At 44.2% G+C, this 144,179-nt stretch overlaps 1 protein-coding gene across 1 annotated transcript; it reads left to right on the top strand.

Annotated features, from left to right (window-relative positions):
• The first annotated feature begins 24,964 nt into the window (after positions 1 to 24,964).
• Arhgap35 (Rho GTPase activating protein 35) lies at positions 24,965 to 136,747 on the top strand. Its single transcript, XM_076927356.1, has 7 exons — positions 24,965 to 25,172; positions 74,377 to 78,245; positions 90,432 to 90,576; positions 122,317 to 122,394; positions 123,533 to 123,664; positions 133,103 to 133,208; positions 133,784 to 136,747. The coding sequence occupies exons 2-7, from the start codon at positions 74,565 to 74,567 to the stop codon at positions 134,139 to 134,141; spliced, it is 4,500 nt and encodes a 1,499-aa protein (XP_076783471.1). The 5' UTR covers positions 24,965 to 25,172; positions 74,377 to 74,564; the 3' UTR covers positions 134,142 to 136,747.
• The last annotated feature ends 7,432 nt before the right edge of the window (positions 136,748 to 144,179 follow it).

Below are 144,179 nucleotides of genomic sequence, written 5' to 3'. Positions count from 1 at the left end.
AGTCAGAATGTGTGTATGGGCTCAAGCGTCGTTCCTTTGAACAAATGTCTGAATGATTCCAAAGTGTAGCCATATTTTGTTTTCCATTAGATTTCTTTGGGTTCTGGATATTTCTTCAGTGCTGGAAATTAAATATGGGAGCTTGCCTGAGGTGATGATACACCCACTTAATGCCAGCACTCAACACCAGCAGGCACATTTTTGTAAGCTCAAGGTAGGACTGGTCTCCATAGCAAGTTCAAGGCCAGCCAGGGCCACATAGTGAGGCGCTGTCAGCAAAAGAAAAAGAACGGTACCCCATAGATGACTCAGTAGTTACAAGTACTGTTTGTTCTTCCAGAGGACCCAGGGCTGATTCCCAGTACCACACAGCAGCTGACAACTAAGTCATAAGTCTAGCTCCTTTGTCTGTCATATCCTTCCTTGGCCTACATGTGCACCAGGCTTGTGAGTTGTGCACAGACCTCCATGCAGGTAAAACACCCAAACACACAGAATAAAAAATCTAAACATATGTTGAAAAACATAGAAAATAAAACAGAATATGTCATTCAAGATGGAAATCTTGGCCACTGCCTGGAAAGGGAGCTGGAGAGGAGGAAGGGAGGAGTCAAGTGTATGAATCAGCGAAGGTCAGCACAGGTCAGCACCACAGGGCGGACAGCAGCCCCACTGGGGAGGGAGCAAGAGCTTCCGAGAAGAGCCAAGAAGCTCAGAGTGTCGTTCTGAGGGCCTGGAAGAAAGAAAAGTAGTTAAAAGTAAGCAAGAAAAAAAAAAAAAAAAAAAAAAAAAAAAAAAAAAAAAAAAAAAAAAAAAAAAAAAAAAAGCTATGCATCTCAGGATGCAGGAAACCAGATGGTTGTTAGCCCCTCCTCATGTTGGTGGATCTGCACGCGGCTATGAGGGAGCACACTATGCCAGAAACAAGTGAACAAGTTTATGTCCTTCAACCTTATCAGAACCAACTGAATAACGATCCACAAAATGTCAGGGTTTCAGTGACAGCAAGTTGTCATCTACTCCTCCTACCTCGGTAGCTTCCTGAGAGAACGAGAGTTCGCTTATTCTCGCCTTAATTGTTAACAGGAGCTCTCACATCAGAAGGCTCATGGTAAGTGCATCTATGTGTCTGTGTGCATATAGACAGGTGACAAGATGATACAGGCTAAAGAGGCTACAGAAGTGGGCTAGACAGTTGGCATTGATGAGGAAGCTGCTCAATCTGCAGATCAAAACTATTTAGAGCCCTGCGGTGGTGGCGAATGCCTTTAATTCCGGCACAGAGCAGGTGCATCTCTGTGAGTTTGAGATCAGCCTGGTCTGCAGACTTCCAGGATAGTCAGGGCAACACAGCGAAGCCCTGTCTCAAGAACAAAACAACAAAATTAAACTATTGAGAAATGGATTACAGCCACGGAGACACACAGACAATGTGACCTCCTGCCATTATTTCTCACTGCATGTGCATTAGTATTACTGAGTTTCCACAGCCTTGGGGGTATGCAGAGCTCCTGAATTCAGTTCTCCATAAATACTGAGGGTTGTCTATGTATTTGATTCAGATCCTAGTCTCTTCTTGGATTTCCATAAAGTGGGAATTTCTGGTTTTGTAGGAGACTCAGTTGTGTCATGTGATATATATCTGGAAACAGTTTTATGAGGGGCTGTTTTGCTGAGAATAGACATATGGTGTTTTTCTGAAAGCTCCTGGTGAAATGGCATGTGGTATTTTGCTGGAGTGGACACTTGGTGTTTGGGAAGAACACCAAGTGAAAGATGCTGTGTGGTATTGGTTTGCCTTGCAACTCTTTGCTGGTCTTCATTGGGCTTCGCTGACACTGGTCTTTACTGATTCTTGCATTGGTATGCTTTGCTTTCTTCACTGATCTTCACTTGTCCTGACTTTATACAGAAATGCATCAGAAAACTTCTGGTGATATTCTGGCTGCTTCTTGCCACTTCTGTGGACAAGTGCAGATCAGTGGAGCCTCAAGGTTTATTTTGGATTGAGCTGCTGCTGCTGACGCATGTTTGGTGTTTTGCTAGTGGACTGGACTGCTGACAATGAAGATTGGAATCATCCCAAAGAACTATTTCTAAACAGGTCTACAACTCCTGTTTCCTATCAATCTTTCTTTTGGCATACCTCTTTTGGGTGGTGGGCTAGAAGAGTAAAAAAAAAAAAAATAATTAAAGTATGTTTTGAAAAATCTAAACCTACATTTCTGTTTTATGCTAGTTTATTATAAAAAAATTATTATGGCTAAATAATTTTCTCCCAAGAATGTTTCTTCATTTTTCATGCCATTGACAAAGAGTCTCTCTCACAGTGGTGTAGAAAGGGACAAGAGGTCACTCCGATCATAGACATGTAAACTTGGTTAGTCCCTGTGATGGTTTGTATATGCTTGGCCCAGGGAGTGGTACTATTAAGAGGTGTGTCCTTGTTGGAGTGGGAGTGTCACTGTGGGCGTGGGATTTAAGACCCTCGTCCTAGCTGCTTGGAAGTGAGTCTTCTCCTAGCAGCCTTCAGATGGAGATGTAGAACTGTAGAGAGCTCTTGGTGTTGCCTTCAGATGCAGGAATTTGACTTTGGGCTAAGAAAAGAAAGTAGGCTCAAGATGAATACAGCTAAGGACTGTGTTCTTTGTAATTTGATGGGTCTTGTTAAGACCCTGAATATAGTAATCATGGGACCTTTGTTTATACTTTGTTCGTTCCTTGACTACTTTGTTTATGCCTTAGAACTGACCATATTCTTTGTATATACACAGAATGATATAAAAGCAAACTGGAAAAGAACAAATGGGCTTCAGCCTCAGCACTGGCTGGAGTCAAACTATAGTGTTGTCTAATTGTCTTTTTCTTTTCAATCCTCGCTCCCTCCCTGGAGACCCTATTGACTGGCTGAGCTGGCTTGGTCATAGAACTCTCAGCTCCTCCCACACCATGCCTGCCTGGCTGATGCCTTGTTCCTGCCTTGATGTTAATGAACTGAACCTCTGAACCTGTAAGTCAGTCCCAATTAAATGTTGTCCTTATAAGAGTAGCCTTGGTTGTGGTGTCTGTTCACAGCAGTAAATCCCTGACTAAGACTCCCCTTAGATATGAAATACTTGAAGACTTCTCACTGATATCCTCAGCATCTACCCTCAGATGGAGCTACCCTTAGCCCAGGGTTTTTCATGGAACAGAGTCGTCCACTTAATTCAAGACTCTAGTTTTTGAAGCTCTGAAGGCTGTGGACTCCAGTGTCAGATGACAGGCAGGTGAGGGAATGAATCCAAACCCTGCTCTCAGACTATGGCTTTTGTGACTTGGAGGGGGGCTTTGCCACAGGCTTTGTGAAGGAACAGAGGAAGGGAGTGAACGGGAGAAGTTCATGTTCGAAGATATTGGCCATCCCCTCTGTGGTCAACAGACGTCTACTAAGGCCTTTGTGGTGGAGGAGTGGCTGCTGAGGCTATAGAGGGCATCTTGTGCTTCATTAGATCTGCTGCCTATGACTGATTCAGTTACTGTGTTTTCTGTTTCTCAATTCCCCTATGATAGGTCACAAGGCAAATGATCATTGCCAACTATATAAGGTAGGGGTTCTCAACCTGTGGATTGCGACCCCTTTTGGGGTTGAATGACCTTTTCACAGGGGTCACCTAATACCATCTGTATATTAGATATTTACATTACACTTCATTACAGTAGCAAAATTACAGCTATGAAGTCACAATGAAAACAATTTTGTGGTTGGGGGCGTCACCACATCATGAGGAACTCTATTAAGGGGTTGCAGCATTAGGAAGGTAACTTTAAGTATGAATAATGACCTGGCGATCATTATTAGGAAGTGATTATTATTTAGGAAGCATCCCAAATCACCAGTCTGTTACCATTTGCCTAGCTGTGAGATTTCACTGAACTGGACCCATGAGGACAAGCACTTGACAAAGACATGTGCCTTAGCCATCTATCAGAGCAGTTGGCTGATGGCCTGGGTGCCTGTCCAGCTCCATCCACTATGCTGTGTCTCAGCAGAAGGAGATGGCCAGGAGACCCAGCTGCGTCTGTTGTGACCAATAAATCACGTTCCCTGTAATCTCTAACAAGAAGTCAAATTCAAATAAATAAATAAAACACAAGGGCTAGAGAGATGGCTCAGTGGTTAAGAGAACTGACCTCTCTTCTAGAGGTCCTGAGTTCAATTCCCAGCAACCACACGGTGGCTCACAACCAGCTGTAATGGGATCTGATGTTCTTTTCTGGAATGCAGGTGTACATGCAGACAGAGCTCTCATACAATAAATAAATAAGTATATAAATAAATAAATTAAATAAATAAACATTTTTTTCTTTTCCCTACCCACCCGACTTTAAGTTCTTTCTCTCTTAACACAGCAACAACAGCATCGTGGGGCCGCGGTGGATGTGCTTTCAATCCCAGCACACTTTGGAGGCAGAGGCACACAGATTTTGAGGCCAGCCTGGTCTAGAGAGAAACCTGATCTGGAAAAGTACTGGAAAAAAGAAAGAAGGAGAGAAAGAGAGAAAGAGAGAGAAAGAGAAAGAGAGAGAGAGAGAGAGAGAGAGAGAGAGAGAGAGAGAGAGAGAGAAAGCAATTTAAAAAACCTAAAGGCAGGCTGGAGAGATGGCTCAGTGGTTAAGAGCATTGACTGCTCTTCCAAAGGTCATGAGTTCAATTCCCAGTAACCACATGGTGACTCACAACCATCTGCAATGGGATCTGGTGTGTCTGAAGATAGCTACAGTGGATTCATATACATAAAATAAATAAATCAATACACACACACACACACACGGATAATAAATCAAAACACACACACACACACACACACACACACACGGATAACTATTCCTGGGCATAGAACCTGCCCCAGAGTGTGGTAGATTTACACAGTGACTTCTATTGGAGAGAACTGGTTTTCCTTTTTCCATAAGGTATCAATTGCCCATAGCTTCTTAGTTAGGGGTGGGGCTTGGTGTCCACTTCCCCTTCTCTATGCTGAGATTTTGTCTGGTTTGACCCTGTGCAGGTCTTGTAAATGCTCTCAGTCTCTGTGAGCTCATGCATGATTAAGTCCAGTCATGTCCGGATGCCATCATGTCTGGATGCCTGGTTTTTTGCAGTCATACACCACCTCTGCCTCTTAAAATCTTTTGCCTCCTCTTTGAATAAATCCCAGAGCCTTGAGGGGATCCAAGTGTCCAGAACCCTCCTTTTCCTTTTCACTTTCTTTTTATAAAAAATGATTCACTGTCAGGCAATGGAGGCTCATGCTTTTGATCCCAGCACTTGGGAGGTAGCCCTGGCTGCCATGGAACTTGCTTTCTAGACGATGCTGTTCGTGAACTCAGAGATTTACCTACCTCTGTCTGGTGGTGTTAGGGTATCTCTGGGATGAACTAGAAACCTAAGGTAATGTTAAGTCCCAGGAATCTATGAGGGTGATTCTAGCTGAGACTCCTAGCAACGGGGGATATGGATTGAACTGGTCATCTCCTGTAACCATGCAAGACTTCCAATGGAGGAAGTGGGACACCAACCCAGCCACAAAACCTTAGACACATAATTTGTCCTGCCTATAGGATGTTCATGGTTAAAGATAGAGCAGAAATTGAGGGACCGGCCAACCAATGACTGGTCCAGCCTGAAAATCAATCAATCAATCAATCAATCAATCAATCAATCAGTTACATTATATGTGTTTATATGTTTATGTATCTCTTGTTTAAGGGTTAAGTAGCTGAGGGGGAGATCCCTTTATTGGTGAAAATGATTTTCTCAATGTTCCTTTTAAGACTCTGTTGGCTACATATAAAGCAAGAGTACACAAGGTTTAAATCTATATTCACCATGTAAGTTCCAGAACTCTCTCTTCCTGAGGCCATCATAGGGGAAGAAGTCGGCAGAGGTGTTCCACTCCTCTGCCCCCTACACTCATCCTGGAACTGCTAATTTTACACACATTGTCAGAGATGGTAGATAATCAAAGACACAGCAAAGATCTGAGACTCCAGGTCTGGAGGAAGGCTGCACGCACGCACAGAAGGTACACGCACAGAAGGATGGACGCAGCTATTCAGAATAGGCCCCTCAGGGAAGCCGTTCCCTTTGAGTTCTATGCTGCTCTCTGGAGGCAAGAGACTGGCCTCAGGTGTGTGGTATTAGGTCTTGAGATGACGTCCCCCAAAGCCATGTACTGTTATTGTAATCCAGGAACAGACTACAGCTAAGTCTAGGCAGCCGTTCTCAGCCCCCAAACAGCATCGGAAACCACAGTTGTTTACATTACACTTCATAACCGTAGCAAAATTAGACGTATAAGGTAGCAACCACAATAATTCCATGGTTGGGGGTCAGCACGCCATGAGGAACTGTATTAAAGGCTCGCAGCATTAGGAAGGTCGAGAACCGCTGGTAGCGGATTTCGAGTGCCGGTACTATATTGGCAATCGACAAGCATTAAGTGACGGGGCAAACAGAAGCAAAATAACACAAGGTAACTTGCAGGAGAGATCAGCAGGGACAGGCAGGAAAAAATCATCAAATAGGGATCTCAGTAAGAGCACTCTGGAATGATGGCCCTGAGGGGACAGAGGCACCATTCTCCCTCCACACTTTCAGCAGCCAGAGGAGTTTCCCAAAGCTCAGGACAAACTGGGATTCAAGATTTCAATACCGGAAAGAATCTTAGGACTGGCTCATAGAATAAAGGCAGTTGCACATAGGTTTAAGTGTGAAAGTGGTAAAAAGAAAGACAACCATGGTCCTGGTAAGTATGGCTTCCTGTGGGAAGCCTTTAAAAATGAGAAAAAAAAATATATTTTTTTTTTGAGACAGGGTCTTTCTCTCTCTATGTATCTCAGTCTGTCCTAGATTTTGCTATGTAGACGAGGCCAGTCTTGAACTCACAGAGATCCACCTACCTCTTCTGGGACTAAAGGTGTACACCACCATGCCTGGCTATAAACAGGAATTTACTTTTTTTTAGAATTATTTATTTATTTTATCTATAGGAGTACACTGTAGCTGTCTCCAGACAACACCCATTACAGATGGTTGTGAGCTACCATGTGGTTGCTGGGAATTGAACTCAGGAGCTCTGGAAGAGCAGTCAGTGTTCTTAACCACGGAGCTATCTCTACAGCCCTGGGAGATTTTAATGTAGCCCAGAACATCTTTCTCCCTCTGCCTTTACCTTAAAACAGGACATGCTATTTCACCTTGACATAGAATTTAGTAGAAAGTTATTCCTAGAGTTATCTTGGCTTTTGTTATAGCCTCTAAAGGGTTTCAAAATAGATTTCTTATTGAACTCATGTGTAGTTTTTTAGACCTCTTATTAATGATTGTGAATTACCAATTTAGATTTTTAAAAAAAGATTTATTTATTTATTTCATGTATGTGAGTACACTGTCACTGTCTTCAGACACACCAGAAGAGGGCATCAGATCCCTGTTACAGATGGTTGTGAGCCACCATGTGGTTGCTGGGAATTGAACTCAGGACCTTTGGAAGAGCAGTCAGTGCTCTTAACCGCTGAGCCATCTCTCCAGCCCCCCCCCCCTTTTTTTTCCAATTTAGAATTTTATTTGTGGATGTCTTTATTTTTATTTTCTGTGAGTACTTTGCCAGTGTGTGTGTGTGCTTGGTGCCTACAGAGACCAGAAGAGGGCGCCAAAGCCCCAATATCTGGAGTTGGAGATTAGTGTGAGCTACTAGGTGAGTGCTGGGAACCGAACCCTAGTCTTCATCAATAATAAAAGCGTTCTTAACCACAGAACCAGCTCTCTCTAACCCTTATAATGCCTTTTGTGAATCTTTTAAAATTCTAACTAAACAGGCTGGCCATTTGTCACTTTTACGTGTGTGTGTGTGTGTGTGTGTGTGTGTGTATGTGTGTGTGTGTGTGTGTGTGTGTGTACTTTATGTCAAGTACTCAAAACAAACCAATTTAGAGATAGAAAATGGAGTCTTACAGGTATTTAGGTTTTCCTATTTTTGTTTATACCTCCAGTCTCCCACCCCAGTGCAGCCTTTCCTCTGAATACCCTTTCTACACATCCACTCCTCCTCAGCTTCCCTCCAGCCCCATTTTCATAGAACTTAAGTGCACACACATGTTTTAAAGACTTGCAAGTATCTGATTCGCTTGTGTACATGTCTCCTGGGCCACACAGCGATTAGTGACGTCTAACAAGGTAGGAGGGGTGATCTACATGTAACTAAAGTCGAACTTCCTCCAACTTAGCATATTTTTCTGAGAAAAAAATGACCTGTACCACTGTGTTCAAACGTGAGGAGGAGGATGGAGTGGAGCACTACTCCTTTAATCCCAGCACGAGGGAGACAGAGACAAAAGGATCTCTGTGAGTTCAAGGCCAGCCTGGTGTTTATAGCAAGTTCTAGTTCAGCCAGGGTGACATGAGGAAACCCTGTCTCAACAACAAAAAAATTGAGGAGGATTGAACCGGTAGGCACTTGGACCCCTGATGCCTGTGCCTCATCTGAAGCTTATTATCTCTCCCATCATGCTTTGCTTCAGAGAAATCAAGTAAAATTTCCCTTGGATCTGTGGAAGTAGAATTTAGAATGGCTTGGGGCTTTTTGTCTTGACTTTTGTTGCTATTTTGCGTTCCTAGACCATCTTATCCTGTACCCCAGGCTCTCCTTAAATTTGCTACACAGCCCAGGCTGGCCTTGATTCTCCCACTGCTGCTTCCTCCTCTTCCTCCTCTTCCTCCTTCTCCTCTTCCTTCTCCTCCTTCTCCTCTTCCTTCTCCTCCTCCCCCTCCTCCTCCTCTTCCTCTTCCTCCTCTTCTTCCTCCTCGCCTTCTTCTTCCTCCTCCTCTCCCTCCTCCTCTTCCTCTCCCTCCTCCTCTTCCTCCTCCTCTTCCTCTCCTCCTCCTCTTCCTCCTCCTCTTCCTCTCCTCCTCCTCTTCCTCCTCCTCCTCCTCCTCCTCCTCTTCTTTCCCCTCTTCCTCCTCCTCCTCTTCCTCTTCTTCCCCCCTCCTCCTCTTCCTTTTCTTCCCCCTCTTCCTCTTCTTCCTCCTCTTCCTCCTCTTCTTCTTCCTCCTCCACCTCAAAAGTGCTGGGAACACAGGTTTGTGTTATCCTGCCCCACTCAATGCATTGTTTTGTTTTGCTTGAGATAGGGTCTCATTAGGCAGCTCAAACTGGCTTGGAATTTGTGAGCTCAGGCTCCCAAGTGCCAGGATGCAGCTTCTACTGCCATACCTACATGACATTAACATTTAAAAAAGAATATTAGTCAGCTTTTTGTTTTGCTTTGCATTAAATAATCTTCAATGTGGGCTCACCTAATACTTCTGCATGACCACCCTCATAGTTTGTACATTAGCCAGATAGCACAGGCCTAGTGCTACCCCTTTTCAGTCTAGCACGTTAGGAGCCTCTCGCTTCTGCTCAGGGGAACTTGTAGAGAAGGATGGAGGAGAGAAGGAGGGGAGGCTTTCAGGCTCCACCAGAAGAATTAGAATCTATATTTAAACAAGAACCTTTGGGGGCCAAGATATGGCTCATTGGTTAGAAGCCTGAACCGCTCCTGCAGAGGATCTACGTATGATTCTCAGGACCCACTTCCTTACAGAGACAGAGTGTACTCCATCTCTGCTGAGACCTAACACCTCTGGCTTCTGCAAACACCTGGACTCATATACATACACACCCACCCACCTGTACCCATCTGAAGGCACACACACACACACACACACACACACACAAAACAAATAAAAGACTCTTAAACTAAAACCAATAACCTTGAGTGGTCTGTAACCACATTGAAGTTTCACAGGCTCTCCTCTAAAGTGCCTTCCAGCTCTAAATGCAAATGTTTCACATTCAAGGCTGTCATTTTACAGGGAGCCAGATGGAATTTACTAACCTGTGAAGTCCAGGTATGTCTTGGGAAACACTGGTGGGGGCTGAGCTGCCACCTACTGTCCATGTTTGGTAACTACACTTAACCATAATCAGGGGAGCTGGGGCCTCTGGATTATGAATTACAGTTCTGCACGTCAACTTCAAGGGACTGTCAGAGCAACCCAACCCACAGCACTAAGCAACTTGACATCTAAAAGTGAAGTTCATTGAGCTCAGCGGTAAAGGCAACCCCCCCAACCCCACTCCAATCCTGAGAACATAATTGGAGGTGCAGAACCCACACAGTGAAAGGAGAGAACTCTCAAAAGCTGTCTCCTGACTTTCACTCACACGCAATGGTATGTGGGCACTCCACCCCCACAATAGATAATAAATGTCACACAAAAGTCAAGTTTAAATATGTATTATATTTTAATTTGTTTCGTTTGTGTGCATGTGGGTATTTCAGTGTGGTAAGAATGGAGATCATGAGACAACCTGGAAACATTTCTCAGATGTCTTTTTTTGTGAGACCGTCTCGCATTGGCTCAGAACCTCACCGAGTAAGTTAGGGTAGTTGGCCAGCAAGCTCCAGGGGTCCCGTGTTTCACCTCCCACCTCACCATCGGATTACAGGGACACACCACCAAGCCCACAGAAGAAAGAAATTACAGGAAAGGGAGGCAGAGGAAGAGACCTAAGACAGCGGGCGTGGACTCAGGCTAACTTCACTTTTAAACAAGATTTTTTTTTCAGCGCGCGCGCGCGCGTGTGTGTGTGTGTGTGTGTGTGTTAGTACCAGTGTCTCTGGAGGCCTGAGGCTTTGATCGGCTTTGAGGCTTTGATCTGAATTCAGGTGGTTGTAAGCCACACCCACGTGAGGCTCACAAACATCCCTAACTCCAGTTTCAGGATATCTGGCGCCCTCTTCTGGCCCCAAGGACATCAGGGACAACCACATTCACTACACATAAAATAAAATAATCTAAAAATAAAAAAAAAATACAAGGTTTCCAGAAAGTTGCCCATTCTCCTACTTAAGATTCTGCAATGGTATATTAAATAGTTCAATTTTTTTCTCACATTTCTTATTTTCATCACCACCAATCCATAGCATAATTTCTTCATAGAGCTGTATCTCCAGACTCTCTGTCCTCTATCTCACAGTGTATTTAAAAACCTTCCCTCAAAACCAATACCAGAGTGAGATCTTGTCGTTCTCTGCAGTGCAGAATCATCCACACCTTCACCGCAGGCGACCTGCGACTTCCTGCAGAGCAAAGAGTACAATCGGGAATTGAAGGGGGTAAGCTAGGTAGCCTGAGCATCTTCTGCTGGTTTTATATCCTCGTAGAAAAGACACAGAAATGAAGAAATTAGGATCCCTATTTCAGGGGAAATAAACAAAATCAGAGAATAAGATGTGGAAATAATCATGCAAATAAAAACAGGTCTAGGAATGGAGGTCGGTGGTAAAGCCTTCATTCCCCAGCACAGATGAGGTCCTAGGTTTGCCGCATTACAAAGAAAACAGAGAAACAGCGCCACCTATGGGAGAATGTGGCTACTCACAGGCTAATGATCAAGCCGGGCTGGTAATTCCCAGCGTCACTGGTCTGGAGTGGGTCTAGGCATCAGATATTTTGGATCCTTACCACAGGCTGCTGCTGATCCTGATGTAGATTCTGTGGTGATGAGGAAGGGTGAGGCTTCAGCCAATAGCTCTGAGCTAGGGCTATACATCTGAGTTAGCTATTATGTTCATTGGGCATGAGCCTGTGCTCTCTCTCTGGGGAAAGCAGAGGCACCTACAATGAACTCAGGCTGGTGGAATTTTCAAAACTCCCATGTGAAGCACAAATTGAAAAGATATAGTATGTCTATTCCGTGAAATGTTATATGGCAATAGAAAGAAACGGAGGCCCCTTTCCTTCTTATTCATAGGCCAGCCCAGCCCATCTGTGACCTCCCTCCCTCTGCCACCAGACAGGCAGCAATCTGCCCCACCCCACAACATTCACCCTGCTGTCAATGTTGTTGTTTTGGCTTTAGTTTGTATTGGTTTTGTTTTCAGACAGGTTCCCAAGCACCTCAGACAGGCCTAGAACTAGGTTTATCATGGAGGATGCCCTTGGAGTTCTGATGCTCTTGCTTCAACCTCCCCCATGTGCTGTGATTACAGGGGTGGACCACCAAAACAAACTAAAGTGACCAAATGTTCAATAGGAGGCAAGAGGATTTCCAGGTTCAGTTCAAAGCCAGACAGACCTATAGATGGAAACTCCATGTCGAAAATAATAGGAATAGTCAAGGGAGGTGGCAGAAGACGTTAATTCCTTTAAGTCCCTGGACTTTAGCACTCCAGAAGCAAAGATGGGCATCCTCTGAGCTTATAGCCTGGTATACATAGCAAGTTTCAGACTAGCCAGGGCTGTGTAGAGAGACCAGGTCTCAAAACTAAATAATGACAAAATATGTTAATGATAAATTATGTGCTTGAAACGGAACACAGCCATGTACACCTGTAATTCCAGCGCTGATTACACAGAGGCAAAAGTGTTAGAAGTCGTCAAGGCCAGCCTTCAGAGTTGGAAATACTGTCTAACCAAAAATTATAAAAATGTAAAAAAAAAAAAAAAAGTAAATTGCATGCTGCTAATATGACTCTTTGGGTATGTTGGTCAGGCTGGCCTGATATTCAGTCAGTGGACCAGACTAGCCTCTATAATTTGTAATGATCTTCCTGCCTCTGCCTCCTGAATGCTGGGGAAACAGTCCTATACTACAGACATAGACTAGTATAACCAGGTTAATATAAGTTAAGAGCTAGTTGGGGAGCAAGCCTAAGTTAAGGCTTTTTATTTTAACCAATCAGAAGGTGCCTTAGATAGGCAAAGAAGGACAAAGACATATCTTCACGCAGTGCACAAAAATATCATTCCAACACTTAACTGATGAGCCATCTCTCCAGCCTCTGTTTGATTTCTTGAAACAAAGTATCATGCATCCAAGACTGGCCTCACACTCACTGTGTAACCAAGGGAGACCAGGAGCTCTTTAGATGTGGATATGTATATGTGTGTAACTCCTGTCCAGGAGATCTATTGCCTTCTTCTGACCTTCATGGGCACCAAGCATGCATGAGGTGTGCATGCATATTGTGCAGGCAAAACACTCATATACACAATATTTATATATGTATGTGTGTGTGTCTGTCTGTTTGTGTCTGTGTGTCCAAATTTATTATTATTATTTTACCAAAAAGGCAGCTGGTAGAAGGAACCCCTACCTAGTATTCATGAAACCCCAGATTCAATAGCCAACACCGCAGAAACAGAAACACAACACCAAAGACAGGGATCTGATGGTACAGTGCTTGGCTAACATGCATGAAGCCCTGGGTTCCATGCTCAGCACCAAAAGTGGTATGGGGGGGGGGGGGGAGTGCAGCTTCGTAATCTCAGCAGTTGAGAGGAGAAGGCAAGAGGATCAGAAGTCCAGGGCCATCCTCAGTGTGGTGGGTTGAATGAGAATGGTCCCCACAGGCTCAGAAGTTTGAATGCTTAGTCCCCAGTAGGAAGAGGTGTGTCACTGGGGGGTGGGCTTTGAGGTTTCAAAATCCCTTGCTGGTTCCAACTCTCTCTCTCTCTCTCTCTCTCTCTCTCTCTCTCTCTCTCTCTCTCTCTCTCTCTCTCTCTCTTGTTGCCCCAGCGTGTAAGCTCTCAGCTACTGCTCTCCAGCACCACACCTACATGCCTCCTGTCATGCTCTCCACCATGACGATGGTGGATTCATCCTTTGTAACTGTAAGCAAGCCTCAAGTTAAATGCTTTCTTTTCTAAGCTGCCTTGGTCATGGTGTCTCTTCACAGCAATAGAAAAGTAACTAGGGCACTGGTCAATATATGGAGTTAGAGAAAAGCTTGTGAGTCAAAAAGCAAACATGAAAAAAAAATGTATCAGGACTGGAGAGATGGCTCAGAGATTAAGATCACTGGCTGGTCTTCCAGAGGTCCTGAGTTCAATTCCCAGCAACCACATGGTGCCTCACAACCATCTGAAAAGTGATCAGATGCCCTCTTCTGGTGTGTCTAAAGACAGCTACAATGTACTTATATACATAAAATAAATAAATAAATAACCGAGGGCGTGGGGGGGGGGGAGGTATTGAGATCTGGTGCCCTCTTCTGGAAGTTGGACATATGAAACTGAGGAGAGGTAACCAGCCATGTGGTAGACATAGAATAGTATAAACAGTTTAATGTAAGTTACAAGCTGCTTGGGAAACAAGCCAAAGCTTATGGCCTAGGCATTTATTCATAAAACACAAGCCTCGAAGTCATTACTCAGGAGCTATGGTGCAGGTGGAAAAACCCAAGGTTACAAGTAGGAGACAAAAGATTCAGATGAGCACATCAGAGATGATGCTTTTCAAATGGCACATAAGGAAACGGGGTGGGGACAGGGCAGGGAAGGGAGAGACCATTCAACATAACTTGTGTATGAAAATGCTATCCTGAGTCCCATGAACAAAGGTGTCATGGCCTGCAGTCCTGTAAGTCTGAGGAGTCCTGTGAGTTCAAGGACATTGTGGGCTACAGAGTCCCTGTCTCAAAGAAAGAAAGAAAGAAAGAAAGGAAGAAAGGAGAGAGAGAGAGAGAGAGAGAGAGAGAGAGAGAGAGAGAGAGAGAGAGAAAGAGAGAAAGATGATAGGGTGTATAGTGGTGGTGGTGGTCGGTGAGCTCAGTGGTTAAGAATGCTTATTGCACCAGGCAGTGGTGGCGCATGCCTTTAATCCCAGCACTTGGGAGGCAGAGGCATGCGGATTTCTGAGTTCGAGGCCAGCCTGGTCTACAGAGTGAGTTCCAGGACAGCCAAGGCTATACAGAGAAATCCTGTCTCAAAAAACAACAACAACAACAACAACAACAATAACAATAACAACAACAACAAAATGCTTGTTGCTGTTCCAGGGGCCTAGAGTTTGGTTCGTGGAAAGCAGGTTGAGTGGCTCACAACTGCCTGTAGCTGTAGGTTCAAGGGCTCTCATAGCCTCCTCTGGCCTCTGTAGGTACCTGGACTCATGTGTACACACACAAATACATTTTTTAAATTTATTTTTATTTACTATGTGCATTGGTATTTTGTCTGTGTGAGGGTGTTGGGTCCTCTGGAATCGGAGTTACAGACAGGTGTGAGCTGTCATATGGGTGCTGGGAATTGAACTCAGGACCTCTGAAAGAGCAACCAGTGCTCTTAACCTCTGAGCCATCTCTCCAGTCCCACAAATAAAATTTTATTATTATTATTATTATTTTTTAGAAAGAAAGCTGTTCTTGAAAATTCCACCATTCTGGGACATCTATCTATCTATCTATCTATCTATCTATCTATCTATTCTTTTGAGACAGGGTTTCTCGGTGTAGCCCTGGCCGTCCTGGAACTCACTCTGTAGACCAGGCTGGATCTCATAGATGTGCCTGCCTCTGACTCATTATTGCTGGAATTAAAGACCTGTGCCACCACCTCCCAGTCCCAATGATATAGATTCCTAATTCAAATACATTACACCCAAATGGTCATGCCAGAGACTTTGTTTGATCCCTACTCCCTGCCTGCCCAGCCCCAACCCAGCACTTTACAAGTCAGGCCTCCTTAAGAACTGCTCTCAGCATTCTCTTCCAAGTCCCCACAACAGCTCACTGAGCTCTGAGCATTCAGTGGCTTTTCCAGTCCCGAGCTTGAGAATCCTCCCTCTTCCTCCGGAAAAAAACATTCTAAGGCATAAACACCACATGGTCAGGTCTGCCTACAGCAATGCCTATCCTCTGATACCAATTTCTATCCTAATTGGCTTCTGTTGCTGTGAAAAACAATAAGAAAATCACTGGCTAAAAGCAAGTGGGGAGGAAAGGCTTAATTCAGCTTACAGGTCCACTGTTAAAAGGTCAAGGAGGGCCTCAAGGATAGAACCTGGACAGAGGGACTAAAAAAGAGACTTTTGAAGAATGCAGCCTACTGGCTTGCTTCCAGACTCCCAGCAGGTTAGGTTCCTTATATAGCTTAGTCTCCGCCCTCATGCCCAGCCCCATCGGGAGTGACACCGCCCACACTGGCCGGGCCCTCCCACATCAGTTAGCAATCAAGATAATGCCCTGCAGACATGGCCACAGGTCAATCTGATAAAGTCGATTGCTCAATTGAGGTTTACAACCAAGATTAGCCATTGTAGGCCTGCCGGTCTAGTCTGCTGTCTGTCTACTTGGTGGGAGTTCCAGACCAGCAAGAGACCTTGTCCAACAAAGTAACAGAGCTGTTCAGCTTGACTTTTGGGACTGGAGAGATGGCTCAGTGGTTGAGAACACTGACTGCCCCTCCAGAGAACCCAGGGTTCAATTCCCAGTACCCCGGTGATGGCTCCAGTTCCAGAGGATCCAACACACTCTTCTAGCCCCTCTGGACAGCAGGCATATACATGGCACACAGACGTACATTCAGGCAAACCAGCCAAACACATAAAATAAAAATAAAGGGAGAAAACAGCCAATACCAAATGTTTGAGAAGTACTGGAGCAAGTGAAACTTCCCTTTCCCGATCCCTCACTTGTTTCCCCTCCCCTACCCCCTTTTTTTCTTGACAGGGTCTCATGTATCCCAGGCTGACTGGAACTCAGTATGTAGTGAAGCATGACTTTGAACTTTGGACCTTCCTGCCTGTACTTCCTAAGTGTCAAGATGAGGTGTGCTCCACCAGGACTTCAAGCATGATAGGCAATCATTCTGCCAAGTTAGGTCCCCAGCCCTTAAAGTCTTCAGTGACTTTGTAACAGTGCACTAGTTAAAGCTGAGCATGGTGGTACATGCCTGTAATCCCAGCACAAGCGAGATGGAGCTGAGAGAATCAAAGCACAATGTCACCCTCCACTCCATAATAACTTCAAGCCCTTCCATTTTGGGCATCCTTCCTTATACTCTTCTCAAGACCCTAAAACAAAACAATGAATGGGGCAGGTAAGAGAGCTCATCTAGAAAACATGCTAGCCACACAAGTCCCGGGACCCGAGTTCAATCCCTGGAACCCCCTCAATAAGGAAACAATTGACTTTCAAGTTGTCCTCTGGCATCCACGGGCATGCTATAGCACCCGCCTACACAGACACTTACTTTGAAAGAAGTCAGTTGGAACACCCACGTAGTAAAACTTCCTTGGGAAGATATATCAAACTCATCCTTTGAACAGCAATTTTATTCATTTACTTATTCAATGATGATTCGTTGTTTTTTGTAATAGCATCTTATTGTATAGAAGGAGCTAACATGGAACTCTCTTCTGTCAAAAGGATTTAAGTGCATGAGTATTTTGCTTGCATGTATGTATATGCACCACGTACATGTTGGTCAGAAGAGGGTATTGAATTCCTTGGAATTGGAGTTGTGGATGGTTGTAAGCCACCGTGTGAGTGCTGGGGTGTGGGGCAAGTGGTCTGTGCCACCTGAGAGATCTGTTAAGGTTGGCACAGTAAATCTCATAATTGACAACAGCATGTGTTGGAACCAGCTACTGGCCAGGTGCTACTGTAGTGCTAGGGTATAAGTGCCCCTCCTCCACAAAAAACCGGATAGGAACCACTCCAATGCAATCACAGTAGAGCCTTTTTATTTTATTTGAGCTAGCTTGGGTCCCTCAGTGCACTGCCATCATGGAGGACATTTTTGGTGATGAGAAGCCCCAAATATCTATTGGGGCAAGGCTTTATAGTAAGCAGCAAGCACAGGGTGGGGGAGGGCAGGGAGGTAAGTGTGTTGGGAAGTTACTATGGCCTTTAATATAATTGGAGGGTGCTAGTAATAGCATAAACTTAATTTCTGCTTCTCTCTGCATTGGTGGTCATTAGGCAGGAGGCAGGCTTGTAACCTGGGGGTACAGGTTTGTTGAGGAAATAACACGGAGACGCTGGTCTTGGGCGGGGGGGGGGGGAAACTTGGAAACTAATGCTAGGTACTGGCCTGTAAGTTTGCCTATGTTTAAACTTAGGTCAGATTCTCTAAAATGTAGTCTAAACTTAAAAGATTTGGCATCTCACTACCTGTCCTAGAACATGTAACCCCATTAAGAGGGCCATGACAATCAGTCACTTAGGGACAACACCTGAAGAAGTCCTTCCCCATGCAAATAAAGCATCAGAACACCTCAGACTGAGCCAAGGGATTTACCCCTGGATCCCACCCAATCCTCAAATGCTTATAAAGTCCCTATCAGCATGGAATAAAGTGCATGAGTTATTTCACTACAAATAGCCTGAGGGTGGCTGTTTTATTGAGCTGTAACTCTCTAGGTAAGAGTTTTCTCTCCCAAAGCACTCATTGTTGGACCTCAGCTCCACCCAGCAGGCCAGGCTTGCTCCACCGGCTGCTGTTTGCTGTCTTAGTGGCTCTGGCTCTGGCTCTGGCTCTGGCTTCTGGCTGTCCACAGCAGCTCATTGCTACGGCTGCCACTAGCATGGAGGCTGCAACAGTAGAGGTAGCGATCTGGCTGCCTGTCCTGCCTAGGTTTCCCCTCGGAGAGCTGTACTTCTTTGGCCATTCAGGTCAGTCCTGAGTCCCTCAGAACTCATTCTGCCCAGTCTAGAGATCCTCGGATTTTGTGCATTCTGTTTCCCCTAAGTGCCACTGGCATCCCAGCAGCAAGGCAGACATGCAGCCCGACACTGGGGGTTGAACTCAGGTCCTCTGCCAAAAGCAACAAATGCTCAGAGAACAAGGAGGCGTATCTCTAACCCCTGGCCTGAATCTCTTGATCCTGCCTCTGCCTCCTGCCTGCTGGAATTCTAGGCTTTTACTTTCATATCTGGCAAAGTTGAGCTGTTACACTCTTAAGAAGAATCTGGCAGCATGACTATGAGAACCAGTTCACAGGGTTCTACCCTGACACACAGTGTCAGGGCTGGATCTCATAAACACTAAGACTCAGAAAGCTGAACTTGTATGACAAAACGTTTCCTGGGGAGAGGCAACACACTCATCTGTCCACCCCAGAGAGCGATCCATTACAGACCAAAGTACAGATACTACCAAAGTCCAACTTGGTGACCCATGAATGTTATTGGAATTACTTACAGGGCCATAGGTGAGAGGTTACTTACAGGAGTAGAGTTACTCAAAGACAGCTATATCACCAAAGCCCACCCCAGCATGAATGACAGGTCACAAAAGCTGGGACCCTAGAGCACACTGCACAACCTGCAGGCAGCTCAATACATTGGTCTAAACCTCTTCCAGGGACCTCTGATTGTTTCTGCCTGTTCCAAACAGTTGGTCTCTCTGAATATTCTTTTAGTACTCTGGGAGAGAGGGGCCTAGTGAATCTGGTCAGCTTCAGGGACTTCCTGAAGCTATTTTAAGTTGTTTCCATTCCGGATGAAATGTTTCAACTTCTGAGGAAACTGTTATACAACAGAGTTATGTGTGAAGAGTATTTACAGGCAGATTGCATTTATATTCAGTACTTGTGGTGGTTTGAATGAAAATGCCCCTCCCCCCAAACCCAAATGGAGTAGCACTACTAGGTGTGGCCTTGCTGGAGTTGGTGTGTCACTGGGGCTGGGCTTTGAGATCCCTAAAATCCCAAGCTAGACCCAGTGTTTCTTTCTGCCGCCTGCTGATCCATATGTAGAACTCTGCAGCATCATGTCCCCATGTTTCCCACCATGGTAACAATGGACTAAACTACTGATCTGTAAGCCAGCCCCCAATTAAATGTTTTTTCTTTATGTTGAATGATGGCGGCGCACACCTTTAATCCCAACAGGCAAAGGCTGGAGGATTTCTGAACTCAAGGCCAGCCTGGTTTATGGAATGATTTCTAGGATAGCCAGAGGTACACAACGAAACCCTGTCTTAAAAACAAACAAACAAAGTTTTCCTTTGTGAGAGTTGCCATGACTATGGTGTCCCTTCACAGCAATAAAACCCTAGCACAGTACTAAAACAGGCAAAATGAATCCACGGTAATGGACGTTGTGACTAGCATAAGAGTTCTCACTGACTGTGGAGAGAAAGGAGAGGAAGAAGACAGTCTTAAGAGGCGTCTGAGAGATGGCCTAACACTGTTCCTTTTATTTACATGCTAGGACGGTTGGACATGCACACCCGTAATCCCACTACTTGAGAGGTTAAGGCAGGAGGATCAGGAGTTGAAGGCCAGTGCTGGCTACACAGTGACTCTGAGGTAGCCTTTGCTACAAAATACTCCATCTCAAACAAAATTAAGCTGGGTGGCAAAAGCCTGTTAACTCGAACGTCTGCAGGGGCTGAGGCAGGAAGACTGAAAATTCAAGCCTGAAAGAATTACATAGACCTGAGCAGCCTGAACAACTTGGTGAAATTCTGCCTCGGAAAACAAGAAGTCCTCTCACTGGTAGAGAGCTTGCCTCTTACCACTCCTGCACCAAAAAGCAAATACGAAAACAAGCAAACTGTGCTTTACTCAAATTTGCATCGTTTAAATTTATCTCATCTCCCTTCCTTCTTTCTTTTGCTTTCTGAGGCAGGATTTCACTGTATTTCCTGTGCTGTCTTCGAGTAACCCAGGCTACCTCACTTCACAGATCAATCTGGCCACAAACTCTCCCAATCCTCCAGCCTCTCCCTCTTAAGTGCTAGGATTATGCCACGCCCAGCTAATTTTACAAATTTATAGAAATAGCTTCGTCGTGAATCCTTCCAACAAAATTTGGCGTACTGTACGCTAGATGTCTTGAGTCCTTCCTGGGGGGTATGGTTCTGTTGTGATTGTGAGCACCCCTGGCTTCTTGTTCCTTCCTCGTCGTTGGCTGCCTTTCTTGCCAGTGGTTGAAGATTCCATCGTTTTCAGAATTCTCCCGCAGCTTCAGCGAGAAGCGGCTTTCTAGGCTCGGCTGGTAGACGGCGCTGTAGGATCATCGACCCACAGGGCTCACGTTCAGCCCTGGTCCCGACCCTCTCGTTAATTCTCCGGAATAGAGACTATGTCCCAGCATCGCCAATTTTTTCTGCAAAACTTTTGTGGTCCGTCCCCCAACGCCCCTCCACCACCCACCCTCGCCTGCCACCATCCATTTCTGCAATTCGTGTCCAGACCTGAAGCTGCGTTCGGTTCCTAGCATCCTGGTGGAAGTGACCTCCAGCTATTAGGGCCTCCAAGGCCATGCTTGGGAAATCTTGATAGAGATCCAACCCGGCAGCCCGCTCTCGTCTCTGTCAGCTAATTGTTTAGTCGGATGTTTGTTTATCCTGGAGTGGAGGGGGGCTGGGTGCGCGGGGGTGGCTGCCCCCAGGGAAGCCTGCTTCCTGTGGTTGGCTTACTCAGCTACCATTAGCCTGCTTAAGCCCTGGAAAGAATTGCAGAGCTGGGAAGGCCCTGCCCGATGGTGCCTTCACCCAACAACAACAACAAAACACTTCCCGAGCCCTCTCCCTTGTGGTTAGACCTGCTGGTGACATCTATGGTGATTGTGGGAGTGCTAGACTTACGCTCTTAAGCGATAGGAAAGAATTAAGAGAAGGGAATAGACAGGCTATGGTGGCACAGGTCTTTTATTCTAGCACTCTGGAGGCAGAGTCAGTCGAATTTCTCCCTCTCCCTCTTTGTGTGTGTGTGTGACCCAGGAGCTTTGGAATACTAGAGGTCGGTCCCCCAGAGACATCTGAAACCATAAGAGTGAGCAGACAAGGACTTTTGCCTTTTTGACTACCGTTAAATTGAATGCCAGTTATCCTTTTTGTTTCCGTATTCAATTAATTACTCATTAACATCTATTTGTATTTGGCTTATTATTATTATTGGTTAAACCAGAGTTCATGAAGCCTGTGCTGGCCCGGAACTCACAATGTAGCCAAGGTTAATCTTAAACTTCTGATCCTCCTGCCTCTACTTCCAAAGGGCTGTGATTTCAAGATTACAAGTGTGTGCCATCACAGCCGGTTTATGTGGTGCGGTGACTGAACCCAGCACAGGCTAGATAGGCACTCTAGTAGCTGTACAACCCTTGCCCAGTGTTCTCAGTTATTAAAGCTCCAGGATCAGGCTATTCTGAGGGAGTGACTTCAGCCTGAGGCATGAAGAAGAAAAGGCGACAGACTTCAAAAAGGAAAAACCTGAGTTCAGAGTGAGATACTGTCTGTACACATATTTCCTAAGAGTGGGTTTGGTAGGGTTTTGTTTTTATTTTATGTGAACGAGGGGTTTGCTTGCATGTTTATCTGTGTACCAACCAATTCGTGCTTGGTACCAGTGAAGGCTAGAAGAGGGCATCAGAGTCTCTGGAACTGTAGTTACAGATGGTTGTGAGCCACCATGTGGGGGCTAGATACCGAACTCATGTCCTTTGGAAGAGCATCCGGTGCTCTTAAGCACCACGCCATTTCTCTGCCTTGCAAGGATGTTATAGTTTTGGACTCTGTTGTGATAATGTAAGAAATAGGATTCATTTTCTATCCAAAGTAGTTAGTCCAGCAAAGGTCCATTTTTCCTGAACCTTCCTCTTTGCCTTTACCTAGGTAATTCACCAGCCAATCATGTCAAATTGAGAATCTGAGTTCTTATCAATGGGCTAAGACAAAGCCACCACCTCCATCAAGAATAAAAGACAAAAGCCATCTCAGCCATGTATGTTCAATAGTTGAATTTGGATTTTGGTGCACTCACGCGCACACACGAGTGCGCGAACCCCCCGCACCCCCCCCACACACACACACAAACTTTTACAGAAATTTATTTTTACAGGCATGGGTGTTTTTGCGTGCCTATGCAGTTTCTGGGGAGACCAGGAGAGGGCATCAGTTTCCCTGGAACTGGAATTTCAGGGAGTTGTGAGACCTCTGACCCATGTTTACACCTCTCCGAAAAGCACTGCGTTTGCAAAACAATAATAATAGTAATAATAATAAATTGTCTTGCTGAGTTAGTTTTGCTTTGTTCTTGTGTTCTTTTGTGCAACTCCAACATCAGTCTTTTCCAACACTCGAGAAGCAGAGGCACAGGTCTGTCAAACATTCAATTCCACTCTGAGCCACATAGTAAATTCCAGGGCAGCCAGGGATAGCTAGTGGGAAAAATGTCAATGGAAATTATCTTTAGCTAGGCATGGTGGCACATGCTTTTAATCCCAGCACTCAGGAGGCAGAGGCAGAGGTGGATCTCAAGTTCAAGGAAGTCAGTTCAAGGCCAGCCTGGTCTAGAAAGCAAGTCCCAGGACAGCCAGGGCTACACAGAGAAACCCTGTCTCAAAAAACAAAAAAGAAAGTTAACTTTCATTTACTCCAGACACTTTGCTTAGGATGAAACCCAGTGCCTTGTGTATGTATGCGAGCATTCTAGAAATGACTTCTGTCCTCAGGCCCAAGTAATGATCTTTAGACCAGACTGTCGAAGAACCCACTTTTAATTGTCGATCTGTTCAGGCCACACCACCAGAACCTGCCCTCCTAACAAACTTTACTGAGAGGCTTTGTTTGTTGGGGTGTTTTAAAATTCGAGCACATGTAATTTTATTTAGAATACGTGGAAGTCATTCCCTTACACCCCATCCTCATTCAGAGACACAGCAATCCTCCTTTCTTAATTTCCTTTTGGTTTCTGATGTTTCAGTTACTGGTGGCCAGGAGGTAGATATAAATAAGAGATCACATCCATATTTCTCTCATTACAGCGTAACATATTTGTAGTTTTCCTATTATTAATCCTTTGCTAAAAGTAATTCATCAGCTAGTGTAGAGAATAACATATAGAGGAAATCGCCCACAAGGAGGATCCCACTGTGAATCGTGGCCATAGGGACCATTATACCTCATTTGATTCTCCAAGCGCCCCCTTTGAGTTCAGTATTGTTATCCCACTTTACAGATGAAAAGTCTGGAAAGAAGTGCAATGTTGAATCGAAAACACGTGCTTCCTTCATGCATCCCACACACTGTCTTTCACAATCCATTCTTCTGGAGGGCTCCCAGAGGAATACAGGGTTAGAGGGGAGCCCTCGCACATCACCATTTCCCCTGCAAGGGCCCAAAGGGACATGTGGTTTGCTGTCATTTGCCCGATGCTGACCTGGGTTGCAATACAGGGCCTATCCTCCCTGTGCCCGGGACCAAGCACTGCGTGAAATCACCAGTAACTTGTAGCAACCCGCCTATCTCACAGGTTTTTCTTCAGCGCCCGGGAAAGAGCACGTGCCCCCTATCCCCGCCCACTCTTCCGGGCTGGCCAACGGCGAGCTTGGATTGGGCTGCGGAGGACCACGCCCCCTTCCCGTGTCCAATCGGCTCCCTCGCTGGGTACGCTCCCTCCTTCACAGCCCCGCCTCGCCACCCCACGTTACGTCTGTCCCTCTCTCCCCCACCCTCCGTTATCCCGAGGCTGGAGCTCGACTAGGCGAATCCACATCCCTCTGCCTCCCATTGGCTACCGAGGTCCCGCGCGAGCGGGATGGAGCCCGAAGTCTCCGCCCTCATGAGCCGGGCCATGCCTCTCAGAGCTGGCTTTCTGCAGGAGCCGGCGCGGTGTGGGGAGGGGCGGCGGGGATCTGCTGCCTGGAGCGCGCAACGCCGTGCGCGTCCCTTGCGGGCCCCTCCCTCCCTTCGGAGGCTTCGCAGGCTGCAGCCGTCTCTGCGCACGCGTACTAAGCCCACCCCGCGCCCTCCAGTGCCAGTTCGCGGGTGTCCTCGCGCTGTGTGAATCTGGCGCCGCAGCCGCTGGGGTAGCGGCGTTTTCCTCAGGCGCGCACGCGCACTCGCGCCCTCAGTGTCCGCGCGTGCCTGTCCTCCCGGGCTACCGTCCCCGCGGTGCGCTTGGCCCTGTGGGCCGTTATCCACCTTCCAATCCCCGCCCCAGCGCCTCTCGCCCCTCAGAAACGCGCGCGCACTTGCGAGAGGGTCTCCAGCACGCGCACGGCCGCGGCGGCCGCAGGAAGGAGGCGACAACGCCGCCGCCGCCGCCGCCGCCGCCATTGCGCGGGAGGGAGGGAGCGAGCGAGGCTGGTCCGCCCTCCCCCAGGTTCCCGCCCCTCCCCCCTTCCCCTCCCCGCCCCCCGCCCCGAGGGAGAGCCGCGGCGCGGCGGGAGGAGGAGGTGGAGGAGGCGGAGGAGGGAGCCCGCGAGGGAGGGTCCGCCCGGCTCCCCGCCGCCGGAGCCGCCACCGCCGCCTCAGGAACGAGTCGCTAGGGGAACATGGCGCCGGGCCCGCCGTCGCTGCGGTCGGGATCGCGGAGGCCGGGGCCGCGCTGAGGGCGCCCCCAAGGCTGGTAAGTGTCTCGTAGCTGGCGGAGGGGAATGTGGGGACGGGCGAGGCGCCGGGCGCCGCCCCGCTGCGGGATCCAAGGGTGGGGGGAAAGGCGGGGACCGCGGGCCCCGGAGCCCGCGAACAATGGAGGAGCCGAAGGGGGAGGGGAGGGAGCGCCCCCCCCAGCGCCCCGCGGTCCCCGCGTCCCGGCCGCTGCATGCCCGGGCCCGGCCCGTGCGGCCCGCCTTACCCTTCCTATTCGCCACTGTCCCCGCAGCCCTGCAATCCCGGCGTCTGCCTCCACACACGCCCCACCACGACCCGATGGGGGATCTCGGTGTCTCTCTCAGCTTGCACTCCCAATTCTGAGTCGTCGCCTCTTTTCCCACTTCCTCCCCCCCACCCACCCCCCCAGTCATACTGTTCGCCACCTTCTGGAGTTGGCTGTACTCCTGGGACAACCTACCTTCTCATTGACCCCTCCATATCCCTTCTGGCGCTCACTTCGGACATCCATGGCCCTTCTACCTCACCTGTTTTCTGCTAGCATCACTTTTGGGGGAAAGTCCCCATCCTCCTTCTTTGGCCTACCTGCTGTTATTATCCCCGCCTTAGAACATCTTGCATCCCCAGGAGCTGTCCCTTTAGGACCTGCGGTTGCACCTCCGTGGAGATCCATACTAGACGTCTGTTGATGTAGGCACTGCTCTGCTGTCCTCCCGGCCTTTGCTTTGGACATAATTCCTCCTCCCATTTGGGCCCAACTGCCCCACATTTTTGCCCTAGCCGCGACACTGAACCTTCTGCACCTCCTTGGGATGCCCCAGGCTGCTTCTCCTATCGTTCGCCTCAGATTTAGATGCTCCTTGCTCACTTCCTTCCCTTCTCAGTGTTTGCTCCGGTTTTGCCATTCAGATCCTGTCCTCTTTTACAGACCCTTCTGCCTGCCAACTCTGCCCCTGTGCAGGCGCTCTGATCTTGCATGCACTCCCCTGTGGTGTCTGGCCTTTTGCCTCTTCTTTTACCCCCTTTTCTGTCTCTTAGGGTGTCTCATTTTTGCCATTCCCTTTAGCAGACCTCTGCCCTAACCTTGACGCCACTCAGTTGTACTCTTTCTGCTCCTCTATTCTCGTTGAGTTTCTTCTCTTTCCCACCTTTATTTCAATGCTCCTGTGCTTTGCTTCATTCATCTGCTCCCTCTCCCCCCAAGCCCATCTCCAGTAAATCCATCTACACCTAGGACTTGTTGCCTATGTTTTCCTTGCTCTTGGTGTGCCTCTGCACTTTAGATGACTCTGACCCTGACCCTTCACACTCTGCCCATCCTGCCCTTTTTTTCTACAGGCTTTCCCCTTCATTCTCTTTATTTGGTGTCCTTTGCTTGTAGCTCCCTTCTGGAGCTGTCCATTTGTCTGCATATTTTTGATCCGTTTTAAACTTTACTGTTGCTGTCTCTGTCAAAGTGATCATCTTCCACACTGATCTCCTTGTGTCCTACCTTTGGTCTCTCTTAATTCTAAGCCCTCCGTCCCCCATTCAGCCTTTCACTGGACTTTTTTGTCTTCGTTTGATTATCCTGTCTTGCTCTGCTTCTCATCTCCTTTCAAGTCTCCTTAGTTCTGACCTGAAGGTATCATTCCTTTCTTATTATTTCTGTCTCCCCTTTCTTGGAGTCTACAAATTCTTGTATAGATTCTCATTTTCTTTTGATACCTGTATCTCAGTTCCTTTCCCCTTTTGCTTCTTGTCTTTCTCCCTCGTGGCTTTCTGCCTTTTTCCTCATACCCTGTCAGGCTCCCTTTCTAATACTTAACTCATATCACACTCTCTTCTCAGGGTTCCCCATCCCCAACAAGTTCTCCACTGAGGACATCCCTCTGTCTTAGGTCTGTCTTTTACCTGTTATGCATCTCACTGTTTGCCAGAGTAGGTTGAGCCAAGGGACTCTAGGCACTGATCCAGGCTGCAGATTCTCTGTGGAGTTCTGAGTGTTTTGAATTTTATCCTCAAAAATCCTCCTGAAGTCTGTTACAGAGGTAAGGATTAATTGGTTGCAGCTCTCTACAGTCTGGGAGTGTCTCCCCATTTCTCTGATTCGTATCCAGGTTAGTGATGGAAGGTAGGATTCATCTATTGCCCCATTCTTTTTCCCTTTGCTTCCTCTCTGGGCCTCACAGCTTTGTGCCCTTGGGAAAGGGGACTGCAGCTGCTCCTGCCTCTTCTTACTCCCCTCCTTGCCTCTGAGCAGTTGTAGACAGTTGTACTCGCTACACTCTTCTATCTCCACCCCACCCCCAGAAGCATTCCGGAGTATGTTTTTGTCTTTTTTTTTTTTTTTTTTTTTTTTTTTCCCAATCAACAGAAAAGTCATATTCTTGTTTTACCCAGGCTAGGGAATGCCAGTTCTCAAATTTTGCAGGTCCCAGGGGGTGCTGTGGCCACACTTGATGTTTATGAGCTCTAGCCTTCAGGAGCAGTAGACTTGCCTTCTCTCCTGGCCTTTGGTTAATGCTATGACCTTGGGGGGTCGGGCGGCTAGACCCAATAGGTTTCTCCCTTCTTCACTTATGCCCCTGGAAGGCTCCAGCTTCCTGGTCTTCAAAATGGTGAGAGCTGGGGTTTGGAAAGCATTTTGTGGTGGTTGTTGAAAGGAAGAATGCCAAGTGTCACTCAGATTTCTGCCCTCTGATAGAGCCTGCACTTCCAGCCACACGAGCCCAGTGCCTCTGGGTAGATCCATGCTGCCTATGCAGGGAACCAGTGGTGAGTTCTGACATTTCCCAGTCTTTATGAGGGACCTAGTTGGGTAGAGTTAGAGAGGGCTGCCAAGAACTGACTGATAGAAGTGAAGTCCATTTGGGATTGTTGTTGGTGAACTGTGCCTTTTCTACTTTTTCTAACCCTGTGTTCCTCAAGTTCCTCAATGATTTTTTGTTGGAGGTTCAGGAAATTAATTCAGAAGTAGAGGTAGCTTTTTACAAAAGAGCTATCTGACCATATTCTTTAACTTGGGGGGAGGATCTTTGCTGTGTTGGAGGTTTATTTATTTATTTGAGTAAATCTAAATCAAAAGCCTGTTGTTGTTGTTGTTGTGTCATTGTTGTTTTCTTCCCTGTGGCCCAGGGCAATTGCACATTAAGACAGCTATTCAGCTGTGAAGGTACGGTTACTGGAAGGACTTTCTTTCTTAACTGAGCTATGATCAGACTGTTTATTTCAGCACCTGCTTAGAAATAGTTCTGTGTGAACACATTCGAAATAAAAAATCTTCACTGTCATCTACAGAATTAGATCATTGACTCATCCAATGTTAGGGTATTTGTATACAAGAACATGGGGGAGGGTGCATAACAGATTTGTGTGCCTCTCCTAGCTTTATAGGACTGTAGGTTTTCTGGGTTTGGGTCTTTTTTTTTTTTTTTCCCTTGTCAGTTTTGTATTGTGTGGTTGGAAGTTGATGTCTTGAACGTTGTTGCTAGGCTTGTTCTGCCACTGAACTATAGGACTTTAATCTCTGAGAAGAACAGTGGGGATTTTGATGCTTGTGTGGCACTTTGGTTTGTTTCTAATGGTGTTTCTTTGGCCTCATGTCACAATCTCCTGTATTTGTTTTAGAGTTTGTGTTCTTTGAGTCAGTACAAACAGCTGTCTTATTTTTTATTCTTAATGTGGAGGTGACACCTATTTAAGAATAGGAACAACTGTGTGCAATACCACTACAACATGTATTTCCAGAGTTTTCCTATTCCTAACACTGGCAGCCTAAAAAGTTCTGCATGCTCAAAGTTGAGTTCACATAATAGGAAGAGGAGCGACAGAAAGAACAAAGAGCTGTTTTTCCTTCTAAGCTGGGAACTAATGTTTCAGGACTGTCAGATTTCTCTGATGGTAGTGGAGGCTCCAATCCCAGAATTGACATTTGCTTTTGTGATGAAATTGGGTGCTACAGAAATGTGAGGTGGTAGCCTTGGCCTTATGGAACAGTTCCTTTGCCAGTTGAGGCGGAGTTTGAAGCAAGAGACGGCAGCAGACAACTCTTTTCAATGCACTAGCATGCCTTCAAGGGCTCTTAGCCTGTCTAGATTTTTAGAGCTAGCCCAATGAGAGTCCTTTCTTAGCCCCTCCCCCTCTTTAAAACTAACCTTTCTTTGTGCTCATGTCTCCTTTTCCTTGCCCATCACCTTCTTTTTTTAATTGGCTTGATGATGCCTTAGGACAAGTAACAAGTCAGAAACTCTCATTCTTCATACCAGACAGATTGGTGCAGGTGTCTGGCCTGAATAGTGAGAGACTTTTGGAAAAGGACAGTTGGAAAGGGTGCAGATTGCATATAGTGGACAGTTGTAGCCTCATGGCTATGTATGTGGTCAGTCTTCCAGAGGCAGTACAGCAGATTAGATCATTATAGCTAGAGGTGGGCAAGGTATGTAGGGACTCTACTGCAGCCTAAGCTAGATTGCTTTGCCAACCTTGGTCTGATGTGTTCTCTTGAAAGGTGGTCTCTTGCAGGCCTTTCTTGTGATTCCATAGGACTGTTGTCATTTGCCACCTGGCAATCTAAACAGTGTCATTTGTTCATTTACTTTTATTTTTTTCGAGATAGGATCTCACATAGCCCAGGCAGGCCTTTATCTGGATATATACCTGAGGTAGCTTTTGAGTCATCTCTCTGCTTCTGTCTCCAACATTCTGGGATTGTAGATATGCACTACCACATCTGGTGTTCTGGTGTAATTTACCCAATCCGTGTGACTTTTTTTTTTTTTTTTTTTTTAAAGATTTATTTTATGTGTGTGACTATACCGTCACTGTCTTCAGACACACCAGAAGAAGGCATCGGATCCCATTACAGATGGTTGTGAGCCACCATGTGGTTGCTGGGAATTGAACTCAAAACCTCTGGAAGAGCAGCCAGTGCTCTTAACCACTGAACCATCTCTCCAGCCCCTCCATGTGACTTTTGATCAATCATTTATTTCACTTACTTAAATTTTCTACCTTTCACAAACCCTAAAGATGATTTGCTTGTAGATGGAAAGTGACTAGCAGAAATATCACCTAGGGCCCTAGAGTTTTATGGAGTCTAGTCTAGAAAATCAGTGCGGCCATTGAAGGTGGGAAAGTGAGAGGCTTGCCTCCGGTCATGAGGTAGGCCTTCTGTCAAGGCCATATCCTAATTAATTAGGATTGGGGACAGCTTGCTTCTCACTGGGCTGGATATTCCTGTCTGAAGTCTGAAGTCCAGCCCTGATAGTAGACTCCATTCAATAGAACAAACTGTTGGCAGAGCTGGGGTTAGTACTCAGTACCTTGGGCTGTGCTAGGTTCTCCCTCTTGTCCTTGTCAAGAGGTAGGGCTTTTCCTGGGCTTCCTTGGATACTTTTTTTCAATGGAAAATAAATACTGCCACTTTTTAAGCCTTTCATATGGAAATTAGTTTATAACATGGGTGGGGGGCTGGGGGTGGGGATGCTCTCCAGATTGTATTAGCTACATAACTCAGCTTACACCTCTTTTATAAAATGGTAGGGAATTTTTCAAGCTGAGTCATTGTTGACCTAGGCTCTCAAATAGCAATGGTCTGAATAGTAACTTGAATTGATGGTATTAAGAAGTGCAAACAAATCATTTGTGTTCATCTTCCCAAAAGTTTATTTCTATTTAACTTTTAATACACTACTTTATCATACTATAAAGAATTCTTGAAAATAAATGGGCCCCTGTCAATGTGACTTTCATTTATATACATGTCTGATATTGAACACTACTGAATTTAGAGGAGAACTGGGTCCGTTCAGCCATGAAGCATCATTAGAGAATATAATATTTGTTTTTGCTGGAAATAGCCAACTTGCCTAACTCCTTCACCACCACCACCACCACCACCACCACCCCCATGAATGGAGTGCTGTTGTGTTATAGACTCTGCAGCAGTTGTGACTTGTGCGTGTTCTCCTCGGGCCCTCTTCCTGGGCACTGTAGTGAAGTTGAGCCATTGACAGAAAGCTTCCCATGCTGTAAAGAAATATTGACAAAGCCGAGCATAGTGGTACACACCAGTCATCTTGGTGCCTGAGAGGTGGAGGGAGGAGGAAATGATGTTCAGGGAAATCCTCAATTACTTATTGAGTTCAAGGCCAACCTGGGCTACAAGAGATCCTGTTTAAACCCCGCCATTCCCCCCCCCCCCCCCCCCAATCAAACCAACTAGAAAAAGCTCCTGACCCTTTGACTTATCAGCTATGTGATTTGGGAAAGTTGTGTTTCCTTCTTGCAGAATGAAGGGATTGTATCAGATGGCTCCTACTCTGTATGTAGCCAACATATTGAGAAATTTGGGCATTTCTGCTCCAGATTCAAATCCAGATGTCACAAAATTAGGTAAAATTAAGTTTGCCTAACAGAAAGAAGGTACAGATATTTGACCAAGTATTGAGTGCTTAACTCCACTGTTTTTTTAGGAGACAAAAAGATAAAGTACCTCTTGAGTGAGTCTCTTAGGTGCTGAGGAGGAACCTAGGAACAAATGCTATTGGGCATGTGCTCCATCGATACTTACAGCCTCAGCCAAAGTTTTCTCTTGAGAATATTTTTAGGGAACTGGAAATGTATAGAGAGACTACTGCCATAATTTGTTGCCTTACAACTAAAAAATAAAAATTATGAAGTGGTTGTTCAGGCTAGGTTGTTAGTGGTAGTCTTTGTCTAGCATGCATCTGGTCCTGGGTTCCATTTCTAGCATAGCAGTCAGCAAATGTAAAACATTAAAAAGTACATAGAAATTCAAGTGTTTGGGTTGAAAACACTGTTCCTTAGATTTGTATAATTGCTGACTATAATTACTACATCTGTTCATTTTTTTTATGGTGTGTGTACACATGTGTATGCACACATGTACATACTGCGCCTGTTCATGCCATGGCACATATATGGAAGTCAGGGGACAACTTATGAGAGTCATTTCTCTTCTTCTGCCATGTGTGACTTGGGGATTGAACTTAGTCAAACTCAGGTTGTCAGATTTGGCAGCAAGTTCCATCATCCACTGGGCCATCTTGCTAGCTCAGGTCACTATAATTATTTAGTAACTCTGAGTTGCAATTGGAAAACAGAGTTGGGGTTAGAGTATGTTAGCCAGCTGTAGCTAATGAATAGCCTTCCCACATACAGAAGATTGATTTAAGAATATATTCTTGTAGAGGACCCCAGTTCTATTACCAGCATCCACATGATAGCACACAACCATGTTTAACTCAGTTCCAGGGATCCAATGCCCTCTTCTGGCTTCAGTGGGCACCAGACACACATAGTGTACAAACATACAGCAGGCAAACTCCCATACACAGAAGATGAAAATTAAGGAAAAAATACATGTGCAATTGCATTGAATATTTTCCTATCTGCATTTAAATGAAATGCCAAAATCATGGATTTATCTCTTGGAGCCTGTGTTAGGTATGAGACAAAAGAAAATGATCACTATTAATTGCCATAGGTAATTAAAGAGGACTCTTTGTTCAGTAACAAATTGATTGTATACAAATGAAAGTTAGTGCTGCATTAACACAAGATTATTGGAGTCTGTCTTCAGCAGAATGGCTCAGAGCAAGAGGACCACCTGGGGTAGGGGTGGGACAGGGTCCTGATACTGGAGAGTGACACCACTTTATACTAAGGTAGCAGAGGAAGCTATGGACTCTGGTCTTGGTGATCACTTTCTCCACGGCTTGAGATCCTTGTGTGTCTTTAATGTTGGTGGCTCTAAGAAATGTCTCCCTCTGATTGGTCAACTGAATGCAGATAAAAACCTTTCTGAAAAATGAAAAAGGGAGGAATGTTTCTGATTGCTACAGGAGTGAGCCCCAGCTGTTGGCATGTGCCCAGTATTAAGCTACTAAGACTGGGAAATGGATGTAGTAGCTTTTGGGCTTGTATGTGTTGATAAGAAATCCCCCCTGTACACAGATCTTTGTAAGTTGTTATTATTACTTTTTTGGATGGTGGGTTTGAGAGTACTTACATATATGTGCTCCACAGCCTGATGACTGTGGGGCACAGTCGTATTTGGTTTGTTCTCCAGAACTAGAGGTATAAGATGATATAAGCCCCTTATATGGGTACTGGGAACTGAACCCAGAGCCTCTTCAAGAGTAGCAAGTGTTCTTAACTGCTAGCCCCATCAAATGGTATATAAATTGATATGTATATATAATATATACACACACACAGATTTTTTTTTTTTTTTAAGTTAAGGTCTCACTGTAGTCCTGGCTAACCTGAAACATATTTTGGTAGAATCTGGTAGCTTTGAACACACAGCGACCTTTTTGTCTTGGCCTTCTGGATGCTGGAATTTAAAGGTGTGTGTCACTATGCCAGCCACTCAAGCACAATTTTAAGAATTATGAGTTATGCAGTTATGGATGTATATATAGTTACCTGTTTAATTAATTAACTAAGTAATTATGGTTTTTTGAGTCAGATTCTCTGTGTAGTCTTGGCTGTCCTAGAACTCACTCTATAGACTAGACTGGCCTTCAATGCAGAGATCCACCTGCCTCTGCCTCGCCAGTGCTGGGATTAAAGGTGTGACAACTAATGCTTAATAATTAATTAATTTTGAGGCAAGGATCTCAGTATGTAGCTTGGCTAGCCTCCCAGTCCAGAAGCCTCTCACCTCAGCCCCCTGAATTTTGGGATTACTAGCGTGCACCACCACACTGGGTTATTTGCACTATCAGTATAGGCTAAGAAGCATCGATAAAAACCATGATCCTATATGAACACGTTGAGTATTATGATATTTATAAACTTAAAGATGAAAATCTAAATGTTTTTTTATTTGGGGGTGTTTTTTGGTTTTTTTCGAGACAGGGTTTCTCTGTGTAGCCCTGGCTGTCCTGGAACTCACTCTGTAGACCAGGCTGGCCTCAAACTCAGAAATCTACCTGCCTCTGCCTCCCAAGTGCTGGGATTAAAGGCGTGTACCACCACCTCCCAGCCCTAAATGTTTTAACCTTAAGGGAATTATTACTTATGAAAAAGTATGAGGTCATTTTAAAAGTATGTTTTTTCAAGAATACTTGACATGGGAAAGTGCACATAAAATTAAGTGTGTGTGTGTGTGTGTGGGGGGGGGAAGCAGGATATAGAACTATATCCAGGGTGAATCTAGTTAAAACATGTATGGGAAAGAGTAGAAGGGAGAACACGCTGAAGTGCTGTTTGAGCTATCTTTGTTGTAGAATTTGGGGTAAGGACCACTGTTTTTCCTGAGTTGTAAATTTTGTGTGTGTGTGTTTTAATGATTTATGTGTATGAATGTTTTACCTTCATATATATCTGTATATCACATGCATGCCCAATGCCCAAGGAAGTCAGGAGAGGGAATTAGATCTGAAACTAGAGTTACAGATGGTTGTGAGCCAATATGTGGGTGCAGGAAACTGAACCAGGGTCATGAGCAAGGTCAGCAAATTCCCTTAATAAAGGCAGAGTTTCACATGACCTTGTCTATCTTGGAACTTGATGTGTCCATAGGCTGGGCTCAGACTCACAGAGATCTGCCTGTCTGCCTCTGCATTAGTTCTGCTGGGATTATAGCCCAACTGATATGTCTGTGTAGCCCTTGCCTGCCTAGTCTAAAGATGGTTATAAGCTGCTATGTGGGTGCTGGGAACTGGTACCTTCTAGAAGAGCTGTCAGCGCTCTTAGCTACTAAATCATCTCTCCAGCCCCCTTTACTATATATATATATTGTTAGAAATATTATTTTAACAATGACCGATTTGGGGGGAGGGTGTGTTGTGCATTCATGCCACTATGAATGTATGGTGATTGATGTACAGCATTTTGGAGTGCACTTCCCCCCCCCCCCCAGAGAGTGGGAGTTGAGATGGGTTTCTCTGAGTAGTTCCAGTTGTTCTTGAACTCAGAAATCTACTTGCTTTTCTCTGCCTCCCATTTTTAGGTTTAAAGTCATTTGCCACCAAATCCAGCTATGTTTTTTTTTTATTCCTGATTTTAGAAAAAAAAGTTAACCAAGTAAGTGCACCATATGTTTTTCTGTATAAAATCAAAAGGAAAATTATGCTGAAAAACAAATTAAGGAGATCTTTTGGACTCTAGTCCCTCCAGGGCAGACACTGTTTCTCATAGAGTAATTGAATTAATTATTAACAACAGCCACTGCTTACTTCGTACCAGTGTCTGCCAAGTAAGTCCTCCTCTTTTTCCTCATAGTCTCCCTCCCAAGTGGGGATTATTTCTAGTTTCTAGTGGGGAACTGAGGCATATGGGTGAGGGACTGGCCTAAGGCTACCTGGCCAACCATCCTGAATGGAAAGCTAAGCTGCTCTGGTCTGCCTTTCCCTTTCCAGAATATTCCACACAAAGTGATCTCTCCCAGAGATGAAGAGAGTCACTTTGGTGATTGGCAGTTGGAGCATAGTTCTGCCCAGTAAATCCCCTGTGTGTTCTTGGTTCAAGGAGAAAAAGTCAGGTCAGAGTCAGGAATAGCCATGAGGTTAATTATGTCTTTTTCATATTTTGGGGTGCTTTAGTGGTGGTTGGTACAGTGAAGAGACAAGGGTCCCACTACATGCTCCAGGCTTACTTTGAACTGGAGATCCTCCTGCATCAGCCTCTGAAGTGTTGAGATTACAGGAATGTGTCACCATACGTAACCTGTGTCTTCTCTTTTTTATGGGCCAAAAATGTGTTTAAAAAGTTAAGTAGTTTAAATAAATGACACAGAAATCTCTAGGGAGGTGAAAATGGATGGCTCTTGAGTTCAGATTCCTTCTCAGCAAGCTTGGGAGTTCAGGCCTGCCTGAGCTGTAGATCCTGTTTCAAAAAAAAAAAAATTACATAGTTTTACTTAATATCTAATCTCTTTAATTCCATCTATTCAAATAATTTACACGGTTAGGAGCTGCTAGGCAGGAAAAGAGAGCAGGCTGGTTCTTTGTAGCTCATGGGTAGGAGAACAGAAGTTTTATTTATTCTTTTACCTCCTCATTCAGCCACTATTTGGGTGATGAGAAGTTAAGGGTGCCTGTTACACAAATTGAGTGTCCTTCTTGCCGAGTATGTGGGCCACTGAGGAACAAAGGCCCCTCTTCCCTTACAGGTAACACAAGGAGCACACTGTTTCTGTACCAGAAAGTACAGATTTGAGAGGCCAGTGGCCTGATTCTTTCTTCCTGATCTTATCTTAAAGAATTAAGTGTGACTAAACATTTCAATGCAAGAATGCATTGACTAGGGCTAAGATTGATTTCATCTGAGGAAAAAAATTTTTTAGGAAGCTGGTTGGGTTTATGTTTCTCTTGAGTAAGGAATAATTTGGGCCAGTGTGTAGCTGAGTGGTAGAGGACTTGTCTATGCATAGGTCTGATTTCCATTCCCAGCACCACAGGGAAGAAAGAATAATTTGGAAATTATATTGACCACATTGGCTTTTATTGTAGCTATTTAACAGAATACCCATATGTACAGCAATGCATTTTTATTGGCGACTAGTTTTTGCTCATGAGGGCTAGTTCCAGAAGACCTGATTGATGAGCAGTGTTGAGAGAGTGTGTGACCAGGAAATTGCAAAGTTTGGGGCTGGGAGTGGAAGCATACCTTTAATCTCTGCACTCCAGAGGCTGAGGGTCTTGAGTTGAGGTTAGCCTGGACTATATAGTTTCTACTTTAAATTAAAAAGAAAAATAAAGGCTGGGTGTAAAATTGTATACCTTTACTTCAGTACTGGCAGAGGCAGGCAGACCACTAGGAAATGAGACCCAATTTCAAAAAAATAAAGTAAATAAGAAAAAACAAATAAGAAAAAGACTTTGGGCAGCCCTGCCAGTTTGTTTTAGTCCCAAGACAAGAAGAACCCAGGGCCTCAAGGTTCATACCCGCAGCTCGTTGCATTATTTTTATTTCTAGAGAGGGCCTGACAAATAATCTTGAGCTTAGTGTTTGTTTACTAAAAACGATGAGTGTTGGGCATGATGATATCCACTTCTAATCTCAACACATGGCAGGTGGAGGTAGAAGAATTAGAATTTAAGACCAGCTTTGTTTGCATGAGATCCTGACTCAAAAAAAAAAAAAAAAAAAAAAAAAAAAAGGTGTGGGAAGCAGTCTGGAGAATTAACTCACCTAATAGAGTATTCACCTAAGACACACAAAACCCTAGGTTCTAATGAATAAAAGTGTCAGGCATTTGAGTTTGAGGCCAGCCTCGGCTACAAGAGACCCTGTATCATTGTTGTTGTGCCAGCCCCTTTTCCTTTTAAGGTCTTCAGGAAAAACCTGGAGAGGATGCAGTCTTGATCACTTTGATCCATATTGGGATTCCTCAAACTGTTCAGAGGGAGGAACATTTTCTTTGCTGTTTTCAACCAACTTTATGTTATGGGGCTGGCTATTTTTATCGTGAGTTGTATATAAAATGGGCTCAATACTGATTCTGCCTACTTAATCTTCTATCATCATGGAGTAAATGTAGAGTGATGAGAACTCTGTAAAGTTGAGAGACCCTGGAGCTTGTGGAGAGGAGAGACTGTAGGAATGTCCAGATAAGCATTAGGTTGCCCCAGGCTGGATTTGCTGCTGTAAGTGGAGCAGACTTCCTCTGAGCTTGTTAACTCTTAGTCTTTGCAACATCTATCTGCCCCCAGGTCACAGCGACTTTTGGGGTCTTATCAGCAAGTATCTTATATGGAGATGTTAACTCCAGGTCACAGGCCAAGTATCAGTTGTTACTATTTGTTAGCCCTAGGCTAGGCCTCAGTCACTTTCTCTTTCTGAAGGCTGTAGCCAGTCCTTTCCCTCCCACCTAAGACTGAATCCCCTTAGGCAAGACAAACACCTGGCTTCTCAGCTACTACCTAGGAAGAGCAGAGCAGAGCAGACTGCCCAAGTAACTACTCATAGGGTCTCAGTGCAAATTCAAGCTCTTATGGTGGGTTTGGGAAGCCTGGAAGAGTGAATGCCTGCCTGGGTCATGATCTGTGCTCACCAAATGCCTTTGTTAGTGGTGTGATGCCTGGAGTTGCCTCTTACGGACCAGCTGAGAGGATGGTGGTGGGAACGTTTACCAAACACAAGTCCCTGTATTTTGTTCAGGAAGGGGCTGGGGGAGAAAGTAGGCTCAAGGGTCAGACTAGAAGTAGTATTTTCCAAGAAAGTTGATGGACTTGCATGTACATATGCAAGTGTGTGTTTTTAAGTCTTGCTTTATATGACAGCAGCAAGAATATGCAGTCAGGTACTTAGGAGACTTAGATTCTTGACAGTGTCCCATGTCACCTTAAACAAAACAACTTATTACTGTCAGTAACTAACAGGGTGTTATGAGGAGTGTAGGCAGTAGATGAAAGCAAATGCATATAGAAGCATTCGCTTAATAGGGATTACTGTTTCCAAAGAAAGTATTGGTTGGATGTCATGTGTGAAGTGTACTATGCTTGCTTGCTTGCAGAAGCCCGAGGAATCCTGTATCCTATGTCTTTTCCACTTTTAGTCTCACTGTAAGCCATTGGGGTCACAGGGAAACACTTTGATAGTTGTTTTCCCATGGTTTGAATCTCTTAGGGCTTGAGGCTGGAGAGATGGTTCAGTGGTAAAGAGCACTTGATATTTTTGTAGGGGCCCCAAACGATCTTGAAAGTTCCAGAGGTTTTGTTGCCCTCTTATGGCATCCATAGGCACTGCATGCACTTGGTGTATATACAGTAAAAATAAGTCTTAAAACACCAGAACCCTCAGGGCTTCTATGTGATCTGCAGAACCCTTAGCAGTTTGCCCTGCCTTGCTCTTCCTAACTTAGACTTTCCCAGCTAGATGCCTGTCCTTTTCCAAGGGGAGTCACTAGGGCTCAAGAGCAGTGTTCTTTCTCTGCTACTGTCTGGTGAGCTGGTACTTCTTTCTAAAGTGCCCCTCTTAGTCCTTCTGCTTGGTGAGTTCCCTAATCATCCTTTAGCATCTCAGAGGTCCATGTTTGAGATCTCCAGGGTTTGGACTTCCTCAGCCCTGTTCACGAATTCTAATAGTGGTTCAGCACATGTTACTTGTTTCAGTACAGTGACATGTTTATGGGGTTCCATGTCAGTAGTCATAGAGCACCCTGTGCTGTTTCCTTGCCCCTGTTCCCAGCTGCTCTGTTACTCTGCTTGGATGCATCCATGTTTTACCAGAGGCTTAGATATGTTGCCCTCTCCTTTGCCATGCTGTGGTTTGTGTCTGTATCTTTTTAACTGTCTTTGGAGATCATTTCATATAAACCCAAAGGGGTGGTTTTTTGTTTTTTTTTTTTTTTTTTTTTTTTTTTTTTTTTTTTTTTGGTTTGGTTTGTTTTTTTACAGCTTCCTGCTATTCCATTAGACAAGTACATTACTTAGTGTGCTCCCAGTTAGTGCTTGGGAGAAAACTTGAATGTGTCATTTGCCATCCAGTAGAACTCTGAGGAGTGGAATGTTTGTTTGTTTACTTGCTTGCTTTGAGACAGCTTCTCACATGGTCTAGAATGGTATTGAACTGACTGTATAGCAGAGGATGATCTTGAACCTCTGATACTCCTTTCTCTATCTTGAGTAGGAGAGTATAGGTGTGTATCATACTAAAATCTTCACTGCTGGAAATGAGATGCAGGGCTTCCTGCCTTCGAGGCAGAAGCAGACACCGCATCACCTGAGTTCCTTTTATATTCTATGGACAGTCTTACCCCTACCGTGTGGGTTTGCTTGAAGCCCAGAGTAATCCCTGTCTGTTCTCCTGAGTGCTCAAATTACAGTTGTAAACCACTATGCCTGGCTCTCCTTCCTTTGTTTGTTTTCTTCTTTCCGCCTTTTCTTTTTTTTAATTTCCCTTTTTATTTAAGTGCAGGGTCTCTATGTAGTCTTGGCTGTCCTGAAACTCACTATTTAGATCAGGTAGCCCTCAAAGATCTATCTGCCTCTGCTTCTGCCTCCCAAGAGCTTGGACTAAAGGCATGTATACTGTGCCTGGTCTGGCTTTCCCTTCTGAAGGTAGGTTTGTTTGTTCCTGTTGTTAGTGTTATTTAGTAAAGTACCTGGCATATATATGAGTGCTTAATTGGGACTGGTTTCTGTTGTTGTTTCCTTATCAGTATTGGAATTGAACCCAGCATATCATGTGTGCTAGGGTGTCTCCTGAGGCCTGAATGAAGGGTGAAGTATTATGGCTGGGGAAACTGGCACTAGCAACTACCTGGGTGCCTGAGGCCTGCAGTGAACCTCTAGCTTGCAACACTTCCGCAAGTGCCCTCTCGGCTGCTGGCTTAGAGCCCACATGGTTGGAAGGTGTCTGTTAAGATGAAGGAGACTTTACAAAATCCCCTCCTAATACAGCAGTCTGCATAACATCCCTCTCCCCTGGGAGCTTACCTAGGGAAAGAACCCCTTTGAGGTTTCATCCAGAGAAACTAGATCTTCCAAGTTGTATATAGATGACTATAATAATAACAGCCAGCATTATGCCCTCCCTGTCTGCCAGGCACCATGCACACAACACATAGCTTTGTGAACTTGATACTGTGTTTGCTCCCATTTCTTAGATGAGGAAGCTGAGGCAGTGTGAATAAGTGGCATAGCTGAAGGGTTCGGGGGCAGGTAAGGACTTGTTTTATTGTTATAGGTTGACAATTTGACCTGCACTGAAGGTGCTGGGGTGGCAAGAGTATGCCTTTTTGGTGTTTCTTGATCTGTAGCAGAGCTACTTGTAAAGATTTCCAGAATAGTCATTAGCTAATTTCAGTTCTGTCTTCCCTCCTATTTTGTTGTGGGGGCCTAATTGGACTTTTTAATATAGTTTCATTTGTGTGTGGGTGTGTATGTGTATTTAACCAGCAGTTTAGCCCAGGCTGGCCTCAAACTCACTCTGTAGCTGAGGCTACACTTGAATTCTTGATCTTTTGCCTTTGCCTATCCAGTGTTGCACTAACAGACATAGATAACTATGTCTGGCTATTAGGCTTTGGTTTTGGTTTGTTTTTCACATTTAAATCTCAGCATACCTTAGCAAAGTTAGAGTCTGTTGCTTATTCATTTCTCTGATACCTCCTTGAAATGTTTGTTTCTTGGGTTTGGGGAAAAGCTGTGGTATTTGTGATGTTGCTAAAATGCCAGTGGCTTGTGTTATCACCATACTCTGGAATGTATACTCTTAAGCCTGTTCCCTTATCCCTCTCACCTCTGCTTGCATTTTTAAGTTTGAATTAGCACCTGGACTTGTTTTATGTGCCAAGGGATTGATCCCAAGACCTTACATAAGCTAGGCAATTGCTGTGCCATTAGACTATATAGACTCATCTCATTGATTTGTTTGATGGATTTTTGTTTTGAAATAGGGTCTCTATGAGTTGTCCGGTATGGCCTTGAATTCTGTAGCTTAAGCAGGCCTTCAGCTTCTAATCCTCCTGCCTCAGCATTCTAAGTAGTTGGTATCACAGGCCTGTGCTTGACAGCTTGGGCTTTTTGTAACATAAGCCATGTAGTCCTGAACTCTGACTGTACCTGTCAGTTTTTGCAATATAGCAAGTAGGATAAAGAAGCCAAGATTTAAATTTTATTTAATTTTGACTAACTTGACTATCAAAATGACCAAAGAACTAGCAAATGTGGTATAGTCTGGAAGATATATGCACAAAAGACATCCCTCACTTTTTTTTTTTTTTTTTTTATTCTTCCTACCTCTCTTCTTTCCCTTCCCCTCTTCCCCATTCCAGCTCTGAGAAGTGCTGCTTTCTTATACCTTTGATTTTGAGAATAAATCTCTTTGGATAGCTCATATTGGTCTTGAACTCTGAATCATTCTGCCTCAGTTTCTGAGTGCTGGTAACCACAGGTGTGTGCTTCTATGCCCTGCCTTAACAGCTCTTTTAAAAAACTGGACCGCTGGGCAGTGTGGCGCATACCTTTAATCCCAGCACTTGGGAGGCAGAGGCAGGCGGATTTCTGAGTTCAAGGCCAGCCTGGTCTACAGAGTGAGTTCCAGGGCAGCCAGGGCTACACAGAAAAACCCTGTCTTGAAAAAAAAAAACCAAAACAAACAAAAAACTCGTGGACCTATTTGATCATTTACACCAGCAATTACAATGATTTCTGCACAGTGGGGTTTTTATTTATTTATTTTTTTATAGTGATGGGTATGGAACCCAGGGACTTCCACATGTTGTTAGGCACTTTATCTGAGCCATTCCACAGAGTTTATCTTTGGTCCTAGGAAGTGGACATTGCTTAAGGTTTGGGAGTCTGTACAGTCAAGGTATGACTAATGCTGGTAAAGTAGAGATGATTATTACCATGCAGTAGACTGCTGCCTTAACAGTAAGAGGCCTGAAAACCCGGGAATGAGGTGTGTCATCCTTCCTGGCCTCCCAGCATCTCAGGTGGATTGGTAGCATTTTGTTCTGAGGGGTAGTTGAAGGGTTCCCTCAGACTTGTGTTGGAGCCTTTAAGAAGGATGAAAAAGGACTTAGCACCAGATCTGAAGAGGCAAAAACGAGTCTTTTTGTTCTATAGGAGAAGCGTTAGGTCAAGTTTGTTTTGTAGGAGACACACACACACACACAGAGAGAGAGAGAGAGAGAGAGAGAGAGAGAGAGAGAGAGAGAGAGAGAGAGAGAGAGAGAGAATGAGAATGTGTATGTGTGTGTGTCCTCTTTGTAAAGATGAATTCTTGTTCTGTTACATTTCCAGGAATCCCTAGTTTTTACTTCAGGTCTGTTTTTGTCATGTGTATTCTGTAGTGTATTTACCTTTCCTGTAGCCTATGGGGAGTTGAGGAAGTCTAGGTAGTGAGAGTGAAGATCAAACAGCAGTGTTCAGAAGTAAAGGGGAACATTTTAGGGAGTCTTCGAATGAAGTGGAATGGGGTGTAGGGTCTTGTTGAATCCTGGAAAAGAAAATGGCATTAATGGATAATTGGTGAAATAGGAGAGAAGTCTTTCCTTTTTGTGGTGCTGAGGATACAGCCCAGGGCCTTGACCAACAGTGGCAAGTTCTCTGCCACTAAGCCCCACCTCTATAGCCTGTAGTTTAACTTCTGCCCTAAAGTTAATTTTTTACTTTTTTGAGAGGTCTCATTCTGTAGCCCAGGTTGGCCTGGAACATAAGGCATCCTGCCTCTGTCCTGTCTTCCAAGTACTTGGATTACAAATGTGTGTCACTGTGGCTGGGTTAATTTTTCTTATGATCATAATACTATGTATCAATTGAGTCCTGTGTGTACACATGTGTGTACTTGTGACAAAGTGCCCATGTGTGGGATCAGAGGACAGTTTTCAGGAGCCACTTTTCTTTCTTCACCATGAGGATCCTGGTGATTGAACTAAAATAATAGGTTTTGCAGGGATAACTTTACCACCTGAGCCATCTTATTGGCCATAAACAGGGAAAGTTGGACAAGGACCATAGTGGAGGTCAGAGAACAGCTTGTAGAAATTGATTCTCTCCTTCTACTATGTTTGTCCCAGGGATTGAACTCAGGTTATCAGGCACAGCAGCAAGTGCTTTTTACTCACAATGCAATCTTCCCAGCTCATCCCACCCCACCCTCTTTTTTTCCTTTCTTTCTTTTTTTCTTTTCGATGAAACAGGGTTTCTGTTATGTAGTTCTGGCTGTCTTGCAACTTGCTATATAGACCAGGGTGGCCTCAAACTCAGAGAGATCTGCCTATCTCTGCTAGGATTAAAGGTGTGTGGAACCACACCTCCCCCCCACCCCCCTTTTTTTTTTCTTGAGATAGGGTCTCACTATGTAGGCTAGGTTATCTTCAGACTCGAAGAGACATGCCTGCTTCTGCCTTTCCAGTGTTGGTATTAAAGGTGTAACCCTTCAACTCCAGCTGCTCCTGATCATGTTGACTATCTCCTGGGTGCTAGGGTTACAGGCATAGCCCACCATGTCCAGCGTTTAGGGTTCTGAGAATTGGTCTCAGGTCCTTATTCGTGCTAGACACTCTCCCAGCTGAGCTATATCACCAACTTTTCATATGCCTTGTATCTGAGATAGTCTTCTATAAACTGCTTCTCCAGTCAAACTGAATAAAACCTAACAAAAACAACCTAAAAACATAGCTTGACTAAGTCTGTTTACTTCTTGAAACATAGCTTAGAGATTTCTTTTTTCCAACAAGCCTTCCCTCACATGCAGAAAGAAGTGCCTTCTCTCATGTGCTGAGTGCCCTTCAGTGTTTATACTTACTCTTCTGTCTTCCAGTGGCTTGTCTCTTCCATGACAGAATCTTTGGTCAGGGCTTTCTGTCATTGTTTCTCTAGGCACATAACCCAGGAGTCCAGGCATCATCAGTGATCAGGAAATGCTGGTAGAAGAAATACCTTCTACAACAGAAGCAAGATTCCTGCCCACACCTTAGGCTCTGCTCACAGTTTTCTTCATATTCTGGATATGGATGGCTGTGGTCTCTGCATCTATCTGTGCTGAAGAGAGCCACAGCTCTGCCAGAGAAGGAAGTGTGGCTCTGTAGAGAGGAGAAATAGTTTTTGTGTAGGCTTCCTTGTATTTCAAGCTCCCTGGGGTCCCATTTGAAGAAATGTTTTGTTTTTAAAACCCTGCTTAGTTATGCAGCATGATCTTTTCTTGTACTATTTAAATCTACAGTTCACTTTACCATAAAAGATAATGCATGTGTTATTCTAAGCCTGTTACTTAGTAAACTAGTCAATAATAGCTAAATAAAATGTAGTCAAGTGTGGTGGCACATGCCTTTAAATCTGGCACTGAAGAGGTTGAGGGAGGAAGATGACTGACTGAATTTGAGGCTAGTCTGAGCTACACAGTAAGTGCCAGGCCACCTAGGCTGGCTACATGGTAAGACCCTGACTCCTCCTATCCAGCTGTCAAGTTTCAGTCTTTGTGGCCTCTAGTTAGACATGACAAAAATAACAACCACCCCCCCCCAAAAAAAAAAAACAAAAAAACCCAAAAAACCAAAACCAAAACACACATTCAGAGCAAAGGTGATAAAGAGAGGAATTCTGTGATGCTCTTGGGCTGTATCTCTGATGCATGGGTCTCTATGATGCTCTCATGCTGTGCCCTGAGTTTGGTTTTGTTTATTTTCTACAGAGTGGATCTGTAGCTTTCATCAAATTCTCAAAGGAATTCATGACCCAAAAAGCTTACAGCCATTGGTTTAAAGTAATGCTGAGCCTCATGGCCTCGTTTTGTCTCTTACTGTACAGTTGAGATAGAGTGCTGTGTTTTTCTGATACTAATTTGGAGAGGTCCTTGGTGCAAAAGAACTCTCCTGTTGAGATTGTAAGAGAAGAAATGTGTAAGTTGTTCTTTTTGAAAGTTTGTTAATTTGGTTCTGAAACCTTTGTCTCTTCTTTGATTGTTTACTAAATATGTCTTTATACTTGAAACAATCTTGCTTTTCAAGCCCAGGTACTCATTGATTCATCTTCTGTTTTATCTTTCCTAGTAAAATCAATATGTGTCAGGTTGTGTTTGGGCTTTAGGATCTAAATACCAGAACTACAAAAACTCAGCTCTTGAGCCTTGGCCAAACCTCTTTCACTTGTGTGAAATAATAATATAGCTAGTACCCTACAGGGCTTTGGCAGGATATCGGATCCTGTGCGTCATGTGTTTTGTTGCTGAGGCTCAGTCAATAGAGTGCTTGCTCTGTTTGAACTCTTTAGTTCAATCCCTAGTGCTTACTTAAACCAGCAGGACTGTTGTTCCAGTGCTGGGGCAGCAGAGACTACAGGATCCCAGGTGCTCACTAGCTGCCTAGTCTAGGTAAATTGGTGAGCTTCAGCTTCAGTGAGAAACCCTGTCTCAAAATATAAGGTGAAAATCAGTTGAGATAGACTTTTGTTATTGTCCTTTGGCCTACACACATGCACCAGCGTGTGCATGCTTAACCACATGCACTCAGGAAAAAAAAATTACTGAGCCACTCGGAAGAAAGAATAGTGTACTTAAAGGGAATGGGAAAGTCGATATAGTTAGGAACAGTGGCTTAAGTATTTAAAACTGTGGTCTTTTTTACTTTTTTTTTTTTTTTTTTTTTAATTTGGATCTTTTTTCTTACATAATGTGGCTAGGATGAAGATTCCTGATTCAGGGTTCCTGAAATTTTTTGTTTAAGTGCAAATTTGGATCAGGTTGTCTAAACTGGTATCAGGTTGTCTAAACTGGTATTAGGTTGTCTAAACTGGTATCAGGTTGTCTAAGGGAACTTTGACTACTGTAAGATTAAGAATTGGTTAAGAGCCAGGTGGTGATGGCGCAGGCCTTTAATCCCAGCACTCAGGAAGCGGATCTGTGCGTTCAAGGCCAACCTGGTCTACAGAGTGAGTTCTAAAACAGCGAGGGCTACACAGAGAAACCCTGTCTTGAAAAATCAAAACACAAAACCAACCAACCAAACAACAAATGGGTCTGGAGAGATGGCTTGGCAGTAAAAGACACCTGTTCTTTCAGAGGGCCTGGATTTGATTCCTAGCAGCCACATGGCAGCTCACAGTTATCCATCCATAACTCTTTAGGAATTAGCTCATTTGGTTTGTTGGATAGAGTGGAGCTATAATGTACCTTTCACCCTGAAATTGTGTATTTTAATACAGTGTTATATAGAGAACTTTTCCAAATTAAAAAGAACATATTGAAGGCATAGAAACTTTGACAAGTTTCTTATGCTCTTTTCTTGTTTGGTCTGTGGAAGGTGTCAGTGAGAGAAATGGGAAGGAGAGGCTGTCAGGAGGAAGTGAGGAATTTTCTGGAAGATTTCCCTTGCCAGCTCCTCCAGATGGGAATTCCCTCTGAACTTTCCAGCTACACTGGACCACTTGCTTTCAACTCACTGTGCTTTTAGGCTATGTCAACTTAGCGCATCCCCTCCCCTAACATGGAGTTGGCACTAATAGAAGATTTTAGAACTTTATTAAATGAAAAAGAATGTTGCATATGAAGGAACAGAGTACTTACTTCAGGAGTCAAAGTGACTGAAAATAACAAAAGATCATCTGGCACCTATTTGAACTCTGAAGAGAGCTTGGGAAACCTCTTAAGACTGGAGTATAGTATGTAGACAGTAGAAAGGCCCTGGCTAGAGCATGTTGTTTCTGGTCTGGGGTTATCTTCAAAAATTTGGGCTTAGGTGCTACTGGCTGCTCCTGTGCCACCGGGTGCATTGTGGACATGAGCCTGCATAGCAGCCCAGCCAGGGTGCTGTTCAGTGGATAGCTTGGATCAAGTCATGCTTTCCAACCCTGTAATTCTGCAGTTAGGATTTGGTGAACTGGAGAATGGACCCCAGCCCTGCTTTGAGTCATTTTAAAGAGCATGTGAGGAAACACTTAAAGATGAAAACGTGTGCTTCCCTGTTAGATATGAATGCTTCTCCTCTTGTCTGTCCATAGTTTTGTCAGGTGAAGATTGTTTGAAGTTGGATAGAAGCTTAATACCAATAGAGCATCAACTTAGGGTGTCAGGGTTTAGACAGAGTTGAGGACTTATATCCTTACTAATAAGTGAATTCCTTGACTGATTTGGTATAGAATTGTAATACCATATTCACCATGCATACGCAATTTGAGAGGAGTGCATTCACTTTTGGGGGGTGGGCACAGCAGTGGTATTTATTTATTGATGGTATTTCAGAGAGTAGAGAGGGCTCCCTAGACCCCTCCTGTTATTATGGGGTCTGGGATGGAAAGGTGAGGGAGATGCTCAGTGTTGGGGACAGGGACTCCTCAGCAACCGAGGGCCTCTCTCTTGCTCTCAGTGTCCTTGCTGGGGTGGGCGGTCCAGGGTTTCTTACTCATATATTCACTTATGAAAATTTTGGAGGACTTCTTTACTAGGTTATTTTTCCATATCTGCATTTTTCTCCTGTTTATTTTAAGATAATGGACTGTTTCTGTTGTTACTAAATAGTTTTGGTCAACAAAGACTGCATCTTATAGAAAAGCAGACTTCTTATTATGCATTTTTTTGACCATGTATCCAAGTTGTTCTCTAAATAGTTCCATTTTTTTATTAGACTGATTTTTTTTAATTAGCTGAAAATGATTGATTTTTGTTGGTGCTGGGAATAGAATCCAGGGTCTTGGGTATGCATGGTAGGTGAGCCATGAGTGACACTCTTTAGCCAAGGATGAGTCATCTTTAAGCACTACTTTTTTTAGTAATAGGGTTGTCCCTGACACTCTGAAAACAGAGCTCAAGTGATGCAACCAGGGTGCAATCTGTTGCCTGTGGATTTTAAGGAAAACTTCACGTACATACAACATGAAAGCTCGCAAATGCAATGACCTTCCTTCCTTCTTTCTTTAGTTTTGGACCTTGTATCTAAAGATGACCTTGTTCCTCCCTTCTCTCTCTCTCAAATGTTGAAATTGTAGGCACGTACCACCATGCCCAGTTTTTGTGGTATGGGGGGTGTGTGAAACCTAAGGCTTCTTGTTTGAGTGCTAGGCTGGCATTCTGCCAATTAAGTTATATCCCTAACCCCCATGGCTTCCTATAAAGAGAGATTCCCAGGAAGGCTTTTGTACATGGAGCCCTGCTGCAAGATGTGTTAAGTAGCTCTGACTGGGACTTATATATCTGAATGGTTTGACGTTTTCCTTTGAACCTTTAAGTGGAATGGACTCTGCTTGCACTCTGGTCCTAGTCTAGCAAGGACCTCTCAGGCCAACAGTGAAGCCCAGGCCCTTACTCCTGCTGTCCCCTGTGCAGTGTTATTTTGCTGTCTCCTGAGTAGCAGTTTTCCAGAGCAAGGTAATAGAAGAGACTTCCATCTCCTCTTTTCTTTTTACCATAGTACTTTCATTTCTTTAAATTCAAAGCTGGTTCTCTTCTCCTATTACTTAGCTGTATCATTCTTCTCACAAGGGCCAAACTCCTGGATGTTCACGTTAACAACTGTAAAGAAGTACTTTTTCTGGAACTTTCAATGTTATCTCTAAAATAGTACCATTATGTAATTGGTGACTTTTTTTTTTTTTAAATATAGTTTTTTTTTTTTTTTTTTTTTTTTTTTTTTTTTTTTTTTTTTTTTTTTTTTTGGTTTTTCGAGACAGGGTTTCTCTGTATAGCCTTGGCTGTCCTGGAACTCACTCAGTAGACCAGGCTGGCCTCGAACTCAGAAATCTGCCTGCCTCTGCCTCCCAAGTGCTGGGATTAAAGGCGTGCGCCACCACTGCCAGGCGATTTTTTTTTTTTTTTAATAGAGATACTCCTTTGCCTATTTTTTTGTTTTTTTTTTTGTTTTGTTTTGTTTGTTGTTGTTGTTGTTGTTTTTCGAGACAGGGTTTCTCTGTATAGCCTTGGCTGTCCTGGAACTCACTCTGTAGACCAGGCTGGCCTTGAACTCACAGAGACTTGCCTGCCTCTGCCTCTCTGCTTCTTGGCCTCTCTGCCTCTGCCTCTATGCTGGGATTAAAGGCATGCACCACCACTGCCTGGCACTCCTTTACCTCTTAAAAAAGAGGTGTGAATAAAACTGACTTTTTTTTTCCCAGTAGGATAAGGAAAACTGAGGATAAATTAAGGGCAAAACCTTTACTACCCCTTTAATGCTTTGAAAAGTGGAGAATGGGGCTTTTTATAGCCGTAACCCTCAGATAACTGAAATGGTTCTAATGCTAAAATATTTTTTAACTTTTATTTATTTTATTGTGCTTGTTGGATGCAAGGGGTAAGTGTGGACCTATGCTTCATAGTGCATGTGTGGAGGCCAGAGGACAACCTGGCAGTTTGTTCTCTCCTTCCACCATGTAGGCTCTGAGGATCAAACTCAGATCGTCAATCATGGAAGCATCACTTGTATTCATAGAGCCATCTTGCCAGCCCTCTATTAATTAATTCTTATTCCTGAAATCAGAAGTTCATTTCCCCTTCATTCTCACTTTGGACATGGTATCTGTGGTTAACTGTGGAAGAAATTCTGAGTTTGTATCCATAATCACAGTACTCAAGAAGGAAGCAGCTGAGGCAGGAGAATTACATAGAATTTAAGCAGCTTTGATTACATGATGAGTTCTTGGCCAGTCTAGGTTTTCCATGAGATTGTGCCTCAAACAAAACAAAAACAAGCAAACAAAAAGAATGGTACCACAAAAAGAAATTGTGTTTTTTCTATGAGGCTAGGTACTTAGTAGGTGTACTGTGAAGACAACATGAGTTAAATGACCTCTTCTAGGCCTCAATGTTCTCTCATGTAGAATGAAGAGATAACTGCCCTCCCTTCCTGAAGCATTTAGTAATATTTTGAGCAGCATAAAGTACATTGTAGGGATCAGGTTATTAAAATTGTGGATCTAGGTAGATAAGACCCTATTCCCCATAGTGGAGAGCTTTGCCAAATGACCAAGGGGCTTCAGGTACTGGAGCCTTTTATGTTTCCAGAAAGCCATGATGCTCTCCTCCATTCATCTGTGGAATAGAGCAAGGATATGGTTAAACTACTTGTATGTGTTTTAGAGGTCCACAGCTGTGGTCCTACTAAATGTACTCAGTAGTCTGGAATGAGGCACTTAATGCCTTTAAGATACTTTTGTTCTCTGTCAAATGAGAATGATGGTAGTGTCTGCTTTGGTTGTTGTGGAGAATTCTATAAAGTCTCAGGTGCTTGAGCTACATCGTATCATAGCCCTTTTTATTTGGTGCTACACCTGACTTATGAGGAAACATTTAGACAGATTATGTTGAAGTCAGTTCTGAGACATCTTGTGTTCTTTCACAAGATGATAAAACCTCACATTGGCACAGGACTCCTGCTCTAACTGTCCCTAGGAGGCCCTCAACAAATCTCAAGTGGTGACTGTTTTATAAAGGAGTGGCTAAATTACTGACATTTAATTTACTGAGAGATATTTTCTGTGAGGCAGTCATACATCATTGTCAAAATGAAGTATCCAGTAACTTCCCTTTTGCCAGAAGTTACATTCTCTGAAAGGAATTTATTATATCCAGTTCTTGAAGAAAGCTAGTACCTGGTTGTGGTAGTGTTTCCTGTGGTTCTTTGTTAGAGGCGATGATGGAGCTGCTGTAGTGTTGAAGCGTTTGTCAAAGTATAAATACGACACTGGGCATAGCAGTGTATGCCTGTGGCTCCCAGTCTGTACACATTTGATTCAGTTGCAGAGACACTTGCAATGGCTTCTGTTTTAAAAGAATGGCTAGAGCACGGGTGACAGTGTACTCTTACACCCTCAGTACTTGGGAGGTTGAAGCAGAGTTTGAAGCCAGTCTGGACTACATAGCAACTACCAGGCCAGCCAGAGCTACAGAGGAAGGCTCTGACTCAGAAAACAAAGTAAGAACAAAGGAACTATGCCAGCACCCATAACTGACAGCCCACTTACTTTAGACAGCCTGGAAAGTAGCAAGAGGCAAGCATCGTGTTCTCTAAGGTGTCCATCTCATTTCTTGCTCGTGGTGTCTGCAGGTGTCCGATGAAGGGCTATTAGTGTGAGGTTAGTAGTTACAAAATTTGTGGCTAGTTTGTTGGTGTCCTGTTTTTTTGTTTTGATTTTTATGTCTATGGTTATTTTTATGCATTTAATGTCTGTGTACCATGTGTACACCTTGTGCCCTTGAATGCCAGAAGAGGATGTCAGATACTCTAGAACTGGAATTACAGATGGTTGTGAGCCATTATTTCAGTGCTCGGAACTGAACTCAGGTCCTCTGCAAGAGTAGCTGATACCCTTAACCACCCAGCCATCTCTCTAGCCCAAGTTACTAGTTTCTGTTTGGCCATTTCTTTTCCTTAAAAAGCTCCAGTAGCTTTTTGTCTTGGTTTACTGGAATACCTGAAAGTGAGTTTGGAGTAAGGCTTAGGGACACCCATGTGATCTCTGAGCAGGTTATAAATACCATTTTCAGGAGTCAGACTTTCAGAATCTGCTTCAGATCCACACAGCTCTCAGTCCTTCCTGAGACAGTGGCAGTTTGCTGAAATGCAGTTTCAGACTAACTCTTGAGCCAGAAATTGCAGGCTGTTAGGAATAAAGACATAGCCTTCATAGGAGGCTTCAGCAAGGAAGTGGTGAAAGTCTTTACACTGTGTGTGTAGCCATCAACCCTCTTGCTGGATACTCCCACCACCCCATATTCCCTCACAGGGCTCAACACAGGTAAGTTATCGGGAGTTTTTTCAAACTTTGAATTCATACAGACTAGTGTGTAAGCATGTGAAGCTGAGCATAGAGTGATTCTGGTTTTAAGAAACAATTTCACATTTATTGAGTGAAAGAGTTTGGAGTATCCTTTATGGAATGCTGTGGACCAGATGTCTTCAAAATGTTTTAAAATAGTCACCAGGCAGGCAATTTACAAATACCTAAGGAGTACTTGCTGAGAGCCAGGGTCAATAGAGGTGTGCACCTGTGATCCCAGTACTTAGGAAGGAGAGCCAGCAAGATCAAAAGATCAGTGCTAGTCTGGGCTAACTTACCTGTGCTGAGATATGTGAGGAAACACATATGTGAGGAAACCTCTTCCTTATCTACAGACGCTTGATTTAGCCCTGGAGATATGCTGTATCTTCTGCCTTATTAAACGGCAGCAAGAACTGGAGCTGCCATTGGTTCTTGTACTCAACTATATTTGGGAAGCCAAGGGAGGTGGACTGAGAGTTTACAGGGAGTCTCTATCTCAAAATAACAAGAAGAGCAGCTAAACCTAGGCTTTTATATTAATTTATTTCTTTGTTTGTGGGGATTGGGGTAGTGCCATAGCACATATGTGGAGGTCAGAGAACAGCTTCTTGGAATTTCTGGTCCTAGGGATGGAACTCAGGTCATCAGCCTCTTCAGTGAACACCTTTACCCGCTGAGCCTTCTCACCATCGCTAACCCAGCAACTTAATGGTTAAAATCAGGCCTTCATTGGAATATTCCTAGAGAGACATTGTCTATAGTTGATTTCTGGGATACCCAAAATAATGATCGTTGAAAACTATATTTTGTACTTTTATATTCAATTTTACTACTTACTAGTACTGGTTTTATTTCCTTGTTACTATTTGTTTTTTGAGACAGTGTTTCTCTGTGTAGCCCTGGCTATCCTGGCTTTGTAGATTAGGGTGTCCTTGAATTCATAGAGGCATATCTTTATTCTCATCTCTCATCCTCATTATTGTCCAAGCAGGAAAGTAAAAATAGCTACAGATAATATGGACATAAAAGTATTAAACACCAAAGCTTTGCTATAGAGTATTAGAAAGGAGGAAAGGATGTTACTAAAAGCCAATGAACTGTGTACAAGTGCAGGAACCTGTTGTCATGGTCACAGTCATCTTTGCTGCTGCTGGGGCCTGTACGGAGTACTTGCCTACATTCCTCCACACTGTTTCACTGCCCTTGCTGTTGGAGACAGACCAGCTACATAGTCATCGGTTGCCATCAGCCATTGGCAGAACCTAATTGGAGCCAAGTGGGAGAGGAATATGGGAAATGTAATTTGTAGACTTCCAGTTCTATTTTCTACTATACAAGCAGGTATGGCTTACTAAATGCTGTGGGTCAGTGCTCAGCCTGTGGGTTGTGACCCGTTTGGTAAACCTCAAAAATATTGACGTTATGATTCATAACAGTAGCAAAATTACAGTTATGAAGTAGCAACGAAAATAATGTTATGGTGGTGGTGATGGGGTTACCACAACAGGAAGAGCTGTATTAAAGGGTCGCTGCATTTAGGAAGGTTGAGAGCCACTGCTGTAGGTGCTTGGTGTGTGGTGGGGATGGGCAAGGGAAACATCCCTTCGTGCTGAGCACATTGCAGCTGTGCAGCAGAGCTGCAGTGATTTTCAAGGAAGCGGAACCTCACAGCAGTGCAGGAAGCAGTTTAGTTGCCTGTAAAGGATAGTTGGAATAAGGTTGGGGAGGTACACTTGAGACTGGCCAGTAGGTTGGTTGTTATGGACATCTGTGCCCTGACCTGGGCAAACCATGAGGGAGTATCACAGTAGGGTGAACTTTGAAATGAAAGACAAAACTAGGGCTTGGAACTGAAGAAAATTACTAACTACAAGTTTTTAACTGATAAGCTTATGGGATGAGGCAAGTGATTAGCATAATAAAGAAATCTTATTTCCTATTTTTCTATACAAGTTTTTTTGTTTTTGTTTTTTTTTTTTTTTTTTTTTTTTTTTAAAACAGACAAAAAACAGCTGAGCTTTTAATCCTAGCACCCGAGAGGCAACCTGGTCTATATAGCATGCTCCAAGGTCCCAAGACAGCCAGGACCAATTGAAGAGACTCTTATTGCCAAAAGCTAGAACAAATAAACCAGAAAGGTGGCGCACACCTTTAATCCCAGCGCTCAGGAGACAGAGGCAGGTAGTGTGAGTTTGAAGCCAGCCTGGTCTACAGAGTCAGCTCCAGGACAGCCAGGCTACATAGAAAGACCCTGTTTAAAACAAAACAAAACAAAACAAAACAAAACAAATAGGGATGGTCTTGTGTAGCCCAGGTTGTACTTGAACTTCCAAGCCTCCTGCCTCCATCTCCCAAGTACTAGAGATACTGTTTTTGCTTTTGTCTTTTGAGCTGGGGTTAAACCCAGAGCCTTATATATGCTAGGCATGTACTCTGTTGAGCCATATTCCTGCCCATTTTGTTTTATTTTTTAGATATAAACTCACTTCATCTAGCAGATATTTATTGAACCAGGTACTGTGTGCCATGCTGGGGTTAAATGGGAGCTAAGTGAGAAATAATTCCTAATATTAGGACCTCTATAGTTGTTCTGTTTTTGCTGGAGTGTTCACCTGGCAACCTGTCTACATTATTTCTCTCTCTCTCTCTCCTCAATGACTTCACTCTCAGCATTTACAGAGACCTGTTCTCACCATTTTCTCCCTCAGATTTTATGTATATTTGTGTACTTGTGTGTATGTCACAGCATACCTGTGGTGGTCAGAGAAAATTTTGTAGAAGTTTGTTTTCTGCATGGTGTGGACCCTGGGGGATAACTCAGGTCACTCTGAGTCGCCAGCCTGTGACCATCTTTTCTAACATTGTACTATTTCTCTCACTTGCTAAAGCTCTTACACTGTTTGGTACACGTATCTGAATTATGTCTATTTTGTGTTGTTCATTTCTCTTTGCTAAACTCTAAGCTTCCTCAGGGCAGACATTCTAAGCTTATTGCTGGTGTTAGTGCCTAATACCATGTTGGCACTATTGGGTGTGCTTCATGGTAGCTTTATTGAGTGGTTGGGTGGATGAATGAAGATAAGTAAACAAGTGCATCCTGGGAACCAAAGAGAACGCCACAGTAGCTGAAGTCTAATAAGGAAAAGGTGGATGTGAGACCACATAGGGCCATGCTACGAATTTGGGATTTGGGTTTAAGTATAAGAGCAGAGGGAAGTTGTGGGCAAGGTATTGACAAGATGAAATCTGTTCTTTAAAAAGTAGCCTGTTGCTTTAGGGAGTTTGGTTTATAGCGAGCAAGAGCACAGAGTAGGCATGGGAGGGGACGTGTGAGGTTGCAGGACTCGGGTCAGCTCCCTCACAGCAAACATTGTTTCTCCTAGATGTTGACAGTGAAGTGTCCATCCTTGGGAAGGGACTGATGGTTATCAGGCTGATTATAATGGCATGCACTTAGGTTTTTATTAGGTTAGCCGAAGATCTCTAAACACCACTGTTCACAGATCTTGCTGACAGTGGAGAGCTGGCAAGGTAGCTTGGCTGTGAAATGCCATTTAACTGGTTTTTATCTGTGTGTGCTTTCCCTCCCCACAGCAGGATTTGATGACCCAGCTAGCAAGAGTCTAGGCCTTGTTGGCTACTTGACAAGTATTCTTCCATGAAAATGTTAATATTATAATTCACTCACAGTGAATGGCTTTTTTGTTTGTTTGTTTGTTTGTCTCAAGACAGGGTTTATTTATGTGGTCCTGGCTGTCCTGGAACTCACTTTGTATACCAGGCTAGCCTCAGAGATCCTCTTGCCTCTGCCTCCTCAATCCTGGGATTAAAGGTGTGTGCCACGAGCACCTGACCCCTGAATGGACTTTCAAAGTCTATTTTTGCATTGTTTGTTTGTTTGTGACAGGGTCTGGCTATGCAGACAGCCCAGACTCAGACTTGGACTCAGAGAGACCCACCTGCCTCTTCCTCCCAGTGCTGGCATTAAATGTATATACAACCAAACTCAGCATGATTCTGCCCCCCCCCCCTTTTTTTTTTTTTTTGTAGAAGCCTTTTCTAATGTCTTTGACTTTCCAAGTTTAGTAGCCTGTGACAGGGAGATTTTGCCTCCTGACATGTTAGTTGGCAAAGTAATAGAGGCAGTCCTTTGTGAAGGTCACTTTGAAAGACTTAGTTATGTTAGTTGGGCACTTAACATTCTTGACATTCTTACAGAGTGGCACAGGTTTATAGATGTTTTATGAAGTTCTAAAAATCAAATGGCCTTTAATTAGAAACTAGCAGATATAAAGCTTTGGCTACAGATAGCAGTAGGGTGTGCACCTGTAGAGAGACTGAGGGTGTTGTATAAGGGGGTAGTGCAAGAAGGCTGGCTTTTGTGTGGGCCAGACATAGCTTTTGGCTCTCATAATTCAACTGAGTTGAGTTCTCTGTTAATACGAAAAATAAGAGTTGAGTTGCTCAAGTGTTTTGAACTCATAATCTTAGTGTAGTGTGTTTTGTCTCCATTTTTGAAATGTTGCACTATGTGTGTGCCGGGGTTTGGAGGACAGGAGATTAGATGCCATCCTGTGCTGCTCTCTGCTTTATTCCCTGTCATATCTTCCTAACACACACTCCTGCCAGTGCACAGCACACTGGAGGTACAGGTGTGCAAGGCACACCTGGCTAGGTTTGTTTTAGAGGTGGAGGTTGCTTGTGTGTTTGGTTGGTTTTTGAGACAGGTTTTTTCTGTGTAGTCCTGGCTGTCCTGGAACTTCCTCTGAAGACCAGGCTGGCCTCGAACTCACAGAGATCTGCCTGCCTTTGCCTCCCTAGGATTAAAGGCGTGTACTACCACAGCCTGGCTCACACCTGAGTGTTTATGTGGGTGCTGGGGATCTGAATTAGGTACTAAATGTTCTTACCCACTGAGCCATCTCCCCAGCCTGAAATGGTTTGTTTTAAATACAGCTGGAGAGTCTGTAAGCCTACAGATTGACAAATTATTATCAAATAACCCTTCCCTTCAACAAGCAGACACATCTTGTTCTGTCTATTGTATGTGATTCTTCTCTGGGCAGAAAAGTGTCTTCTGTTTAGCTGAATGTAATCTATTCTATTCTTCATAAAGGCTACAAAAGGGTTAATGTGTCTGATGCAGCATCTTGGTATGGACAAGTTGTATTCCACACCTTGGTAGTGAAGGTTAACAGCAGGAAGGCTTGTCAGGTTATAGGTGGCATTTTAAGCCCCAGACAGGCATTTTCATGGAGGCTTTCCCAAGAGGCAATAGAAATAGATGTATTCAGACAGGGCAGAGTTGAGGTCTAAGGAAGATACAAGTGGTCAGGAGCTGTGGGCCCCAAATCTTCCTTGAATGGCATGGACTGCAGGAAATCACATTAGCCATGCTACCTGTTTTCTCATAAATTTAACATCACAGCTGGAGTGGCTGGCTTTGCACTTCAGGGTCTTATATCACAGGGCAAGGCATAAGATCAAAAGGGAAGCTCTGGATTTGTTGACAATAACAATACAGTGTCTTGCATGCAGCTCTAAAAGGTATGCATGTTCTTGGTAATTTGGACCAGGAGAGGAGAAGGTATTCTGAAGGGTAGCCAAATGCATGAGGTCAAGGTGATTTCCTCCTGCAGGTAGGTCAGCTGTTGTTTTGGAAGAGTGGGCTGGGCCTGTTTTCCTTCTTAGTCTGAGGGCTGCAGCAGTGATAAGATGTGACTCACTGATCTTCAAAAGAATTACAGGCCAAGCACTTTCTAAGGAATGGTGGCTGATAAGGAGGAACTAGTTACTATTCTGGTCTGTTATCTAAAGGGAATCAGGAAGCTAGCTAGCATTATATAGAAAAGTCTGTTTACTAGATTCCTCATAGGAACACAACTGTTTTCTTATGTTTGGACTTTCCAACAAGACATATTTTACAGTTTAAAGTTGATCTTGAAGTGTTGAAGGGTGAACAGGTACTGTATGAAACAAACAGGCAGGCTCATAAAATATGCCTGTGGTAGAGACAGAGCTTATTGCTGTAAAGCAGTGGTGCTGGCTGGCCTCGAACTCAGAATCCTGCTATCTATCTGCCTTAGTCTCCCACTGCTTCAGCAAGTGTGTTCCACCATGCTTTCCCTGAACTATGCCCCCACCCAACCTCCACCTCATCCTTCACTTCACAGCCATACTGCTTCTAGGATTTTGGTTAATCTCTTCCATGCTGGCTGGGCACAGGATAGCTTCAGGTCTGAAGTGACTTCTGGGACTGCCTCTTCTGGTCAACTTCTGGGCCTTACTGGCCGCCAGCCCTCTCTACCATGTGGGGGTTTTCAGTGAGAGGCTGAAGGCTGTGTTCTTCAGCAGTCCTCTTTAGTTAATCTTGAGAAGAATCTTAGGAATCTTTTCAGATCAACCCAGTTTCTTCAGATTTTGCTTCTTATTTTTTTGCCCTTTACCCTCAGCCCACTCCCTTGACAGAGAGCCACAGGGTCATTGATTTAAGTATGGGAAGGAAATTACGGCCTTGAGCACAGGCAGAAAGAATCTGGCTTCCAGTACTTCCTGTGAGCCACCACTAAATTACATAGCTGAGGCTCGACAAGGCTTTTCAAAGGAGTGTCCCACACCGCCACCGTGTCAGTGATTCCATCGAAGGCAGTTGTTTGTGCACAGCACTTGTTAAAAGCAGATTGGTCTTAGTCTTTACATGGGAAGCGGATTCCCATGAGGGTGAAAGGGCAAGATAGATTTAGGGAGGAAGCAGGAAGATGCCCTTCTTCACTCCAGATCTGCCCTGCTGTGGTTTGTGAAAGCACACTCAGAACCCTTGGCTTTTTAGAGAGTGAAGGCTTGTTACCCTTGTGTACCAGAGCCCTGGCTAAACTGATACTTCTTCCTCTATCTCAGTTTCTCTTGTCTGGATAGACTTCCAGGAAAAGGAAGAAGAGAAAGAATTTGAGGGAATAATGGCAACTAGTTTGACCCCTACCTTTAGGCAGAGTCTTGGGAATTAGACTGCTAGATGTCTGAATATTTAGTGTTTTGTTTAAAAAAAAAAAAAAAACAATATTATAGAACCTTAAGAGTGTGTGTGCATGGGTTTTGAGGCAGGGTCTCCAAGAATCTAGACTGGCCTCTGGGGTTATATGCTTGAGTTTCTTTTCCTCCTGGAATCTAGGAGTATTAGGTGTATGCCACTAAGTCCAGGCAGTTTATTTGGGGGTTGAATTCAGGGTTTAGTGCATTCTGCCAACTGAACTACATGCTCAGCCTCCCTCCCTCCCTCCTTCTTCCTTCCTTCTTCCTTCCTTCCTTCCATCCTTCCTTTCATCCATCCATCCATCCATCCATCCATCCATCCATCCATCCATCTATCTGGCTGTGTAGCCCAGGCCTCCCAAGTGCTAAGTGTTAAGAGTTACAGATGTGTACTCAGTGCCTGGATTTTGCTTTGAAGACCAGGTTGGCCTGGGACTCACATAGTTCTACCTGTCCCATCTCCAGAATGCTAGGATTAAAGGTGTGCACCACCACAACTGGCAACATTTTTTTTTTTTTAAAGTTTGAATCTCTGAACAGGTTCCACTCATTGTTTGTATAGTTTCTTTTCTTTTCTTTTCTTTCTTTCTTTCTTTCTTTTTTTTTTTTTTAAAGATTTATTTATTCATTTAATGTATGGAGTACACTGTTGCTGTCTTTAGGCACACCAGAAGAATGTGTCAGATCCCATTACAAATGGTTGTGAGCCACCATGTGGTTCCTGGGAATTGAACTCAGGACCTCTGGAAGAGCAGTCAGTGCTCTTAACCACTGAGCCATCTCTCCAGCCCAACATTTTTTAAAATATGGAATTCCAACATACAAAAGCAAGCTAAGCGTGAATGTTCTCTTGAGGCTGAGAGTCGTGATGTGCCACTTCTTGAGCCTGAAGAACTTCCAGTTATATCCTTGGCTCCCCAAAGCATGTCTTCTGCACTTGCAACAGTGAAGATTACTGTCACCTGTTTGCCATGACCCTAGCAGGGGCCTAGAGGACAATGGTCAAGAATATGATAAAGTGGCCTATTAGAGTCCCAGTTATGCTTGCTAGCTGTGTGAACTTCATTTGCATGCCTCCTAGAAAATGATATCAAAAGTGTATAAAGCTTACACAGTCTGAAAGTATACCCCTGTGTTCTGGCTCAGAAGGAGCCCAAAATGGGCTTTTTACATTGTGAAAGATGATACTTAAATAGTAGTGTCCTGTCCTGACCCATTCCATCTGTCTGTCTGTCCATCTGTCCATTCCCTACTCCAGAGTGTGTGCATGCATGCATCTGTGTCTGTGTGTATGTGTTTTGTGTGTGTGTGTGTGCGTGTGCGTGTGTGATGCACCTGCTGTCTTGGTGGATATGTGGCAGAGTTGGCTGTTTCCATCATGTGAGTTCTAGGAATGGAACTCAGATTGCCAGGCTTAGGCCTAGCAGTAGGTGTCAATCTAGCTGGCCAGGTGTTTTTATGTTTTTGCCAATAATGAAACAAATTCTTTTTCTCAGACAGTTCAGTTTATTTGGGCTGGGATTGCATCTCATATTGTAGAGTGTGTGTCTAGCATGTAGAGGCAATGATTTTAAATCCCAGCATCAAGCACAATGGGATGAATATACTTGTAAACCCCAGAACTCAGAGGATGAGCTGTTTCATCCTCAGTCTCCAATTGTCTACCTTGGTATGAGACCTTGTCTTAAACGAGGGGGAAAAAAAAAAAAAACCAGAAAGAAGATTTAGCTTTTTAAAATACAATCTTGAACAAAGCAAAGCCCCAGTTTAGCAGATTTTGAGATAAGATTAGGCCTAAGGCACAGTATGTGCAGATTCCAGCCATTTGTTTATCTCTTTTATCACAGTTGTGTGGGTTTTGTTTTGTTTTATTTAATTCATGATGCTTTTTAAACTTCATTTTAAACAAGACAGGTATATACATAATTTTGGGAACCAGAAAATGGCCAAGATGAATATGAGTATTGACTTTGCCTGTGTAAACTTAAATTAGTTCAAAAGTCCAGCATTTGCTGGGTGTAGAAGTTAACTTTGTTCTAGCCTGTGATATTGTCCTTATCCCTTCACTTCAGGCATATTAGATCCTCCCACCCCAAAGGGTATGCATTTGATATAAGTTACATTACTTGCACAATAGCACATTTTAGGACTGGCAAATTATGGAATAATGCAAATGAATAGTGAGGGATAACTAGAAATAATGGGCTGAAATCCTAATTGTCAGGATGAAATGCTGTCAGGGGAATAGTAAGGTTTGCTGCTGGACTTAAAATGAGCTAACGTGTTCTTTCCAGTTAACAGCAATGCTTATGTCTTCTGCACTGTGCACAATCTTCTTGCATATCCAGAAACATGAAGACTATTGTGTTTTTTGTCAGACAGGGTCTCACTCCTGGACTCAGGTTATCTTGGACTTGAGATCCTTTTGCCTCAACTCCCAAGTGTTAGAGTAAAGAATCTTTTTCCAAAAAGCCTTGTCCTGCCAAGAAATTTAAAAACAAACAAACAAAAGCCTTACTATATTTTTAAGTGTTTAAAAGCAAATGATGAGGGCTGACAAGATGACTAAAGGTGCTTTCCACCAAAGCTTGATGGCCTGACTTCAGTGCTGAGATTAGAATGGTAGAAGGAGGTGTCTAACTCCCACAAATTACTTTCTCAACAACACATATGCATAATGGTATATATCCCCTCCCCCCAAGAAAAATGTAATAAAAAGTAATTTTATAGGTTTTATTTTCTGTTTCACACTCTGAATAAAATTGGTCTTAATGTGAGGATAAGGCTCACTTGTTTTATTTGCTTGGTTTTAAGTTGGTAAGGATACCCAAGTGTGCTGTATCAATGGCTAGATAGGCTGGCTCTGTGATGCCTGACTTATTCAAATGCTTTCAAATTTGAATTTGCTTAAGTTTTGTGTTACCTTTCATGTGTAGTGCTTGCACAATATATCCTAAATATTGGTCTTTGTTTTCCTTACAATATTTCTGAGGAATATGGGAATCAACAAATTCTTTTGGTCCTTGCACATGTGTCCACACAGGCCTCCAATACTGGGTAGTGCCTTGTGCCAGCCACCCAGCCCTGCTTCCTTAGGAGCAGCATCCTCCCAAGTGGGTATCTGATCATGCTACAGCTTCTGGGACTGTTACAGTTACAGGATGCTGTCCAAGCATCACTAGAACCAGAAGTTCCTTAGAGTCAGTCCTAGGGAAAGGAGTGCCTCTTGTTCCTAAGGGCTCCTCTCCACCTTACTAGGGCAGCCCCACCCTGCGTACTGTGTAGACAGGAGTCCCAGAAGTGACTCATCAAGACATCATGTCCACTTAATCCTGCCAGAAAGTGGACTCTACACTTCTGTCTGTAACAGGTGTGTGTGTGGGGTGTCAGTGACATGGATTTGCCTAGTGAGATACACTGTATATCCCATAATACAGTCGGGTGAAAGATTCAGGGCTAATGTAGCTTAGTTCCTAGCATGCCCTTTGTTCCCTCTCCAGAACCACATGGGGGAGAGATACTGCTTTCAGCCTGTCAACCCTTTTACAGTTTTATGTTCTCTCAATCTAATTAAAGCTTCCTTGGGACTTCACTGATGTATCTTGGTACTACCATAAAGCATCCTGGGAATTTTTCTTCAACAGCTTTTTATTAATTAATCTATTTATTTATTTTATTGGGGAGGGGGGTGTGTCTCACTGTGTAACTCTGACTGGCTCTCAAAATGTATAGACCAGGCTGGCCTCACTTGCTGCCTCCTGGGTTCTGGGATTAGAGCTGTATCTGCATTTTTTTTATACATCCAGCAGACCTGGTTTCTGGTAATGTAAACATGTCTCTGAGTAATTTTGCTAACTTTACAAACTTCAGTGATTGAGCACAGTAAGCATATCTGAATCTATATTTTGGGAGACTGTGTGGCAGACTGTGTGGCAACCCAGGAATCAAACTTTCTTACTTCCTACTCTTGATTTTCCTTCCCAGTTCACATTTCTGTGAACTAGCATCCTAGGAAGTCTGTCTGTGTGTGTCTGTTTCTGTTTCTCCCTCCTCCTCCCCCCTTTTGATGTATTTATTTTCTGTATATGAGTGTTTTGCCCTACATGTACGTGTATACACACATGTACACACACACATATACCATGAGCATGACTGGTACACACATAGGTCATCAGAAGAGGTCATCAGATTTCTTAGCACTGGAGTTAGGGATCATTGTGAGCCACCACATGGGTGCTAGGAACCATTACTCAGGTCCTCTGCCAAATCAGTAAGTGCTCTTAATCCATGAGACAATCTCTGTAGATCCTCCCCTCCCCCTTTCTCTGCCCCCGCTTTTTTTTTTTGAGCAGAGCAAACAGCTTTATTAGGGGAAAATAAACTTCTGAGAGGGAAAGGGGCACTAGAGGAAGAATACTTTTTCTCTGTTTTGAGACAGGATGTTATGTATCTGGGCTGGCCTCACTATATAGCCCAAGATGACCTTGAACTCTTGACCTGTCTACTGTGCAAGAACTACCATGTGCCTCCATGTCCGACTCAGTAAATCCCTGTTATGACACTAATTCTGAGAATATAGGAATAAATATAAACTTTTTTTTCAATGTACTCTGATATCTCAATTCTAACATCAGAAATGTAGATCTTCTCTACCTCTCTATCCCACCCCGCCCTCCATCAAGCAAACAGCAGACACCGGTGGGTTCCTCAGACTCAATGCAGTCCTAATACTATGTCCCTGGGGATTATGCCACCTCTCAGGTTTAGGGCTCAGTCCATCAAGATTCTTCCCCTACTTCACATGTAAGTCCCAGTGTTCAGTTTTACTGTACTCTGACTGTATACCAGTCTACCCACAGCCTCATTCTTGGTTAATTTGCTAGTGTGGTCCACAAAGCTCAGGGAAGCACTGTTGATGTTACAAAGCATACAGATGAGGTGTGGAGAGGGCAGGGTGAATTAGAAGGGATGAAGAGTGGCCACATGCCTACCCTTCTTGAGCTTCAATGTTGTCAGCTGTATGAAGCTAGCTGAACCCTCTTTGGTTTTATGGGGCTTCAGTAGGTAGGCGTGATCAATTAGATCATTGGCTGTTTGTGGTCAGCTCTGTAGAGACTAGAGCTACAAGACTCACTCTAATCCTGCCCTGTTTTTCCCTGTGAAATGCCTCCCTTCTAAAGCCATCAGCATACAAAAGAACATTTATTATTGTGAAGATTCCAAAGATTTTAGAAGTAAGCCAGGAAACAGGAATAAAATCAAATACATATTTTATAACATAGTAGGTAGGGAACCCAGAGAGATACAATGAACCATCTTTTGATTTTGTCTTTGTTTACTTTTGTCTTATACTTTGATGAGTTAAGCTGGCTAGAATTCTGAAGCTTCCTGGTTTTAGCTGCTGAGGATAAAGTTTAAGGAAGTGCTTTTCTGAAACAGCCCCCTTCATTGATCTTGGGAATCTGGTTCTGTCCTCTGAATAATTTGGCTTTAAAATTTTGCTTTAGAACCAGTTTGTAGAGTTTGGCTGGCCTCAGAGCTTGAGGATCATGGTGTTAAGGGTGAAAAAGGATTGTCTTTACTGAGTGTGGGCTGCCTGGGGTGGCAAGAGCATCATCGTAGTCTTGTTACCAACCCTGGAACTCAGGGACCTTTTACCAGGACTCAGGAAAACAAATGAAAAGGGGCTGTTGGCACATATTGTGAAGAGAGTGTCAGGATCTTTGGTAGATGCTTTTTAAAAACTAACTTTTTAAGGCCAGAGTATTTTCAAAACAGACTTCTGACTTTCCAGTTCTTGATTGAAAGCCTTGCCATTCCTAGTGCTTTGCTGGTTGGGCTTTTTGGAGTCTGCAGAGGGAATAGCATGGCTTCCAGTGTTCATGCACAATGGCCAAAACCAGCCTGTCTGATGATGGTTTCCAGACCAGACAAGTAACACTTAGCTTAGTCTTCATACAAACCCAGAGGATCCATTTCAAAGATTCTCTGAATCGCAAGCCAGCCCGGTATAGATTCCCTAGCCATGAGAACCTTTCCTTCCCACAGAAGGGAAGAGTCAGATCTGTAGTCTGTATGAGAGGCAGCAGCCAAGCCAGCAGGGCTCTCTGCTGCCTGCCAGACTCTTTTCTTCTTTTGTAAACACATGGTTTCCACACAACATACCCAGATACTATTATTTTTCAGTTTGTATTGGCTTGAAAGGTAGAATTATAGTTGCCACGCTCAAGTAGGATTTTCTTTTACATGAGATGATTAATTCATTAGAATATGGTAATTTGTTGGGTAAAGAGTTTAGGTGGCAATATTACCAAGAGAAGTAGGAGACTGTAGGTAAGGCTCAGTTGGTGTTTCGCTTAGTAAAAATGAGCTCTTGATTAGCACTCCATCCCTTGGCTGAGGTGACATATGCTTATAATACCAGTAACTCTGGACTGTTTCAAGGTCATTCTCAGCTACATTGCCACTTTGAAGCCAGTTTGAGACCCTGTCTCAAAAAGTAAAATCATATCAAGGGAGGCAGACGTAATTTAATTTTTTTATTTTAAATTTTTTCTTTTTTTAAAAACTTTTATTTTACATGTATGAGTGTTTTACATGTATGAGTGTTTTATGTCTGCACCATGTGTGTTTGTGCCTGGTCCCTGCAAAGGTCAGAAGAGATGAGGGGATTCCCTAAAACTAGGGTTTGAAATAGGTGGTTGTGAGCTGCCGTGTGGGTGCTGGAAACGGAACCCAAGTCCTCTCTGTAAGACCATTATGTGCTCTTAACTGCTGAGATGTCTCTCCAGTCACTGCGTTTTCTTATTTCAGTACTACATTGACTGTGCATTGTAGCTAACTGCTAGATTGAGCTATAGATAGGTCATTTCTCAATTATGAAGAATAGAGTGACATAAGAATTGTTTCTGGGACTCTGCAGAAAAGGGGGAAGCTACTGTAACAGGGGCCACCCAGTGGGGACCTTTCTTTTGTACAGTCCTGGGGGCTGTTGGCACGTTGATTTTTGACAAGTCATTTAGTAACGCACTCGTGGTGAGCAAGTGAAGTAGAATTAAAGGTATTATTTAAAAATCCCCTTATAATTCTGATTCCCAGAAACAAGGCACCCTGCGTATCTGTTTCAGGTTCAGAGATTATCACATCTCCTTAGCATGCCTGCCTGCTCTGTCTTAAGTCAGTAGGTTTCATGTGTGGATGGCACTCTTGGACTGTACTTCTGTTTTTATCTCTAGTTCTTTCTATTGCAAACGAAAGGCAAAGACTACAAATCTTACCTTACTGCCTATTACTATGAAAATGAAAGCATTGTGCTTTTAAAAAGGTTTTCTTGAATTAAATTCAGTAGTTCAGTAGAGCAGAGAATAGTGTTTTTGTGTTCAACAACTTTTTAAAAAATTTATTTTGTTATTTGTCAATTTTCATACATTCCATATTATACTTTGGTGGTTTTTACCCCATTGTCCACTTTAATTTCTCTCCAACTCCTGTTTGAAACCCTCCCTGTTTTCCTATTTGTTTGTTTACTTAGGGTTGTTTGCATGAACTTAGGTGGGACATTATTTACTGGAGCATGCCCTACACTACTGAAGAAAATGATTCTAACCCACCAACCAGTAACTGCTAATTGTTCGTCAGAGAAGGGTGGTATCCACCCCTTCTGATTTTTTTGTTTTTAATTTTATGTTTTACCTGCATATATGTGTACCAGGTGCATGTGTGCCTGGTTTCTTTGGAGGCCAGAAGAAATCGTCAGATCCCCTCAAAGAGTTACAGACCATTTTGAGTTGCTCTATGGGTTCTAGAAATAGAACCCAGGTCCTCTAGAAGAACAGTAGATGCTCTTAATCACAGCCATCTCTCTAGCCCTAAGGTTTTGGGGATGTTATTTGTTTGAGACAGTGTCTTCTGTAACCCTACTGTCTGAAGTTGTTTTGTAGCCCAGCCTAGGTCTTAAATACCAACAGTCCTCGCAACTCTACCTTCTGGGGGCTAGGGTTACTGACTGTCACTAAGGGTTGTTGTTTTAATGGTGTTGCAGTTTGAACCCATGGCCTTTCATGTTAGGCAAATACTCTAGCCCTGAGGTGTAGACCCACTTCTTTTTTAATTTTTTTTGGAGACAGGGTCTAATTTGCCCAAGCAAGCTTTGACCTTGTGTTTCTGCTTAGTCTCCTGAGTACTGGGGTCATAGATGTGCACTGTGACGCCTGGTTTGTGCTCCCTGCTTGCTTTTTTTTAATTTCTTCCTTCTGTGCTACCTGCATATATATCTATCTTCTGCTGGCTTCCCTGCAGCTGAATAACAAACATTTTACTGACTGATTGACACCTCTGAAACACACTCAGAAACTGAGGTTGAAGAGGTTTAGGAGATGCCTTTCCATTGTGCTGCTTACATATGTTTTCATTCTTTTCCTGGCTGGGATGAAGGAAAATGACAGTAGCTTTTGTGCTTTTCAAGAGTAACAGCCCATGAAATGATTTCTTCCTAGCCATAGTTGGTGGCATTTGGAGGTTGTTACATAGTCTCATATTTGGACACTGTAATTTTGATTATGGGTAGAGGTTAGAATTCTGTGTCTTGTGGGTTATTCGAGACCAGAGCTCAGAAGCATGTGTTACTATGGATGGTGTGTGTGTGTGTGTGTGTGTGTGTGTGTGTGTGGTGAGGGGGGGGGATTATTTGTCAGGGAATACACCTCCAGGCATAGCCCCTGGGCAGTAGTAGTCCAGTACTTTGGGGTAACAGTGGCATTTCTGGTACTGTCTTGGGAATGGTGCAGCTTCTTTCTTACTCCAGGTGATGAGTTAAAAGTGTCCTTTTAGAAAAGATGCTCTAATTTAGAGTAAATGATACACATACTAGAGATAATTTTAGACATTCTGTGACAAGGTCTGCAGAGCACACAGGTGCTTTCAGGGTATTACAGCAGCACAATACTTGTGATAAAGAGTTGAAAATACTCCTGAAGGGTCTTCCTCTCCAAGGTAGTTGACTTGACTCCTCACAAGATGTTAAGCTTTTAGGCTTTGTATTTTGTTGGTTTTCCTAGTATCAGTAGTTCTACAGAATTCAGTGATACAAGGAGTTACTGTTTTTTAACCTGTTTTAAAAATACATCTTTATCTATTTATTTGTTTTTATTGTTTGAAATGGGTCTTGTGCTAAGGGTAACCAGGAACTTGCAGCAGTGTGCTGCCTCAGCCTCCTGGGCACTGAGGTTACAAGAATGACCCATCATAGAAGTTTGGGTTAGTTCTATTGATTCTTAGATTTCGCTTATCTGTATGAAAGTGCACTGTATGAATGCTAGGGAGTTACTGGTGGTTGTGAGCCATCATGTGGATGCTGAGAATTGAATTCAGTTCCTCTACAAAAGCAGAAAGGATTTTAACAGCTGGCTCACCTCTCTAGCCCCTGGGTTAATTTTAAAGATGTGTCTTTCCTTTGTTGTCACTCTCTACTTTTGAAAGGACTAGTGCTAGAAAACACTGGGGTGGACATTCGATTTTTGTCCCTTAGTTGCCCATTAAGGATTTGTTTCTTACCAGATGTAAGTTTGAGGACACTGGACATCATGAAGTCTTGGACACACCTTCCTTGTTCTCTGTGCTCTCTTTATGGTCTTGTGATCATTAAGTTTAATGGCTCAGCTAATTTTTTTTTAGCCACCTCTTTGAAAAGTTGAACGTGTATGTGGCCAGACACTTAAAGTTATTTCCTCTAAACTAAGTGTTTGAGACATCTTTAGACTTATAACCAGCTTTGTATACTGTGTAATTCAGTCCAATTGAGGAACTAGTAAAACTGAACTATCCAGACATCAAAGCTGAGAGTGCAGTTACACCAAGGAACTTACTAGGTTTCTAACAAGTAGAAGTTAGCAGGTGTTCAGAACTTAACTATTTTCATGCCACCTGATTATCAAGTTTTGGTAACATTTTTGGCTGTGAACATAATTTGGAGTTTAAATTATCAGTTGCAATTCAGACATAGTGGCATATACCAGTGACTTACACCTTTAAGAGACTGGGACAGGAGGAACACAAGAATTCAAGACTTGCCTGTGAAACCTTGTGTCAAAGTAAAAAGCAGAAGCAGGAGGATTATAGCAAGTTGGAACAATAAAGGGGAGGAGGAAGAGGAAGAGAGAGATGGCTTATCTTTCTCTTATGGCTTATCAGAGAGCTTGCTTCGAGTCCACCAGTGAAGAGGTTGGGAGGGGTGGTTCAACAGTAGACCATTTGTTCAGCATGTCCAAAGCCTTTGGTCCAACCCCTTTTACACAAAAGCAAAACAACAAAAAATGATGTCTAGAGCAATGGTTCTCAGCCTTTCTATTGCTGTGACTCTTCACCACAATTCCTCATGTGTACTGACCCTCAAATGTAACATTTTTGCTGCTACTTCGTAAGATGTGATTTTGGTACTGCTGTGAATGGTAAAGTAAATATCTGTGTTTTCCAATGGTCTTAGGCAACAACCACTGTGAAAGGGTTGATCAACCTCTAAAGGGGTCACAACCCACAGGTTGAAAACCCACTGGTCTAGAGAGGTAGCTCACCAGTTAAAAGCACTTGTTCCTCTTGCAAAGAACCTAAGTTTTTTTTCCCCCAGTACCCATATGGTTTCTCATCTACAACTCCTTTTCTGGAAAATCCAGCACCTTCTTCTGATCTCCATGGGCATCAGTCATACAGAGGGTGCATAAACATGCATACAAACAAAACACTCATATACATAAAAGTAAATAATTTTAAAAGGTTTAAAGAAAAGATCTATTTTCTTGACATTTCTGTGAAGCATGCAAAACATGAAGTTTATAGAAATGCCAGCTTCCTACCAGGTGCAAATGAGATTTCACAAGATTGATTAGTCTGCTTGCTACTTTAGATAGTCTCAGGAGACTGTTTGGCTGTAGGCTTGGCAGTCACACAGTTAAACTTGAGTGTGCAAGTAAGTATCAATACCACAGAATAGTGGATTCTAGAGGCCCATGTGTGCAAAAGTAGCCAAGGGTGGTTTATTTTACTTATTTCAGTTGAAAGGATGCTAAAGACTTTGTTTGACACCTTGATAACAGTTGTTACTGGCTGAAAGTGTTAAAGCTTTTTGGTTTTAACAAAAACATTTTAACAATTTGGATTCCTTTAAAGTGCCTCTCCTCAGCTCCATTCTTGCCTCCTTAGATCCTGACCATGAAAAGACTCTGCATTCGCCAAGCAGTGGTGGCATACGCCTTTAATCCTCGCACTTGGGAGGCAGAGGCAGGCAGAGAGAGCTCTGTGAGTTTGAGGCCAGCCTGGTCTACAGACTGAGTTCCAATGCAGCCAGGGCTACACAGAGAAACCTTGTCTAGAAAGACCAAAAGAAAGAATGAAAGTAAAAAGGAAGAGAGGAAAGAAAAAAATAAAAACTAAAGACTGCATTATTTTAAGTTGCTCGGCCTAGACTCTTGCTGGTTCCCCCAACTAGCTTGACCTCTTCTTTTTCCTTTTTTTTCCCCCACTGTTGAGGGAGCAGTCTTTGATGAGTCCCTTTGTCTAAAATGTTCAACAGGGATCACCTGTGATGCAGCTGCCTAAGTCTAGAGAGCTGGCTTTCAAGCTTTGTAGCTATCTCAGTACTGATTTCTCTAGAAGTATTACAGGTGGAGGGACACACACAGCAGCCAACTTGAAAACTTCACAGCCCAGTTCTCGTCAGAGGAACTCTTGAGAATTTGTCATTGGTAACAATAAAAACAACACAAAAGAATATCATATACACTGTCTTAGGCTTATTGCTGTGATGAAACACCATGATCAAAAGCAACTTTTGGGGACTGTTCCACATAACAGTCATCAAAAGCAGTGAGGGCAGGAACTCAAGCAGGCCAGGAACGTGGAGTAGAGGCCTTGGAGGGCTGACACTTACTGCTTTGCTGATCATGATTTGCTTAGCCTGCTTTCTTTTAGAACCCAGGACCACCAACCCAGGGATGGTACCACCCACAATAGGCTGGGCCCTCTCACATCAGTCACTAATTTAGAAAATTGCTTACAGCAGGATCTTATGGATTTATCTTCTCAATTGAAGTTCCCTCTTTTCAAGATAACTCTAGCTTGTGTCAAGTTGACATAAAACTAGCTAGTTTACACACTTAATCCAGATTTTGTTCCTCTGCAGTGATTTTATTTTGAAAGGTTCTCATGTGGCCCATGTTGGCCTGAGACTGGCTTTGCCTATGACCTTGCATAGCCAGATCTTCTGCCCACATATCTCAAGTCTTTGTACTTGATTACAGGCAAGCATTACGGCTTCTAGGTTCTGTGGGTTGAGAATCAAGATCAGAGTTTCATTCACACTAGGTAAGCATTGTACTAACTGAGCCGTACCCTAGTCCCTTGTTGGCATTCTCACTCTCTCTCTTAAAACAGATGTATGTATGTATGTATGTATGTATGTATTTATTTTTGTTTTTGTTTTTCGAGACAGGGTTTCTCTGTATAGCCCTGGTTGTCCTGGAACTCACTCTGTAGACCAGGCTGGCCTTGAACTCAGAAATCCGCCTGCCTCTGCCTCCCAAGTGCTGGGATTAAAGGCATGCACCACCACTGCCCAGCTAAAACAGATTTTTTTTCTCCTGAACATTTAAATTCATTTTGCCCTCTTTCCATCCTTTCACCCCAAAATACTTTAGTATGACTTCTCTAAAAGTAGGGATACTTTATCTCAGCATAGCCATCCATTTTATATACACTAGTATTGATTGGTTTTCTGATTTATTCTCCTTCTCAGGTGTTCTATCACTGAGCTTCTTCCTCTCTTCTGCATTGATTTCACTTTGTAAAAGATGTGTAGCACCAAGTAATCAAAATTAGTCATTTTTAGTACACATTTCATAAGTGTTCAATCTATAATACGTAGCCATTACCACAGCCCATCCCTGTGACTTCATTCCATGTGTGAATGCAGGGTCCCCATCTCCTCATCCATTGCAGCCAGCATCATTACACTTCTGGTTCTTACAGCTCTTAAGATAGAAACAGTATATTAAGTCTACTGTTAAATCTTTTTCAGATTTAAGTGTGTATATTTTGTGTGTGCACATGTAGGTGTGTGTGTGTGTGTGTGTGTGTGTGTGTGTGTGTGAATGCATGTGCAGTCAGGGGATCGGCTTGATGGGGTTACATCTTCTTTGACAGGCTTGGTGGTCAGCGCTCACCTCTGTACCGCTCACCAGTGCTCAATGGGCGGAGGGTGGTGTGTAGCAAGGTCTTTTGCCCTAGTTTTTATTCTATGCTTTGTAGTGTTAGGTCTTTGATCCATTCAGAGTTGGGTTTTGTTTGTTTGGGTTTTTTGTTCTTGTTTTTTGAGACATAGTTGTAATGTGTAGTCTTGGAGACCCTAGAACTTGCTATGTAGACCAGGCTGGCCTTGAATTTATAGAGCTTTCCCCAGTGCTGAGATTAAAAACATGCCCCACTACTCACTGTCTTGCAAATGCTACACAAATGTTCTTACATCTGAGTCACATTCCCTGCCTAAGGTTGGCTTCTGTATGTGGTGTAGATAAAGACCTACCTCTGTCCTTTCCTGTGTGAAGATTTACCTTTCCCAGCACCAAATGGTAAAAAGTCTGTTCTTTTCCCAATGAATGATCTCAACATCCTTGTCAAAAGTCATTTAGCCAGCCAGGCATGGTGGCAGAGTCAGGTGCTCTGTGAGTCTGAGGCCAGCCTATTTGTTTAAAAGTCACTCAATGACATATATGATGATTTAACTGTGAGCTTTCAATTTCTTTTCCATTGGTCTGTCTTTATGTCACTGCAGAACTGTTTTAATTGTTGTAGCTTAAGATTATGAGTCTTCTGGGTTCATCTTTTCTTCCTCCTTTCTCTTCTATCCTCCTCATTCCTCTCTGCAGTCAAGGCTACTCTTGACCTATTGTTTCTCCTGCCTCAGTCTCCTAAGTGCTTCCATACTACACTGATGATGTGGATTTTGATTACTGAGTAAAGGTGTTGTCTGCTTTTTCCATTGTAATGACTGTTAGGCGCTTTCTCCTGGTAATCAGTAAGCAGTCTTAGGAGGCACTTGACTTAGCTGTCAGCATTCTGCCCCTCAAGATTTCCCCTATATTTAACCTTCTGTCGTGACTCATATCTCATCCAGTAATTAAATTTTAGTTCATAATTTTTACAGTGGAGTGTAATTCATTACTGTACAATTCCTTTGCTTCTCAGATTATTCTAGACTTTACTCATGGGAACCCTTTCAAGATGACACCATAAAAGATGACATTATTGTCCTTGTGAAAATGTCCCTCCTTCCTTCTTCTTTCCTTCTTTCCTTCTTTCCTTCCTTCCTTCCTTCCTTCCTTCATTTCATTCACTCCATTCATTTCATTCATTTCATTTCTGGACCAGCATGGCACACCTTTAATCCCAGCACTTGGGAGACACAGACAGAGTTTGATCTCTGGGTCAGAGGCCAGCCTGGTCTACAGATCAGTTCCAAGATAACCAGAGCTACACAGAGAAACCCTACTTCAAAAAACAAAACAAAAAAGATATTTCTTGCCCATCTTGTATCCATGCTACCTTAGAGTTAGCTGCATTTCCTCCAGACTCACTTGTCACCTTAGTGTTTTACACTCTCCTTATTTACATCCACTTGTCCTGGTCTGGACTATACCTGTTTGAAAACACATCGATATGAGCCTTTTTACTATTATCATTTTGCGTAATGTATGTACACACACTCTCCTGTATAGGCATGTACATGCCACAGCATGTGTGGAAGTTAGAGGACAACTTTGAAAAATTGGTTCTTTTCCTTTCTCCATGGGATCCAGAAATTAAACCTGGGTTGACAGGCTTACGCAGCAAATAACTTTACCCTCAGAGCCATTTCAACAACCTTGGTATCAACCTTACCTAGCACAAGGCCTGCCACATTAGGTTTACTAAATATTTTTTGGATGCTTTTCTTGTAATTCAGAGGTAAAATAGTTTGGATGCTGATGGGTTTTTTTTCCCCCCTCCATCTAGGCAGACATGTTGGCTGTTTGGCGATGAGAAGTAGGAAGAACTGACATCATACTGGTTTAGAACACTATGGGACCTGACATTTGTGCTGCTTGGGCAGCCAGTGTTCACTGGCACTAAGAAGCCCTCACTCTACTTCAGAACACTAATCTGATCTTGGAAGTGGCTGATTGTGGCAGGATGTTTCGAAGATGATGATGGCAAGAAAGCAAGATGTCCGAATCCCCACCTACAACATCAGTGTGGTGGGATTGTCCGGCACTGAGAAGGAGAAAGGCCAGTGCGGCATTGGAAAGTCTTGTTTATGTAATCGCTTTGTGCGCCCGAGTGCTGATGAATTTCACCTGGACCACACTTCTGTCCTCAGCACCAGTGACTTTGGTGGCCGGGTGGTCAATAATGACCACTTTCTATACTGGGGAGAAGTTAGCCGCTCCCTGGAGGACTGTGTGGAATGTAAGATGCACATTGTGGAGCAGACTGAGTTTATTGATGATCAGACTTTTCAACCTCATCGAAGCACGGCACTGCAGCCCTACATCAAGAGAGCTGCAGCCACCAAGCTTGCTTCAGCTGAAAAACTCATGTATTTTTGCACTGATCAGCTGGGGCTGGAGCAAGACTTTGAGCAGAAACAGATGCCAGATGGGAAGCTGCTGGTTGACGGTTTCCTTCTGGGCATTGATGTTAGCAGGGGCATGAACAGGAACTTCGATGACCAGCTCAAATTTGTCTCCAATCTCTACAATCAGCTTGCAAAAACAAAAAAGCCCATAGTGGTAGTCCTGACTAAGTGTGATGAGGGCGTTGAGCGGTACATTAGAGATGCACATACTTTTGCCTTAAGCAAAAAGAACCTCCAAGTTGTAGAGACCTCTGCAAGGTCCAATGTGAATGTGGACTTGGCTTTCAGCACCTTAGTGCAACTCATTGATAAGAGTCGAGGGAAGACGAAAATCATCCCTTACTTTGAAGCTCTCAAGCAGCAGAGTCAGCAGATAGCTACAGCAAAGGACAAGTATGAGTGGTTGGTGAGCCGCATTGTGAAAAATCACAATGAGAACTGGCTGAGTGTCAGCCGAAAGATGCAGGCCTCCCCTGAGTACCAGGACTATGTCTACCTGGAAGGGACACAGAAGGCCAAGAAGCTCTTCCTGCAGCATATTCACCGCCTCAAACATGAGCATATTGAGCGTCGGAGAAAGCTGTACCTGGCAGCTCTGCCATTGGCTTTTGAAGCCCTCATACCTAATCTAGATGAAGTGGACCACCTGAGCTGCATTAAAGCAAAAAAGCTGTTAGAGACCAAGCCAGAGTTCTTAAAGTGGTTTGTTGTACTTGAAGAGACACCATGGGATGCCACCAGCCACATTGACAACATGGAAAATGAGCGGATTCCCTTTGACTTGATGGATACTGTCCCCGCTGAGCAGTTGTATGAGACCCACTTGGAGAAGCTGAGGAACGAGAGAAAGAGAGCTGAGATGCGAAGGGCTTTCAAAGAAAACCTGGAGACCTCTCCTTTCATAACTCCTGGGAAACCATGGGAAGAAGCTCGTAGTTTTATTATGAATGAAGACTTCTACCAGTGGCTGGAAGAATCTGTGTACATGGACATCTATGGCAAGCACCAAAAGCAGATTATAGACCGGGCAAAGGAAGAGTTCCAAGAGTTGCTTTTGGAGTATTCAGAATTGTTTTATGAGCTGGAACTGGATGCTAAACCTAGCAAGGAAAAGATGGGTGTCATCCAGGATGTTCTGGGTGAAGAGCAACGATTTAAAGCATTACAGAAGCTCCAAGCAGAACGTGACGCCCTCATTCTGAAGCACATTCATTTTGTGTACCACCCAACAAAGGAGACATGCCCAAGCTGTCCAGTTTGTGTAGATGCTAAGATTGAACACTTGATCAGTTCTCGATTTATCCGACCATCTGATAGGAATCAGAAGAACTCTCTGTCTGACCCCAATATTGATAGGATCAATTTGGTTATCTTAGGCAAAGATGGCCTTGCTCGGGAGTTGGCCAATGAAATTCGAGCTCTTTGTACAAATGATGACAAATATGTAATAGATGGTAAAATGTATGAGCTTTCTCTGAGGCCAATAGAGGGGAATGTCCGGCTTCCTGTGAACTCTTTCCAGACACCAACCTTCCAACCCCATGGCTGTCTCTGCCTTTACAATTCAAAGGAGTCACTGTCCTATGTGGTGGAGAGTATAGAGAAGAGCAGAGAGTCTACGCTGGGCAGGCGGGATAATCACTTAGTCCACCTCCCCTTGACCTTAATTTTAGTTAACAAGAGAGGGGACACAAGTGGAGAGACTCTGCACAGCTTAATACAGCAAGGCCAGCAGATTGCCAGCAAACTTCAGTGTGTCTTTCTTGATCCTGCTTCTGCTGGCATTGGTTATGGACGCAACATTAACGAGAAGCAGATCAGTCAAGTTCTGAAGGGACTCCTGGACTCTAAGCGCAACTTAAACCTGGTTAGCTCCACTGCTAGTATCAAAGATTTGGCTGATGTCGACCTTCGAATTGTCATGTGTCTGATGTGTGGTGATCCCTTTAGTGCAGATGACATTCTCTCTCCTGTCCTGCAGTCCCAAACTTGTAAATCTTCCCACTGTGGGAGCAGCAACTCTGTCTTACTTGAACTTCCAATTGGACTACACAAGAAGCGCATTGAGCTGTCTGTTCTTTCATACCATTCCTCATTTAGCATCCGAAAGAGCCGGTTGGTTCATGGGTACATTGTTTTTTATTCAGCCAAACGTAAGGCCTCCTTGGCGATGTTACGTGCCTTTCTTTGTGAAGTGCAGGATATTATCCCCATCCAGCTTGTTGCACTCACTGATGGCGCTATAGATGTCCTGGACAATGACTTAAGTCGAGAGCAGCTAACAGAGGGAGAGGAAATTGCACAAGAAATTGATGGGAGATTCACAAGCATCCCTTGTAGCCAGCCCCAGCATAAACTTGAGCTCTTTCATCCCTTTTTTAAAGATGTGGTGGAGAAAAAGAACATAATTGAAGCCACACACATGTATGATAATGTGGCTGAGGCCTGCAGCACCACTGAGGAGGTGTTCAACTCCCCCAGGGCTGGGTCACCCCTCTGCAACTCAAACTTACAGGACTCAGAAGAAGATGTGGAACCTCCATCGTACCACCTGTTTCGGGAAGATACGACATTGCCCTCCCTGTCCAAAGATCATTCCAAATTCTCTATGGAACTGGAGGGAAATGATGGGCTATCTTTCATAATGAGCAATTTTGAGAGTAAACTGAACAACAAAGTACCTCCACCAGTCAAACCAAAGCCTCCTGTGCATTTTGATATCACAAAAGATCTTTCTTACTTAGACCAAGGCCATCGGGAGGGACAGAGGAAGTCTGTGTCTTCTAGCCCCTGGATGCCTCAGGATGGGTTTGATCCTTCTGACTACGCAGAGCCCATGGATGCTGTAGTCAAGCCAAGGAATGAGGAAGAAAACATATACTCAGTGCCCCATGACAGCACCCAGGGCAAGATCATTACCATTCGGAACATCAACAAAGCTCAGTCCAATGGCAGTGGCAATGGTTCTGACAGTGAGATGGACACAAGTTCTCTAGAGCGAGGCCGCAAGGTATCCGCAGTGAGTAAGCCTGTGCTATACAGGACAAGATGCACTCGCCTGGGGCGGTTTGCTAGTTACCGCACCAGTTTCAGTGTCGGGAGTGATGATGAGTTGGGACCCATCCGAAAGAAAGAGGAGGACCAGGCATCCCAAGGTTATAAAGGGGACAATGCTGTCATTCCATATGAAACAGATGAGGACCCCAGGAGGAGGAATATCCTTCGAAGTCTAAGGAGGAACACCAAGGTAAGACCTGACTTAGGATGAGTTAGGAGAGGTTTGCACAGCATCTCTGTGAGATTGATTGATGATGAAAACTATTCAAGGACAACTTGGTTTTTAAAAGAATAGTGGATGCGAGAGCATATAACCATGAGAGTACATTCACTAAGAGTCAGCCTGGGTATTAGATATCTACTACTGATAGGTCTCATGGGATTGCCTTCACCTAAAGCAGTAATTACCCAAATGAGCAGGTAGTGTAGAGCCCTTCCGTGTGTCCTGACAAGTGGCCAAGCCAGTGACATTATGGATTCTCTTTGCTCCCTTAAAGATTGCAAATTTGCACCCTTTGTCCTGAACATCCATCTTCTTATCTGTATGACTCTCACACATTCCTTCTTTCCTATGCTCATCACAAGGGGTGCGGCAGTTTACATTAGTGAGCAATAAATGGTTCTCTGCACACACAAATCTGTGAAAGTGCTGAAATGGCAAAAAGTCTCAGCATGGAGTTTATCCATATTTGAAAAGTGCAATTTTTACATGTTCCTCACTGCATCCTTCTGCAGTCATTGCTTCAATCGATGAGTCTCGAAACTTAAGGGACCACAGGTGTGGTAGGGACCAACAAGGGAAGGAGGCAGTTACTAGTAGTGGTTTACATGTCAGGCCTGTCCCTAATGCAGCAACAGATGAAGTATCTTCTTGCTGCAGACTATAGTTTGGTGTTTGTGAGGCAGAGAGCAGAAGGCAATGCCCTGTTCTCTTAAAGGGCTTGGGCTTTGAGACAAAGTATCACCCAACTCACCCTGCCATTTGTTGTAGGGAATACTGTTCAGAGGGTGACCTCTTGGTGAGACTCTTGACATAGATAAAATAACCTGTGACTATTATTAAACAAAGGACCATGCTCGCTTCCCTCCTCCCTGCCAGGAAACAGCAGACATTAGCCACCTCTGTTAGGCTTTACAAAGGCCTTGAAGGGTGCAGTTGCCACAAACAAATGCTATATTACATACCATATCAAAATACTGTATAATTTGGAGTCCTGAGAGATAGCATAGAAACCATTGTGGTAGCCCATGGCCATGGGAGATGCGGGAGTATGACACCATTGTGACCCTGGACATGCAGAGTGCTCTCAGTCACTACTGGCCAGGGTTTCCATGGCCTACTTGTCTGTGCAGTGTCAGAAAGGGCAGAGCAGTATTGTTTGGGTCCTGGGCCCCTATCTGGTTACTACATTCTTCTCATTTAGTTATTCCACAACTTACATGTCTACTTGGGGTCCATGCTGCCCCTTGGGTTTTGTTCTTCAAGACTTGGAGGGAAGACCCAGTGAAAGTAGTTCTTATTTAGGAATCTAACCAACCTCCCTGTGTTTCCCCCTAAGGTCTCCTACTGAATGATTCTGAATCTGAGCATTTTAAATGTTTTGGCTTTCTTCCTCCTCTACTCTTGGTTTAAAAAAAAAAAAAAAAAAAAAAAAAAAAAAAAAAAAAAAAAAAAAACCCTATTGCTGAAACAGTTTATGCAAATGCTGACAATCTTCTGATTTGTGGGGGTGTTTGGCACACCTGGGAATTAGGAAGGTGGCATAATAGCACACTGAATCACAAGTCTCTTTCTGACTTATGGCAATATTTTTAATACTTCAGACGATGCTTTGAAAACATGTTCTCAGACTGGGGATGTAAGTCAGTTGGTAATGTACAAAGCCTTTGAGAAGCACTGGGTTCCAGTTCAAGCACTACCTAAAACCAAGTGTGGTGCTGCATATCTGTAATTCCCACATTCAAGAAATAGAGACAGGAGGATTCTACCAGATCTAAGGCCAGCCTGAAACCTTTCTCAAAAAAAAAATGTTTTTTAAAAATTGTCAAGCAGCCGGGTGGTGGTGGCGCACGCCTTTAATCCCAGCACTTGGGAGGCAGAGGCAGGCCTGGTCTACAGAGTGAGTTCCAGGACAGCCAGGGCTATACAGAGAAACCCTGTCTCGAAAAACCAAAAAAAAAAAAAAAAAAAAAAAAAAAATTGTCAAGCAAACCCTTCACACTACATTGTGGTGAAGGCTTAATTCCATAGAAACAGCCAGTCTGTGCATCTTGAGCTGTGTACCTGCTGGAGACCAGACATGTCCCAAGCTGCTGGATCAGCAGGCTTAAAGTACCAGCTTCCAGCCTGTCTTGAGTTGTACAGGCCACACCTCTCCAAATCGGATTGAAACGATTCCTCTGGCCCAAGAACCATGGCATGCCAGCAGTAATCTTAGGAGTATCCTTATAGAAGAGTGGGTAGACACTGCCATTGTATTTCTCTGACATGAAGCTTTGGAGCGAGCATGGCTGTTTTTCATACCTGTGGAGAGGATGAAAGCCTTTGCCACAGAGCAGGCCTCCTGTTAGGACTGCTGCCATTGGGAATGCAGACTGACACTTGTTTTACTGGAAGAGCAAGATACCATTGGGGCAGAGAGTACAAGCCACCCTCCATGAGGGATTTATCTTTTGACTTTTATTAGCATGACAAAGCAGTACATTTATTTAAAGTGAGGGGGAAACACTCTGGATTTCGCTGGTCATATAAAGCAACTCAGACCCTCCTGTAGGCCAAACTGCTGGAGAAGTGCCCTTCCACCCCCTTCTGAACCAAGCCACTCAGATAGGGCAGCTAGATCTACATGGTTGCTATGAATGGATCATCTGTCTGCCCAGTTAAAACCTTGTGGACAGAGCTCATGTTGGGATAGCTCAGGTAGAGTAGGGGTCACTGTTAGCTGCTGAGGCCAAGAATGAAGTCAGTCCTAGGGTCAGATCCCAACTTCCTGCTTCCTTATTTGGACCTTGAGTATATAATGTCCCTCCTCTGGCTCCTTCCGGAGCATGGTCTTCTGAGGATGACTATTGTGGGCCAGAAGTTTGGGTTGTTGTCACTATGAAACTAGACCTGGAAGAGGGATGAGGCTGAAGCAGTGCATAAGGTGACATGCCCCAGCAGCAGGTGGAACATGACATTGTACCCAGGGAGGAGACTGCTGCGGTCCTCCTAACCACACCACTTCCTCTTTGGTACAAGATTTGACCCACAGTGATTCAGCTACTTGTTCTGTGCTCACTCTGACAACCACCTTAATGAAGAGAAGCTCTGCTCTGGATACCAATGTGATGGGAGAAAGAAAGAAAGAAAGAAAGAAAGAAAGAAAGAAAGAAAGAAAGAAAGAAAGAAAGAAAGAAAGAAAGAAAGAAAGAAAGAAAGAAAGAAAGAAAGAAAGAAAGACCTCAGTACCCTTGCTAATTTGCTAGATTAGTACCTTACTATAGAACTATAGTCAGAGAGAGGGACGCTTTCATCTCCTCTAATGAAAGTGCGAACTGTAAAGCCAGTGCTCCTTCTTGGGTCCTTTTCCCAACGGAACTATTCAGCAGCCCACCCTCAGTGGGAGCCTTCCGCACTCAACTGAATGAAATTGAAACTCCAAGATTGCACTTGGGCGGCTGTGAATAGAGCTTTGTCTAAAGCTGCTGCTGCTCATGTCTCTGTCTCCCAAGGCTGTTCGATTGCAAAGATGAGATCGGGACCAGCAGCTCTTATTTTAAAGCCAAAAAAGCAGCATACCCTTGCTCCACAATTGTACCCTTGGGGCTCATTCAGTTTGCTGAAATTTGGTGTGTATGACCATGATTTAAAGACTAGACATTATTGGCTATTTACCCTTCAGTCAGAAATGTTCTTACTCTTGTCTTTAATAAAAAGACAAAACAGTGATAAAGAAAATCTTTCACTTACTGTGGCTGCCACATGACAAGACAACCTATTGAAAAGTGAACTGTTTGAATCACACATTGTTTGGTCTATAAGGCACCAAGTAACCAGTTTGACAGTTTGTGTCCCCCCAGTGAATTGGCTTATTTCATTGGGTTTAGTGAATTGGCTGGTTGTTGTGGCTTTGTGCGGACACAGCTCTCGTTTTGTGAGGCCTAGAACGGAGTTAAAGTTTCTAGTGTGAATGAAAACCAGCTGGGGAGTTGGACTGCCCACATCCCTGAGAGGGATATTGGTTTTGACAGACATGTGGAATGTGATAACAGTTCTTTGTAACTTGCTCAGAAAACCTCAGTGTGTGCTTCTGAGCTTAGTCCTCTTGAGTGAGCTGTAAGACCAGATACCTGAATTGCTATGATCTGAGCTAGCACTTTCGAGGTAGAAGCAGGAGGATTGGGGGCTCAGGGTCACCTTTGGGACATAATGAGTTTGAGGCTACATGAAACTGCTTTTTAAAAAACAGTATTAACATGACTTTTCTGACTTCTAAAAAAAGATTTGATGGGACTAGAGAAATGGCTCAGTGGATAAGGAGAGGCACATGCAGGCAAAATGCTCATGCACATAAAACAAAAAGAAATCTTTAAAGATTTTTAAAAAGATTATTCTACTATAGAAAGTACTTGGCTTCCATGTACAAGCAGCTTTGCTCTTTAGAAAGCCAGCATTTAGTTAGTGCGAGGGCATCAGCAGACGCCTGTCTCCAACCTGGTGTTAAGTGTCCAAATGTACTAGTTAGTGTTCCCTGTGATAGCTTCTGAACCTGAACTTGTATGTACTGTACTTTAACTGTTCCTAGACAAGGAGGTTCTAGGTATGGAGGAGTTCTTTAACAAAGTTTGCACTCAACTGAGACATCTAGGAAAGTTCCCTAAGGAATTAGTCATTTAAACTAACATGGATGCAGCACCAGGCAGGCAGGCAATTAAAAATGGAGGATTCATGGGGATAGAGTGTGGAATTCATAGTGGAGAGGGGAGGCCAGAATCCTTTCATATGGGTACAGTCTGTAGTGTGCTGCCACAGAAACAGAAAAAGAATCCCAAATTATGGAAAGAATACTGGTAGGTGTATGTTTCCACCTGTGCATTTTTTTTTAAAAACCCCATCCTTTATTTTATAGATGAGTATATTTTGGAGCACATTTTGAGAGTATGGTCTGTTATGGGGAAGGCATAGGAACAGATGTGGTCTCAGTGGGGAGAGAAATGCTTACTTCTTCACAGCTGGCTGGATTAGGAAGCAGCAGCTCATTTATATCTTAGAGATGAGGTAACTAAGTCTCAGAGAGATTAAAACACTACCCTAGCAGGTAGTGTTTAATCCTACACTACCTAGGATGGTAGTACTTGCCTGTAATTCCAGCCGTTGGGAAAGTAGAACCGTGAGTTCAAGGCTAGCCTCAGCTCCACAGTGACTTGGAGGCCAGACTGGCTACATAAGACACTGTCTCAAAAACAAGTAAACACCTTACTTTGCCTGGTTTACCACTTTGCAAAGAATGGGTGAGTTTTTGAGTCCAGTCTTCTAGCTGCCATTCCCATTTGCAAGAAAGTTGCTAATATTCACTGTTTAAATGCACATGTTTAGACTAAGGAGCCCATTCACTATATTCATTCAGAGTCTAGGTTGGCAAGTCCATTTCTTTATGCTGTTCTTCCTAAGAACATGGTGCTGTTGTTTCTGTCTTCAAAGACTAGTCAAGTAGGGCCAAAATAGGCATGGAGGGACTGAATTAGCCATTGGAACTTTAAGAAGTTGTTTTAATCTCATGCCAGAGGATTTTCAGTTTATTTTAGTGTGTGTGTGTGTGTGTGTGTGTGTGTGTGTGTGTGTGTGTGTGTGTGTTTGAGGTAGTCTCTATGTGGCCCAGGCTGGCCTCAAACTCAGTGATCCTGTCTGAGACTCCTGAGTGCTAGGATTATGTATATCATCATGCCTGGTTTTTCTGTTTATTTTAAACCTAAAGAACTTCTGTAGTGTGTGGGGGTTTTTTCCTGTTAAAAATAGACAATCTTTATAACTATCTGCTTTAACTTGTACACACCTGTTCCTTAAATAAAATAGGGAGCCCAGATCTTTATTTCAAAGGACAAAGAATTGCTGTGATGCTTCCCTAAGCCAGCTGTGTCTCCTCCATTACCTGGTTATACCAAAATACCTAGGTGAGGTCAGCTGCAGTTAAGAAATCACCCCCCCACCCCCACCCCCCCCAAAGGCCAGGCCCTCAATTCTGGCAAAATCAGGGTCAGTGTGCATGAGATTTCAGGCAGAGCGTTACATAGCTGTACCTGGATCCAGCAGCCTCTTCTATGTTGCCCACAGCTGCACCGTCCAAGAATTCAGTCTCAAGATTCTTGGCTTGCCAGGATGCAGGTTTGCCAGGCTTGCCAGACTCTTTATCATTCTGCAGTGGGTTGATACAACCGCCTTCCTGTTTTGCCCTAAATCAAGGTGCTCTAAGCTGATGAGTGCCAGGAGCATGAGTAACTTAATTGAAAGGGCCCCTTTGAAGCTCTGTTGGAAACATGAGAGAATGATTGTTAACTAGAAAATCACAGTGTTAGTGATGAATGCAAGATGGGGTGGAGGAAGCCTGGGAGATGCCTTCTTTTGTTTTTCGAGACAAGCTTTTACTATACTGTCCAAGCTGTCTTGAGATTTGGGCAATCCTCCTGCCTCTGTCTCCCTAGTGCTAGGATTGCAGGTGTGAGCTCATACACACAGTTTTAAGCTTGTTTTTAAGGAAACCAAGAAGTCTGGAACAGTGGAGCCATTATTTATTCCATCAGCATCTATCTAAAAGGATAGGAGGAGGTGACTTAAGCTGGGCCTGCCTTCATCTGTGGCATTGACATTTCATCCTGGAGAGAGGAGTGGGCTGCAGTTTCTCACAGTCTCTTAAGGGTCTCTGATCTCTGTAGTGAAAGAGGCTGATACACTTTTGCCTTGCAGAATGGCTTTGAGGTTTCAACACCTAACTAGCTTCCTAGGGAATTGCTTTTGCATTGTTTGATCCATTTGAGGCACAGATGTGTGAGTCATTCTAGGGCTTGGCCTCTCCCAGCCTTTTCCAGTTAGGCCTGCTAAGTGAGGACCCCAAAAGAAGATGGATGTTGAGAACACCTTCTGTGAGAGTGCTCCCTGTGATTCCCTAAAGAGGGACACGTGCCTGACTGGGGACATGAGACATCTGGCAAGCCACTTGGGAGAATGACATTTCTAACTAAAATGTACACCCTTCAGATGTCAGAAGTGTTAGTAATAGCAGAAGCCAGCCCAGCTCTTGGCATAACATTCCACATACTGACTTCCCAATGAGGAAGGTTTAGAAGGTTGTTCAAGAATTCCTTTCTAATTTTGTGATTCTGTGGAGAACCTTCAGTTATCTAAAGGATGTTTTTGACATTCTGTAATCCAGAATTTAAATCTTAAGAGAGTGCACGTGAAGAAGTGGAGTGGAATTCATGTCATTCAGAAAGGGGGATTGATTGGTACTGTCTAAATGATACCTTCATTGCCACATTCATAAATTGAAGGGTTAAACTAGATCTTGGACTCTTTGAGGTGAAAGAGATAAGAAGCAGTCAATTTATATTTTATCCTGCTCTCATCTCTACAGCACAACTATACAGAATACGCCTGCTCCTTAGTAGCGGTAGGTGGCCCTATAACTGTTTGAACATAACTGTTTTAGGGTTCTTTTTTTTTTTTTCAGCTTGAAATAGCCTGAGCATAGTTGCCCATACCTATAATTCCAGTACAGAGGAGACAGAGGCAAGAGGATTCAGGGCCTTAAGACCAGCCTGGTCTATATGAGATAGTAGTAGTAGTAGGAGTAGTAGTAGTAGTTGTTGTTGTTGTTATTGTTGTTGTTGTTGTTGTTGTTGTTATAGTATTTGACCCAGAGGTCAAGAGCACTTAATGCTCTATCAGAAGATCAAAGTTCAGATCCCAGCACTCTCATCAGATGCCTGTAACTTTGGCTCAAAGGAACCTGACACTATTACCACCCCTTTCTGGCATCAGTGGGCATGCTTTCGCAGACACTGTGTTTGTTTGTTTGTTTGTTTATCAATCTGATATAAGCTAGAGTCATTGGAGAAGAGGCACTATCAAGTGAGAAAATGTTCCTGTCATACTGTCTACATACAGAGCATTTTCTTGACCGATGATTGTTGTAGAAGGGCCCAGATCACTGTGGTTAATGCCAGCCAGCCCTGGACAGGTAGTCCATAGAAGTAAATTAGTATAGTAGGGCATGGTGGCATACACCTTTAACCCCAGCATTTTGAAATTAGAGGCAGGCTGATCTCAAGTTTGAGACCAGGAATACATAGTGAGACTCTGTCTCAAAAACCAAAGTAAGAAAAAGAAAGTAAATAAACAAGACAGGAAGAGCATCCCCTTGTGGTCTCTGCTTCAGTTCTTATATCTAGGTTTTTGCCTTGAGTTCATGTCCTGACTTCCTTGAATGATGGACTATAATAGGGATGTTGTAAATGAAGTAAAAACTCTTTCTTCCCCAGGTTGCCTGTGGTCTTGCCATAGCAATAAACAGCAAGCTCACACATAAAAGTCTTTCAGTATATTACTTTTAGAAGCCTTTAGACATTGAGATAGTCAATGTGCCTTTATTCCTTTTTCAGCATCCATTTACTCATTCTACCTATCTCAAGAATTTCCCCCAGGAAGTTTACTTAAACCATAGTGCTATAAGCACAAGTTCTGCAGTCACACAGACCCACCTAGGTGGGATTTCCTTGCACTCATCCAGGGTTCCATACCTCCCTCCCTCTCTCCCTCTCTGCTTTTATTCCTTTCCCCTTCTTCCTTTTGCTCCTCCTTCTCCATTATTTTCTGTGTAGGTCCAGGCATGTCTTGTGCCTATAGATGTCAGAGGACAACTTTCAGGTACAAGTTTTTCCTTTCACCATGTGGGTCCTGGGTATAGAAAAGGTCCTCAGCATTAGTAGCAGGTGCCTTTATCTGCTGAGCCAGTTCAGTGGCCCCGGGGTTTTTAGTATTCGTGTTTTGTTGTTGTGTGGGGTTTTGTTTTGTTTTTGTATGGGAGTGTGGTATTTTGGGGGCATGGATAGCAGTAGCATGCTATCCTAGAATCCACTAGAAGGGACTGGGGGCTCAATAGTGAAGTGCTTGCCAATCAGGTTCTCTACCCTAGGTTCAGTTTCTGATACCACCAGAGACGGGGTAGGGGGTGGGGGGTGGAGGGAGAAAAAAGAACTTGGGATTTAGTGCATACAAAGTACTTTGGGTGAAACCTCTCTAGCCAGTAACTTGATAGCATACACCTGAGCATCATTCCGAGGAATATGTTGTTTTAATTTGACTAGATGCTACAACTAGGGCTAGAAGGCATCCTTGGGATGACTGGGAGAATCGGGGCCATTTCCTGCCTTTTGGTTCCACTCTTTGCCTTAGCAACTGAAGCTTCAATTTTACTTTGGAATAATTTATCTTTATTTGAACAGAGAAATTTGAAAGGATTGATGGAAGCGTTGTTTAATACAGATGGTCAGTCACTGGTTATTCACATTCTAGAACTGACCTTTTAAATGGCAGGGACAGTTACAGGGAGAACATTGCTTGACTCAAGGCTGCAACAGTGTGCATCAGCAGAAAGGTCCCATCCATAACCCCCTGTGATCAGGGTGCTCTCAAGGAGATAGATAGATAGATAGATAGATAGATAGATAGATAGATAGAGACGTTATGGTACTTGACCCAAGCAACATTAGTCAGATTGAAAACCTTGAAATCTGTTTTTCTTTTGTGAAGTAGGGTCTTTAACCCACTCTGGCTTCAAACTTGCTATCTAGTCAAGGATGACCTTGAACTTTTGATCCTCTTCCTCCACCTCCATGTGCTGAAATTAAAGGAAGGCATGCACCCTCATATCCAGTTCTATGTGGTGCTGGGCATCAAACCCAGAGTTTTATGCATGCCAGATAAGTATCTTACCAGTTGAGCCACATCGTCAGCAGGTTAAATTCTTTTGGAGGCTGTGGGGGTCGAGTCTCATTGTGTATTTTTTGCTAGCCTTGAACTCAAAGATCTGCCTGTCCTTACCTCCTGCCTTCTGGAACCAAAGGCTTGCACCACCACACCAGGCTCTATTTTATTTATTTTTTAAATTCTTTGATAGTTTCTTTCCTTGTCTTTTCAGGGTTTTTTGGGTTTTTTTTTTTTTGGGGGGGGGGGGCGGGGGCGGTAGTTTGGTTTAGTTTTGAGACAAAACTCTCAAAGCCCTGGCTGTCCTATACTTTGTATATAGACCAGGCTAACCTCAAATTCACAGAGATCTACCTGCTTTTGCCTTCCAGGTGCTGAGATTAAAGGTGGGCCACCACTCCAGGCTTTTTGACAATTTTACACACACACACACACACACACACACACACACACACACACACTCACTCTTGATCATATCTACCTTCTCCAACCCCTATTCCCTATACTACCCACTTAGACGGTCTTGTCCTTCCTTCCTTCCTTCCTTCCTTCCTTCCTTCCTTCCTTCCTTCCTTCTTTCTTTTTTAAAGTAATATAGTGAATACAATTGTTGTTACCTACATGCATATCATGGTCAACATACCAGTACCCACATCCCAGAAATAAAATGGCTCCCTGTCCCTGAGTAACCATCAGTTGTCAATAGCTTCTTAGCTAGATAGAGCCTATGAACCCTTCCTCCATTCATGCTGGAATTTTCACCAGGTTTACTGTACCAGAACTCCCTCCTGTGGAACAGGCCCCAGGTCCAATCAGCAAGCAGTTGGTTATTCTTATAACAGACCTGCAAAGCTTAAATTCTTTATGTTGAGCTTTCTACAAGTATAGATTATAGGAGTGAATCACACGCTGCTGGCCAGTCTAGATGTGTCCATAAAGAAAAATCGTAAGTCACCAGTTTGTTTTTCCCTAAAGTCAGTACTTGCTTACCTGAAGAGCTGTGGCTTGTTTTTGGCAGGGCCAAACCACATGGGATACGTGGATCTTCATATTGAATTATTTAACAGGCTGATGGTTGGGCTCTCTTTACCTTTTGATTATTTTCTGAGGTAATTACCAGTTGGCAGCCCAGTATACTTTTTAATTTGCCTCTACCCTCTTTAATCCCAACTCATACTCCCATTCCCCCTCTTCCCTCAATTTGCACCAGAAGTTCTTAAAGAATCTCAGACTAAACAGGAGCTAGCTTGTTCCCTTAAAAGGAATATTAAGATGAATGAAAATGGGCAAAAGAAAAGGGAAAATTTGATCTATACCTAGCAGTTGGAGGTCTTCTTCTGAGGGTTTTGGAAAGATCCTGAAATAGGTTTATAGCCCTTACGCGTTGTTGAGGGGAGCTGCCTGCCCTGCTGCATTGGGTTGAGCCACTTGTAAATGAAACCTGGATGCCAGAGACACACCATTTTAATTTACCTAGACCCTATTCTATTGCCCTCTTCTTTTAGTAGATACTTTTAACAAAGGTAGACATTCTAAGCCTGTTTCCTTGGCTTTGGAGAGTTTGCATTGATATAAAATATGTTTTTTGTTTTGGGGGTTTTCTCATATGATCTTCAAAATAACAAAATTTAAGGGGGGAAAGGCATAGTTTGAGTGATTTTGAGGCATCATTTATAGGGTTAAACAGTATGAGTTTCAGTGATCAAGCATTTTTACTAGTTGAGTCATTTAGACCTGTGAGACTTCTTTTTCTTGGAAAAGTGAATGGTTGTGAGGTTTTAAAGCAAATATGGGACTTGTTTGGTAATAGTAAAATCTCAGTGGGTGTCACTGCCCCTGCAGGTTGGTTGGGTGAGTGGAGACATGGTCTCACGAAGATGTAGTCCAGGCTGGCCTAGAACTCTGTTTGTGCCTCAGCCTTCAAGGGCCTGAAATTCAGGCATGGGCCTGGATCATATCATTGTATTGTTTCTTTAGTAGTCGTTACCATTTCCTAGAGTGGAAAACACCAGGAATTAACCCCAGGCTGATAGATCACTGTATTTCTTCTCTAGAGAAAGGAAATTACTAGTTTTTGTACTTGTGTTTGATCTTTTCAAGGTATCAGCCATCTCTGAGTATATACCATGTATCATCCGTGCAGATTGTTTGAAAAACTTCCTGTTTATTCCAGTGTGTCCCCAATGGAGGATATGGATTCCATTATGATGTTACTTATTAAGTAAACTTGGCCTGGCTCTTGTAAACATTTTTGTTTTAATAATGCATTCTCACACTAAATGTATGACTGTGTGACAACTTTCCAGTATCTTGTATGATATTTGGAGGCCAGAAAATACTATTAGGAAGATGAGCAAATTTAGGTCTGTGATACTTAAACTTTTTGTGCTTCCACTTTTTTTCTTTCCTGGACAGAAACCAAAGCCCAAACCCCGGCCATCCATCACAAAGGCAACCTGGGAGAGTAACTATTTTGGGGTGCCCTTAACAACAGTGGTAACTCCAGAGAAGCCGATTCCCATTTTCATTGAAAGATGCATTGAGTACATTGAAGCCACAGGTAAGTGTCCCCAAAGCAGATAGTACCTCCCACTCCCTGCAGGGAGCTTGGAAGAGAGCTGAGATTTGTGAGCTTTCTGAAAATGAGAGATGCTAACAGAGAAGGACTTGGGTGATCTGACAGCTGAGTCTTCAGTCAGGAGGCTAATAACATGTGGCATTGACTAGACTTAAAAGAATGTGGCAGCAGTTCTGTCCTCAGACCAGAGATAGCTTTAGCTAGTTGTGGCTAGTTGGCTACTTGTTTGGTAGTTGCCTGGCTGTTTGTGTTCCCTTGTAGGTCTGTAAATTGCTTGAGAGAAGGGAAAGGCTATATGGGACACATATTACATTTAATAGTGGGAACAAGTATTTGAGACTGTTAGCATTTCTGGCATTCTGATCAGGCACCTGAGACTCATATATAGTTAGGGTCTCAGCTCTGCAGAGGTAAGAAAACAGTCACATTGCTTGAATATTTTGTGATCAAATAGCTTAGTTTTTGCACACAAGAAAGTGTGAGATACAACAAAGGGAAGTTGCCTCAGGGTTTTCTGTTTTTGAAATGACATTTTACTTGTGTGGATGCTCTGTTTTCTTGACTTTAGGGCTCCTACATGGCTCTTTGCCTTCCAGTTTCACACCACTGTTTCTCTCTGCTTTCTCCTAACTGCTTTCAGGATCTTCAAGGGGGTTCTGAAGCAGGTGCCTATCACTGTGGATTCCAAAGCATTATTAGTTAAACTTTAAATTGTAGGCTTGGGAGCCAGTGCACACCTTTAGTCTCAGCACTAAAGAGGGCAAAGACATGCAGATCTCTGTGAGTTTGAGGCCAGTCTGCTCTACATAGACAGTTCCAGGCCAGCCAGGAAAACAGTGAGACACTGACTCAAATCCCTCAACCCATTGCACCCCACCCCTATTAAAAAAAAATAAAACTATAGACTTGGGAGGCTGGAGAGAATGTTCAGCATTTAAGAGCACTGTAGGTTCTTGCAGAAGACTAAAGTTTGATTCCCAGCACCCACATAGTAGAATCTTTAAGATGGAAAATACAGAGGCTTGGGCTAGGTATGTAGCTCAATGCTAGATCACTTACCTGGCATGTGCAAGAACCTGAGTGTAATTCCTCATACCTCCTGAGCACACACAAACACAGGAATCTATGACCTCTTAATCCTTTCACCCTGACCCTTATCCACCTTCCACTGCTGAGCCAAGCTGCTACTCTATGAACTCTGCCAGATTGCATCTCTGTCCCCCAAACACTGACTCATCTGATCATACTCCAATCTCTTAGAACTACTTTATCTCATCTCTGTCCTCTCCCTTTCTCAGTTTATCCTGCTTGTGTGATCATGCTGCAGAAAAGCCTCTCCATTATTCTTCATTGCACTGCTGACCCCTCCTGCCCATATGCAAGCCTGTTAGGTTTTATGTTTAAATAAGACATTGTTTTATGTGCATGTTTCTTGGCCCCTAAACTCTCTGATGGCATACCTATTTTTAAAGCAGCTATTTACCTTGACAAAAAGTACACAGTACACATTTTGTACAACTTATTTGAAATACAAAGTGCCTAACTGCATTGTATCTTACTACAGTGTTGCATAAGTGTCAGTAATAAGTGATTCACCATACCTCTGTTGCTGATCATAAAACATCATCTTCCTGTGTGCTTAAGAAGCAGTGGCCTGGTTCACTGATTAAGTGGCCTTAAATCTTGGCAGTTGGGAAACAGAGGCAGGCAGATCTCTGAGTTCCAGGCCAAACGAGCTATACAGTGAGACCCTGTGTCAAAAGAAGAGTCAGAATATCTAAAGAGGTCTTCTGGAGTCCTGATGAATCTTTCAACTCATAGCCCTGCTTGGGTCAGAATCTCTGCTGTCTTCTGTTCATCAGTAGATCAATAATCACTGATAACTGGCCAGCCTCATGGAATGGCCACAGGGCTCAAAGAGACCCACATGAGTGGCATAGATCACGGTGCCTGGCCATAGACATGCTCCAAGAGTCCTGAATCTTTTATTTTTTTTTAATTTATTTTTTATTGGCTATTTTATTTACATTTCAGATGCCATCCCCTTTCCAGGGATGATATGTCTCACCCCTGGCTCCAGAGGGACTGGTATCATCTCTGTTCCTGTGCAGCTTTCCCCATCCCCCACCTCAAAAAAAAAAAGAGTCCTGAATCTTGATCTGTAAATCAGTCTGGCCTCCTTGGTCTACTGTCTCTTTGTAAGGATCATAAATATGTATGTGTCATCACACCCATGGCTGTTTTTCACCTTCTTTCTCTTGGTTGCGAATCTGAAGGTAGTAAAAGCTATTGAAAAGTTGAAAGGGTCTTCATACTACATTGGCATTGTCAACTATGAATATAAGATTATTCACCAGGGGCCTGCCAATACGTTCAATAGATAAAAGCCTTTGATGGCAAACCTATAACCTGTGGTATAAGGTGAGAGGACTTCCTGAAAGTCCTTGACCTCCACACATATCGCACAGTATGTATGGATGTATGCAGACATACTGATAATATAATAATTTTGGAAAGAAAGCAGTATTTGCCAAGAACTAGGGCATGTCTCAGTGCTCAGGCACCTGTTCAACAGAAGTCCTGGGTTCCACCTCCAGCACCTGAAAGAAAAACATCATTACCCTTGATAGTATTAATAGTGTCATTTCAAGCATGGTCCATGTTTGAATTTGCTCAGCTAACTTTAAACTGTCAGTTACTGTTGTGTTTTTTAATTCCAGGATGCAAACAGTTATACATTACATTTGTCTACTAGAACTGCACACACACACACCCCCACCCTGGACTTAACCCCACCTCCACACTACCACCCCTACTGCTACCATGACCTTTTCTAAAGTGTCTAGACAGCTTCTTTACAGAAGAATAGCCCATTGGAGTGCTGTCTGGAGACTTCTCAGTCGCCCTTAGCCCACTTCAGCCCTTCCTACAACCTCTCAGAGCATGGTCCTGGGTAAGTCTCCAGTGTGCAGTGGACACAGGACCACTGCTTCCTCTTCAAGCAAGGCATGTCTGTGAAACGAATTCTGAGAGCTCTGAGCTTGTGTTGAGTGATTGGATGAACTGTTTTCCTAACTTGGGTGGGTGCTCTCATTGGCCTGTCATCTCTCTTGTTCTTTCTTTGTGGGAGGAATAGCCCTATAACTCCACAGTTTCACATGAGTGTTCAGCCAAATCCTCCCAGACCAACAGAACCAGCAACCCACCTAACTTTATCAGAGCAGACCAATCTCAAAAGAACTTGTACCCCAGTTTCTGCATCTGTCCCTTTAATCTTGGCACATGGCTCTGGCAGATAAAACAATGCACTGCACCTTGCATTTCAGAGGTAGGCTTGAGAGATCAATCATACCCCAGCTTCAGGGTCCATGATGCTTCCACCCACCCAGTTCTCAGCCTTAACAGCACAACTAGCAGGGGCATAGACAGCACAGTGGAACTTGGGGTGAGAGAAGGACTTAATAATCTGTAAATCAGGCAACTTAAGCTATCCTAGTACCTTTAAAAATTGTGAGGTTTGGGGCACTTGTTGGTGGTGGTGGGGTGTGTGTATGTGTGATTGTTTGTTTTTTTAAGCAGTCTCATAGAGTCCAAGCTAACCTCGAACTTGCTACTTCAGTGAGGATGAACTTGCAAATTCTCCATACTTCTGCCTTCTTTTCTCATGGCTTTCTCATGTGAAAACTGCCATTCCTAATGCTTTATAACCTGCCTTCAGTTGAAGCTCTTCCTGAGTACATTTTCCACCTTAGGTAAGTGTCGGATCATCTTGGGTATAGATTGAGTCTTGTTCTTACTTTTTTCATGACTAGTTCCTTTACCTTTGTTAAATGTTGCCTGAAATTGCATTGTGCTGAGGCAGTGGCCAGTGGTTGGAAGAGCTTCCAGATTGATTTGCAGATGCTGTTAGGCAGCTGTGGGGTCAGCCTCTGTGCTTGCTGTGCTAATAGGGTGTTAGATTTTCATCCTCTCAGCTCCAGTTACATGGAAAGGCTGGAAGAGAGCATGTTACCACAGCTGCTCTGGGACCTCCGTGAGAGTCACTGTGCGCTAGGGAGGCCAGAGGGCTGGCTTTCTGTCATATGTTCTCCCTGGCCCTTGGTTTTCGTTTATGTGGAAAATTGCTTGAGGCTATAGAGTCACTGCTCCCTTGTGGAGCAGTGTGACTCCTAAGTAACACAGAGTACTAGCCAGGTTAATTGAGTTCCTGCTTCATGGCAGGAAGTAGGAATATTCAATTCTATGTAGTGTATTTGTCTGGAACATGGTGAGGGGTCACTTTTAGAACTTAGCTGTTCTAAGAATACCTGTTCAGAGTATAATTTGATTTGAAATTGCCCTGGTTATTAAATATATTTCAAAGCCTAGGGCCCCACCTAGATTTGAATCAGGGTTCCTGTGGTTCGGGGAATGTGCTGTAATATCACAGGAACCTATGAGGGAACTTTTAAGGGCCCCTCACTCAAGCAAGCATGGCAGGTAACCACAGAGTAATGAAGTGGTTTCATGGGCAGAAGGTACCTGTTTGATGTTTCAAATCATAATATTCAGACCATTCTGTGTACCTAACTGGTAGGCCTCAAATCTGATGTTACATTTTTAAAAACTTTTTGTTTTTTTATTTTATGTATATTGCTGTTTTTCTTGCATGTCTGTCTGTCTGCACTGTGTACAGGGCCTGTGGAGGCCAGAAGTGGTTGAACCCTGGAACTGTACAGTTTCGAACCACCATGTGGCTGGGAATTGAACGTGGGTCCTCTGGAAGACTGGCCACTGCACTTAACCACTCAGCCATCTCTCCAGCCTCCTGTTGGTACATTTGAGTTTTAGCTCCTATGAATTAAGAAAGTCCCCAAAGTCAAGCAAGCTTGGCAGCTGCCAAATAATGCCAAAAATGACTTGCTGTCATACCCATCAACTCACTTCCTATCTATACACGTTTATGGATGTTGTAAGCTATCATTGTTTTTGGGGGTGTATGTGTGTTTGCCTTTCATAATAGCTTGTTCTGTTGTTTGAAAAAACCAGGCATGGTGGAAAGCAAGCCCTTGGGACAGAGCAGGGACATACTAACTTTCTAATCCTTCTGGGAGGACCTCAGTGTCATTACAGTACAGGGTTAGTGTCACAGGTAAGAAGATGGTAGCGTGTGTGTTCCCATCCACTAATCTCTGAAGCAAAAACCTTGAGAAAGCCTGGCATCCCTAAGGGGCTGCTCCTAGTTGGGTGCAGTGTTGTAACTGAAGCTCATTTGTTTGTAAAAGTTTTTTGTGGGCCAGGTGTGGTGGTAACACTTAAGCACTCAAGGAGACAGGCAGATAAGCTCTATGAGTTTAAGGCCAGCCTGGTCTACATAGTGAGTTCCAGGCCAGCCAAGGCTACGTAGTGAAACACACACACACACACACACACACACACACACACATATGTCTTTTGTGGGAAGTCCTAGAATGAAGTCATTTTACCTTGCCTTGGTTATGATATAGTATGTGGTCAGTTAATGGTTCTGTGAAGCATGTGGTGCTAGCCCATCTACCCTTCTGGGACACTGGACCTTTTTAGACAGCATTACTGGTCAGGCTTGCCTGAATGGGGAAGTCCCACATACAGGACTACATGCTTGTAGGAAGACAGAAACTTCCTGAGAACTCATGAGTGGCTCTAAAAAAATCATCTGCTGGTAGAGGTAGCAGATTTCATTCAGCCGTTATTCAGTAAATGTATTTATTAATTAAGCACCTCCTGTATGCTAAGCACTGTGTTGAACTTGAGTTGCCCTCATGATGTCCAGGATGGGAGAGATATGTAAGCTCGGGGTTTTCCATCCACACCCAGTTCCCTAAATAACTACTATAAGACTTAATTATTTATGAATAAATGCCTAGGCCATAAGCTTTGGCGTGGTCCCCAACTCATAACTTATGTAACTGTTCTGTGTATTCTATTCTGTGTGTACCATGTCTGGTTATCTTTCCTCAGTTTCATATGTCCCATCTCCTCAGAGTCCAGGTGGCAGGAAAAAAATTCCTCCTCCTACCTGATTCTTTCCCAACAGGAAGTTCCACCTTCTAATCCTGCCTCAGCTTATTGACCATTAGGTCTTTATTGACAGGTGATTCTTCTACACAGTACCCAGATTACTCCTACAGAGATAGATATAATCATACATCAATAATTAATCAGCATAGAACATGACTGGGTTTTTAAATAATAGGGAATAAAGTGACTAGCAAAATCAAGTGTTGGTAAGGAGATGGAGCAGTTAGCATCCTCAAAGAAACCACAGAGAGGTGTAGGGAAGAGGGGTAGCTTTGCAGAACTCTTTGGCACATTATGAAAAAGTTAAATATACACCTGCCATCCCTTTCTAGGTATTTATTTGCCAAAGAGAAATAAAAACATGTTCACCTAGACTTAGACCACAGTTTGTAGTACCTTTGTTCAGGAGATCCCTAAGTTGGAAAGAACCCAGGTGTCCCTCAACAGGTAAAAGAACAAACTATGGTGCATCCACCCTATCAGGTACAACTTGGAACCTAAAGGTGCTAGCTTTGCCACACCCACTAACATGATAGACTGTGGCTGCCATCCTGTCAAAAGTGACAGAAGCTAGTCACAAAACCACAGAAATAACTCTGCAGAGCTCTGGGAGTAAAACTACTCTCTGGTGGCAGGCAGGTCAGTGCAGCCTAGGAGCTGGCCCAGGAATGATTTTCTACAAGGGAACCTGAGAAAACGTGGGGGCAGGGGCAGCATTCAGTGTCTTGATTGTGGTAATTTGCTCATATACACGTTTCATAATTGGTACTCTAAATGGATACCTCAGTAAATCACGCCTTAGTGAAGTTGATCTTAGGTACTCAAGAGTTGCTGGCTGAATGGCTCGGAAAACTTTTTGTTTTACAATCTTAAAGCCTAAGCCGCCTGTGCCTCTAGTTTCATTACTTGGAAAGCTAAAGCAGGGGGTGCTGTTTCAACAATAAGTTATTGTATAAATATATGTGGGTGGATATAAATAACTGTTCATGGTAGCACATTTCTTTAATCCTAGGACTCTGGAGGCAAAGATAGCTGGATCTATATTTGAGGCCAGACAGGGCTGCACAGTAAGACCTGTCTTCTGTGAAAGAGGGAAAAGAGGGAAAAGAAAGAGGGAAAAAAAAAGTCACCAAACACATTAAATTGAAGTACCTTATGCTGGAAAGAGCCAAGCTTACTATGCTAACAAAGTGATTGAACATACCCTGCCAACTAGCAGTGCACTCTAATCTTATGAACTTCCTTGCCAAATATTTCATCTGAATCTTTATCAGAAGACAATGACTGGATAAATCAGATGTGTTATATTTACAAGACAACTGGCCAGAACTCAACAAAAAATCATCATGAAGAGTTTGGGAACCTAATATGATACCTCGGTCAACTAAAGCCCTTTCCCTGTGTGGGTCACTGTTAAGTCCACTGGCTGTGACCAGATTTGCCTGTGTACCCAGGCTGTCCCCAGCAGATTCTGAGAACTCAAATCTTGTCTATATATTAGGAGAAGGCCTGGGATGGCCTGCTTGATTGATGTTAGCCATTGAGTTAGTGGCACCTACCAGTGACATGCTTGGGGTAGATATCAAAATAGAGATCTCAGAGCAGCAGGCTGAGAAAAACTGAACTATGCCTACAGTAGATTTCTTAAAACTTGTCCCTGAAGTTGACTGTACATTAACAAAAGTGTGTCATACATGTACACAGTACAGATGTGCCTGATGGAGCATACCTTGCTGCTGTAGCCAGTGCAGCGGAGGAGCAGGAGATGAGCAGTCTCCTAGTCATGCCCTAGTAGTTCTTTCCCTCAGGAAGGATAAGCATGTCTTGGCTTCTGACAAGGTAGAATAGCTTTAACGGTGAAATGGTAGGTGATATTCCTTTTGTACCTGGCTTTCTTCATTCAGCATTGTATCTGTGGGGCGGTTAGTCCTGCAGTAACCATATGCCTAAAAGGAAGGCTTGAGTAATTCAGTTAGAGTGCTGAACATGATGGCTCTGTGGTTTGGTATCTCTTAGGGTTAAGGATGAGGATGGGGACAGCATAGTGATACACATTCCTGTAGTAGCTGAGTGATTGATTCTACCTATAGGAGGCACTTGGCTGCCTGTGCCCTGCAGCTCTGCTCTTTACTGTGGTTCTCTGTGGTTTCCAGTTCAGACTGGTTTACACAATCTTGATGACCCCAGAGTCCTGCTTGCCCAGCCATTGTTCTCTGCTTTAAATGTTGCATATGTGTGGAACAGACAAGTGACACTCTCTCTGACATTTGACAGTGATGCACAAGTCCACTCAGACTGCAGAACAGAAGGGCCAGCTCTCTGGTCGTATGAGAAGATGAATTAGGTAGGAAGCAAGCTCTAGCTAATTCAGTGGCCTGCAGAAGCACTTCTGCCATTCTCTGTGTACTCGTGTATGTGGTTCAGTGTTATGTCTCTACTCAGAGGCAACCCCCAGCTCCTCAGCACAAGTGAAACCCTCCATAAAAAGAATGATCAGAGCTTCATTTGCCTGGGTAAAAGTGTGTATTGCTTTTTGCATGGCAGATTTAGGTTTCACCACTAATTGATGGGAGCATCTTTAGGGAACAGCTCTTGCCATTAGATCATTAGAAGCCTTTGGGAGATGGGCTCTTAGCAAACATTCTAAGGGCCAACTGAGCATCCCTGTGGGAGCAGTCACAGAATGCCACTGTCGTTATTAACAGTGGATCTGCTGCAAAAGCTTTCAGCATAAACCGTGCTATACATTCAGCACATTTTAGTTGTGTTTTCTTTCTCACTAGTGAATAGTCTGTACAGGGATGAACCTCAAGCCAAACCTTGGCTTTGCTGCTTACTAGCAAATATTTAACCTTGCTTTGCCTTCACTCCCTGTACTATAAAATGGGACTAATAAAAGCACTTTGAGTCAGTAGGATGATTCAGTGTGTTGCAGGCCTTGTAACAGTAGCTAGTGGCCATAACTAATAAGCCTGTTGCCATTGCCTCTGCTGCTGCTGTTGACATTGTCCAGGATATTACACCTTTATCTGCCCCTGCATAGAGGTGCCAGCTCTCAGGGTCCAGACTGGTTACTCCCCACAAAAAATAACTTGCCTGGAAGGACATTTCTTTATGAATTACTAAAGGCAGTAGCAGGGTGGGTCAGCATGGACTCTGGAACCCATGTAATTGCTTTAAAATCTCAGTTTTACCATGGTGTAGGCCATACTGCTTCCTGTCTCCACAGCCAATGACCTTACCTTACCTATTTAGGACTGAGCCTAAGAAATTCTGTATGGGGAGTTTGGTGCTTGCCTAGCTCAGACAACCTCAGAACAGGGAGTAGGAAACTGTTGTAGCCATGCTGTGAGAGTTCACTTTTAACTTCTTGTTACTCACTATTACAGTTGAAATCCCAGTATCCTGTTCATAGCACTTCCTGCGTCCAGGTCTGCCATGCAATTTAGGATCTGCTTTCTTCTAGAGATCTCACGTCTCAACTTTATCTCATTCTTGTGTGTTTATTTCTCTTCCTGCTCTTTTTTGCTGTAGCTGCCTTTCTACAAGTCTCACTCTGCTCTTTCTCTGGAAGGAGAAAAGGCACAGAGGCCCTGGTCCCCCTTGTTGCTCACCTACATATTCCCCACCCACCCCCCATCTGCAGTCCCAGCTGGAGTGCTGCAGCTTAACCTGGAAGTGGCCTGAATGAGAGCCCTCACTGGGCAGACACAGCACAGATGGATCTTGTCTGCTCTCTTTTTACACAGGCACTCCTCAGTGCCATGTCCTCACATTACTGTTCAACACTGCCTCCTGTATGATGGGCTATGGCCTTTCCCTTTCTTCCACTTCTGGCAGGCTACTAGTATAGCACATCTCTCTTTGTAGGTGGACTATGTGTCTGTCTGTCTGTTGCCATTCACAAGGAGAGACATGAAAAAAATTGCTATCTTCTGACCATGGGCAGGTACAGCAGGAAAGGGGGCCTTCTGCAGTCCAGGAGGGACTCGGCACAAACTGAGTTTTCACTTTGATCTTGAACTTTACAGCTTCACAAGTGTCAGAACATAGATGTTGTATTGTTTCCCAGTGCCTCGAGTATTGTTTTAGAGTCAGAGTGTCAGTGAACGCAGAAGCAAAGGATTGCTACTGGCTTCAGAACACTTTAAGCCTCTGCTCAGACCCAGCTCCCTAGCTCCTCAGAGCCTCAGTAAGAGACCTTTGTGCCTATAGGACCACAACAAAGAATTGGGTCAGCAGAATGAGAATTGAGGAGACAGAGTCAGAACAAGACAGGGGAGAAGATGTGAGGCGTACACTCGAGAACCCCAGGCAGAAAAGATAAAGGCACTCTTTTGTATAGTGCCTGGCTCTCAACTGCCGAACTGGTTTGAAACAGAATATGACTTGGGAATTGGATAATGGAACCCCACTTTTGCAAACAGATGGCGTAAGACCTTGTGATTTCACCCTGGTTTAGGTCGTTTCACGTCAGCTGTAGTTTTGTTGAAATGAGACCTTTCTAGTGTGTGTCCCAGAGCTCCTGATAAGTAAAACTACAATTGGTTTCTGTACTTGGTGATCTATTTTGTGGGTTTCAAAAGCCACAACAGAGAACTCTTCTGTTGTGGTTGTCAGGAGCCAACATTTGGGCTGTGACAGCAACACAGTGTTTGTGGAACAGTTTATGGAGAGGTGCTCACTTTTGACTGGCTGCTCTAGTAAGAGAGACACCTGTGTTCTCTTCTAAAGAGAAGATGCTGCAGGACCCTAAGTCACAAGTCTTCTAGGGCTACCCTCTCATGCTAGAACAACAAGGTGTTTTATGATAGAGTAAGAAAAACCAAAGTGGAGATACCTGCCCTGGATTTGATGGAATAGGATTTCATTCATTGATTCTGACAGTCATGGTCTTGATTGATATATATATATATATCTCCCAAGCTGGTTTAGAGGATTTCAATCCTCCTTCCATGGGCTTTCTTCTAAGTGCTGAAATTATAGACTTGTGTCACTCTGTTCAGCTTAAACATAATTTTTCTATGTATGTTGTGGGCAGCATGCATATGCACTGTTAACACCCATATGAAGTCAGAGAACAGTATCTACTCTTGCCTACTGCAAGACTCTGTTTGTATAGTTATGATGTTATGTACTCTAGGCCTGCAAGACTGGGAGGTACCAAGGCATTGTCCACATCCCATTTCAAAGTAGCTGTGGACTTAGAGACACATGTTGTTGTATCTGGCTGTTTTACATGGGTTTCAGGGCATTGAACTCGGGTCATCAGACTTACATATAGTAAGCACTTCTACCTGCTAAACGGTTTCCCCAGCCCCTGAACACAGTTCTGATTCCAAGCTGCCCCTCCATAGGGATGGGTGGTTAGTGGTGGGCTTAGGCATTAACATTTAGTTGGCCCCTTTTGGGAAACATTAAAATAGACATAGGTCAGATAAGAAGAATGATTGGAATATTTACTGTTTTAAAGGCATTTTTCTATCTCACATTTACATTTTAGCGGACCTCTTGATGGCAGTCATGTATCTCCTAATCTGATTAGTACTGGTTTATACTTCCTGTTTTAGGGGCAGGGGGGCTGAATCTTTAGAGTGATCTTTGAAGGAAAGAACTAAAAAGTTTTTTTTCTTTTTTAAACAAAATTTAAATTGCTATATGATTGCTGTGCGATCGCGATATCTCTCTCTCTCTCTCTCTCTCTCTCTCTCTCTCTCTCTCTCTCTCTCTCCCCCCCTTTGTGGAACTTGGCATGAAGCACAAAGCCATGCTACGTAAGCTGTGATACCACAAATCTCCATCCCAAGTCCATGTTTTTCCTTCTGAAATACATGAAGGAAAAAGCAAAAGCAAGCCTTGCACACAGCCCTTAAGTGTCACATAACCGGAAAGGTGATGATGTGGAGCAGCTAGCCAGAGACATCCATTCCACACATGGTCGTGACTCTACACAAGTACCACAGCATACATGTAGAGGTCAGAGGACAGCATCTTATTGACTCAATACATGCAAAGTACATTGTTTTGAGGGTGGTTTGGTTTGGTTTGAGGCAAGATTTCACTAGGGTGCCAAGGCTAGGCTCAAACTTGTGGACTTAAGGACCTCCTACCAGAGCTGTATGTGTTGGCACATGCCTTTAATACTAGTACTTGGGAGGCAGAAGCAGGCAGATCTCTGAATTGGAAGCCAGCCCAGTTTACAGAGTGAGTTCCAGGACAGCCATGGTTACATACACAGAAAACCTGTCTGGGAAAACAAACAAAACAAGTCCTCCTACCTCATTTTCGTAAGTAACTGGAACTATAGGTGTTTGTTGCGCCAATAGTACTCCTTTTTATCTTTGGGGGAGGGGTATGTGTGTGATTTGAGTTATTAAAGTCATGGTTTAGAATAGATGCTGTATTCATTCCAGTAGGCTTTCTCTGTGACCTTAGAGTCTTGTGACCATTGTGAATGGTGGCAAGGTGATTATGGCCAGTGTTAGAATACATCCAAGTTTAGCTCCGGGTCTATCAATCATTCTTTTGTTTCTGTGTGAGGATACAGTGAGTCACTTTTAGTGAGGACAGTGACTAGGGCACAGTTGTAGTCCCTAGGGGTTAGAAAATAGAAATGGGAGATAGATTCTAGATGGAGATTGGCTGTGTTCAAAAGGCTATGAAGGGGCTAGAGTCTAGTGGTAAAGCATATACTCAGGGCTCTGGTTTGTATCCCATTATCATAAAGATAGAACCTTGAGGAGGTGAGGGCACTATTACTGGTTCATCTTTCTTATCCTTAACTTGTGTGTAGAATGGAGGCCCTATCTTCTCTACCTAAGCTTCAAGAAAGGTGATCTCAAAAAAAGAGAAGTGCATGTAGATATTTTATAAGTTATAAAACTTCACTTTTTGTCTGAGACCATGTCTTCCGCTACTTGACTAAGGCCTTACTAGTCTTCTGATCTTTGCAACAGCCCTGGGAGGCTGACTTTTGATATGGTCATAAACTTTTACAGAGATTGAGCATGAGGCTATGGATGTAGCTCCATGGCAGCACCTATCCAGCATTCGTGAGCAGCAGAAACGAGCAAGGTTAAATAGAGGCCATTAGTAGCCTTCCTCTCTAGGTGAAAAGATGGGTTCTCTCTTCTGGAAGATTTATTTAGTGGTCTGTGGTTTTAGCACATACCTTTGATCCCAGCACTGGGGAGGCAAAGGCAGGTGGGTCTCTGAGTTCGAGGACATACAGGGGTAAACAGTGAAACCCTGTCTCAAAAAAAACAAATAACAGTGACCTATGGTTTAAAAACAGGGGGTGTAGGGTATGTATGTTTCTGAGTGGGCATGTGGATAAGCATGCAACATACTTGTGAAGGCCAGAGGTAGATAACAGGTGTTTTCCTCAAACACTCTTGACTATCTTTTGAGAAAGGGTCTCTCATTGAACCCAAAGCTAGGCTAGGCTGGCTGCCCAGTAAGCTCCAGGAGCCTATTTGTCTCTGCCTTCCCTCCTTACCCCCATTGCCAAAAAAACCTCACATCCAGTTTATGAGTGATGGAGACTTAAACTCAGGTTCTCATGGTTCTGTGAGGCAGGTAATATATTGACTGAGCCACCTCACCAGCCTCCATGGCCTTAAATTGTGAGGATAGCAGTACACAGATTTTTGTTGTCCTTGTTAATAAACAGGTTGCTTTTTTGTTTTTAAAAAGCAGAGTCTCACTGTGTGGCCCTGGCTGACCTGGCTCATTATCTAGAGCTCTGCCCTTGAATTCAGAGAGATCTGCCTTCGTCTGTTTGCCAGGTGTTAAGATTAAAAGATTAAAAGCTTCTGCATCACACCTGGCCTTTTTTTTTTTTTTTTTTTTCTCTTCTTTTTTTCAGATTTATTTTATGTGTATGAGCATTCTGCATGCATGTATATTTATTCACCTCTTGTATGCCTGGTTCCTGTGGAGGTCAGAAGAGGGTGTCAGATCCCTTAGAACTGGAGTTCCATCTTTTTAAGTTATTACTTAATTTATTATTTGCGGGTGTGGGTGGCTGGGTATGGGTTGTGCCTGTGCTGGGAATCTAACCCAGGTCCTCTGCAAGTGCTTGACTGCTAATCCATTTTTCCAGTCCCTGGGTTTATTTTTAATTTTGTGATACATGTTAGTCTTAGTGCTGTTAGAATCCACAAAAGGGTGTTGGAACCCTGGAGCTGCAGTTACAGGGGCTGTGAGCCATGCAGTGTGGGTGCTGAGAGCAATCTGTACTCTTTAACTGCTGGCTCATCTCTCCAGCCACCCCTTACTGAAATTTCTGCATATGGACATATTCTTGTTTTTGTTGTTGTTTAAAAGAAACAAATTAAAATGATATGATGCATTTGTATGACAGGGTTTTGTTTGCAGTTTTTGAGACAATGTCTCATTAATATCTCAAGTTCTCCATCTTCTGGTGTTATGGCTGCAGGCCTCTTCCTCCAAATCCATCACTCCCTCCTTCCCCCCCACCTCCCTTCCTGTGTATATTTCTGCTTTGCGTGTATCAGGTTATTTAATCAGCTGGCTGCTGTAAGGTGTGTGTTCGTCTCATGTTATTACAGGTCACACTGTAGGCTTGCATCCTTTGTCTTTCAGTGAGGTTTCCTTTCCATCTTCCCTTGCCTCCTAGGTAAGCCAAAGCATCCTATTAAGCTACTTTTTAAAGTATATGTGAGTTTATCTTCCCATGGGAAAAGTCGGAGTACAACTTGCAAGAATCCATTTTCTCCTTCCACCATATGGGTTTTGAGTTATCAGGTTCAGTGGCAAGTTTCTTTACCAACTGAGTCATCTCACTTTTGTTTTGATACATTTATGTGTGTCTCTGTGTGTTTGTGTGTGTGTGTGTGTGTGTATGTAAGTACATAGATTTTTTTTTTTTAAACCCAACATAGACTAAGGCAGTGGTTCTCAGTCTGTGGGTCACAACCCCTTTTGGACTTGACCAACCCTTTCACAGGGATCACATATTAGATACCCTCATAGCAAATATTTATAACTCATAACAGTAGCAAAAATAACAGGAAGTAGCGATGAAATAATGTTATGTTTGGGGTCACCACAACATGAGGAACTGTGTTAAATAGTTGCAGCATTAGGAAGGTTGAGAACCATTAGGCTAAGTGAAAGAGAACTCTCAAGAGTGGGAAGGGTCCTGAGGGAAGAATATGTTCTATATTTTTTTACTTACATTAATTTAGTTGTATGCGTGGATACATATGTAATACCACAGTGTGTATGTGGAGGTCAGGAGACACCTTTCGGGGGTCCAGTCTCTACTTCCGCCATGTGGGTCCCGGGGATCAAATTCAAGTTACCAATTCATGTAGCAGGCACCTTTACCCACTGAGCAGTCTCATCAGTCCTGACACTCTACTTATTAAATGCCATTGTGTATCCTACCATGTCACCATTAGGTGAAAATATTGTATATTTAATTTTTTAGTTTGTTTTGTGAACCTGTGACTATAGCAAAGACTCCCAGATAATCCAAATATACTGAGTGTGCAGCAATGGTTTCAAGCTCCCACTGACCCTCTAATATATGTTCAATGGAGCAAACTCAGTCCAGCAGAACAACCAGTGGGGCTGTGTTAGAGAAGGAGGCTCTACCTGGTTGTGTTTGGTTCTGTTTCAGCCAGCGTGACAGTCTCTTTAGAAGACAGAAATGAACATGTACCAACATGTACCAGGTACAACTGGAGCCACAGAGACTTGGAGAAGACAACCTTTAGCTAGGCACGAGGACACACATCTGTGATCCCAATACTCCAAGAGAGCATTGTTCTGGAGTAGCTTCTCCAAATGCAAAACATAATCAATATACTTCATTCTCCTTCATATGTACTTTTAGCTGTCATAATGTTACCTCCAGATAGCCTTCCAATACATTTTTTTACATTTACTATATAGAATGGTAAATCTCTATTTTTATTTTTTAATCTTCGTGTATGGGTGTTTCGCATACGTGTATATCTGTATACCATTTGTATTCCTAGTGCCCACAGTTGCCAGAGAGGGTATCAGGTCACCTGGAACTAGAATTACAGATCTTTGCAAGGTGCTGGGAATTGAATCTAAGCCCTCTAGAAGAATATCCAGCACACCCTTCAGCCATCTCACCAGCCCCTTTGAATAATAAAAGTGGTTTTATTTTGTTTTTTGTTGTTGTGGTGGTGGTGGTGGTGGTGGTGGTGGTGGTGGTGGTGGTGGTGTGTGTGGGGGGGGGGGGTGGGGTGGTGGGGGGGTTGTTTTGAGACATGATCTCCATGAAACCCCTGGCTGGCCTGGAACTCACTATGTTGATCAGGTTAGACTTGAACTCATAGCCTCCACCTCCTGAGTGCTGAAGTTAAAAGCATGCACCACCTTTGGCACAAGTAGTAAATCTTTAATATTGAGGTTTTTCTAGCCAAGGCTGACTCCCATAGTTACATCTTCAAGACTCACATGGTAGGAGAGAGCCAGCTCCTCCAAGTTTTCATCTAACCACATATGTATCATGCCATGTACACGCGTGTCTGTGTACACACATACAAACACACACTTAATAAAGGTTATAAAGTAAAACAAGTATTTTCTAAGATTTGGCTTATCACTGATTTTACTTATTTTCTATATCAAAATCATAGCTCCTAAATTCTTATTTTAAAATGTGCTGTAAAATTATTCTCAACTCAATTTCCATTCCCTTATTTCCTTTTTTTTTTTTTTTCCCTTCCCAGAATATTTTGTATCTTCATGGTGTTTCTGTTTGTTCATTGGTTTTTGTTTGGTGCTGGAGGTTAAAAAATAAATAGGGTGACAATAGGTCCTGAGAGACTCCACTTAGGAGAACCTTAAGTCAAAAGTGTGCTTGGCTCTTCCTTTGAGATGGGTTCTCATGTAGCCCAGGCTGCCCTTGTGTGTGACAGGCTGTAGAGAATGATCTTCTGCCACCTCCAGAGTCCTGGGACTACAGGCATCTGCCACCATTTATATGGAACCAAGGATTGGCCCTGGGGTCTCATGCATAGTAGGAGAACTTAGTACCACCTGAGCCATGTCCTAGCCCTCCTTAAGCAGTACTTTTGTATGTGTAATGTGTGTTTTCCCTTTTTTCACAAAACATCTGTGTGTGCAGTCTGGGAATTGGTTTGTTTAGTGTATTTTAAATATTTCTTGAAGGTGTGTTCTTGTTTCACTTTTTCTTTTTCTTTTCTTAAAGATTTATGTATTTTATATATATGAGTACACTGTGGATGTCTTCAGACACACACCAGAAGAGGGTATCTGATTCCATTACAGATATTTATAAGCCATCATGTGGTTGCAGGGAGTTGAACTCTGGACCTTTGGAAGATCAGTCAGTGCTCTTGACTGCCGAGCCAGCTCTCCAGCCCCCCTTGTTTTACTTTTTCAATAGGGCCCTAGCTCTGCAGCCAGGTTGGCCTCAAACTGAAGATCCTCCAACGTGGCCCCCTGAGTGTTGAGATTACAGGCAGTGTGCTTGATCTCTCAGTGTGCTCTTGCTGCCTTTGTGTGAATTTTCCTTGTCTCACATGTTTTTAGTTGTTATCTTACTTTTCTTTGTAAGGGTAATGAGTTTAACAGCAAGTGAGTCCATCTGAAAATACATCCTTTTGAGTTCAAACAAGGTGTTTGCAATGCAGAGAATATCCTAAGGCGAGCCCTCAATGAAGAGGTTGAGAACATTAGAGAGGAGCTGGTGTTGCATGTTTACCCAGTGTCCAAGCAGCTGCAGACTCCATAGTAGGAATGTCAGGAAGTAAGTAGCATGTCTGGGTGGAGGCTTACCAGAGAGAGAAGTCCCATTCTCTGACAGAGGGTGGGAACATCTTCTAGGAGAGAACGATAGACTGGTACAAAGCAGGAGATGTACTGCTCTTATCCTTTGAAGGTCAGCCTGCACCTGGGGTTGCACATGGCTTTGCACATTCTTCCTTAGGTTCCTTGCTGTCTAAGAAAGGTCATACGCCAGGATACTGGGGCTTGCACTCTTAAAGGTCTATTAAAGATTTCCTTGGAAAAGAGATTGGTTTTTTCTCTCACTTTCCCATTATTATTTCTATTGAGAAGATAGGTTTTGAAAAGGTATTGTTGTTTTGGAGGGGATATTGTGTGGAAGAAGTTGCTGGCCTGCCTTAGGTCGACCTAGGGAATGACTCCAACAGCTGTCAACTCTGTTAGTGAGTCCTGCTGTCCTCCTGCTCCAGGTATCCTGAGTCTCATTCTCTCCCTGACTTACTCGAATAGCATCTTAGTGAGTGCTCTCTCATCTTGCCAGCTGCTTATCCACACTGCTGCGGTGTCTTCATAAGTCAGTGGAGCCCATATCAACTTCCCCGTCAGTGTTCTCCATCATCCTAGACAAGGGTGAATGCTGTTGTATCCAGAGTCTGGTGCCATCCCACATCTAGCCTTGCCTCTTTGTTTTCTTCATTCACCCCAAACTTCAAGTCATGATCAGAACTACTACTGTTCCTCAAGAATCCTCCCTGGAACCCTTCTCTGGCCTATCTTCCAAGCCAGAGCCCAACTGAACCATCTGTATGTGTGCCCTGCACCTTTCTCTACAAGCACTCTGTGCACTGGACCCTGATTGTTTGCTTCCTCAATAGACCCTAAGTTCCTCAAGGGAAGACACTGGGTCTTCAACATTGTTTTTTTCAAGCCAAGTGCACAAGACTCTAGTAAATGATTATGAATTAGTGAATAGTGTAAAACACTCAAAAGACCCCATCCCTCAAAAGCTTCATTTAGCCACGGAAATGTAGATTGTGGACATAGGAAAGGAGAGATGCATATAATACTAAGGTCCTAAACAAGCTCTCAATATCTGGGTGGGAACAAATGTCCTGTGTCTTTGGTATATGGGGTTAAGGGAAGAGTGCATGTGACTTCTAGCTGCCAGCCAGCAGAATGAAAGGCAAGAGTCAGCCTAGAAAGGCTGGTGAGAAAATTGGTGTCCTTCAGGTGGAAGCTAACAATAGATTCCAATACATCTTCCCCACACTGGAAAAAGAAAGCAACAAAATACTATGGTGAGCTATTATTACTCATAATAGCCAGAGGGGTAAACACCCAGATAGCAAACCCATGCCTGGCTAACAGAAATACAGTAGCATCCATCTATACACTAGCCTGTCATTAGCCACAGAAGGGATGGAATGTCTAAAATCCTTGAATGGTGCTACAATCATTGGAATAGACCAGTTACAAAAACCAGGATGTATGTACTCCCATTTACACCAAATATCCAAAACAGGCAAACCTGTCTGTTCAGGAAATAGGGTAGCAGCTGGAAGGGGCAGGAATTTGGAGTGTCGGCTCATGGGAACAGCTGCTTTATTAGGGGGTGATACAAGGGTTGTAAAATTAATGGTTGATTTTTCTAGATATACTGGGGGGGGGAGGGAAGAATACCCTTCTGTGGTATATTTTTAATGAATTGATTAAATGTGAATTGATTATCAACAGTTGTAAAGTATTAACAGTAAATAGAGGATAAATATATAACTTTCCTCCAGGATTGGTCAATTTTTCACTGGTCTGCCTCTGTGGTGCTGAGTCCCATCTCTACAGCTCCATCCTTCTAAATATAGTCAGTGACCCAGGATACTGGCAACAAGCATGGGTAGTGGGGACCAGTAGCTATTTGAGCAGGGAACCAAATTCACTCTTGGCTTTACATCCCACATCTCACCTCTGTGTAAAAGAATCAAATGAGTATCTGTACCTCCCATCTGTCAGTGTTGGAGTCTAGGCGGCTGGCTTCAGTTTCTCTCCCCCTCAGTAGCACACTCCTGCCCTGGGTTTCACATGATCTTGGGAAATAGCTGTCCAGCATCAGGGAGCACTTGAGAATGTGATGCACTATTCAGGAAAGACCAACCCAGTTTTTCCTGGAACTAATCTCCAAAAAATTCCACCAAGCTGTTAAATGGAAAATAGCTGCTAAGAGTTTGGACATGCAAATATTTTCAGCTCTATAACCAAGCAAACTACAGTGTCACCCTGATGGGGGACAATGGGACAAAAGGCCAACTAATGCCTGAACTGACTCCTCCTAGCTGTTGGTGAACTCCCAGATTGCCCAATCCAGTTGGGAAAAGTACTTTATTTGGACCTAGGACACAGCACAGTGTCTTTGGTGAACAAGGTACCAGTGCAGTGTCTGCAGGCAACATGGCCACAGTGGCTCTGAGCAAGTTCCTCCACTCTCTGAGTGCCCATTTCCTTGATTGTTGCATGAAATAAAACTAGCACCTGTGTGTGTTCAAGGGACAGCACAGCCAAGTGCTGATTTGGAGTTCACCTGCCAGGTTCTGGGTTTCCTAACTCATTCTGTCCTCCCCTCATCCCTGGGAGCTGTCGCTTCCACTTCCATGGTAGAAAAACCAGGTCTAGAAAGAGACCAGGCCTAGGACTCAAATCCAGAGCCGTTGTCTTTCTAGCTCCCAATGATTGGTATTATCAAGAAGCCATAAGAGGCACATCAGGTAGAGCCCTGGAGCCTTACAGGAAAGTGTAATTGTGCCAGATAGCATTGGAATTTGTTCCCGGCATCCCAACCTCTCTGTGCTTGAGGGCCTGGTGACAGAATGACATCATCCACCATGCACTTCCAGTTCTGACTTTACCTCTCAGAGTTAGCAGGGAATTTCCAGAGCATCTAGAAGCTGTATATCAGGCACCTGCCTAGCTCTACCTTTTAATTGGGCTTCTTCCAACCCCTGAGGAGACCCACAAGGAGGTTAAAGGCCATAACCTCGTGCTGAAAAGTGCACTAAGAGGGACCTCATCAACATAGTCTTCTTCCTCATAGAACTTTTTCTTTGAAGACTAGCTTCATCATATATTAGCTAATCTCCCATGAGCTGGACAGTACTAACCTCAAAGCCACACTAATCCCTCTTTACAATAGAAAATAAAAATCCCAGAGTTCTTTGGACACTGACTGCCCACCACATCATTGGAGACCTACCCTTTGTGCTGTGATTTACAGTCTTAGACTAGACAGAGCTTGTTCTAACCCAGGAAGGCTCCATACCTCACTGGGAGAGTCTCAAGATGAGCTGCTTGAAGCCATTGGGCTTGTGCTCTGGAGCTGCTTCTCATGGGGCTCCTTGCCTAAGAGATGCCTCCAGATCTATTGCGGCCTAAAGTAGGTGAGTGCAAGGCTGAACACAACCAACAGACCCACTGCGAGTGATCACCTCCCGTGTGCCCTTCCCATTGCTGTCATAGAACATAAATGTGTAGTTTCATAAGCTGTGGTTGGATGGATCTGTGTGACTTAATATCACCTCCAGTTTTTAAGGTGCTTTTTTTGTACATCTTGGCATACATGTCCCTTAACACCCTCCTGCTTCCTTATAAGTGAAGCAAGCACAAGTCACTTGCATTCCAAAAAGTCCTCGCTGCCACACATCCAGGTGGTCATCTTGCCAGCTCTTTCGTGATCCAGATGCACTTAGCTCGTGACTTTGCCATGCTAAAGGATTTCCTTGGGCCAGGTGCCCTGCATGATCAGAACAGCGTGCCCTGGCATGCTGCCTGGAGAGCCCAGCAGCCAAAGAGAAGTCAAGCATGTTTCACCAAGTAACCCTGCCTTCCATCCAAGACAGAAATAATCTGGGTGTTAGCCCAAGTCCCCAGCATAGTTCCAACAGGCCCATTCTGCCTAGCTGTCTTGGCTGCCCTGTCCCTCTATGTGTTGGGGACACACAAACAGGCTGCCCTGTCCTCAGTGAACAGAGATGGGATCTTTTGCCATGCAAGAAAAGCAGGGTCATGGCAATAGAAGCCTGTCCTATGAGAGTGTCACTTCATACACCTGGCTGGCTGTCCTATCTAGCCTAAGACCTGTTAAGTATCTGTCTATTCTTCACTCTCATCCCTCCATCTTACTTTAGTAGATCATCACATTCCTGACTTCCCACTTGAGATTTCCACAAACTGGGGGGGGGGGGGGGGGGGGGGTCGGTGTCCTGTTAGTCCTGGTGGTAGTAGTAGGATGGTGCTGGCAGGTGCTTCGACCCTACATTCCTGAGTGCACCACTTTTGAAGCAAGGCTCGATGCTGATGCTCTTGTGGACAGTATAGGCAAAACAACCCCAATATGGAGTTCCTATAGTTTCCCCACCTTTCAGATACAGATCTGAGGTGAGGCTATGGGCAGTTGGGAGGACAGGTCACTCAGCATCATGGATCAAATAAGAAACCTTGTCTGTAACAAGCCCTGGTCCACCCTTTGGAGCCAGTTATAAAAAATGTCTTAAGACCCACATAGGTTAACTAGGAAGGGTAAGTGTATCCAAGAGGCCAAGAACTTGGGTAAGCCTGAAAGCACTACCACCTATTTTGGGATATCCCAGACACAAAGAAGAATGCACACTATGGAAACAGCTAGACGAAGGCATGATATCCCAGCAATGAGCACCTACTAGTGCTGCATTATGGTAATAGCTACTGTAAACACAGAATCAAACACAAACCATTCTGCTAAGATAGGACCTGTACCTTCAGTACCCAGAGAATGAGATTCAGCACATTAGCTCTTGGTTTTGTCTCAACCCTCACCACCCTATACCCTGTTTGGTGAAGTGATGACACTGCACAGTTGCACTCTGCAAAAGTTGCAGCTGTGGCAGACTGTGAGCATGTGTCCTGAAGAAAGAGCTACTGTGATGCTCCGATACATTATAGAGGATGTGACTAGGTTATGCCATGCCTCTGAGAAAGTCCACTGAATTACTTGCTGTCCATACTGTCTGGGTAGAGTGTTTTAACATGCTAACAGTGCCAGTTACTTAAAAAAAAAAAAAAAAGCTAAAGTGCTGATTTTTTTTTTTTTTTAATATCTAAATATAGAAAGTAAAAGCATAAGCAGCTCCAGGTTTGCCTTGGAGGAAGTATTGATTCACTGTTAAAAAGGAGATCAGAAGAACGGAGTGGTGGTCATGGAGGAACAGTGATGCAGCCTACCGGTCTTACAGACTTTTGGCCAAGAAGGCTGCCAAAGTGAGGAAAAAAGCTCATTTGGATATTAAAATCTGCTAAGAAAGTTTGGCTTAGTGGCACACACCCTTAATTTCAGTACTCAGGAGGCGGGGTTATGTGGATCTCTGTGAGTTCTATGGTAGCCAAGGCTATGTAGGAAAAAACCTGCCTCTGGGGTAGGGGAAATGTCCAAGAACCAATTCCCCCCCTCAGTTTTCAGGCTCCTGTGAGACATTGTGTCTCCTGCCTCTCTCGGGATCTTGATGATTGAAGAGTAAAAATGGGCCACTCATAGCCAAACTAGTTTTGACCAATACTAAAGGCTCTGTATAGTTACTTGCCTGATATGTGCACGCTTATCAGTAAGCTCATGATGTCACACTTGATCGTAGCCAAAAGGACAAAAAGCAATAGTAAATTCTTATAAGAAGAAGTGGATCTTGCTTTTGTCTGTTTTGGAGAGTGAGCAGTGGTTGAGACAGGGTCTCACTATGTAGATTACCATACTCAGTTTGTTTACACGCTCTTTCTTTCCTTCCTTTGGTCTTTCCTTTTTTTTTTTTTTTTAAACTCATCAATATGATATGTGGCTATGGTTAAAAATTCAGTAGCACCCAAGAACTTGTTTACATAGAAAAAGCAGTTGTGGGTGGCCAGAGAGATTGCTTAAGTGGTGGTGTAGGGTAAGCATTCTTTTTCTAGAGGACCTAGATTTGTTTCCAGCACCCACATTGGTGGCTCAGACCTGTTCATAGCTCCAGCTCAGGGGCTCCAACACCTGGCCCCAGGTCACATACACTCGTGTGTATAAACAATTTAAAGTAATTTTTTTTAGAGCAGTCACAATATCCTGGACAACATTTCTTCCTGAAAGCATCTTTTTTGTTTTGTGTGTATTGCATGGGTTTTATTGATACTCGTGAAATTTAAGTAGACGAGAGACCTAAATTTAGGTAGTAGAGAGGCCACTTTCTAGAACCATGTTTGGGAATGTATTATTCCTCTCCAAAGCAATCCAGGATGCTGTAGCCTGTTCTGTACAAGCTCCCTCCCCTGCTCTTTTTTTCTTTTTTAAGGTTTATTTTTTCTCATGTGAGTACACTGTAGCTGTGTTCAGACACACCAGAAGAGGGCATTGGATCCCATTACAGATGGTTGTGAGCCATCATGTGGTTGCTGGAATTGAACTCAGGACCTCTGGAAGAGCAGTCAGCGTTCTTAACTGCTGACCATCTCTCCAGCTCCCTCCCCTGCTCTTGATGCTGGCTTCATTTTTAAAAAACTGGAGCTTGTTAGTAAAATACCCAATTGAAATGGTAAAATCTAGCAGGGTTAATGAATAGCATGTCAATGGAAGCTCTCCCTCCACCTTGCATTTGCTACTTTGTCAGTTAACTTCAGCATTCTTATCACTACAATGGAACTGGAGGCAGCCTGCCTTACGGAGCTACTATAAAGGCTCCCGTACAGAAACATAGCCAGCACTGTGCACCTGGGCCTCATTCTGAGTGAGCACACGGCTCATTATCCATTATCGTGATTATTGTTGGGTACCACCTCCCTGAGCCAGATACTAATCTTAAACAGCATCCCATACAGATGGCTATCCACTAAGGAGGGAAATGAAAAGTTCTGGACCATTCTTTAAATGACATTCATGGCTATTAATAGTTATTTTATGTATTGAGAGAATATTTGCCATCCTGTAATTTCCATTCTTAGTCATGCTGTGCTCCCTAGAGTAGTTGGAACAAGACTATTCTAGATGGCAGTTGTTCTGATATTGAAATAGTGATGTTGACTATTATTTTCTTTTTTCTTTGTGTGTGTGTGTGTGTGTGTGTGTGTGTGTGTGTGTGTAAATATGTATGTGTACACGTGTGTATGTGTGTACGTGTATATGCCCCTAACCATGCAGAGACCAGAGGTTAATAATCAGGCATCTTTCTCTCATTGGCTGTTCTTACTTTTTAAGACCAGATCTCACTGAATCTGGAACTTGCTGTTTTAGCTAGATTGGCTACACAGATCTACCTCTCTCCAGCCCTCAGAGAAGATATTTGAAACCAGAAGGGCTATTTAAAGGATAGAAGGCTGCTAGTTGAAGTGTGCTTTAATAGAAAAGGGTTCTTTGGAGACTTACGGTAGGCAGGGTGCCTCAATCTCTGGTAAACTGACTAGTGCATAAAAGACACTACTAGTAAGAATTCTGCTGGCAGGTGTGAACTAGTCACCCTAGAATTTTCTTTCTGTGTTTGTGATGGCCCTGGCATGCCTTGCTGGATTCTGGTGCATCTATGTGGGACTCTGCTTGAGTCCCCAGCCTATTCTCTGTAGAATCTCTGGCCCAAGTCAAGTGGTCTTGCTCTACTATACCGTATCCTGGTCTCCACCCATTTGCCAGCCCACTGGTCACTCTTAGCCATCATGATAGGCACAGTCAGCTCTTGGTGCTGTTTGTTTTTAATTGATTGTAAGTGGTAGTTGTAATAAATTGTGCTTGCTAGGCTAATGATACCTTTCCTAAATTATGCTATAGTGTTGGATACAACAGCAACAGGATTGCTATTTTAAAATGAGGTTTGGTAAAACAAACAGGCAGGCCACTTAAGGAAATGCTGAGCTTCTGATTAATTGATGTTCTGGAGCTGGCCTCTGTTCTCGGCTGTGCTATTCCTGTGATGATCCTGTAGTGAGGCTCCAGCTCACACCCTACTTCATTCCCAGATAGCCGACATGTAGTTTCTTTTCTGCCCTCCTGTGTAGAACGTAGTGATACCTGGCTCAAGCTGGCTGTTGGCTCTACAATGTCATGAGTGCTTTTCTGTTCTGGGACACAGTGCTTCATCATATTGCTGTGTTAAAGAAGCTGTTACTTAGGGACTCAAAAAAAAGAGCTTAGAACATAATTTCAGACTAGTTCATGAAAACTGGAAGCTGCTGATAGATACATACCCATGGTTTGTCAATATATGTCTAGTTCCTGCAAAATAGGTAGAAAGTTTAAATGTGTCTAAAATCATTTTCTTAAGTCATTGAGAAATGAGTCCATGGTAAAATTACTAAAGCCAACATAATGGCACTTGCCTGTAATCCCAATGAAGTGGAAGCAGAAAAATCACCATGAAGTCAGGGCCAGCGTGGGTTACGTAGCAAGACCACCATCATCTTTGAGAAGGCCATTGTTGTTCTCATCATTATTGGCATCGTTGTTTTGAAAAGGCTGGAGATGTGGCTCTCAGCTGCGGTGATATAGCACTCAGGAGAAAGAGAGTTAACGCAAGGAGTGGTGAATAGGCCATTGGCAACAGTAGAAAAACAGCATCTCCGAAGTTACATAGGGAACTGGAGAGATGGCTCAGCAGTTAAGAGCACTGCAGCTTTTGCAAGAAGACTTGCATTTGGTTCCCAGCAGCCACATGGTACCTCATAACTGTTTAGAGTATGGTTATAGGGGCTCCAGCACCTTCTTCTGGCCTTACATACATACTTACATGCAAACAAAGCACTCATATACATGATGGAAATAAATTTTTAAATATTTAAAAAACAGGCCAGGTGTAGTAGTGCACACCTTTAATTCCAGCACTCAGGAGGCAGAGGCAGGTAGATTGTGAGTTCAAGGACAGCCTGATCTACAGAGCAAGTTCCAGGACAGCCAGGGCTACAGAGAAACCTTAAAAAAGAACCCAAATATGATTCTGAGGAGCACTCACATCCTGTGGCTCACAACCACCTGAAACTCCCAACTTTGGGTTCAGAGGACCTGTTGCCTCTGGCTTTTGAGGGGCAGCTATACTCACATGCAGAGCATATATACAGACATACAAACTTTTGTTTGTTTAGTTTTTGTTTTAAGACAGAGTCACTGTATCCCTGGCTGGGCTCACTATATAGACCAGACTAGCCTCAAACTTACAAAAATCCACCTGCCTCTGCCTTCCAGTAGTTGGGATTAAAGATGTGTGTCCCTGACCTGGTTCATACACATTATTTCCATTTTAAACTAAGGGGGTTTTTTGGTGGGTGGATATGGGTATGTGGGTTTATTTTTTCAAGACAGGGTTTCTTTGTGTAGCCCTGACTGTCTCTGGAACTTGCTCTGTAGACAGAGCTGGCTTTAAACTGAGAGATCTGTCTGCCTCTGCTTCCTAGGTGCATGCTGGAATTAAAGGTGTACACTAGTACCACCCAGCAAGTTTAAGTTTGGGATTTTGTTTTGTTTAAAGAAAAACGAAACAGACCATCCATTTTTCTGAGGAGACTGCACCTGGACCCCAGTTGGTACATAAGCTTATATCAGCATTAAGTCCAGTTTGGTAGCTGCCAGGGAAGAGCTGTGCCACCAAACACTCAGACTACGATACTCACTGTCCATGTGGAAAAATAAACATCATTATGCTTCACTGACTCACAAGTGAATGGGGTGTGGGTATACTGGGACCCCAGCAGGCAGAGGATAGCATGGCCAGAGGCATGGGGCCTCCTCTATGGCCAGGTGCTGCTGTTGAGTTTGGTGCTACTTAATTCTGTAGGGTCAAAGGTCTGTGGGCATTTAGCTTTTTAGAAAGGGAACTGGTGACTTCTGATACATGTCTGTCAGAATCCACCTGCTAGTCCAGGGCCCTAGAACACATAGACCAAGGGATCTTATTCACCCGATGGCCTCTCCAGAGGCAGCAGTCAGAATGTTGACCAGTGTTGAAATGCCTGTTGGCCTGGGACGTGCAGGTCCCCCCACCCCACAACCCCTATTCCCCTTGCAGCCCATACTGCCACTATGATGGCATCCTCAGTGCCCTTCTGCTAACTAGCACTGGTTAAGACCATGGTCTTCAGAAGGGATGTTGTTTCTTTGACATCTCATTTTTCACAGTGATGTCGCAGTGCTAGATTAGATGGGTACTCAGAATGGCAGTGAACTTCTTTCCTTGGCAGCTGGGAAATGGGCTCTAGAGTTAGCTCCCAGAAAAGCCTTTCTACATGTAAAAACAGAAGTTATCCTGAGGTTTTGTTTGTTTTGTTTTATTATTTACTTTTTTATGTGTATGAGTGTTTTGGTCTGCATGTGTGTACGTGCCTAGCACTCAAAGAAGAGGTTATCAGATTCCCCTGGAACAGAGTTAATGACAGTCACCATGTGAAAGCTGGGAGCCAAACCCAAGTCCTACATAAAAGCAGCAAATGTTCTTAACTGCTTTAGCCATTGCTCCAGCTCTGACATGTTTTTGTGATTTAAATTTTTTTATGATTAGCTTTGAAAAGGATGCTTATGGGAAATTTTGTTGTTGTTGTTGTATTGTTTGGGTTTCCGACAGGGTCTTACTGTGTAGCCCTAGCTGACCTGGAACTCATTGTATAGACCAAATTGGCCTCGAGCTTACAGAGATCCACCTGTCTTCTGCTTCTTGAGTGTTGGGATTAAAGGTATATACCACAATGCGCAGCAAAATTTTTTAAATTTTTAATTAGCATGCTTCAGAAAAAGTAATAAACGGGCTGGAGGGATTGCTCAGCAGTTAGCACTAGAGGACCTGGGTTCAAGTTTCCACCACCTTTGCATAGACACACATGTAGGGAAAACACCAATGCTCATAAAATAAAAATCCATTAAAAAAAAAAAAAAAAAAAAAAAAAAAAAAAAAAAGACAAGGAACAAAGAGCTAACCATGTGGTACATGCCTTTACTCCCAGCACTCAGGAGTCAAAAGTCAGGCAAGTCTCTTATGAATTGGAAACCAGACAAGACTGCATATCAATACCTTGTCTCAAAACAAACAAAGAAATAATTTCAATAAAACAAGAAGTCGGGCTAGTAAAGTATTGAGATAACTGAATTTCTGTTTTGCTGTGTTGTGTTTTTTGAGACAGGGTTTCTCTGTGTAGCCCTAGCTGTTCTAGAACTCACTATGTAGACCAGGCTGGCCTGGAACTCAGAGATCTGCCTGCATCTCCTGAGGGCTGGGCTGGGATTAAAGGCATGCGCCACCACTGCCTGGCAGTAATTGGATTTCTTGAGCCCAGGGATTCAAGGTCAATCTGGCAATACGCAAGACAAAGTGTCAAAAAAAAAAAAAAAAAAGTAATTTACACTCTATCCATATAGTGCTGTTCTTGAGTCACATCTTTACTTAAAAAAAAAACTCACACCATGTTCAGAGTCCTTGATGTCCTGCAAATGGCAGTGGAGCCTTTCCTTAAGATCCTTACAGCAGGAGCCCAAACAGGTGGCACCAACCTTGGCTTTCAAATGAAACAGTACGTCTACAAAAGGAAAAGTGATGACATCAGCATCATAAATCTGAAGAGGACCTGAGAGAGGGAGCCTCTGATGTCAGCGTCATCTCTAAGAACACTGGCTTCTTTGCTCCTAGGGACTTGATTTACCAGATCTAAGTAGCCTTCAGGAAGCCTCATCCTCTAGTGGTTACAGATCTCAGGGCTGACTACCAACCCCTTGCTGAGATGTCTACCATCTGCCTGCCATTGCTCGGTGTGACAAGATTTTCCTCTGTGCTGTGTGGACATTGCTATCCTATGCAACATCAAGGGAGCTCACCCAATGAATCTGATGTGCTTGCTAGCCTGGGAAGTTCTGCACATGTGTGGCACTATCTCCCATGAGCACCCATGGGAGATCATGCCTGATCTCTGCCATTGCAGAGATCCTGAAAAAACTGCAGAAGAAGAACAAACATAACTGAAAAGGCTGTGACCAGGGAGAAATGTCAGAGTGAGCAGCTCAGTCCTGCTCAGTCAGAGGTGGCATACTGATCTGACACTGTACAGGTGCCTCTGTGCCTGTCCAATAATTCCAGCCAGTGAGGACAGCTCTGCAATTTCTATGGCTCAGGCCAGTGAATGGGTTGGAGCCACCACTGAACTGTTCTGCAAACACTTGATCAAAAGAAAGGAAGATGAGTGGGAAATAAATGTTGTCTTTTAAAAGAAAGTAATGGGGGGAGGAAAACAAACATTATTTAATACTCAAAGACCTCTTTTAACTACAAAGTAAGAAGCAGTGCAGACGGAAATCAGTAGCATTAGTGAGAAATAGACCTAAGCTGGGCCTTGGGGTATTCTGTGGTAGAGCACTTGCTGGCCCGATTCTTCCCTAGCACTGCTGGAACACAAAAAGCTTCTTATGGCTCTCTACCCGTGAAAGACTGGGAGAACCTAAACAAGGATGAAACTGTTTCTGGAGTCATTGTGTATGCTGGGATCTTTAGAAACGTGTGTGACGTTGTTGGTTTGTGTTTTGGTTTTTATGTTGCTGAAGATCAAACCAAGGCAGGTGGCCTACCATTGAACTGTGCTGAGAGCTCAGTCCACTCCTAAGAGCTGTGTTATAAAAACATGAACACACTGAATTAATAGAGGAAAATACCATGGGATGTTCCATATGTGAAAGAAGGGACAGTGTTTCAATTCTTCATTTATTTGGGGTCAAGAAAAGCTTATTGACTGTCTAGCAGGGAGCAGCTGAGAGGTGAGGCACACTGGGGCTTTCTTTCTCCTTTCTGTGCCTCTGGTACTGGAATGGAGAGCCTGCTCATAGCCTGCAAGTGCTCTAGCACTGAACCACATTTCTAGCCCTTTATTTTCCTTTTTATTTTTGTGTGTGTTTGATTTTTACTTATTTTGTTGCTGGTGGAGGTAAGTGTTATTTCTCCTTCCCTGGGTTCCAGAGATTAAGCTCGGACTATCAACCTTGTCAGTGCCTTTGTCTGCTAAACTGTCTCACCAAGCAATTTTTTGGCCTTCTGAGACATGGTCTCTCTCTGTCATCCTTGTAAACCTGGGACTCATCATGTTGCCCCAACTGGGCTTGTTATGATACCTGCTTCCTACCTTCTAAAATTACAGATGTGTGCCACCTGCCTGGCTTTTTTTTAATAGGAAAACACCTCAGGCTGAAGAAACAGGTCAGAGGGCCTGAGATCAGGTAGCCCACAACTGTCCATAATTCCAGCTTCAGGCCACCCATTGCCCTCTTCTGTATACTGCAGCCATTGCACTCATGTGGCATACAGATGCATATACAAAACCAAAATAAGTCTTTGGTTATTTTCTTAGAAAAGGGTAAAGGCTGGAGATGACTCAGCAATTAAGAGCTCTTCCAGAGGACCCAGGTTGATTTTCCAGCACCGTTGTCTAGCCTTCATTGGCACCAGGCATACAAGTGTGGTGCACTGACATACACTCAGGCAAAACTTCCATCACATGATTTTTTTTTTTTACTATAATATTCAAGACTGTACATTAAAATGTGGGTAATATTGACAGGGTATAGTAATGCATGCCCTGAATTCTAGCATTCTGGAAATGAGGGCAAAAATCTCTGAGTTTGAGGCTGGCCTGGTCTGCATACCAAGTTTCAGCAAGTGCTAAATCAAATGTAGTAGAGACTGGAAGATCAGGTGTTCAAGGCTAGACTGAACTATGTAAGATCTTATCTATAGAGTAAAGGAAGGTGGGGCCCAGTAGTGTGATATTTTTGAGTAAAAAGAGAAGGAGCTGAAGCATCAAACAAGAAAGTCCTGTTAGTCCTGCTCTTCCCTCATAGTGGGAACCTCGTGGTTCCTGCAGACAGTCCCTGTCCCCATGCACAGACCCCCTCTGCTCTCCAGCTCTGGTTCATAGGACCTGCTTATTCTTTCTCCACAGGACTAAGCACTGAAGGCATCTACCGGGTCAGTGGAAACAAGTCAGAAATGGAAAGTTTGCAGAGACAGTTTGATCAAGGTAAGTAAGGCACAGTCTGGCCATATGTCACTGATCCCAAGCAGATACTGTGGCTGGGTTGTCATCAGGGCTTGGGTGCTCCTTCCACCTGTTAACCTGAGCCTAGCCCAGAGGGACTGGCTCCCGTTGCTGTCTACCACCATTATAGGTTTCCCTGGCCCTGCCTCACTTCTCTGGAAGGACCTTGCCGGTAGCATTTGAATTAATGATCAGGCCAGAGGTGTCTACGTCTCACAATGGCCCTGTGGGAAAGAAAGTGGGGAAACATTTCAAGATAACTGAGGCACTGAGCTAGATCCCACTTCCAAGCTGAACTCTTGAGCTGCCCTGCTCTGATGTTAGTCTATGAGAGGCTCCAAGCTCTTAATGTGAGAAATGCTTGCAATGAATGCCAAGCCATGCCACCAGTGCCAGGGCAGAACAGTGAATACTCTTAGCTATCATCAGCCAGAGAGTAGGGAAGCAGAGGGAACAGGGGCCAACTTCTGGAACAGTCAACACCTGCTGTCATGGGCCAGCTGACGGTGACACCTTGTAATCATGTGCTACCATTCAAACATCAAGAATATGTTGTGGTAAGACACATCTTTGGTATGCACATGTCAGATAATACACTTACACTAAGCCAGGATGTCAACAGTTAGAATTATCTTAGAATTATCTTACAGGTATATACCTGTAAGAATCTGAACAGCTGGTAATCTAGAGAGGAACACTTCATGCCCATCTGTAGACAAGTCATATAGAATCAGTCATACATGAGGCCTAGAGAGAGAAGGAAAATGAGAAGAAGGGTCAGTGGAGCAGTGGGCTAGGAAGGAAATAAGGGAGTCTTCCTCCCTCCATCAGGATCTGGATGAAGATGTGACTGTATGGCTGGCAGGAAGGGAAGTAAGGAAAAAGCTGAAGCTCATCATAACCAAGTTGGATGGCAGGTGGTCTAGCGGACCATGGTCCCCAGTCACTCTTCTCCTTCCCACAGGCCAGAGGTAACCTGTCAGACCATGTCTGTGAACCCAGGCTGCCAGCTCTGCACTCCATGCTAATCCTAAGCCCCTGCTCTGGGCAACATCTATAAGCCTTTTCTGGGAGCTTTCTTGTGGCTTCTGCTAACTTAGATGGGTTGGCTTTCTTTCAGACCACAATCTGGACCTGGCAGAGAAAGACTTTACTGTGAACACTGTGGCAGGGGCCATGAAGAGTTTTTTCTCAGAATTACCAGACCCCCTGGTACCATACAGCATGCAGATTGACTTGGTGGAAGCTCACAGTAAGTACGGACAGCCTGAGAGACTCCAGGTGGCCCTGCCCTTTGTGACAGAGGCACTTCTGAGTGTCCCACCAGGGCAGCTGTAGGTCCCCAAACCTGCCATCTAACGTGGGAGAGACCCCTGTCTCTCTGCTATGGCTGACCTCCCCATGTCTCCCCTGTGTTCACTCTTTGAGGTGAAGCTAGAACTTCCTGTTCTGAAGCACACTGTCCTGGACCCTTTCCTCACCTCCCTGCTGCCCTATTTAAGACAGCAAGCCTGTGATCTGAAGCCACCAAACTGTTAGAAAATTACCTCTGGGACTGGAAGAATAACTCAGTGGTTACGAGACTGCTATTGCAGAGGACCCAGGTTCAGTTTCTAGCACCACAATGTAATGATGTAATTCACAGCTATCCAAAACTCTTGTTCCAGCCACACCTGTGATGTACAGAGAGGAATGCAAGCAAAGCACATAAAACTAAAATTAGCATATCTAAAAAACTTTTTTGTTGTTAAAAGAGTAAAATTACCTGGGTGCATGTGTGGGGAAGGGGGATGTCAGTGGCTTTGGCCAGATCACAAGGCTCTGTAGCACATAAGCACTCTGGGTTTTTTGTTGTTTATTTTAGGTAGTGTCTTAGATATCCCAGGGTGCCCCAGACTCCTTATCTTGCGTCCTCTAACTCCCATGGGTCGGCATTATGGCATGTGCCACCATGCCTGACTTAGAACTTCTAGTTTTAATGACAGTCTCTAGGGCAGCAATTCTCAACCTGTGGATTGTGACCCCTTTCACAGGGGTCACATATCAAATATCCTATATATCAGATATTTACATTACAATTCATAACAGTGACAAAATTACAGTTGTGAAGTAGCAATGAAAATAATGTTATGGTTAGGAGTCACTACAGTATGAGGAACCATATTAAAGGGTTGCAGCATTAGGAAGCTTGAGACCCAGTGCTCTAGGTTGATTGTTGTGTGGGAGTTTTCCCATTGTCCAGTCTTAGGAGAATGTCATGTGCCTTGAAGGACCTGACCTTTTGAGGCTGTCCACCGTAGGGCACTTATTTTATTATTTTGCCAAAGGAAGCCTTGGCTCTTGCAGGGGAAAAGGGGGAAGACCCAGAAACAGCAATTCCTCTACAGCTGCTGAAGGGGTTTTCAGACAGTCTGATCTACCTAGTGAGTTTCAGAACAGCCAGAACTACATAGTATAATCCTGTCTCAAAAAGAAAAGAGAAAAGAAAGAGTTCCCTTTCCAAGCATCAAGAAAGAAGTCAGACAAGAAAAGGTCCTGAGCTAACTCATCACTGCCTGACTCAAGCTTTACTCTCACGGCTGTGTTGAGGGTATAGGTTAAGTGGCTTCCAGACCTGAGTCCCTGCTCCTCTAATGAAACCACCCCAGCTGTGAAAGGTGCAAGGCTCAGGGTATTTATACATGCTCTGTTTTCACATTTTGCTAGCCTCTTCTTTTGCCCACCTACCAAGGCTGGGAAGCAGCATTTATGTGGGGATCATCTTAGATTCATTAGGTCTCTCTAAAGGAAGTTAGAAGGAAGTTCAGGAGGCCTTGCACTGCTTAATACCCAGCTGCTGAAGACCTAGTTCTCTTACTTTGCCTTGACCTGGCGCCATCTAGAGGCATGTTGAGTGCTGCCACCCAAGAGAATGCCATTGTTTCTTGGAACAGCTGACATGGCAACTTTTTGTTTGGGAAGGGGCAGAAGAGGGTGTTGTTGATTGAAGGCTATCTCAGGGTTTCTATTGCTGTAACAAAAAGACCATGATTAAAAAGCAAGTTGGGGAGGAAAGGGTTTATTCTGCTTATACTTCCACACTGCTGTTCATCACCAAAGGAAGTCAGGTCAGAAACTTAGAGAAGGAACCTGGAGTAGGAGCTGATGCAAAGGACATGGAGAATGCTGCTTACTACCGTACTCCTCACGGCTTACTCAGCCTGATTTCTTAGAGAACTTAGGACCACCAAGTCAGGGATGGCTCCACTTACAGTAGACTTGACCGTCCCCCATTGATCACTAATTAACAAAATGCCTTACAGCTGGGTCTTGTGGAGCCATTTCCTCAAGTGAGGCTCCTTTCTCTGATGACTAACTTACATCAGGTTGACACACAAAACCAGCCAGTACAACTGACCCCTTGTCAGCTTGAAACACAAATATCACTATTAAACCACAACCTTATTATTCGTCCCTTTCTTATGAATAACCTTTCTTAATCATCCCCAAGATCTCAGATTAAAAACAACTTTAAAAGTCCCTCAGTCTTTACAAACTTAAACACATTAAGATTTCATTCCCTTTAAAATATCCAATCTCTTAAAATTCAGAGTCTGTTAACATTCAAGATCTTGCAATTATGGATGCCAGTAAAATAAAAAAATAAATGAAATACTTTGGTACTTCAAGAAGGAAGAGTCAGGGCAAATCAAAGCAAAATCATACTCCAACCATGGGGGTGGGGGGCTGAGTCACTTCTCCAGCTCTGCCCTCTGCACCACACAGCTTGTAGGATCCCCTTGGCTCTACCCCACTGCTGCTGCTGTTCTTGATGGTCATTTCATGGTACTGGCATCTCCAAAAACTGCTGGGGTCCCTTGCTGCAACTGGCCTACACTTTTTACCTATTGCCTCATGGCTTGCCTTCATGGTGCCAAGCCTCAACTTCTCTGCATGGACTCCTTCAAGCCTCAGCTGTTCTTCATGCCTTCATGCTTTTAAAACCTGGGTGACTATTACACATTACCAAGATCAGCTGCTAACATTCAGCTGTGATCACCTCTGCAACATAGTTTCTGTGTACTGACTCTCTCAGGAAACACTTCCCAAAGAATCTCACCTGACCAATGCTGGTCCTTTTTTAGTTACTGCTAATTTCTTAGCTCCAGCTAACCAGCATCAATTGTCCCAGTAATGTAAAGGTTTCACTTCAGTAGTTCTGGTCTCTTTGTTAATCACAGCTAACCAGAACTACAGAATCTTAATTCAAAATAGCAAATGGCCCTGTTAGAATCTTTAATCTTCCCTCTGAAACGTCCAAGCCAGATCTCCATCTTCTGTATTTTTCTCAGCATTCTGATCTTCCAAGTTCCTAAAGAACTTCCCACTGAGCTCTCAACACTCAATGGTTTTTGTAGCCCAAAGTTCCAAAGTCCTTCCACAATCTTCCCCAAATCATGGTCAGGCCTGTCACAGCAATACCCCACTCCTGGTACCAACTTCTGCTTTAGTTAGGGTTTTACTGCCAAAAAAAAAAAAAAGCTTTAGTTAGAGTTCCAGGAGAACTCTTATAAGGACAGCATTTAATTGGGGCTGGTTTACAGGTTCAGAGGTTCAGTCCATTATCAAGGCAGAAGCATGGCAGTGTCCAGGCAGGCCTGGTACAGGCAGAACTGAGACTACTATATCTTCATCTGAAGGCCACTAAGAGAAGACTAGATTCCAGGCAGCCAGGATGAGGGTATTAAAGCCCATCCCACAGTGCCACACCTACTCCAACAGGGCCACACCTCCTAATAGTGCCACTCCCTGGACAAAGCATATACAAACAATCACAGAAGGCCCACTTCCCTTTCTCCAGTCGCTTCTGACACCTAGTCTGTAGGTTTCCACAGCTCAAGAGGTACCGTACAGCAGCCTGGGAAGGTTAGAGTCTCATAACTTCCTCTCCATTGCATACTTTTTGGACCCCTGCTAGTCATCTATGCTGCCTTGTCTGAACTGTCCTTTCTCGACTATCTGACAGAAGTGAATAGAGATAAGGGGATCTCACTGACATGGTACCTCATAGCAGAAGCAACAAGTGGAGCACAGGGCTCTATGGATCAGGGTGGGCTTAACTGAGTCAAGTGCCAGGCAGTGAAAAAGTTGTGTCAAGGGAAGATTGCCCAGGTTTCCATGGCAACAGCACCTTGACCAGCTCTTTTGCCTCAGAGTGTGTGTGTTCAGGCTTGCATTCAGTTCTACATCCCATCACAGTAGATACCAAGGTCACTGTCTGACTGTTGTGTATGCATCAGAATTTCACAGTATTGAACACTACTAAGGAGTGCTCACCAAGTAGAATCTGTATGCTTATTCCCCAGTTGTCTTCCCAGCTTAGTCAAGGTGACATGGAGACTCGGGCACCACCAGAGCTCCCAGATTGTTGCTTGCTGTGTGCAGCAGGCTCTGCTGGATTATTGATGCATGTTCTTAGTCACCAGTGAGGTAGAGGATTGTCTCTCCATGGTACAAAGGAGCCCAAGGTTCTGAGAGTGACACAGCTTGGCTGCAGGCCCAGGTCACACGGCTGGGGACTTAGCAAGCTGGAACTTGAATTCCTGCTTTTCCTGGGTGGAAGCCGATGCTCTCTGTAGACAGACTCAAGCAAGCTGAGCTGCAAGTGCACAGAGCTCCATGGTGGGGGGAAAGGCAGGGAGTAGTGAGGAAGAAGGGTCCTGAGCTGTGGCTTCAGGCAGGGGCTAGAGTCAGAGGCAGCAGGCAGGAGCTTTGTGTTACCCTCTCTTCCATGACACCTCATCCCAACCAGGACTTGTTTCCAGCCTGCATGGCTTTTTTTCTTTCCAGTTCTCTACCTCCAGCACAACCAATCCCTTCCTTGTCCAGAATCCCTCCAGTCTATCTGGTCCCAACAAGCTGCCTTATGGCTTCTGTGCTGACAGAAGTTCTAGAGCTAGGTCCGGCTTGGATCAGGGACACCAAGCCAAGGACCTGTAGGCTGTCAGTGCTTGATTGTCCAAGAGAAATTGTTCTCAATGCAGGCTTATCATCTACCCTTCCCACTAGGCAAGTGAGACAGCTTAGGCTACAGATACTATGTGACTAGCAGCCAGATTGTGGAATGGATGGCCCTCACTCCCTTGTGGGCTCCTGGTCCCATACTACCTCAGGATGTTGCATTCTTTTGTCTATCCAGATAGCTATTCAGGGACCCTATGTCCCTCACTAGAAGTACATGTGTTATGCCCTGTATGGACAGAGAGACATGGCCATGACAGACAATATATGGTTCCAACTACAGTCTGGTGGAGAAGAGACACTGCTCTGCTTGCTGCACGACCATGCCTCCAGAACAGTCTGAATTTTCCATTTTGAGCCAAACAAAGGGTACTCTCAGCCTGGCCTTAGCCATAATCTTGTTTACCACATGGAAGACTAGGTTACACCTGGGCCTGCCTACATTTCTCAAGCCTCTGCCTAGCTCTCTTCTCTTCTATTACTATAAATATGCATAGTTCTCAGCCTGGACCTCAGCTGGCAGTAAGCAGTCAGGGTGGGGACAGTGGGATCATGGTTCTTGCCATGAGGTTTTATGGCCAGGGCCAGTTCTTGTACATTTTTTTTTTTTTGTTGTTGTTGTTGTTGTTTATTTTATTTTATTTTGTTTTATTTTTAGTTTGGGTGTTTTTGTTGGTTGGGTTTTTTGTTTTGGGTTTTTTGAGACAAGATCTCACTCTATAGTACAAGCTGCCCTCAAACTCTGGATTGATCTTCCTGTCTCAGCTTCTCTGGTGCTGGAATTTCAGGTGTATATACTACAGCTGGCTCTCTGTACTTTTTAGAGCCCTGGTTTGTGTATACTCTGAGGATGTTTGTAAGGTCCCTGGTAGTAATGACCTTCTCTTCCTTAGGGCCTCTTGAGGATGTTGCCAGCTGCAACATGTGTATGTAGGCTGTACCTTGGTTCTTTTGGCCCCTGAGTACCTGCCCACAACCCCACTCCATTTCTTTTACAGGCTCTTAGGCATGGCAGAGGGTCTGGAGCAGAGAGCAGAGCTGAAGTTCAGCCCCACTTTCTGCCTGGATGCCTGCTTAGGATTGGATGGAGAGAGCACCTGGAAACTGTTCCCCAGGTGTCCTGTGCTCCAAACACAGTGCAGATATAAGAGCCTTCTGACTCCTAGAAGACAGAGGATACCAAATGAATCTTGGTGTCAGGAATGGGATGATTCTCTCCTGTGTTGGTCAGAGAGACACCTAGAACAACATAGGATATTACCATGCTTGGTTGCCTTCTGTAGCTCAGTGAGAAGATCCTGTTGCTGAAGACACCACTCACTTTTGTATGCAGGACACAGATTTCAACCTCAACTGATTGGAAAACTCACTACTGGCTAACCTACATATTGCCAGAAAATGACATTAATAGTCTTACCCAGAGCTCAACCCTGCATATTACAATACCTGGCAAGGTGTATCCATTGGTTCAATGGTGGCATGAATGGTTCAAACCAACTTCTTTCTGATTGGATATGGTTAGGAATAAGCCTCCTCCCCAAGAGGAATTTTATATCAGGTACTGTAAATACATTCAATAGCCCATGACTGAAGAGATCACTGACAGAGGTAGGTTTTTTTGTTTGTTTGTTTTTTTGTTTTTTTTTTTTTTAAAAAGGCAATGATGGAGTAGGACCTGGCTTACTGGTACACTGTGTGCCTAGTATGTGAAGGTCCTAGGTTCCATCCCCAGCACCTGAAATGGAGGAACCAGCCTTGCCTTAGTGTCATAGGCCTAGGACCAGACTTTGCAAGGAAGATCCTATAACTCTCCTGGTGGTCCTTATGCTAGACATTTGGTGCTCCTCAGTGCTCATGAGCACAGGGACCTGGCAGGGAATCAATTAGGTTGGAAGGGAAAGGGAGAGAGTACAGGATAAGAACCATCTAAGTCTTTCTTGGGCTTCAGACCCAAAAGACCACCAGAAGGAGTGTGAGCTTTTCCATGGAAGGGCATAAATCAGTATCAGAACAGCTCCAGCACCACCTCAGGGAAGAAACATCCATCAATGCTGTCTGACATTCTGCTACACAGGTGCTACACAGATGAAAAGAAACATGGCCATGTTCGAGTCATAGGGTACCTAAAGGAACCTGTGCGTGCTTGTATCTGAAAGGGTTCACTTGTTCTAGTAAGTGAAAATGAGCCATGCTCATGATTCTTAGTCTGTGCTTGTATAATCAGTCTCCCATGATCCCTCCTATGGCTTCCTTCTGCTAAACAGACTTCTTACTGAAACACAACAACGAACTATTTTAAAGTTCTGGACTATAGGACAGCCATGGAGGCTGAACCATTGAAATGACTAGTTAGAAACTGAAGCTAGACTAGTTCACACCTCAATTCTTGTGACTTAATCATCTTCTGACAGGCAGACAACTCCATTGTTCAGCTTCCCCAAAAGTCAGTGCAGCTCCAGGCCCCTTAGCTCTGAGCGCTCACTTTGAAGCTCTGGCCCAAAAAGTATTCCCTCTAGTCTCTCTTACAGACAGGAGACTGAGTGACCCTTGGGTGTCACTTGCCCAGGTTCACAGCTTCAGGGTGCCACAGACAGGATTGTTACTCAGCTCTGAACTGCAGCCAGTTACACAATACTCCTGGGGGGGGGGGGGGACTTCCAGCATGTCCTCTACTGTAAAGGTTCCCAGCTAGGAAACAGTGATATTTACCTTTTTTAAAAAAATTTATTTATTAAAAACAGATTTGTTTTGTGACAGGGTCTCACTATATAGCTCAAACTACCCTGGAACTCACCACGTATACCAGGTTGGTCTCAAATTCACAGAGATCCCCCTGCTTCTGCTTCCTAAGTTTTGGCATCTACCACCACACCCAGCCTAAAACAGATTTTGTTTTTAATGCAATCTATTTTAATTATAGTTTCTCTTCCCAGGTTCTCCCCACCATACCCTTTTTTTCCTCTTTCATTTAGGAATCAGGCATCTAAAAAATAATAAGATAAAATAAAAACAATCAGAATAGGACAAAACAAGCAAACTAACAGAAGAAAAGAGCCAAAGAACAAGCTCAAGAGACAGACGCAGAGACAGATATCCATACAAACTGAAATTCCAAGAAACATAGAATGGGAAACCATGATATATATGCAAAAGGACCTGTTGGAGTGGGGGCTGACCAAGCATGGTGAGGCAACCTCCAAAATACATCGTTGAGTTCATTTTGTGCTGGCCATCTACTGCTGAGCACTTGGCCTGCCTGCAGATGCTTTGTATGCCCTGTCAGACTCCAACAGAGAAAACCGATTCTTCGTTTGTGAACACTTATCAGTTGGAGATAGAAGCTGGATTAGGGATGTAGGCTTCCTTACCCTATTTTTAATCATTTTTATTGTTGTGTTTTGATGCTGAGTTAGGGTCTTATTCTGTAGTCTAGACTGACCTCAGATTCACAATCCTCCTGCTCCAGCTTTCCCAGGGCTGGGATTACAGATGCATGCGTAACACCAGGCCCAACATGGCCTTGGCCTAGCAGGCGTGAAGCAGGCGTGAAGCATGAGTATCTGAACCTCAAGTGTCTGAGGCAAGAAGACTTGGCAGGCTTGGCAGTGTCCAAGGAGGTTATGCCCAAAACCAACAAAAGCCATTTTAGTTTGGTTTTTGTTTTGTTTGGGGGGGTTATGTGCATGTAGGCACATGGAGGTTAGTGAACAACTTACAGGAGACAGTTTTTTGTACCCTGTGAGACCCAAGGATCAAGCTTAGGTTGTCAGACAGACCTGACAGATAGTGCTATTGCCCACGGGCCATTAGCACACTTTAAACCTCAGAGAGGTGGCAAAAAGATGCTTTTCTGTGTGCAGAGGAGTCAGAGATGACTGGTGTCACTCTATTTGGAGTTGAAACTATTTTTTTGCCTCCCTGCCAGAATAAGCCAAACTCAGCTCAGTTCTACAGGTGGTTAGTTCAAATCCCTGCTCCACGGCCATTCTGTCTTGATTTTTCTTTCCCATACTCAAAACAGGGCAGACTATGGAGATGACTGACTTGGCATGGTGTGGCTGACATGCCTCCTGTCACAGCACATTAGAACTCTCAGTGGGCATGGTAGGCGGCAGTAAAAACAGGGCATGTGATCCCTTTGAGCTGCATAAGAATTGCCCACTGTATCAGCCCCTCTGACAGAACCATGTGTGGGGAAGGACAGAGGCCCTGGTCTTGTGGCAGACCCCCTCCTTCCATGGTCTGTCAGTGTGGGTGGGTGGCAGCACCCTCCGTCTGGCCAGGAAGCAAGCAGTCTTTCTGCATCGGGGTGCCTGTCTCCAGGGGCAACCAATGAGCAAAGAATGGTGTTCTTTATGGTAGAGTCTGTGGATGGTTCGTCTTGGGGGGTTGGGGGGAGGCAGGAAGCCCAGGCACACAGTACTGCCCTTCACCAGGGGCCTGGGACATAGACGTGGTCTAGACCCTGGTCCAGGTGTGCGGCCATGGGTGCAGGCTCTGGGCATGAGAGTAGGATGGGGCTGCCTTCCCAGAGGATTCCCAGAGCACACCTGGGCTGGCACCAAGCCACCTGTCCTACCAACTGCTCTGTATCCACATTGTATCCACATTTCAGGTTTCACATTGGGTAGTATGCCTCCTCAGAACACCCACCAAACTTAGCCCTGAAAGCTTTCATTTTCTCTTTCAGAAATCAACGACAGGGAACAGAAGTTGCATGCTCTGAAGGAAGTGCTGAAGAAATTCCCAAAGGAAAATCATGAAGTCTTCAAATATGTCATCTCCCACCTGAACAAGTAGGTTTAGGAGCTGCTGGTTGTTTTTCCTTCTGTATAAGTGGCATGTTGGGTTAGTTAACTGAGGGAGAAGGCCAGCAGGGCTGCCCTCTTATAGCAGTGAGCAGCATAGCTAGACCCTTGGCATCCTTACTTTCCATTCTGGCTCTTGCTCCAAGCCCGTGGGGGATGACGAGGTAGTTTCTCTGGCAGGTGCTAGTGCCTTCAGAAACTTCATAAAACCAAAAATGCCAAGGACTTTTCATAGCTGCTCCTTCTCGGCCATGTCTCAGTGCTGGTGTGAGACAGATCACATATCCGGAGGGGTGCTTTGGGACAGAGCAGCCTGTCCTGTGAGCAAAGCACTTAACCAGTACCCAGGTTTAGCCACTCGTGGTGGGCCTGTTGGCAGAGGGGTAGTTTTGGAGCCATTCACTAACTTCTTGCCTATCCCAAGCATCATCACCAATTTGGTCGATGGTCTGGGCCCTGCAGCTCCTTGAAGCTGGTGACAGGTTCAGGGCAGAGCAGAGCAGGCAGGGAGGACACCCCTGAGGCCCTGTGCAGATCTCACCTGGCTTTGCTGTCACCTGCAGAGTCAGCCACAACAACAAGGTGAATCTTATGACCAGTGAAAACCTGTCCATCTGCTTCTGGCCCACGCTGATGCGGCCTGACTTCAGCAGCATGGATGCGCTCACAGCCACGCGCTCCTACCAGACCATCATCGAGCTCTTCATCCAGCAGTGCCCCTTCTTCTTCTACAACCGGCCCATCAGTGAGCCGCCAGGGGCTGCGCCTGGCTCCCCTTCAGCCATGGCTCCCACTGTCCCCTTCCTCACCTCTACACCTGCTACCAGTCAGCCATCACCCCCCCAGTCACCTCCTCCAACCCCTCAGTCCCCAATGCAGCCATTGCTCTCCTCTCAGCTCCAAGCCGAACATACGCTGTGAGCCACCACAGCCCAGGAAGCAGGAAAACTAATCGTCTTCTTGACAGGGTGGCATTTGGCCTTGAACAAAATCAGGTCCCATGGGGTGGAGGTCACAGCCAATCGCCTTTTTAAGACTTCAGTGGCAGCACTAGCCAGTGTCCACCACTGCTGGCCAGTTGAGCACCTGCTCTTCACCTACTCTGCCCTGGCTATGGCTGTGGCAAGATGTGAGGCCCCGCCTTGGTCTGGGCCAATCTGAGGATTGAACTGACCAGATAGCGGCCCCTTCACCTTACTGCTCCTTGGACCCCTTGGCCCAACCTGTCTGCCTGCACCAGCGTCAGGCCCCACCGCCGGGACATCACCCCAGCCTCTGCCAGGGGCAGAGGTAACCCCAGCAGGGCTGGCCCCTCTAAAGAGGACGATTCCCAGTTTGTCCTCTCTCATTGTCCATACCCACACACACCTGCAGTGGGGGTCTTGGAAACATCTGGGCTATGGCTCTGCTACCCAATGGGACACACTGGGGCACTGGCATGGCCCAACAGCACAGCAAGAGGAGAGCTTTGTGCCTAGACCCAGTGTGTGGCTGTCCTCCAACCCCTTCCCAGGCTTCTGATTCATTCTCTGCAGCAAAGGAACACTGGAAGAAAGATGGAACTCCTCCACAGAGACAGAAAGACAAAAACCACGGGGAGAAAACAGACCTCAAGTTTCCACTCCCACCTGCCAGGTGGCCACTGGGTAAAAAGCCCCTTTGTCTATGTGTGACAGCAAAGCAAGGACACCTGGGCAGTGACTATAAACACAGCCCCACCCCCTGAGAAGACAGAGCCCTTGGAAGAATTGTTAGCATGGCCCCCACCCCTACTACCCACCAACACACTACATACACTACTATAGAAACACTACAGCTGTGTGCACACAGCACCATGTTTGGTGTTGAAGTCGGGTCATTTCATCCCATGCTATGGATGCAACCAGAAAAGCTGTCTGGGATATGAGCAGGTGTGGCACCTTCCAGAAATGATCATCTGGTTATGGAATGGAGGGTCCTGTTTTTAAGCAAAGGCACCATGCCTGGCTTGTCATCACACTGACCCAGCCCTGACACTTTCCTCAGCAGCCTCCCCATACTCTGCTTCTGATATGGCAGCCCTTGTTGGCTCCTGCCTTTGCCCCCCACTTTAATCTTAGCACTGGGCCATGAAATCTGACACTAAGGTACCCTGAGCATAGGAGGGGCATGGGTCGCACCATTGCACTTTAGAAATAGCACGTGGGAGTGTTCCCAAGGGCCTCAGGTGGACTGCCACCCTGCCTTTACCTCTGTAGGACAAGAGGATGACTGGCCTCTGGCCAGGGTCCTGCCCTAGAGAAGCTGGCTGTCTCCCTATCTCTAGTACTTGGCAATATGAGGTGCTTGCAAACACTAAGGCTGCCCCTGCAAAGCAATCTCCAAGACAGAACCAAACCCAAGGTACAAATGTGTTATACGTAAATGTGTTCCTTCCTGGGGGTCTGTGTTGGGTGTTGTGGACCTGGAGTCAGTAGGAACATAATGTGTGGTATCCACTAAAGTTGCAGTCAGTCCCCTGCCCTGACTTCATGCCCAAAGCCGCCGCTATTGAAATGCTTCCATTCAGTAGCTTCTGCGTTGGCTCTTTGCAGAGATGGGAGTGGAGTCTGCTGCATGTGCCTGTTATGTTGGCAGTGGGTGGTAGGCAGAGGTAGGCACACGGCTAGTAGAGCCCTGCTCAGACCTCACTTGTGGACACCAGGCTGATGCACCTCACTTCTGCTTCAGGCACCTACACACTCCTGACAAGGCAACCTGGGGAACTACAGAAGACAGAGATTCTTGGGGCTTGAGTGGGTGACCAGCTCAGCTGCTGCTGCCCCACCCTGGGTGACCACAGCCTGGCACCACCCAACATTGCCACAGCACCCAGGGCTGGATTTTGTGTCTCACATTGGGTAGTATACATTCCTTCTGCACTGTCCCGCCTTCTCATCTCAGCCTTTTAAGGGATATGGAAAGGTCTGGTGCTCTGTCGGCCCCAACACTCTCCATTTTCCCTAGCCAAGGCAGGCAGCAGCAGTAACAGACTTCTTAGAATCTTCACACTTAGAACCCACTACATGGGGTGATATAAGAGCAACTTGTAGACCAAAGGGGTGGGTGAGCTCTCCTGTGGTTTGTACCCCTGGTGTAGTGGGAAGAATCCCTGAAGACCTGTGTCCCCTAAGTGAGGACCCTAAGGGTATCTTGTGCTCTGCCCTGGAACCCTAAGACTTTTAACAGTGGGCCAACTATAATTCTCATCCCCCAAAGTCATCTAGAGATGGCAGGTGGAAAACGGTGGTTCTCCATTCCACATCCATTTCCAGTGTGCATGGGGAAGGCACAGGGATGAACTGGGTCAGTCCAGAACTGCAGCAGCCAGTGACACTAGAGAGAGGCCAAGGCTAGAGGCCCTATTACCCAGCCATGCAGCCACCCAAGTAGTGGAGCCAGGACATAAGTTATTGTTCACATTAAAGAATCATGTTCCCTGTGTACATTTTAAACAAAGGAAAAGCCTCGGGATTGTATGGGAATAAAACTTGTTTGAAAATTTGGAATAGTGCTGCTGTCGGCTTATTTTTCTGGTACTTGTATTTTCACATGTTAAATGATCTTTATATGTATTGGATTAGCAAATATGAGTTTCTTGAGAACAAACAGAAACATTAATGGTATTAAAGTGTGTTAGTAGTCTGGCCATATGCCCAAACTTCTGTTTTGCAGCAAAAGTGGAAACCTGTCTGTAAAGCGAGTGTAATGATGATTTCCTGTATCATGGGGGCTCAAACCAGGACCTCTCTAGTTGCTGTTAGGAATGTCTGCTTCATTTCCAGGCTTTTTAAAAACAAACAAACAAACAAACAAACAAAACAAGTCATGGGTTTCTGAGGCTCCAGCCTGTTTAGTGCATGGGCAGCCATCCTGGCAGCCAAGGCATCTCTGACTGAGGTGTTTTTGTTTGGTTTTGTTTTTTAAGATCATGTATTTGCTACAAATTATTGTACTTGTTTCAATGGGAATGGTGTAAAAAAAAAAAAAAAAGAAAGAAAGAAAGAAAGGCCTTATGTGATATGTATTATAGTTAATAAATCAATCTTGTAAAAAAAAAAAAAAACATAAATAAAAGCAGGCCTGAGAGAAATGAAGGGTTGCAGTCTCCAGCAGCCTGGAGGCAAGTTCCCTATTCCCCTTTCCTCTACAGTGGTGTTCCACAGGGCAGAATTCTGAGAACCACAGATGGCTAAGACCTTTGGGAACGTCCTAAGAAGTGAGAAGGCCAGCCTCCTAAAGAAACCACCAAAAACATTTCTGCCACCCCTGAAAATGTTGAAAGAATGACTGTGGTGCACACCTATAGTCCTAGGACAGGGTGTACTGAGGCAGTTGGTTTTAAACATCTATGTGTGAGGACATTTGAGTGGATGTGAATGGGGTCACATGGCTATCATGAAGACTCATCAGAGGACACCTTGACGAAGTAGGATCTTCCCTCCCACCATCCACATCCCAGATGGTGACAAGTGCTCGTAGCACTACCTGTGGGTCCCTCTGCCCATTCTAGTGCTCTAGAATGCTGTAACTCAAGCTTGCTAGGATTCTGATAGATCCCCACATGCCCGTTTAACCTGACCTCCCTTGACCTTCCCTATGGCAGGAGCTTAGAAGTTTTTCATGTAAGATGTCTATCACAGTGCCACCAAATGGATGGGAAAAGACCTCAAGGGAGCCTCAAACTTCAAACAAGCCTACCTGCCTCCTAAGTGAGTTTGTTTTATTTCTGAAGGTTTCTCTATGTAACCCTGGCTGTCCTGGAACTCATTCTGTAGACCAGGCTGGCCTTGAACTCAACTCAGAGATTGCCTCCTGAGTGTTGGGGTTAAAGGTGTGCACTACCACTGCCAGGATACCTACATGTAAGATAAAAGGCAGTTGTTGGGACACGCAATGAACTGAACATGGGTCCTCTGTAAAAGCGCAAGCTCTATTAACCTCTAAGCCATTTCTCCAAGCCCCATTTTCAGTTTTTTTTTTTTTTTTGGTTTTGGTTTTGGTTTTGGTTTTGTTTTGTTGGGTTTTTGTTTGTTTGTTTTTTGTGTTTGGTTTTTTTTGTTTGTTTGTTTTTTGTTTGTTTGTTTGTTTTTTGAAACAGTAGGAAAGGCCTTATATGAAGGGTTTTGTGGGTGAATGTAGTTCCTATGGAGGCCAGCAGAGGGCATAGGGTCTTCTGGAACTGGAGTTACTACTGATTGTGAGCTGGGAAGGATTCTGGTGCTCTATATGGTGTGCACCTTTAGCCACTAAGCCATTTCCAGCCCCCAAGATGGTATTAATATGTAGCCTAGATTTTTCCTGTACTCAGTGCAATCCTCCTGAATCAGCCTCCTGAGTGCTGAGATTACTGGTGTAAGCCACCACTCACCTGAGTTCTGGGCACATCTGTGGCTCTCCTTTTCCCAGCCAGAATGTCATCACCTGATTCTAAGCTGGTGTGGCGTGTTGGGTAAAAGCACTTACCACCAAGTCCTGAGGACTTGATCCCTGGGACCTCCACATTTGTCCTTTTGTTTTTATTGTTCAGTCTGATAGAGCCCTCAATATGTAGCTGAGGCTAGCCTTGAACTGATTCGCCTGCCTCTGACTTCCTAGGTAATGGGAATGCAGATAGGCTACCCCCCACCCCTGGCTGGAAAGCTTCTCCAGGTGCACTTGACTTGGCATTAGGTTGTCTCTACTCATTTAATTCAGAATCCCAGAGCCCACTTCTCAGTATAATTAGGGATGCCGTCATGTCAGCTACAACTGTAGCTGTGTGTGTACCTGCTGTGACCAGTGGGTCACTCTTTAAGGCCTGCCTGAGGACGTGTCCAGAAGAGAGCACACACGAAATCATAGGCTGCAGAGATGAGCGAGCACATAAGGATCTGAGTTCAGTTCCCAGCACCTACACAAGCTAACTACTGACTGTAGTTCTGTCCTGCATCAGCCCCTGTGCTTACATGTGCATATACCTAATACTAAAATAACCAAACCTGGTGTTAGCCGATCATAGTAGCTACTCAGGCTAAGGCAGGAGAATTGCCCTTTCCCGGCCTGCTTGGGCCAGAGAGGAATTAAAGGCTTAGCAAGACTTATCTCACAAAAAGTTCAAGGAGGTGGGTATAGATCATCGTTAGTGTTTGCCTAGTGTGCACAAGGCAGAAGGCTATGGGTTCAATCCTCCGCCAGGGCAAAAAGTGGCAAAATATTAAGCCAAGTGTGGAAGCTGATACCTATAGTCCCCATAGTCAAAACCCGGGTGGGGCACGGGGCAGCGAGATGGCTCAGCAGTTAAGAGCACTGACTGTTCTTCCAGAGGACCTGGGCCCAATTCCCAGCACCCATACATATGACATACAAACTGTAACTCCAAGATCTGACACCCTCTCACAGAAGCATACATGCAGGCAAAATACCAATGCACATTAAATGAGCACACATAACATTTTTAAAAAGCGGAGGCAGGAGGACTGTGAGTTTTAGGGACACTTTGAGACATCTCAAAATCATTAAAATCAGTAACGGAGGGAAGGAGGGAGGGAGGGAGGGAGAGAGAGAAAGAGAGAGAGAGAGAGAGAGAGAGAGATCTCTCCAAGCCAGAAAAGATTTGAGTGAATCCCAGCCTGGGTGCTGAGCTGAAAAGTCAGTTGGATAAACACACTGCGAGAATGAGAATGTGAACATGGGAAGGAGAGGTGGGGTTTTGCACGTCTTAAAAGTCCAGACAACGGAGTGAGTTGAATGTTGCATGCACCTGTGAGAACCAATGCTGGACATGCCAGGATTGGCATCAATACCAACCTGTAAAGAGAGAATTCACGGCCTTGTTTCATGTGGCCACCAGGGGTCAGCAGAACATCGTCCTGCTGTGCTGCATACAAGAATACTAAAGTTGAGGTTGGGGACTTTCTGAAGAAAGCACCCTGGGGCTGGGGAAAGTGGGGCTGGGGGCGGGGAGGGGTGCTAGGAGGAGACTTGTTCTGAAAACTTGGCCCTAGAATCAAAGTGTTTCACTTGGCATCTGAGAAGGAGAATGACTACTGTCATTCTGTCTCAGTTGGTCAATACCAACCTTATCTACCAAGCCCATTCATTTATTCTGCTACTGTGTTACAGGAGGTCAGGAAACAGGCCCCACTGAGCTTTATAAAACTAAGAAATTTAATTCAGGCCAGGTGTGGGGTGCCAGACATCTGCAATCTTGACACTGGGGAAATCTAAGTTTAAGGCCAGCTTAAGTTGCACAAGACCTTGTGGGGCAGGGAAGGAGGGAATCAACATGGGGCTGGTGTGATGGCCAGAAGTTAAGAGCACTGGCTGTTCTTTAGAAGGACCTGGGTTCTATTTCCAGCACCCACATGGGGCCTCACAACCATCTGTAATTCCAGTTCCAGGGGATCTGATGTCCTCTTCTGGCCTCTGTGATCACTAAGCCTCAAGACTTAAATGCAGACAAGATATATAAAAATAAAATAATTTTTAAAAATTGCAACAAAGAGGGCTAGCCTGAAAACCTGAATTCAATCCATAGGACCTACATAGTAGTTGAGAATGGACTCCATCTGACCTCTACACACAATAAACAAATAACTAACTAATAAGGGCTGAGAAGATGGCTTAGAGGTAAGAAAGTACTTGCTGGTTTTCCTGATGACCTGAGTAAGGTTCCTAGCACCCATGTTGTGACCTCACTTCAGCTACAGGGGATCTCATGCCCTCTTCTGGCCTCTAAAAGTATTGCACATATGACAAACTTTAGTACATAAATACAAGTAGTAAAAATAATCCCTTGGATCTGGAGACGTGGTTCAGCAGTTCAGAGAACTAGCTGCTCTTCTAGAGAACCCAAATTGGACCCTTAGGCACCCACATGTGGCTCACAAAATTTTTAACTCCAGTTCCAGGTGATCTGACACCCTCTTCTGGCCACCGAGGACACCAAGCATGCAAATGATTTACAGACATACAAATTCAGGCAAAACAACCTTGATACATTAAAATTAATAACTAATGAATTTATAAAAATTAATAAATTTGTTGGGCAGTGGTGGCACACACATTTAATTTCAGCACTCCAGAGACAGGCAGACAGATCTCTGAATTCGAGGCCAGCCTAGTTTACAGACCTAGATCCAAGACAGCCAAGGCTACACAAAGAAACCCTGTATCTAAAACAAACAAACAAACAAACATCAATTTGACTGTGGTGACCTACAACTGCAATCCCATCACCCGAGAGGCAGAGGCAGGTAGAGCTCTATGAGTTAAAGGCCAGCCAAAGTTACATGGTAAGATCCTGTCTGAAAACAACAAATAATTGTAAGTGTAGGGGCTGGTGTGTCGCTTGGATGCTAGAGAGCTTGCCTGGTGTGCAGGAAGCCCTGGGTTCAAGCCTCAGCAACGAATACAAGTAGAGAACATCTGTCAATGCCAGCAGTGTTTGCCATGCATGCAAACCTGAAGACCTGATCCTCAGAGCCCATGTACAAAGCCCAATGCAGTGGCCACACATCTATAATCCCAGAAATCTTACTGTGAGAAGCATGGCAAAGACAGGAAATGGCCTTGAAGCTCAAGGGCTGGCTTGCCTGGTATACCACGCATGGCACAAACAAGCCCCTTAGCAGTTCTCTGGCCATCGGGTGCCCCCTGGCGATCCCAGACAGAACTTCAGCTCCGCTACCAAACAACCTCCTCTCAAGCTAATTTTCAAGCCTTGCAAGTTTTCACCAGCTACCCGAATTCTCAGGTTTCTGCCACACCCAGCTCCAGTTGCCAGCCAATCCGATGATGGCTTAGAAATATCACATGAGTCTAACAGACGTGGTGGCACCTGCCCTTTATCTCAGCACAGAAGGGTATCTGTGAGTATGAGAGCGGCTTGAAACATACCGAGTTCCTAGCCAGTCAGGGCTACATAGGGAAACTCAAACTCCGAAAAAGAGAAGGCTGGGGGAAGGGATACGGGGTCCCATGGCCTTTCAGGCCATCTCCCATCCTATTCTTTCCCTAGTAAACCTCATCCATACAGAAACCGTGCTGCAAAGTTCAACAGAAGGTCCAAAACACAGACATGGCAAAAGCGGACTTATGGCCCAGCTCCTCCACGCCACACACACACACACACACACACACACACACACACACACACACACACACACACACACACACGTACGTTCCCTTTCAGCCTTCTACTTTGCCAGCCTTGCCTTTTGTCCCTCCCTCTGGATTTCTGAAACACCAAGCCGCTAACAGTGGGGTGAACTCGCAGCTGCTGCAGTAGGACCTTCCAGGTCACGGATGGGACCCCAGACCCCCCAAATGGAGCATGTGTCTACAGGTTTGCAACTCACTCAGGGTATGGTAGAGTGTGCGTTTGAAGACGCACGTGACTTTGGGAACAAATAAATTCTCAGCATGTGAGATATGCCAGGGCAGCTAGAATCAGCTCAGCTCAGCTCTCTTCACACTTTTTGGCCAGTTTCTGTGTATTTTTATGAGACTCCAAAAGTTTTTGATCTACAAAGTAACGAATGTTGCCATATTTGAAATTAAAAAGCTGAGAAAAATATTTTTAAAATAGACAAATGAATCAGGCTTGAAGCCTAGCAAGGTGGGTACAAAGTCCAGGCCAGGCAGAGCTACCAAGATCCTCTGTCAAAAATAACGAAACAAAGCCCGGTGGTGGTGGCGCACGCCTTTAATCCCAGCACTTGGGAGGCAGAGGCAGGTGGATTTCTGAGTTCGAGGCCAGCCTGGTCTACAGAGTGAGTTCCAGGACAGCCAGGGCTATACAGAGAAACCCTGTCTAAAAAACAAAAATTAATTAATTAATAGTTTGGGTGTGGCTGAGGCTGAGTGTGACTAGAATCCACCAAGTGGAGTTGGTTGTGGCATACCTTAGTGGTAAAGGTTTGCCTAGAATCCCCCAGTGAAGGGCTGGGGGCGTGGCTCAGTGGTAGAGCCCCTGCCTAGAATCCCCTAGTGAGGGGCTGGCTTAAGGTTCAATAGTACAGCCATAAGGAGGCCCTAAATTCCATTCCCAGCAACACCAGAATAATTTTGTTTTCATTTTTAATTTTTATTTTTTTGTGGTATATCTCATTTACAAGATAAGACATAAATATGGAAAGAATGAACTTTTTTTTCGATAAGACATAAGTATGGAAAGAATGAACTTTTTTTTTCCAAGGTAGGGAATTGAACGTAGGACCTCATGCATGCTGGTCACAGCAGTGGGAAAATGTATTTTCAAATATTAAAACTTTCAGTGAGAGGAGTGGTATTGTTTTCTGTTTTCAAATCTTGTTAATGTTCTGTTTATGGGAAGCTGGTGATTCCTTGGGGGTGTGCCTTCTGTGATCTCTGGTTGTCGTCCTGGCCTGGCTCCCCAGGTACCGCAGTGAGATGGCCCAGCCAGTACAAAGCGCATGCGCAATAGGCAAGCCTTGTGGGGGCTTGAGCTGGTGTCCTTATGAAGCCCCGCAACCGAGCTATTCACAAGGTCTGTGTTTGTACTTGATTATAAGCTGCAGAGGGGCGGCTATGTGCCTCTGTTGGCGGAGCACTTGCCTAACACGCACCAAGCCCTGGGTTCAGTCTGCAGCACCACATAAACCAGGCGTGGCAGTGATTCAGAAGTTCAAGGGAGTGACCTCAGCTACGTAGTTAAGTCTGAGGCCAGCCTAGATGCCTAGATATCCTGGTTAGTTGTTGTGGTTTGTTTGTTTGTTTGTTTGTCAACTAGACACAAGCTAGGATGATCGGAGAAGAGGAACCTCTATTGAAAACTGCCTCCATCAGATCGGCCTGTGGGGTTAGATGGATTGGAGAAGCCCAGCCCATTGTCGTCATGGGGCAGGTGGTCCTGGGCTACATAAGAGAGCAGGCTGGGCAAGCCAACAAACCAGTAAGCAGTGTTCCTCCATGGCCTCTGCTTCAGTTCCTGCCTTC

The sequence above is a fragment of the Arvicanthis niloticus genome, chromosome 29 (genome assembly GCF_011762505.2).
Source record: "Arvicanthis niloticus isolate mArvNil1 chromosome 29, mArvNil1.pat.X, whole genome shotgun sequence".
NCBI classification, from domain to species: domain Eukaryota; kingdom Metazoa; phylum Chordata; class Mammalia; order Rodentia; family Muridae; genus Arvicanthis; species Arvicanthis niloticus.
This window is presented reverse-complemented; position numbering and strand designations above follow the sequence as displayed.

Coding starts and splice junctions, on each gene's coding strand:
- Arhgap35 (XM_076927356.1), top strand. CDS start 74,565: ATGATGATGGCAAGAAAGCAAGATGTCCGAATCCCCACCTACAACATC. Junction 122,395..123,532: donor GCAGAGACAGTTTGATCAAG/GTAAGTAAGGCA, acceptor GCTTTCTTTCAG/ACCACAATCTGGACCTGGCA. Junction 133,209..133,783: donor GTCATCTCCCACCTGAACAA/GTAGGTTTAGGA, acceptor TGTCACCTGCAG/AGTCAGCCACAACAACAAGG.